This window comes from Panicum virgatum, chromosome 3N (assembly GCF_016808335.1).
Source record: "Panicum virgatum strain AP13 chromosome 3N, P.virgatum_v5, whole genome shotgun sequence".
Classification (NCBI taxonomy): Eukaryota; Viridiplantae; Streptophyta; class Magnoliopsida; order Poales; family Poaceae; genus Panicum; species Panicum virgatum.
In genome coordinates, this window is record NC_053147.1 from 22,096,710 (window position 1) to 22,232,216 (window position 135,507).

Sequence of the window (135,507 nt, forward strand, 5' to 3'; positions counted from 1 at the left end):
GGGTGCAATCGTGAAGGACATAAACTCTAGAAGATACGAGGAGTCTACACGCAAAAGATGAGACTGAGGCGAGCCCGAAAGGGGGTAGGCCGGCCGGCCTAGGCCCATGGGGCCGGCCGGCCGGCCTAGGCCCATGGGGCTGGCCGGCCTAGCCCGTTTCTGAGGCGGTTCGGCCTCCCCTTCGACTAGTGGCTTTCTCGGCTTATAAATAGCTCGCATTCAACTCGCAGCATCCATCCACCCAGAACTCGACGAAAACCTAGGGCTAAGACCGGAGGGAGACGACGGCCGCCGCAAGTCTTCGAAGTTGTCTAGGAGATGGCTTAGGCCACCCCTAGCCGCCATGGCCTCCCTGCGTGGTTGTGTCATGGTGGAGTTCATGAGCTAGTTGGAGTCGTCAATGGTGTATACGCGGTGGTGACGATCCAAACGAATCTATTATGTGAGTAATGTCTTCATGTCATCCGATCTATTTAGCGATCATGTCTCTCCTCTTTGATTTCGTTCTTGCCTTAGGTGTGCTTATTCCTAGATCTATTCTCGAGATAGATTGCATGGGGTGTTCTTGTAGCTATGGTGGCTAGGAGTTCATACCGGATCTACCCAGGGGGGTTCGACACTAGCGTGCTTCTGGGGGCTTAGTCCCAAAGGGAGTGTCATGATAGGGCATGGCCTGAGTAGGGGGGTTCCCGAGGGGTTGGATTGGAGGTTTTGGTTTAAAGAGGCTTTGGATGAGATGCATGTTGTGCTTACTCGTTTAGCTAGAACTACAACTAGAATGCGAGCGATCGGTTTAGTCATGCCTTCGGTCATGCTTTATCCTTACCGATGTTCATGGATGAGATCAACCTTTGTACATCACTCATATCTATCAAAGGTTTACCCTTTATATGCAATCAATGCTTCATGTTAGGATAGATCCGTTAGATTAGATGGAAATCCCTAGTAAGTTCATTGTCGATCCACGGATTGATAAACCTTGGGGGAATACTCTAAGGGAAAAGCTACACGATCCCGTGCGCTTGCGGTATATAAATTGGGGCACTAAGGAGCGTCAACAAGCTTTTTTGGCGCCGTTGCCGGGGATCGGCAACTTGAACCCTAGGGCGATCTATCTAGTTTTTTTGGACTAACCCTAATTTTTATTATTGCATATATCATGTGTTTCTTGTTTGTGTCCATGAATGCAGGTAAAACCCTAGACACAAAGCGATTGAAAAGTTCTCAACGTCCGTACTTTGACAAGTCCAATCTCACTCAAGCAAGTTGAAGGCTACGTAAAGACCCGCTCTTTAGTGGTAGGTGCTAACTTTTGTTATTGGCCCAGCATCCGCTATCGAGTCCCCACTCCCCAAAGCAAAAGATGATAAATAAGGTACGCCGCCGTGTCAATTAATTTTAAAGACTAATGTTTTTGGGAAGAATTGTTTGTTCAAGCAATAGGTATGAAGCATGCCCGCGAAGAAAATCGTGCGATCATCATCATCTATGAAGTGTTACTATTGTGATGAGTTTTTCGTCCAAGATCAGAGAAGTACCATGAGCAAATAATAGATTATTTTGAAGCTTCATCAAGTCTTCTTTCCAATGGATCAAGAACCATCAGCTTTGGAGATCGGTGTGAAGAGTTATGGTAAAATCTTTCAACGCTGCGCGTTCTGAAATCCCTCTGGACAGATTGCAGCGCCGTAATAAAACAAGCATAACTTTTTTATCCGGAGTCCAATTGGGGCGAATAACCACTTGTTGGAAAGATAATTTTATGCACCTTACAATGGAGTAGAAGTTTGGTGCATGCTCTGCACTGGATGAAGGGGAATTCAATGAGGACAGAGGCAGAAGCAAACGACGAAGAAGGTGATGATGATGTCAAAGGATGATTGGAAGGCTGTGTACACAAAAGATGATGATTTGAAGTTGACCAAAGCCGGAGGCAACAAGATTAGAAGAACCATGACACCACCTATCTTCTCCAGTGGGATGCTCGATATACTTCTAATCGAGTGATGCTATCAAGGAAGGAACCCGTTCGGATCATCAACACGAAGCACAGGAGCATCTTCGATCCCGACACCTTAGGCAATGCAAGAACCATGGAGATAGACCATTGGAGCCATGATACTCGCTGGTGAATCAATGGTGATGACCTTGAAGCCAAGGATGCACAACACTACGCTCCAAAGACCACATGATCGAGATCATTGACATCTTCGGGCGAATTCACAAGAAGATATTGTTCTCATCAATGTCCAGCCCGACCTCAGAAGCAAAGAGCAGCATATTTTTGGATATTAAAAAGCTCCATAAATTTCCCGTTCCAACAAATCAAGAACCAAGTCAATCAGAGATTCCTACAAGCGGGTATGGCCAAAACATTGAAGGTTGTGCACTCTGAAAATTTCTGGACAGCACACAGCGCTAAAGTAAAACGGTCATAACTCTCTCGTTTGGACTCCGTTTAAAGCGAATGACCACTTGTTGGAAAGGTAATTTCATAAAAATTTCAATAGATCTATATTTTGGTATATGTTATGTTGAGTATACAGGAGAGATTCCACAAAGAAGAGGCAGGAGCAACGCGATGAGAACAAGATAGAGAAGATGACGATGACAACAATGAAGGGGAGCTTGGGCGATGCTTTAATCAAGCGTACATGATAAAATTCAGAGGCTTGGAGCAGAGGAAGAATCCCAATGACATTGGCAAATGAAGACACAAGCGGTCGACTTTCGACAAATGAAGATGTTGCAAGCAAACCACGATGGATTACAAGAGGCGACATCAAGCTGCATGGCCACTTCGAATTCTCGCACGAAGGTCCATGGCTTCACATCAATGAGAAGGTATGTGAGAAATTCAAGCTCTATGACTTTAAATGAAGCACTTTGCGGGAGGCAACCCGTTCATTTTATTTATATATATTAATATGACCGTCTACATTGCACTCTTTAATCGGAATATCAAGTAACATTGTACCATTGCTCTAAAAAAAACCACAACTTCATGTTGTTCATTCTAAATGTTATTGAGGGAGCACCTTGTTATTTGATCTTGGGAAACTTGTAGACCTTTTTGTGTGCCTATTAGTGTTTAGAGTCTTTTTTTTTATTTGTGTGCTTTTAGAGGGAAATATGAAGTGTTGCACCACCCTTTGATTCTAAACTTGTGGCTAGTTAAATTAGACTAACTTTTTGTTTTGTTTTAGACCACCTCATCATGTCATATCATTTTGTTCACCCACCCCGTGTTGCATTGTATACCATATTGTTCGTCTCACCCTTGCATTGCATTGCACGTTGCATTTAAAAAAAACTTTTTCTAAAAACATTGACTAGCCTCGCTTTTGAGATCCTAAAACCCTTAGGAAAACCACTCATAGGGCAATTCTAAAAACCATAGGTTATATTTTTCTTTAAAAAAACATCTAACTTTTATTTCTCTCTAGTTTTTTTTTAAAAAACACCTTAGATAGAATTTTTATACCCAACACTCTCTCTTCAAAATTTTAGTTTTAAGCCAAAAAATATAGGAAACCCATAAACCTACTTCTAAAACCTTGTTAGCTCAGTTGTTTGGTCCTTTTCGATAAATAACCTTTTCATTGACAAAAGCCTCACTTCTTATGAAGTGTCGCGAAGGCTTTTTGCCACTCTTAGCAATTATTTTTGAATAAGCTAGTTGCGGAACAATATCGAAAGGTCCTTTCAACCCTGCTAACACTTGTTTTTGCTAACTTTGCATTTGCACTTTGCATCCATTCCATTGTTCATGCACTCATTTTGCTAACTTGGTCTCAACTTTATTGATGAAAGCTTTCATAGCCATGTTAACGCTTCACGTGAGCATTTTCCTTTTTGCAATCTTGTGTAAACATGGTGTTTAGACATGATTGAAGACCATCATCATTTAGTTACCAAGCTATGAGGCTGCATTTGGTTGGTTTATAAGCTTTGCAATGCGCTTTATTTTTTCTTGTGCTATTAAGGCCTATTGATCTTGGGATAGACATGGTATTTTGACCTTGGTTAAATAATTCTTTTTGGCTATGGAGAAGTTCGGCAACCTAGTTGTAAACATGGTGTTTAGAACTAGGTGTAAACATTGTCTTTGTTTATATACCTTCCTCTTATTTGCATTTACACTAGCACACACGTACACTCTCTAGTTTCGCTAAGCTAGCTATGCCACAAATTGAGATCTTAGGAATGGTGGGTTTGTTGGCATTTGTTTCTACTCCCGACTATCACCTTGGGGGTAGATTGTGCACTTGAATTGTTTTCAGGCATGACAAAGCATTCCCATGAATTCGTGATCAAAGAAGAAATCAAATTCGTCAACATCTCCAAAGTTCGAGAGCAAGCCCCGCTATTTTCATCAAATTTTGCGCATGGACAGAGACATACAAATAAGAAAAAGTTGATATTCAGAAGCTCCATGAAATTCCCATTCCAACTCATCTAAGATCAATGAATTTGAAGACCCGTACAAGGAGATATGGCAAGAACATTGAACGTTTCGCGTTCTGAAATTCATCGGGACAGATTGCAGCGCTGGGATAAAATGGACATAACTCTCTTGTTCGGAATCAATTTTGGGCAAATAAGGACTCATTGGAAACGAAAATTCGTGCACTTCGCAATGGAGCAATGTTTCAGTACACGTTCTGTTCTAGAAATTGAAAGAAAAATTCATAAAGATGAGGCAACAATGGGACAACGAGGAATTGAAGGAGGCGACGACGACGTGAATCAATGATTGGGACGATGACTTTGTACAAGAAGAAGTTGAAGGAAAATTGAGGTAACAAAGGTGAAGACACATTGAAGATGATATTCATACACATGAGGGAAGAACTTCAAGAATTGCAAGATGGCCCATCTTCTCCTTCCACGCCTAGCATCATGCTAAGCATGGGGGAGGATTTTGTGGACAAGGAAGAAAGATCTCATGGAGTAAGATAATCACGGTTGCCACAAGATGCTCATGATTCTTCTTCCATGCTTAGCACAATGCTTAAGTATGGGGGAGGCCGTGCTACACTTCATTACGAGCATCGAGAAGTACGGTAATTCTTCCTCAACTCTCTTTTTCTAAATGCTTGTACATATATGCCTTCAACCATAGATGCAACCTTTGTATATCTCTCCATATAATAACATGGCTACTAGCAGTACAACCTAGATTTGTTTTTGTTTTTAATGAATGATAACCACCATCACCTTGAGCTCACCACGATGATATTCTTATATGCTCTTGCTTATGGAAAAGTGATGAAAGTTGCTGCTTTGTTTTACCTACGCTATGTTGTATATGACTTGACCCTTTGCTCTCAATTAAATGGAATTAAAATGATTAAATACCGGCTCTTTTATTTGTGGAGGTTAAATGACTAAATTCTAGACCCACATATAAAAAAAAGTTTTGAGAGAGGGAAAAGAGAGAGAGAGAGATGGAATTGATTCCAATTTGAACTTTTCTCAAAATTTTCTTTTGAAACATGAAAAACTTTGAATACGAAAGTTGTAGAGAATTTTGAATTCTACACTTTTTGTTTCAGGCACCAAATCGTTTGAGACTCAAATCAAAAGTTAATTTGAAAACCCGACGAATGTACGTTTAAACCCGATTTGATTTAAATTCAAATTTTCTTTGATTTTTTTTATGAAAACTTGAAAATATTTGAACATGAAAGTCGTTTCACAATGAAAATGCTACAACCTTGGTTTTGGGCAAAAATTCATTTGAGCAACGATTTGAAATTCATTTTTAAAACCCGTTTGTTTCCATCCGAAAGACATTTTAAACATTTAAAAATATTGATTTGAAGAACTCGTCATTTCATGTGTAAAATTTTATTTTCTCCCCTTGACACCAACTAAACTTTGGTTTAATTTCTCCTGCTTTACATTGTAAAAACCTGGGCCGTCACAGCCTACCCCCCTTAAAAAGAATCTCGTCCCGAGATTCCGAACGAAAGACACTCAAAGAAAGAGGAGTAGACTAACCATCAAAACCAGTAGGACAAAGTCACAATAGAGTAGATTGATATTGGCGATATGATCCTTTACAGATAAGGATTGAGAATTGAGAGAGAGTTTAAGAAGCAAGGTATGGTATATGAGTGGTAAAGATTATCCGTGACACTATGTGAACTAATCAATTGTTTTTTCCACACTAAAAAGCTCCAGGGCTTCAGTTTTTGCAGCAAGAGTCTGTGGATAATATATGCAGACACAATCACCATCAAAGTCGGCTGGAAAGGACCGGTGGACTATTCTAGTACTAACATATAGCAGGATTTTGCAGAGAAGAGAGGATCTAAGTCCTGGAAGAATCAGTTTCTCCATCTAGTGGTGAATCTAGATAGAAAAGATATCAAGGTGAGTTTTTGCTCAAGGACATTCTTGCTCAAACTGTTGATTAAATTAAACCATATGATGCGAGATGCATATGCTCGATGACCATGAGAATGATGCATCCTCGAGATGTATGATTGCAATGCTGGTGCAATGCAATGACAAAATATTTTATGTGCAATTGAAATGGTGCTTATTACACGATGCAATTGCCATGATGCTGACCCAATTTGCTGACCCAATTTTGCATACACTATGCTGCAACGATAATGATGCTCTTGATGGATGCATGTACGAGATGGATAAGAATGATGCACACATGGATGAGTTGATGATGTACACAGTGCAATGCGCATACTGTACCCATTTTCCCGCGACTAAAACTCGTTAACCCTATACGCTTGAGTAAGGGTCAGATGTTAGGACACTAGTAAGTTTGCATAGAAGGGAATTGTAGTGGGTTACGTCACACATACCTAGACACCAGCGCGCTCCTAGTAGCTCAATCATGTGGCAGCAGCGCACATGAGAGTCTAGGTTCCGTCGCGGCGTCATGGTCACGTGACTAAACACCACCACAAGAGAAATCAAGAGTGGCAACACAATTGCGCCAACAACGACAAGATAGGACCAAAGGCAACCCACGAAGTGGTACTCAAACGCATACCCATTAGTCAGTCTACAGATTCCCGATCATGATGCAACGCCATGCACTGACGAATGACATGAAATGATGTGATGCATGCTTGTTGAATCAAGGACTGTATTTCAAAAGTTATTATTATCATGAATCTTTTTAATTTATCCCAAAATTAACTAAGCAAGACTGAAGGTATAAGTTTTTAAATGTTGTAATCAAAGCAGCCAGCAAGATCAGGCATCACACCAAGAGGAATAGAATGATTATTGATGGGGTTTTGTTAACAAACATCATGGTTTAGCCAGGGAGCCATGAAAGAAAAAGGAACAATGGTTTTGATAGGAATAGATTCAAGGCATTGATCAAGGGTTGGATCGATTGGCAGGTTAAGATCAACGGTAAGGTTCATGCAAGACCCAAAGCCACTAACTTACAAAAGGACCTTCTCAACTCAAGATTGGACTAGTATATTACGTCGGTCACATTACTACAACAGGAAACTTAGGGGGACATTTAGGTAAAAGCAACACATTTTAGTAAAACAACATAACAAGCAAGGTGATCAACCAAACCAAGATATGCCATGTTGCATGCACGTCCTATACGTCCTCACAAAACAAAACAATTGCCAAATAGCTTTGGACTTACTGGGTTAGCGCCGGTGGCTTGGCACAAATTACGTCTCTCCCTATATATAGCTAGCCGAATGCTATTTGTTCTTAACCTATCGCAATCGGGGTTAGCGTACCTGCAGAAAATTGACAGCATATATATATAAATATTCACGACTGGACCCTTCGTGCCAGCACTCACGAACGGCCCCCATGTGTCTTACGCCATATGGGTAACGCATATGCAGTTGCCCACATATTCACCCATATATTACCGTTCACTATAGAAACGGCAGCCATACAATTTTCCGCCGTATGGCCAATGTTAACATACGCTACTCCGTGGCGTATTCACAAGTTCCTTTACTCCCAATATAATCGACCGAGATCAGTATATTGGCAGCAGCTCAAGTAGGCCACTGCTTGAGCACAGCGTTCGGTTTGCATCACCGACGGGAAGGTCAGACTCCCTCAGCTGACTGAGTATACTTTACTCCCAATATAGCCAGCCGATAGTTGGTATATTGGCAGCACCTCAAGTAAGCCACTGCTTGAGGGCAGCGTTCGGCTCGCATCACTGACAGGAAGGTCAGACTCTCTCAGCTGACTGAGGATCCTTACCTTCTTACCTTAGCGTAGGTACGTCATTACGGAATTTAAAAACTGATTGTGCACAAAAGTAAGGTTTAACAGAAGTGTAAAGTGCTGGAAGTCAGATATATAAATAAACCATAAGTAGATAGCCACCTAGCAACTTCCCATAATTTTCCCCTAGGGCTTTTCGAACTATGCACAATCCTTAACGGACCAACGCATTCGTAAACGCGATTTTTGGTGATCATGTTTTAAGAAAACAGGTTTTTAAGGTTTGTCACATTCTCGGAAGTATGCTTTGCAGCTCTGATACCAGCTGTGATAGCCCCGCCTAAATTAATCCGGCTTAAGTGCGCTAACCATCACCGAAACAGTAACTATGGTTAACACGCACTTAAAACGGAGTAATCCGGCAGTGCAGTCGGGTAATATCCCGATTAAACCACTTGAACAGGATCGACAAGGCAGTCCAGAGAATGCAACATTCCACAAATTTTACAGTACAGAGTATGAAATTGAATCATTATTACAAATCAAGTTTGAATTTATAAAAGTACAACAGAGTTTATGTTTGACGGAAAACTAACAATAGTCTAGCGACGAAACAAGACGTCATGATGAAGCCCGTACATGACGTCGTCCATCCTCATAAGTACAACCTGAAAAACAAAGCCACAAGCAAGGCTGAGTATACTAATACTCAGCAAGGCTTACCCGACTAAGGGTATACTTAGCCCTTTATCTAGACATGCAAGTCTTTTGGCTTGAGGGGTTTGTTTTGCCGAAAAGCAGTAAAGAGTAGATCCTTAATTGTAGGTTTTAGCTTTTAGGTTCTAATTCAATTAACCATTCTAGGTGAGCATCTATCCAATAGCATACATGGTGAAAACAATTATCTTTTATCATCCAACCAGCCAAATTCATCATCATCATCATCTTCCACTTCTTACTCTATGTGGCAAAAGGGTTAAGCAGTCTCATTGTCCGTGAGCGGCGGAACGATTCGAATCGATTTTGTTAACCTGGCCAGGCAGACCTAAACACACATCACGTGGTTACTCCCAGAGTCACACATGCAACTTTTCCCTTCAATTCCCGCTTCACGGAACAGGCCCACCGCCCTCGACTACAGAGCCCGGCTCTGCACCCGTCATCCCAGATGAGACCAAAGTCAAGACAGTGGGGAGTATATTCCGGCCGCGGTTCAATCCAGTACTTAAGCTTACCGATTACCATATTCTCGGCATGTGATTAGTACGTTCAAACGCTTAACCACCACTACCACACACTGCGGCCTTAGCATTTTCTTCACTAAACAGACGGGGTCTCATCAAGAAACATAGTACCCTGACCCCGCCCGTAGACCTTATATTCTGCAATATGTAGTAGAGAACCTATTATCTCGCGAGCGGCAGGAAACCACTCGACTTTTACCGGTCCTAATTAGCAGGGCATCTACTCGCACTAAACTTCTAGTAACCAGTATCTGGGTACCTAGGATCATGCATCTAAGGTTCCAGTCAACTCCTGTAAACGTAAATGCACAGATACATAATAGTAACATAATTTGAACAACATTTAAAATACTGGGATTGATGCACCGGGCTTGCCTGGGATTAACACTAGGTCAGTGTTAGTTAAAGGATAGTTGCTCGGCGGGCATCTTTCTTCGGTCGTGTACATCGGAATCCATCCGTCCATCTTCTAGACGTGTCCACCATTCACCGTCTTCTGGCTCGACTCCAACGTCACATCCTTCACGTGGTTCATCTATCGTACCTAAATGAAATGCAATGCATATGTATGAATGCAAAGTTCCGAGTTGTTTAGCGATTTATGTTTTATTATTTTCCTTCACGATAAAGTTGTAGTCTAACATAAAATGAATTGGATGTGAAACTTCTTAATTAACATTTCCTGGGCAGTCGTTTATAAAGTAGTATCTAACATTTCTAACTACACAAGGCATCATGATCAATGGCACAAAAGAAGCTCGCTAACTTCACAAACAAGTGGTAGTTGTTTCCGAAAGCAAGTAAATCATGGTTTGCTAAATAAATAACAACTCAGCACACATACAGTAGTAGATTCAAAAAAAATTACATTAAACAGAAGGTAAAAAAGAGTAATCTATCCTGTAAAAAACAAGCTATTTCATGCAGCCATTTACTCGGAACAATTCAGATATTGAGACTACATCTCGAGAAAGATTAAGTTCTACAGAACAAACCACAACACTTATGAAGCTAAAATTTTTTCAGAACAGACTTCATATGATTGTTGACACCTTATAAATTTTCCAGAATTTATTCTGCAGAGAATTAATTCTGAGAAATTAAACAAAACAGACATCAATCTAACAAGATTCATTTTTAACTTCTGTTCTAATGATGAACTGGTGCTCAAACTTCATGCACAAGCTACACTATTCAAAAATAACATTCAGAAATATTTTCATGATTTATCATGAACCGAAACTATTTACCAAAATTAAAGTCTACTAAACAAGCATTAAATCAAATAAATAGCTACACAAATCTAAAAATTATGAAACTTGGACAGTGGTGTTAATTTAGTATTGTAAGTACACAAAAAAAGCTTCATACACATATCTATATCAAAACAGCCAGAAATAGAAAGCAAAATATTTTACTAGATCTAGCCAAGACTAGGGTTTCATCTAGTTACAAAGGTCAACTGGTGCTCAATTTTTTACACAAAGCTAAGCATGGTATGAAGTATCTACCAGACAAAAATCACTCATAGAAACCAAGTACAACTCCTAAAATAATTATAGCCTATATAATCTAATCTTTTTCCAAGATTAAAATATAGACAGATAATAAATATGTGCATGTAATGAAAGTTGTATATCTAGTAACAAGGAACTCAGATCAACTGAGTTTGCATTTTTTTATTTTTCTACGAATTTATATTGATTTTGCAAGTTTGCTGGTTTGGAAAACAAAAAGGAAAAAGGATTTCTTTTTGCACAAAGGCCTCTGGAAGACTTTTTCTTCTCGCGGAGAGGCCCTTGGCCGGTTTGGGAAAACAGAGGAGGCGGCAGGCGGCGCAATCCGGCGCCTGCGGTCGCCGGCGGTGAAAGGGATCAGGGGGAGGAGCAAGAGGACGTCGAGATGGATCTGTAGATGGTCTTGGACGGGGTTGGGGAGGCCGGTTTAGGGGTTCCCCGCGGAGCAGGGCTCCGGCGGCGGCGGTAGACGGCGGTGAGCGGGTGATGTTGGGCACGAGGAAAGGTGGAGGAGGGGGTTCCGCGGCGGCCTAGGGGCGGCGGCGCTAATGGCGGGCGACGGCGGCCGTTCCCGGCAGAGGGGGCTTGCGGGACGGGGTGTTCGCGCTCAGGAAGGCAGGAGGAGAGGGTGAGGACGTTGTGGAGCTCGCGAGAAGGGTCTAGGTGGTGCTGGGCGAGGGAGGGGGCAAGCGCGGTCGGCCGAAGCTATACGGCGTCGTCGTGGCACTTCGACGGCAGTCCTCGGCGTGCGTGCCAGGGATGGCGCCGCGTGGTGTGGCTGAACGGTCGAGGGGGAGCTGGTTTGGGCGACCACGTAGGCGTGGAGTCGGTTCTGACCGGGGAGGGCGGCGCGGGACCGGCGGCCTCGGCGTCCAGCCGGCGCAGACAGGGGAGGGAGAGAGGGAAGAGAGAGAGAGAGAGAGAGAAAGAGATGGAATTGATTCCAATTTGAACTTTTCTCAAAATTTTCTTTTGAAACATGAAAAACTTTGAATACAAAAGTTGTAGAGAATTTCGAATTCTACACTTTTTGTTTCAGGCACCAAATCGTTTGAGACTCAAATCAAAAGTTAATTTGAAAACCCGACGAATGTATGTTTAAACCCGATTCGATTTAAATTCAAATTTTCTTCGATTTTTTTTATGAAAACTTGAAAATATTTGAACATGAAAGTCGTTTCACAATGAAAATGCTACAACCTTGGTTTTGGGCAAAAATTCATTTGAGCAACGATTTGAAATTCATTTTTAAAACCCGTTTGTTTCCATCCGAAAGACATTTTAAACATTTAAAAATATTGATTTGAAGAAATCGACATTTCATGTGTAAAATTTTATTTTCTCCCCTTGACATCAACTAAACTTTGGTTTAATTTCTCCTGCTTTACATTTTAAAAACCTGGGCCGTCACATTTACCCTTTATATGCAATCAATGCTTCATGTTAGGATAGATCTGTTAGATTAGATGGAAATCCCTAGTAAGTTCATTGTCGATCCATGGATTGATAAACCTTGGGGGAATACTCTAAGGGAAAAGCTATACGATCCTGTGTGCTTGCGGTATATAAATTGGGGCGCTAAGGAGCGTCAACAACCTACACACAAATGAATCACTTTTGAGGTTTGGGAACCCAAGCAAGTTTGGGTCATTTGGCATGAGTTACTAAAGCTTTAGGAACCCATAGTTGACGTGGTAGCATTCCCTTCATGTGAGTGCCAATAAACTTTGCCTTAACCTTGCCACTTTTAAACTTGTAATTAGGAGGCAAGGTAGGAGGTGGACAAGTAGGAATTGGACACTCCCTTGTGTGATGCTTGGTGATTTGACAATGTTGACAATATGAGCCAACTTCCTTGTTGAAACATGCCTTGAGCTCCGGCAACTTGGGACAATTTTCCGGAGGCTTGGGAAATGATCCAAGTCCATTTGTCCCAAAGTGTCTTGCATTGTGGAATAGAATCTCCTTATGCAAGTATTCTCCCCTTGTCACATTGAACATGCATTTGGTCATATTTTCAAGTTCCTCCTCAAGTTGTTTCTCCCTATCATGGTTAGTCTTTGAACAAGAAGGAGAAATATGATGACAAGTAGTAGGGGGAGGCAACTCCACAGGATCATCACAAGAAGTAGATATATTGACTTTGATGACTTCCTTTTGAGTTTCTTTTAATTCTTCATCCAAGGCATCAAAGTCAAAGTCAAGTTCTTGATACTTCATACTTAAGTTAGGAAAATCAAGCTAAAGCTTCTTGTTGCAAGAAATAAGTGACTTGTTAAGCACAACTACTTTCTCATGTTTAACATTCAATTCATCGTGCTTATCAAGTATTTTGTCATGCTCCTCTCTAAGTTGCTTGCTAGAAACAATTCATGTATCATGAGTTTCTATTACCTCATTGTGTCTAACAATCAACTCATCATTTGAGGTCTTAAGATTGGCATATTCAATTTCAAGAACTTTACATTTTGATTTGTACTTCTTGATCACTTGTTGGTACTCATCTAGAATGTTTTGCACATCATTAGGAGATAAGTCATGTTCACTTTCATCACTAGAGGAGTCGTCATCATCACTGACATTGGAGTTACCTCTTGCCATGAAGCACATGCGTGGTGGAGGTAGAGGTGCCTCATCACCGTCATCATCATGCATGGCAATCCCCACAATCTTTTTCTTGGATTCTTCATCACTTGAGTCATCACTTGAGGATTCACAATCCTAGAAAAGTCTTGACCTTCTCTCTTCTTGTGAAAGAACCTTTCTTCTTTTGGTCCTTCTTCTCATGACTTTTCTTTGATGTCTTGTGTTGATTGTCATCATCTTCTTGTTTCTTGTTGAGCTTTGAACGCTCCAGACAATCATATGAGAGGTGGCCATATTTGCCACAATTGTAGCAAATTTTCTTGACATTGTCCTTACTTTTCCGGGTACGAAACTTGTTTTTCTTGGGGTCATAATTGTACCCTCTCTTGTTCAACCTTGGCATCATCTTGGAGGTCTTCCTCATGAGAAGTGCTAGCTCAACATCACCATCTTCATCACTTGAATCTTCGTTAGCTTCATCCTCACTTGAGCTTGGTGATGGAACTTTGCACTTGTTCTTTTTCTTAGACTTATGATCACTCTTAGCTTTGAGTGCAATATCTTTCTTGTCTTGCGATGGATCAACTTCTCCCAAGGGGAACATCTCATGAGACCGAATCTTCCCAACAACATCACTCACTTCAAGTGTTTCAAGATCCTTCTCATAGAGCAATGAGGTGATGATGTTGTACTTGTGATTGTGTAGACAATGAAGGATCTTCCAAATGATGTCACTAGTAGACAAAGGAGAAATTTTAATAGCATTAATATCCTCAATAAGCACATTCAATCGAGCATACATTTGTTCAACCAACTCATTTGGAAGCATTTTGAATTCATTGAGTTTTTCCTTAAGCACTTGATATTTTTCTTCACGAAGCTTTTTAGAACCAACATAGATAGCTTCAAGAGCTTCCCAAATTTCGTGAGAGGTCTTTTTGCTGTGAACACGAGCAAAAATCTCCTCACTAAGAGCATCAAACAAAGCATTCTTCGCTCTAGCACCATATTTGATTTGATCTTCATTCCAAGGACCGACAATATATTTTTCCGTGACCGCCCAAGCGATGGGATTAATAGCCTCAAGGTAACCCGCCATGCGAGCTTTCCAATAAGCATAGTTTCTCCCATCGAGCCGTTGGAAGTCCACTGCAGAAAAATCGTGACCATCGGAAGAACCGACGGGTGAGAAATTGAAGGCATCGGTTCAACCGGTCTCTCTGTGTTCAAATAATAGCCGTTGGGGGTTCTGACACAGTATTCAGCCTTGCGTCATTGCACCGGTGCATGATCCGTAGGGGCATCGGCTAAACCGGTGCTGAAGAGGTTCACTGATCAATTCAAACAAGCTTTCTGGAACTGTTATCGCCATAAATTAACAGGTTAATTAATGGGCCGCAAGTGAGTTGGGCTTAATGAAGAAATTAAAGGAGGCTTGCGAATCGGCTCCTGCGTGAGCATTTGGGCCATGTGGGCCATGTATCTTTAGATTTAGTTCAGTTTGAGTTAGAGATAGAGTCCAATATGAACATGTTAGTTTAGATTGTTGTCCAAGTCTCCGGACTATAAATATGTACTCTTTGATATTTGTCAAAAAAGAACGTCATCACGTTTTGCAAACAACAACTCTCGGCGCACCGCCACCCCTAATTCTAGGGTTTCATCCAAGTAAGCGCCATGCTGCCCTGATCGCTTCTTGCGATCAGGGCAGCGTTGTTCTTGCTTTTACCTTGGTATTACTCGTACTGAAGGGTTTTTTATGGCGAGTAGTGCTAGTTATCCTGATTTCCGTAGCATGATTTTTAGTAGATTCATCGTGCTTTTGTTGCTTATCATCTACGAATATCATGTCATCTCTGTGTAATCATGTTTTAATCTTATACTAATTCTCGTTGCATAGAGTTAGTTGCGTGGAGATAACACTCTGCTCCTTTTTTATCTAGTAGATCTAATCTGTTATGGTTAGTTCTTATATTTAAGAATTGGCGTAATATCTGCTAGTTTAGGCCTTGCAAACGGGTTGGATGATCCGGCGACATATTAGATGCTTTGCCTTGATCTTAATAGGGATTGATCCGGGAATCGGCTTTCGCTTGTTCTTAGGCCTCTTTTCTGGTCAAGGTTCGGTTATCTTTTACGCTCGTTAGGCCTAACTACGTGTAGAATGTTCCGATCTAGCAGTGAAGCTTTTACCGTCGTGGATTAGATTAGCTAGATTTAATTGAACTAATTTTTGCAGTTATTTGCTTCATCCATTACCATCTGGATATGCAGATCCAATCTGACACCGGGACTCGATCGGCTCTTTAAAGCCGATGCAAGAGTCGTCCCGGGGAGCCGACCACGGCTCGGACTAATGTTTACACGTGTCTGTGCTTGTAGGCAAATCGTCAAAGACACGTTCGCACCCTCCTGATCGGGTATAGATCAGGTGGCACGTCCTGCATCTGCGGAAGCGACGGCGTGTGCCAGGATCTGGGCCGTTGACCGAGGGACCGGTGCCAGCCAGCGCCCCGGCAGCCTCCCGGCTCCTCGTGTTGCCTGTCACTACTCGCCGGTGGATTTTGACCGACAACAGGAACATAGTACATCCAATGCACCGGTGGTTAATTCTGAAATATCGGTTCAACCGGTGCTGAAGACGAGTTGAGGTCCACCAAACATGCTCTCTGAAACAAAGTACATCTAATGCACTGGTGGTTAATTCTGAAGCGTCGGTTCAACCGGTGCTGAAGACAAGTTGAGGTCCACCAAACATGCTCTCTAGAACAAATTACATCTAATGCACTGGTGCTTTGGTTGGGACCATCGGTTCAACCGGTGGTACAGAGCGACTTGACTTGATTTCAACTTGCTTTCAAGAGAGATAGACCGACAGGGCATCGGAACTTCCGCCAAGCATTGGATGCTCCGATGATAGGGGCATCGGTTAAACCGGTGCTGCTGTTTTTCTTCATTTTCAACTGAATTGACTTGGATTTGAGTATAACTTCGATTATTTCTTCTTCCAAATATTGTGTTGACTTCTATTAAACATATTGGGTTGTTTTTGAGCAAGTGTGCAAGATATTTAAGGCCAACTCAATTTTGAATAAGCTACTAACTCACGAACCCCTCTTAATAGTACGGTCAAGAACTAGAAACTATAAAACTAGCTAAATCAAGTGTTCTTCATCTCCTTGTGACACTTAGACTAAAAAGATCCTTAATCTTTCAAATTTAGTCCTTGGCACGCATGATTGTTTTGAATTGAGGGGTCTCCTTTCATATTTCATATGAGACTAATACAATCATTAATTTTTTCTTCAAAATATACGTTAGTTGCATACGGTTGTCATTAATCACCGAAACTTACTATTAGCATCTATCAGCCTAGATGCGCTTCATGCAATAAGCTTGTCGTGTGACAGTGCTCCTGGCACTAGGACGTACATTCGGACCATCAAGCATCTCGATAAAATAAGATTGGTACGTTGCGCCACCAAGCATCCTAAAACCCGACCTTGTTGGCTGTTGCTACTTCTAAATGAGCGCCATTTATTTCCCTCTGTAGGTGGTCCTGAAAGAGTTCAGTGCGAAATATCTTTATATCCCTATCTTCGTTCGGCCAGGTGGAAAGTTTTCGCGGATGACAACTTGATGACCTCGGTTGAGGTTAACTTTTCTAGGATACCACAATAACCGATGCTCAATGCTATTTCTACGGTTGGTCGGACGCACCCCAACTCACGGTCGACAACCGACCAATTAGGTGGGGCTCACACCACGTGAATATGTCCCCCCCTCCCCAGCGTCTCTCTCTTCCTACTCCCTTCTCTCTCTCTTCTCGCTCTTTTTCCCTCCAGATCCCGACAGCCGGAGTCTCCGCTCCAAGGCGAGTGGCGCGGAAGGCCGGCAGCAAGGAGGTACAGTGTGGCGGCAGGCTCCGCCCCTCAGGGAGCAGCGTAGTGGAGAGGAGCGGCGCAGCAGGGGAGGCGCGGTGGCGGCTGCAGGTCCTCCGCCGAAGCCCAGCGCGCACGACGATGATCTCTCGCCATGGACAGCGCCTACGGCAATATAATAAGAGACTACATACAGGTAGGGGTGGTAAAGGGCTCAAACATTTTGAACTAGAAAATCTAAGAGCCGGGCCCTAAAAATACCGGACTCTAATCTTATACAATTTTGAACTAAAAAATTTAAGGGCCTTGTTGACTGTGAAGAGGCCACTAGGGTCATGGCCTATTACCACACCTACATACAGGCAGTTCCAAACAGCGACATTACCAGCAATGCTTTCTTTCTTTTTTTTCAAACAATGCCCCGTCTAAGGGGAGTTTCATCAGGCGTTACAGCGCGGGGGAGAGTGAGAGAGGCCATTGCCCTGACACAGACGCACACATAGTTGATCTGCACTACCAATCTATCGGTGCACTGCTCCCCACCAGCTGCTCGACCATGGCGCACACTGGTGGCCATCTAGCAGCTGGACACGTACGCGCCCCCCTGATGCAGCCGCGGGTTGTTGGCGAAGCTGCAAGGGGATAAATAAAAGAGACGAGCACGATTAGCGGAGCTGGGCGTCGGAACGCGGCTGCAGTTAGCTAACGAGCACCATGAGCTCATGGAGAGGAACCTAGCTCCACGTCTACCTGTTGGGAGGAATGTTCTTCAACGCTCCGGTCGCCGGGATCGTGCCGCAGAGGTTGTTGTTGGAGAAATCCCTGCATCAGAGAAAAGGTAAGAACAATGTCACCGCATGGAAGGAAATCTCTGCACGAAGGAACGATGGGAAAACAATGTGTGCTCACGCTACTCTAAGGTTGGGCAGTCCGGCAAGCTCCCTGGGGATCGGTCCCGTCTGGCGGTTGTGACTCAAGCGCCTGCACTCCAAGCACATCCGATCCGGTCATTCATTTTGCGCGACGCGATGCATGCTTAGAAGGGCGCGAGAGCTCAGAAAATCAACGTTACGGCAGTGTTCAGATCGACTCACAAGAACTTGAGGGACTTGATGTTCCCGAGCGTCGCGGGTATGGGTCCTGAGATGCTGTTGTCCTGCAGGTCCAAGCTGACCAGGTTCGTCAGGCCGCCCAGCTCCGACGGGATCTGCCCCTGGATATTGTTCCCGAAAATCTCCCTGGTTCAGCAAAAAGATTCAGTAACGCTGCATCCGTCCACCAACATGCATAGCATGGACTCGAAATTTTCATCATCAGGAGGAAAGAAAACAGTAGATGCATGGTTCAGAAGAGCACACACATGTATTGCAGCTGATCCAGTTGCCCCAGCTCGGGCGCCAGAGTGCCGGACAACCTGTGTTTCGCGAGATCCCTGTCGAAGATGCAGAAAAGATTGGGCGATCGAGCAAACAATCAGATCAGGCATCGGACGAATGCTTCGCTTCTCTCTCCTAATCCTTGACAGACAGGAGGAGCCAGGAAGGAAGCTAGAAAGAGGCGGCGAGGCGCCTAGACAGCCACACTCACAGGCGGGTGACGCGGTTGGCGCCGTCGCAGGTGACATGGAACCACTCGCACGGATCGGTAGCCAGCCTCGGGTCCCAGCTCGTGAGCACGCCGTCGGGGTCGCTGAGGCCCTTGCGCAGGGCCGTCAGCGCGTCGACGTTCTTGGGGAAGGACTGGTAGCACGCTCTTAGTTTAAGAAGAGGAGAGAATGAATTAGATAACTTAAAATTTAGATTTATAGTTTCAACTACTTGCACAATATTAAACTAAAATATACTATTTAGATGTGCAATTATAATTGTTCTAGTGTGAAACCCCTATCCCAAAAGAGTTTAGCAACCTTTAGAAACTACTCTATAAAAATAAAAGCACACAATTACTAGTATGAAATGCGGAAGCTTAAAGAGCAGGATAGAAGAAAACAAACTCTCGACGCGGGTGTTTATCCCGTGGTTCGGTTAGCCACAAAGGCACACCTACATCCACGTTGTTGTAGCACTCACTAAGAGTATTGCTACTCGGCAATCAAATCTCTTCCGTGAACACAATCACGGTTACCTTGATCCCGGGTTCTACTAAGGAGTTTTTCCACTAAGGAAGGGGGTCTCCATGTCCCCCGCACAAAGATCATCCGCGCCGCTCCACATCAAGTCGGAGGGTCGTCGATGTTGCCGGCGAGCTTCAAAGCTCCAAGGAGCCGGCGCACCAAGCTCTTTTTGTAGGTTCGACAAAGAACCACAGCATAAAGGCACAAAGCCTTGCTCTCACTCACTCAAGAGCTAATCTAGCACTTTACACTTTTGAAGCTAGTGCTAAACCTAAAGATATGATCAATGAGCACTTGGATATGGTTGGAGAGTTTCATGAGTGTGTATGAGGGTTGTAGTAACTCTAGCAAACTTCAAATGGCCGGGGGATGGCATATATATAGGCCTCCAAAGCGAACTAGCCGTTTAGAGCTGTTGGCCACTTTTCTGCGTATGCACCGGATAGTCCGAAGCTAGGGCACCGGTTCATCCGGTCACACTACGCACAGAAATAGCCGTTGGGACTTCTGACAAGTGACGCAGGTGGCACCGGATAAACCGACGCATTAGTCCGACGCCCATCGGTTTATCCGGTGCAGAAGACTCGGCCTCGGCTCGCTTGACATCGGCTCTGGTACATGCTCTGGTGAATACTCCGACGCTTCAGTTATGACCCCGTCGGATCATCTGGTCCTATTGGACTTTCTCCACGTGGCCCGGCATAAGGGCGGCCAAATGCTCCGATGCCCTTGCGTCGGTTAATCCGGTGCAAACCGGATACTCCGGTGCCTCCTGCACCGGTTCATCCGGTGACACTGGGCTCGTTCCACATGGCCTGTTCCAGTGCACCCAGTTGCTCCGACGCCTATGCGTCGGATTATCTGACGCTCACCGGATAAACCGGTGATCCATCTTCGGTTCATCCGGTGCAGCTATCTTTTGTAGAACTCGTCCATTTTTTTGTTTCTTTGAGTTCTTTCTTCGTGTTTTGCTTTGTTTGGCATTTTTCTTCATCTCTGGGATCTATTAATGTTCACGTGACACACTCATTAATCTCATTGATTGCGTTGTTACTCAATCACCAAAATCATAAAACAATGGCTTCATAAGGCCATTTTCCTTACAATCTCCCCATTTTTGGTGATTAAGGACAACACAATCAAAGCAAGCATAAATTTATAAAAATTGACAAATTGATACCAATTGAAAACAATTGAAACCCACTTACACTTACTTGATACCAATTGAAAATAATTGAAAACCACTTACAATTGCTTGGATGCTTACCATCATCCAATGATGACTTGGCCTCCCCCTAAAACTATTATCCCCCTTTATTTCTCTCTATTTTCTTCTTCTTTTCTTCCCTTTTGGAATCAAAGTTGCTCCCCCTAGGAAAGATAATCATTTTCATCTTGCTTTGATCCAATTTTCTCCCCCTTTGGAATCAAATCACCTAAAAAGGCTTGGCAAACAAAATAGCTCAATGGGAAACATTAGTAGCCTAAGGAGTTAGTCCCATGAATCATGATCCAAGTGCATGATATCAATGAAGATACTAATTGAATGATTATTAAGGTGGATCACACAACCATGAAACTAGCATGACATGAGCTAAGCTTCCCACAAAGTGTGTGCACTAAATTGATAATGTGAAAATCAAATGCACAACTAGTCATTTGAATGAGAAAGTTTAGATCATATTATGTACGGAGGTAGCCCTAAAAAGCATAGAATTGACAAGAATACCAATTGAAAGGGTTATAGACCATGCATACCTCCGGGGGATTGTAGTTACCTTGCATGTACCAATTTGAATGTGACTTGTGTCAAATGATATCAATTGAAGTTGAATATCAATTTAAAGTCTTTGAGATCAAAAACACTTAATACACCAAGATGAACACATGCATGAGCACATGATCTATGAACTTAGATATGGAAGTTTAGTTCAATAGGTCATGGCTTAATATGAGACTACAAAGAATAAACTTAAAAACATATTAGTCTCAAAATCACAAATCATAGGATGAACCCCCTCTAAATGTGTGCATTTAGTGTTTAAATTGCTAATCAAATATATGCACATTGTTATTGATAACAATGGAAAGTTTACCCTATAGCTTGTGCTCATGGTACACAAATAAAATACATACATCATTAAGTCCATGTACCATGAAGTGTAACCTTGTGTAGCTTTCTACACACTTATCAAACCATGTAGATTGCTCATGGATTATAATTATGGCACAAGCAACCCACCATATATAACACTAGGTGATGCAATGCAAACAACCTAGCAAGGCAATGGAGCTACATGATGCTTGAATTGAAATCTAGTTATCATTATCTTATGGGGGACTTGGACTTCATATCTCTTTTGGAACCCACACCATTTGAGGCCCCTTCATATTGGTGATGATATCCTTGGGCACCCAAATGGAGTGATTCCAACTACTTTCTTGCTTCCCAACCTTGTGAGGAACCACCTTGCCGTTTGTTTTCTTCTTGATCACATAGGAGGTGCTATGACTCTTGTTCCTACGGTTGGACTTGGTGTAGATGAGAGAACTCTTGATTGTGAGTTTCTTCTTGTTCTTCTCATCCGAAACCTTCTTTCTTGGTTGAGAACTCTTGTTGGACTTGTGGCCTTTATGATGGCACTTGCGAGGAGGGCTCGTGGGAGGGGCGGGGAGGGCCGTGCGAGAGGGAGGATGGCAAACGTCGGGGCATCAGCAAAGATGCCTACCGGCTTTCCCGCGATGCAAAAGGAGGAAGGGAGGTCACGACTTTAGCTAATCCGTTGGAAATGAGTTTTGCTGTTTTTTTGTATTTTTTTATCTATCCATGATAATTTACATAATCTGTTGGAGATGCTCTAACACTCATACGACTCGTTCTCCATTCTTGCTACGGTTGACGCCATCACAAAACCCTTCAAACCGATGCTGCTGCTGCCGCCATTCCGTGCCACAGGTAGCGTATCGGACCGGACGCATCGCACGCCCTCGGTCCTCGCAGTCGTGGTCCCATCCCGTCGTTCCCCTGCTCGACTCACCACTGCTATGGTAGTACTACTCCCCGAGCGCAAGAGGCTACGCCGCGGCGCCCGGCACCGGCATCGGGGGCTGGCGCCTCGGTTGACGCTTTGCTTCGATCAGGCGCGCGGCGCGCCACGCCTTCGCGCAAGCGGTGAGCCCAACGTGGCGTGACGAAGAAACCCAAGCGAACAGACGACACATCTCTCTAGAGTCAGAGCAACCAACGATTCCATGCAACCGCAATCGGCCACAGGCGATACGTTGCCAAAGTTTTTTTTTTTGGACGCGATCGACGCCAGGTACCAAGTACAAGCAAGGCTCGATCGTTTCCTCGACACAGTAGATCTGCGCCAATCTTTCGGCACGCCACTCTTCCTGCTGCTCGATTTATTGTATGTTCATGCTGACCTGACAGGCATCATGGATCTAGCAGTTTTGTTCGTATTTGCCCCCCTGATGCAGCCGCGGGTTGTTGGCGAAGCTGCAAGTGAACGACAGACAAGCACGAATTTATCAGCAGCATCTCAAAACCATACTGTATATGCGAACTGATGAAGGAAGCTCCACCGACCTGCTGGGAGGAATGTCCTTGAACGCTCCGGACGTCGGGATCGTGCCGCAAAGGTCATTGCTGGAGAGATCTCTGCAGCAGGCAGGCAGGCAGGCAGGCAGGAAGGAAGAGCGATGTCACTGGCCGGATCATGGAAGAAATCGCTCCACATACTCAGAGAGAGCTAGAGAGAGGAAGAGAGACGACGGGAGCACCAAGAGTAATTCGACCACTACCGCTCGCGCTTACAGGAGTTTCAGTGACTGGATGTTCCCCAGTGCCAAGGGAATGGGTCCCGAGATGCGGTTGCCGTGCAGGTCCAGGCCGACCAGGTTCGCCAGGCCGCCGAGCTCCGACGGGATCCGCCCCTTGATGTCGTTCTTGTAGATTTCCCTGCACATCTCAGACGCCCCAAACAATCACTGACACCGCATTCACCACCCATGTATACGGAATCTATCATGTGGTTCAGAGGACCCATTGTTAGATATCTAGCCAATTTTCGGTATATTTTAATTCCAAAATTAAATGTATAAACTAGCAATATTTCTATGACTTTAAGGAGTAAAATAAAACATGTGAACATGTTTATACTTATCACACATATAAGCATAAACAATATAAATAACCAAAGTTTCAGGGAGTACCCTGAAGCGGGGCCGTTGCCGGAGGCATTGGCTGCGCTGTTACCAACTGGAGTAGACATCTACTCGGTTGGCCTCAGTCGAAATAGTCGAACTAAATCGGTGCAGGAAGAAGTTCGCAGTGCAGTCCCGCGAACGGTCACCAAGATGTAGTCGACGTAGTCGTTCGGCCACCAGAATGTAGTCGACGTAGTCGTTCGGCTCGTCCACCAGGAAGTAGTCGTACAATCGGGCAAAGCCTTAGTATTTTTGAGCAGTCACGCTAAAGCGTTACCCAAAAACCTGATTGCTCGCCTATCCCGTGCAGGATCTCAAGGCGAGCAAGGTTTCGGAGGCCTGCTCACGCTAATTCTGTGCGCGCAGAAATTAGCGTTGGGGAACTCAGTTGTTGCAACTGGAGAGGGAGAAGAGAGGAGCCGAGTTGCCTCAGTGCTCTGGTGCAGGATGGATGAGGGGAATGGCACTCCTTATATAGTGACTCAGGTGCTCAGAATCGTTGAACCTGGACACCATCAGAGTCATTTAGGTGATGCGGTTATGGCCATTAATTACAAATTTAATTGCACGTTTAATCGCACGATTAATTGCTGTCAACGGCAAAATAGCCATCACATCGCACCGCGCCGCGCCGCACCGCACCGCACCGCACCGCACCTGCAAGTCACGTCCGGCCGCGCATGCGCACGCGCACCGCCCGTCCGGCCGGCCGGCCGCGCCGCGCCGCGCCGCGCCGCGCCTCGCCTCGGCCACGGCCACGGCCCGGCCCGGCTCGGCGAGGCGAGCGAGCGCGCGCGTGTGGTTCACCGTCCTCTTCTTACCGGCTTCACAAGTGGTGTACACGAAGTCCACCTTTTAAGTCGGTTGAGATCCTCCTCAATTCCCGGTACGGAATTAAGCATTGATTCCCTAGCATTAATAGTGGGCTTTAAATTCTTTTAATGCTTTAGAATGAATGGGCCAAGCCCATTACTCCAACAATCCCCACCAAGAAATTCAAGCCACACTAGAAATACCCTCATTCCCTCATTGATATACCAGTATTCGACAGAGACTGTTAAGTTGAACTTCCATCTAGGACAAAGGCTACACTTATTCACAACTGTGCAATGGACTATGCCTTGAATTGCCAGTTTTGTGCAAACAAGTTTGACCAGAGCCCTACACTGGTACTAGGCTGCATAAGCATCCCCGCGGTTTGGAGCTTATAAGTCATACTCCAGGCCCTTCATGAGTTTCTAGAGAATACCCAATTCTCATAGACCATGACCAGTTGTCAAACTCATATAGGTGTGTTCCTTTCAGATGTTCTGTAGGACAACATCTTTGTTTCAAGAAAACAACTCATTTGTTTAAAAGAAACCACCTGGCACACATTAAGGTATAGACCAACCTGCCATACAGATTAGAAGAGAAATGCACCTTATACACGGAATGAGCCCTTTTCACAAAGGTTCTCTTCTCACAGTCAGACTTTAGTTTGTTTCACCATCCTAATTCACGGGATCTCCGATCACATAGGACAGGTTTCCACTATAGAATGACTCACGTGGGTCTCAAGCCCAATTCCATAGATGCATTGTCTATCACATTTCGTGAAAGACCCTTTGTAAACTGATCTGCCAGATTTTTAGTCGTCTGAACATAGTCCAGGGCTATAACTCCGGAGTTTCTCAATTTTCTGACAGATTTCAACCGCCTTTTCACATGTCTAGATGACTTCATGTTATCCTTTGAACTATTCACCTTGACAATTACCGTTTGATTGTCACAGTTCATTAGGATTGCCGATAACGGTTTTTCAACTATCGGCAAGTCGATAAGGAGCTCACGAAGCCACTCAGCCTCAACAGTGGCGGTACCTAATGCTGTGAGTTCTGCTTCCATAGTTGACCTCGTTAAGATGGTCTGCTTGCAAGACTTCCAGGAAACAGCTCCACCACCAAGTGTAAACACATATCCACTTGTGGCCTTTATCTCATCAGCATCAGAAATCCAATTTGAATCACTATACCCTTCTAGTACCCTTGGGTACCCGGTGTAGTGAATTTCATAGTTCATTGTCCCCTTCAGATAGCGCATTACTCTTTCAAGAGCCTTCCAATGATCATCTCCCGGATTTGAAACAAACCGGCTCAGTTTGCTTACAGCAAACGAGATGTCAGGTCTTGTAGCGCTCGCTAAATACATTAATGAACCAATGATCTGAGAATATCTCAGCTGATCTCGCATTATCCTTTTGTTCTTTCTAAGAATTAAACTGGCATCATATGGTGTTGAGACAGGTTTATAGTCGCTATAACCAAAGCGACTTAACACCTTCTCCACATAGTGAGACTGTGTAAGAATCACCCCACCATTGATCTCTTTTACCAGTTTTATATTAAGGATAACATCAGCTTCTCCCAGGTCCTTCATCTCAAAATTTTGAGATAAAAACTCTTTGACTTCCTTAATCACATTAAGGCTAGTGCCAAAGATCAGTATGTCATCCACATACAAGCACAAAATCACTCTTTCAGCCCCACCATAGCGATAGTACACACATCTGTCAGCTTCGTTCACAACAAAGCCGGCAGAGGTCAAAGTTCTATCAAACTTTTCATGCCACTGCTTAGTCGGTTGCTTGAGACCATATAAAGATTTTAACAACTTACAAACCATTCCTTCTTGACCCTTTGATACAAACCCATCCGGCTGATCCATATAGATCTCCTCTTCTAACTCTCCATTGAGGAAAGCCGTCTTAACGTCCATCTGATGAACGAGAAGACCATAAGAGGCTGCCAGGGAAAGTAACACCCGAATTGTGGTCAATCGGGCAACTGGTGAATAAGTGTCAAAGAAATCTTCTCCTTCTTTTTGGGTATAACCCTTGGCCACAAGCCTAGCCTTGTACTTTTCAATAGTACCATCTGGCCTAAGCTTTTTCTTGAACACCCACTTGCATCCAACCGGTTTACATCCATAAGGACGTTCAACGACCTCCCAGGTTCCATTAGACATAATAGAATTCATCTCACTCCTTACTGCTTCCTTCCAATAGTCAGCATCAGGAGATGAATATGCCTCTTCAATGGTTCTGGGTGTATCATCTATGAGGTATACAATGAAATCATCACCAAAAGACTTTACAGTCCTTTGTCTCTTGCTCTTTCTCGGAGCATCATTGTTATTCTCCTCAGGATTTTCTACAAGTGTATGTTCATTGTGTTCTATCGGCTCAGCAGAGCCATCATCCTCGATGAACTCTTGCCTAGATGAACTTGTTTCATCTCTCATGGAAAAAATGTTTTCAAAAAATGTAGCATCTCTGAACTCCATTATAGTACCAACATGCATGTCAGGTACTCCAGATTTCACTATTAAAAATCTATATCCAACGCTGTGAATAGCATAACCTAGAAAGATACAATCCACAGTTTTAGGTCCAAGCTTACGTTTCTTGGTTATTGGCACACTCACTTTTGCCAAACAACCCCATGTACGTAAGTATGACAGTGTTGGCCTTTTCTTCTCCCATTCCTCGAATGGAGTTATCTCTTTATTCTTTGTAGGAACACGATTTAGGACATGACATGCAGTCAATATAGCCTCACCCCACCATTCCTTGGAAAGTCCCGCTGTATCTAACATGGCGTTAACCAAATCCGTTAGAGTGCGGTTCTTTCTTTCGGCAACCCCATTTGACTGAGGTGAATAGGGAGGCGTCCTCTCATGAATAATACCATGTTCCTCGCAGAATAAAGTAAATAAATTTGAGAAATACTCGCCACCACGATCTGACCTAACTCTTTTGATCTTTCTCTCAAGTTGGTTTTCTACTTCAGCTTTATAGATTTTAAAGTAGTGTAAAGCTTCATCTTTTGACTTCAACAAATAGATGTAACAAAATCTAGTACTATCATCAATCAAAGTCATGAAATATTTTTTACCACCTTTTGTCAACACTCCATTCATTTCGCACAAATCGGAATGAATTAATTCTAAGGGTGCCAAGCTCCTTGCCTCCGCGGTCTTATGAGGCTTACGAGTTTATTTTGATTCAACACATACATGACACTTAGAATTTTTGACAAAAGTGAACTTTGGAATTAACCTCAAATTAGCTAAGCGCATCATACAACCAAAATTAACGTGACAAAGCCTCGAATGCCAAACATTTGTTTCATCAACGTTAATAACATTGTATGCAATTTTATTACAAACATCTGACAAAGAAAGACGGAACAAGCCTCCGCTTTCATAACATTTTCCAACAAAAGTACCAAACTTAGACAAGATACATTTATTGGACTCAAAGACTAATTTGAAACCATCTCTACACAGTAGAGAGCCGCTGACTAAATTCTTCTTGATGGTGGGGACATGCTGTACGTTCTTCTGCTGCACGGTCTTCCCCGAAGTAAACTTCAGATTTACCGTACCAACACCAAGAACACGCGCATGTGATCCGTTCCCCATCAGCAAGGAGGAAGTCCCGCCGGTCTGGTAAGAAGAGAACAAAGAAGCATCAGCACAAACATGAATATTAGCACCAGTGTCGACCCACCACTCGGGTGAACCAAAGACTGAAAGAACAGTAGGTAATAAATTACCGTACCCCGATGTTCCTCCAGGCTCGCTAATAACCATGTTGGCGGAGTCGTTGCCTTTGCGGTTCGGACACTTTGCAGCAAAGTGATCCGTACTAGCGCACACATAGCAAGCTCCCGTCTTCTTCTTCTTCTTAAAAGTGGTTGTCTTCTTAGTCTTTGGTTGGTTCTGCGGTGGCTTTTTCTTGTTTTTGTGGGAGTTGTTCTTCTGAACAAGATTGGCACTTGAAGCACCAACAATTCCTTTCCCACGTATGTCCTTTACTCTTGCCTTCTCCTCAACATCAAGAGTCCCTATGAGTCCATCTATTGTGAACTCCCGTCTCTTGTGTTTTAGAGAAGTAGCAAAGTCCCTCCAAGAAGGTGGCAGCTTAGAGATTATACCTCCAGCCACAAATTTATTGGGTAACACACATGGGGATTCTTTGCTGCAATTTTTGAGATCTTTTGCCAGAGTATGTATTTCATGAGCATGTTCCACTACAGAACGGTCTTCGACCATCCTATACTCAAGGAACTGCTCCATGATATACAACTCACTCCCGGCGTCAGATACTCCATATTGAGCCTCAAGAGCATCCCACAATGCTTTGCCAGTTGGCAGCCGGATATAAGAATCCACCAGGTTATCACTGAGAACACTAATGATCAAGCCTCGAAAGAGGATATCAGCCTCATCGAACGCACTCCCTTCCTCTGGAGAGAATTGTTCAGGCTTACCCTCTTTCACATGGATCACTCTCGATAGTGTTAACCACAGTATAAGCCGCTCTTGTCAACGTTTATAATTTGAACCATCAAAAGGTGATGGTTTGATTGATGCAGCAAAGCTAGATACCGAAAGCCTATTAACACAATCAGGTTTTTGGATTGTTAGATATCTAGGCAATTTTCGGTATATTTTAATTCCAAAATTAAATGTATAAACTAGCAATATTTCTATGACTTTAAGGAGTAAAATAAAACATGTGAACATATTTATACTTATCACACATATAAGCATAAACAATATAAATAACCAAAGTTTCAGGGAGTACCCTGAAGCGGGGCCGTTGCCGGAGGCATTGGCTGCGCTGTTACCAACTGGAGTAGACATCTACTCGGTTGGCCTCAGTCGAAGTAGTCGAACTAAATCGGTGCAGGAAGAAGTTCGCAGTGCAGTCCCGCGAACGGTCACCAAGATGTAGTCGACGTAGTCGTTCGGCCACCAGAATGTAGTCGACGTAGTCGTTCGGCTCGTCCACCAGGAAGTAGTCGTACAATCGGGCAAAGCCTTAGTATTTTTGATCAGTCACGCTAAAGCGTTACCCAAAAACCTGATTGCCCAGAATCGTTGAACCTGGACACCATCAGAGTCATTTAGGTGATGCGGTTATGGCCATTAATTACAGATTTAATTGCACGTTTAATCGCACGATTAATTGCTGTCAACGGCAAAATAGCCATCACATCGCACCACGCGCCGCACCGCACCGCACCTGCACGTCACGTCCGGCCGCGCCTCGGCCACGGGCCCGGCGAGCGAGCGAGCGCGCGTGTGGTTCACCGTCCTCCTCTTACCGGCTTCACAAGTGGTGTACACGAAGTCCACCTTTTAAGTCGGTTGAGATCCTCCTCAATTCCCGGTACGGAATTAAGCATTGATTCCCTAGCATTAATAGTGGGCTTTAAATTCTTTTAATGCTTTAGAATGAATGGGCCAAGCCCATTACTCCAACACCCATACATGAACTTCAGCTGATCCAGTTGCCCCAGCTCGGGCGCCAGTGGGCCGGACAGCTTCAGTCTCCCAAGATCCCTGTCAAAGATGCAGTTCAGATCGAGCAAAAACAATCAGACAGACAGACAGCCAGACAGCGAGGGAAGAAGAACGACACGACGGCAAGGTGCCTGTGCCTAGGCACCAGCACCACTCACAGGAGGATGACCCGGTTGCTGCCGTCGCACGTGACGTGGAACCACGTGCACGGGTTCACCAGGCTGGGGTCCCAGCTCGCGAGCGCGCCGCCGGGGTCCTTGAGCCCGTTCCGCAGCGCCGTCAGCGAGTCGGCGTCCTTGTTCGCCGCCGCCGCCGAGACCACGGCCACGATGAGGACGGCCGCGGCGATCGGCGCGGTTGTTCTCGTGGCGGCGACGAGCGCCATGGCGTGATGATATGGTCCGGTGGTCGGGAAGAACGCGATCTGAGGAGCAAGACAGGCAACAATGTCGCGAGGCCTTGCTGCGGCTGTGGTGCTGCTGTGTGCTTGGAACCTGGCTGGCCTTGGGTGATCTTTATAAATCACGACGGAGGCTATATGCCTATATGGCACCAATCACCAAGGGGTTGGCTTTGAATGAATTAATTGGCAAAGATTAGTGTGGATCTTGTTCACCTATGGAAGGTTTTATTTCCTTCGCCAGCCAAACTTGTCTATAGTAAAAAAACTATAGGAAACAGCTGTGCTTCCAGGATTTAGTGCATGGCAATCAATACATGCCAATAGTACTGCAAGGTTGAACGTGGTAGAAATGCATAGCTGCTTCATTGGTCCCAAATCATCATCATATAATAAATGACCAAATATTTGCTAATTGTATGCGTGGATTTGTAGAAATATCCAGCTCTCCATTTCTTTTGTACCCTCTAAATGTATAACACTAGTTTATTCGACAACTATACGGGCTTGTCGGTTATACATGGATTTGTTTCGGATTGGAAATGATAGGTACAATAAAAAACTCATGATAATTACAACGAGAGAGCGGAATTTAATTCAGGTTGGGAACTAATTTCAGCAAAATAGACTTATGATAGGTACCACAAGAGACCAGAAATCAATCCATGAGTCGAGATGTGTTGAATCAATCCTGATCTCTTGTTGTACCTATTATGAGTATATTTTGTTGCAATTAGTTTCCGACCTGAAATAAATTTCAATCTCTTGTTGTCCTTATCATGAGTCTCTTGTTGTACCCATTATTCGCGGCACGGAATAAATCCATGTGTAACTGAAGAAGACCGTAGGATTTAGTATTACACGTCGCGGAGTGGGATGATACAATAAAAAAACTCATGATAGGTACAACGAGAGATCGAGATTTAATCTAGGTTGGGAACTAATTGCAACAAAATAGGTACCACAAGAGACCAGGAATCAATCCATGAGTCGAGGGGTGTGGAATCGGCAGCGACTTGGGTGCAATCAGCCCATCTATGCAATCGTGCAAGCAGCTATCGTGGTGCGTCAGATGGCCATCCAACGGTGTTGTTTTTTTACACATAAACCCTCCCACCACACCATCTAATTGGCAAAACAAATATACCAAAAACCCCCTAGGAAAATTAATCCCGGCCAATCTCTCGTAATCCCTGCCTATCCCGCTGATCGCTGAATCATCGCGATATCTGGACGTCCTCGTTTCAGGTGGAGAAGCCGCCGTCCTCCGAACTCGTCGTAGAGGCCGGCGCGCGGCCACCGGCAACTACCATCTCGCCGGCGCACGGCCACCGGCCACTACCATCTCGCCGACGGCCACCGGGCACTGCCATCTTGCCGACGGAAATCGACACCGCGACACATCGTACTCCTCGTTGGCCACCACCACGACGCTACAGGCCGGCGCCCGCCCGCCATTTGCATCGGAGTGCCACCGCCGCAAGCCAGCAGGGCTTGGGTCGCCGCCACCGTGCCTGCTAAGGATACAGTCCGTGGCCTTGGCACTGTAAAATTGGGTGAAAAAATCGAGTATGTACATCCACTTTGTGTCGCTAATAAAAATCAATTTGTGAGAATCTTCCCTGCTTTGAGAATGCACGATTGTTTTCTCTGTCTTATGTTAGTTAAGTTCTGAGATTGAGCAGCATGCTTGATATAAGAAAAAAAGTTGAACATGAGATTGAGTATGTACATTGATTCATTGCCGCAGGTAAAAGTGAGCATGTTTGAGCCGCTGCATCAGCTCCCTTTGTTTGGGCAATTGCGCCTATCATGCCCAACATTTTTGCATGTTGTGCATTTGCGTGGACCTGTATATTTACTCCTTTTATTTTTATCTGCATGTCCCAATATTCTCTTGCACTTTCCCTTCGACCGAATGTCGTTAGGTGGGTGGACTTGTACGTCGTTTGGGATGGTACAACCAATAAAATTTTCTTGTTCTTCTTGTCTGGTTCGAGTATTAGGCTGGAACAACAAGGATAAAGAATCCAATTTTTCTATCAAGGTATCCATGCCTTCTGGAGATGTCTTGGCCATTTGGAAAAATATCTTCAAATTTATTGTGTGCATTTGACATCTTCCTTCTCATAGATGCATCCACAGAACTAGTGGCCTTCTCCACTAATAAATTGCCTTCGTTGTCATATGCATTATCCCTGAAAATTAGAAAAAAATCATGTTACTTTTGTATAAAAAATTACAATATTATATGCACCTGCAAGAGTTTACCTTTTACAAGTTTTCATCCATCTTTTTGTGATGTAGTACACTGGAAGTTCATTTACTTTTGCACTTCTGAACATCCGTATTATATGACGGCATGGAATTCCTATGGACTCAAAAAGCATGCACGAGCACTTATATGCCTGGTCGGTTGTGAAGCAAATTACCTCTCTGACTCTCATATAGTTGTCGGTCATTGTATCAATTTTTCTGTCCTCTAATTCAGTTGTTGTCTGGACGTCACAGTGCTCTCTTGCAGCTAGCACCTCTTCTTGAAATTTTTTAAAAACCTCATGTGTGAAAACAAAACCACCATGTTTCTCTATTTCCCATGTTGTAAATAGAGTAGGGTTCGTATGCAGGGTAGTGTTATCATGAATCAATTCTTCCTGCCGCAGACATTGTAGAGCTGTATCGAATCGTAGCCAAAACTCTACAAAGGCAAGTTTTCGACCAATGAAACGATTGAAAAAGGAATTTGCACTTTCTGATCGTGGCGTTATCCGAAGAATACCTGCAAGCCATATATTCTTAAAATATGCCGGGATCCATGACTCACGGATGCGATACCTTTCCTGCAACCATTCATTGTTCTCCAAATGGTAATCGGATATAATGGCAATCCATCGACTTTCAAACTCTTCTATTGTCTCTGAGCCCCATACACATGAGTTCACCCTTTTCAAGAACTCTTCATCCTCTAATAGATGAGGACCAATTTTCTCTGGTAACTTTTTTATGATGTGCCACATGCACAACCTATGAGCAGTATTAGGAAGAATACTAGCAATAGCAGCTCTCATACTAGCATCCTCATCTGTTATAATAAGTCCGGGAGCCTTCCTTCCCACAGCTCGTAGGAAGGTCTCAAATAACCAAACATAGCTTTCAATCTTTTCATCAGCTAGAAAACCAGCACCAAAGAAAATAGATTGCATATGATGATTGACACCGGTGAAAGGTGTAAATTTCATGTCATATTGGTTGGTGCTATATGTTGAATCAAAAGACACCACATCGCCAAAGTGGGCATAGTTCAAAGAAAAAACCTGGGTCCAGCTCCCGCAGTCTACCAAATTGATCAATAAACATCTGAGAATCAGCATCTTTGACTTTGTTCCTAAAATCGATATAGTAGTTCTGTAGATCCTTTTTTGTGCAACCTACGTACTCAAAACCTCCTGCAGCCACATGAAGTAATCTGTATACTTGTGACGTTCCTATACTTGCTTTGTGGCAATTGAACAATGTTGTTTTTGTCTTCTCACTCACAAAGCGGTTGGACCTAAGCAAATGAAGTTTGCTAGGAGTCACGAGGTCATGGTTATGGTCCTCATATAAAGCTGATATCTGGTACTTGCCTTCACTATTGCGCTTAAAATAAATATAGGCTTCACATCCACATCTAGTTTCTCTAGTGCGTTTTACCTTCTTCTTGGATGGGTCCACAAGTACATCATCCTTCTTTTGTTTGTATCCTTGCCTTGCACATAAGTAACATTTCCATTGAACCAATCCATTATCATCAAGTTTTTGTTGACCAATACGAACATCAAACCCAATGGCATGTGCATAACTCTTGTAAAACTCCTCAGCTGATTCCACGCTATCGAAAGACATCCCTACCTGTAAATTCACATAATGTTGAATAAATAAACATATAATGTTGATAAATAAGTGCAAAAAAATAAAAAAATGCACACCTTAGGCACACTTGCTTTTTTCGTTGGCGTCATAAATCCGTCCTCCTTATCGACATGTCTAGGATCATCCGGATTATCGTAAGGCAATTTGAATAAAAAAACAATTATAGAACCTTATGTTACCTATCTCAGCATAAATAATTACATATTAATATCTTTTATCCATGGCGACTTCGTCCATCTCAACTTGTGTAGGCGACTCGACGAATCCTGCTTCGTCCATTACTATACAACCACTTATCCTTCTCCTGCAATGAACAAGAGTTAGCATTAATGAGCTAGTATTGATGACACTCATGAAAGTAATAAACTACCATGATACGTGATTTGCCATTGCAGAATGCGCTAGACAAATAAAATAGTTGGGATTGCCGGCTTGGAATGGCCACCATGTGCATGTGCCAGTTTGCCACCATGCCGAACAACAATTCTAAGAAGCTAATAAGATCTGGACCTGAACTTGCACGTACCTGGGATGGAGTACGATGTGTCGCGGCGTCGATTTCCATCGGCAAGATGGCAGTGCCCGGTGGCCGTCGGCGAGATGGTAGTGGCCGGTGGCCGTGCGCCGGCGAGATGGTAGTTGCCGGTGGCCGCGCGCCGGCCTCTACGACGAGTTCGGAGGACGGCGGCTTCTCCACCTGAAACGAGGACGTCCAGATATCGCGATGATTCAGCGATCAGCGGGATAGGCAGGGATTACGAGAGATTGGCCGGGATTAATTTTCCTAGGGGGTTTTTGGTATATTTGTTTTGCCAATTAGATGGTGTGGTGGGAGGGTTTATGTGTAAAAAGACACAACACCGTTGAATGGCCATCTGACGCACCACGATAGCTGCTTGCACGATTGCATAGATGGGCTGATTGCACCCAAGTCGCTCCCTGTGGAATCAATCCCGGTCTCTTATTGTACTATTATGAGCATATTTTGTTGCAATTGTTCCCGACTTGTAATAAATTTCCAACTCTTGTTTTACCTATCATGAGTCTCTTGTTGTACCCATTATTCGCGACCCGAAATAAATCCATGTGTAGCTGAAGAAGGCCGTAGGAGTTAGTATCACACGTTGCGGAGTGGGATGATACAATGAATTCCCAGCCAAGGCGATGAAGAAACGGAATTTGGTAAATCCCTCGGCTATTATATGTAAACAAATAACTTAAAGCAACCCATCCTAGAAAAGAAAAAAAATTGAGATCACAAAGATAGTAAAGAAAAAATCTTTAACTTGAAATGTATTTTTTGTAAACAATCCTTGGATATTACAATTATAAGCTGTTTCTATATTGCAACTAATAGATGCTTACGTTTTCACAGCAAGGTGTGTACGTGACATCCATATATCTTTGTAAAAAGTAAAAGCATTAAAAAGTAAAAGCATACTATTACATTGAGATTGGAGCACCGACTATAACTCGAAAAATGCAGATTGTCTATCTTACCATACTCACAATCATGATTTCAGGAGTCATATTTCAAGCGGTGCAGATTGAGAAATGTGAATCTTCAAGAAACCCAAGAGCCATGAGAAACCATCTTCAGTTGATTTCGGTACACCTATCATATCTAATGGATGATCAGACAGCTAAGATATCCATTATAAAAGAATAGTAAAGTAGAAGTTTTGAGGATTCCTAACTGAAATGGTGAAAATATTCATACTTAGACTATCTACAACAGATTACTTATCGCTCTCATCAATACAAAAAAAATATCCCTTTACTAATGGAAGGTGCTCTAGTTAGGGGTGGTAATGAGCCATGACCCTAATGCTCTCTTCACAATTCTACTTGGCTCTTAATTTATTTAGATCGAAATTGTATAAGATTAGAGCTCGATCTTTTTAGAACCCGGCCTTTAGATTAACTAGGCAAAAAGTTAAAACCCTTTACCACCCCTAGCTCTTATAGATTATTAATTCCATTCCCAATATATGCCAAATATTTTTATGACTATCAAATAAACCTCCCTCTTATTTATAGGTGGGTGATTCTTCCCTCCACCCTAGCCATTAAGTAACGAGTAAATTAGTTTCTTGACCTCTTTTCGATTTAACTTGCTTATTTGGCCTAATAATGAATTTTGTTTTGGTTCTCGACCCTTTCGTCCATTCCGTGTAGAGATGAAGTGAGCCAGCTCATAGGGCGCACACAAAAAGAGCAAAGTAGCTTTACCCCTTCGAGCGAGCACGATTCCGCGGCAGAGCAGGGTGGCTCGGCTTGTGTCGTTGCTGGCCGCCGGCCGTGCCATCCAGGCAGTGGTGGATCCAAGAGTTGGATTTAGGGAAGGCTTATTTCTTCTTTCTCCTCTCTCTCTCCTCTCTTTTTCTTCTTCTTCCTTCTCAATTTCTTCTTCCTCCTCAATATCTTCTTCCTCCTCTTTGTCCATGACTGAAAAATGTGGGGAGGGGCTTTAGGGGGGTTCCATGGATTTATGGGGGTAGGGGGCTCCAGCACCCCCTGCCCCCACATTTGATCCGCCCCTGCATCCAGGGTACCGCAGGGCTAGCTGTTGATCGCTCGGCCCTGGCCACCGGCCACGCCATGCAGGGTGCCGCAAGGAAGGCTGAGGATGGCGGTGCAGGGCAGGCTGCCGGCGCGCCCGTGCTAGGGAGGTGCAGGGCAAGCCGTGCTGGGGGATACGGGGCTGGCCAAGGCCGCGCGATCCAGGGAGACGCAGGCGTAGGAACCATTAGCCGGCCCGTTTCGTGCCCGGCGTGGTTGGAACGCACGCTGCCACGATAGTCGTGCCGCGGTCGAGGTGGTCGCTTTCGAGCCTTGGGTTCTAGCCATCTCGAGGCCCGGTTGGGGTTCTAGCTTGTTCTTAGGGCGTGGCAGTGCTCCCTCGTTGGGTTCCGCAGGGGGAGGGGTGGCCGGCCGTTGTGCATCGGACCTCTGCTGGTCGCCGGCGTTTTCCTTACCATCGGGGGGGTAGGGTTTAGGAGCCCTAGGTGTGCGGGGTGAGCTGGGATAGCGCAGAGGTCGGGTCTAGCCGCCGGCGAGCCGTCGCTCGTACCCGTCCCCCTATACCCTCAGCTAAGGCAGAGTATTGTTGAGGAGGGGCTAGGGCAACAGGTCAGAGGAAGAGAGACAGGGCGGGTAGAAGGGAGACAGGTGAGAAAAGGTTTGGGTGCTAAAAAATCAGGAATTAGTTAGAATTAGATTTAAATACTTTAAAACTTGTTTAATTTATACGATATCAGAGATGTGTAATCCGATGGAGATGCTCTATTTGGCATGCATCAAGTAGAATGACATAATCCGAGTCTTTTATGTGTTCCCAAAGGCAATGTTGAAGAAATGTCTCTACATCCAGAGCATAATAACGATATAATCGATGTTTAGGGTGGATCACCAATTAAAACGATTGATGATGTGAAATGCTTTGGGGGGGGGGGGGGGGGGGGGAAGGGGTACAGTGAACTGTTGGGCTGTGGACTGCGCTGCTACTCTCAGGTCCGGGCTACAGTCTGGCGTGCTCGTGTGTTCTGTGTAGCAGCGACCTCCTGAGTTTGAACTCGCGCAACGTCTCAACAGTCGCCATGCCTGTAATGGCGTGCGTCATAAAGGTCTCCGATGCAGCCACATGGGCGAACGGCTCCCATCACATTTCACATGGAACCGAACCGTCAAAAATCACTCAAGAACCCCTCCCAACAAAAGAATAAACGTAAAACGTGAGGGCCAATCGGGAAAAACGTACTCCAAGTCCCAACTTCCACTGCCAGTGCCAACCAAGGGTAACCTAACCGGTGGGAACCGGTCCGGTTTGACTGGTTACCGGTCAAACCGGTCCGGTCCGGTTCCGGTTCCGGCCGGTACCCAACCGGCCAAAATTCAAATTTTAAATTTGAATTCAAAAAATGAAAAATTTCCAAAAAATTCCTAAAAATACTTCAAGGTGTGATGAATCTAATGGTGTCAAATTTTCTCAAAAATTCATTCATTTAGTATAGTTTGTGAGAATTTAAAGTTAAATCAAAAAAAAAAAAAAATTGGGCCGGCCCATGAAGGCCCACCGATCAAACCGGTCAAACCGGCCGGTAAACCGGTCAAACCGGTCGGTAAACCGGTAAAACCGGCCGGTAAACCGGTTGCACGGGAGCGTTTGAATTTCAAACCGGTCAAACCGACCGGTAAACCGGTAAAACCGGCCGGTAAACCGGTCAAACCGGCCGGTAAACCGGTCGGAACCGGTTGCACGGGAAAATTTGAATTTATTTGAATTTAGATTTGAATTCAACCGATTTCCACCGGTTACCGACCTAACCGGTCCGGTAAACCGGTACCGGAGGACGGCGGTAACCGGTTTCCGGTTGGGAAATAAAACCCTGGTGCCAACTGCCAAGCAACGCACTCCCCCAACGTTCGGCACGCCAGGAAACCGTTGGCACTCCGGTAGCGCTACCAGCCACCGCGCGAGGACATAATTGTGAATAATTAGGACTTCAGGGTCCTACCCAGAAAAATGCCACGGTCCCCAACCATTTCCTCGTCCTCCCCCGTACAACTCCCACCGTCCGCCCGAGAGTTCGAACCAAAAAAACCCCCGCCGCCGGGAGGGACAGCGCGAGGCCCGCCGTCGGGCGCGATGGCTCGCACCAAGCACGCGGCCGTGAGGAAATCCAAGGAGCAGCCGAAGAAGAAGCTCCAGTTCGGGCGCTCCCCGAACCGGAGGGCGACGCCGACAGGTAAGCCCGCTCCCCGCGCCCCCTCCCCTGCCTCGCGAGCGGACGCTGCCGCCGCTCTACGCCCGTGGCGCCGCTAAGCAGGTCTTGTTTTCCTTCTTTTGCAGGTGGAGCGAGCACATCGGCGACTCCGGTGAGTGCGTGCGTGCGGGGATTGCTTCAAGTCTTCTTTGTTTTTTGTGTGCCTTTTTTTGGGGACTGATTCGTCTTGCAACCTGTTCGATGGAATGCAGGCAAGGGCTGCAGGGACCGGGGAGAGGGCGGCGGCTGGAGGTGAGGATCTCCCTGTCTTTGTCGAGTTCGGGCATTCCGGCGCGTAGTTAGCGCATTTCAGTGTTCTTCCGTTGTCGGTTTCTCATCTTTCTGGGGGATTGGTGGGTTCGGAGGTGTTCCTCTGAGGTTGCCAAGAGGGTGAGCACGCACGGTGCACCGTTTCGCTGGATTCTTTAGTTTGGGGGGGTGTAGCTTAACCTATCATTAGGTATTTTGGTTACTCCATTGCCTTAGAACTGTTGCTGAGAAGCGGGTTTTTTTTAATGCTTCTCCCAGTGTTGTCATTCTTGATAAGGAGTTGGGTTAGCAGAGTTTCTTCAACTTGTTGGTGCCCTAGGTCTCTATTGCCTTAGAACTGTTGCTGAGAAGCGGGGTTTTTTTAATGCTTCTCCCAGTGTTGTCATTCTTGATAAGGAGTTGGGTTAGCAGAGTTTCTTCAACTTGTTGGTGCCCTAGGTCTCTATTTTTGTACCAAGATGAGGGCTAATCTGCCAGTTCGACACAATGCCACATGAGTGTCTCGATTTTGGAATCGCTATCTTGTTTGCTGTTCGTAATATGTGCTGTTCACTTTTGTTTTTTTTTTCTCTCTCTCTCTTGGGGAAGCAGGTACGGCAGGGCGGCAGCAGCAGAGGGTGAAGAAACCGCACCGTTGGAGGCCAGGGACTGTAGCGCTGCGGGAGATCAGGAAGTACCAGAAATCCACCGAGTTGCTTATCCCCTTTGCACCATTTGCCCGTCTGGTGGGTGCAGCGTGTACTTGTCCTCCCCATAAAAATGGGTTTGGACTGCAGACTGTCTGATGGTAGATATTGCTTCTGATAATTTTGCAGGTGAGGGAGATCACTGACTTCTACTCAAGGGGGAATGTAACACGCTGGACCCCGGAAGCTCTCCTTGCGATACAAGAGGTCAGCTATACCTAATTTTGCTCCATTGTGAGCTTGATGTGCTTAATTAGATTGCCCATAGATAATTTGTTGTCAGGTCTCTTAATTGGTATGGTAATACCACTATAATAGTTTCAGATTGTGACATTTCTGAGTGATAAATTCTTCACTGTTAAATCCCTTGTACCTAATTGCTCTGGTTAATTAAGAGATTTAGATTGTGAGGTTTGGGTACGTCGTGTACCTTTTGAATTCTCAGGTTGTTTTTCTTCTTGTCTGCAGGCAGCAGAATTCCACCTGATAGATCTGTTCGAAGTGGCAAATCTTTGTGCCATCCACGCCAAACGTGTTACTATAAGTAAGTTGTCACTGATTGGAGACCTTTATTAGCTTGCATTCTTTTCACCAAATGGAAATGTGTGTAACAACATCAGTTACATGATTCTTTGATGATTGTGCTGATATTGATTTGGATCAAATGATGTTTGACATAATGAGTAGACATAATGTTTAGCTAGTTTGTGCAGCGTGCAATTGTCAACTTTTTGAAAGGCCATTACTGTGTGATTCTCAACAAAATTATCAGCGAATAGAGTAAATATATTAGCAACCGTTGGCTAAGAATTCTCAAATTTCAAGGATGAATGTCAAATGTTCTCTGAAGTAAAAAAATGTGGTTTTCCAATCCGATTTATTGCTGCATCTGGAATTCGTTATGCTTTCCTTTTGTTATGGTAAAAATCATACCAATGAAGAAGTGTTTACCTTGTGTTTTTCTTTTGTTATGGTAAGAATCACAACAATAAAGAAGTGTTTACCTTGCTGCCGCAGTGCAAAAGGACATGCAGCTTGCAAGGCGTATCGGTGGAAGGCATTGGTGAATGGTGATAGACTAATCATATGTGTTTTTGGACCGTACTACCTACAGCTTGCAATCCAGTATCGGTGGAAGACGTTGGTGAATGGTGATAGACTAATCATGTGTTTGTGGACCCTACTACCTGATGTAGGACATGAAATATGTGTCGTTGGCCTTAGCATCTTCATGTAGATGTATCTTAATCCAGTAGTGTCATTGAAAGTTACATATTTCAGGTAGCGTTCCAAGTATTCAGACTGACGTATCGTCCATGTGCCTATGCCCTATGATACGTTTTATTCAGAATGTTACTCGGATGATCTGTTACCATATTAGAGCAAAATGCTGTGAAATTGTCATATCTGTGTGGACAGACTATGTGGCAACTTTGGGAGGTCAGAGGGTGCCTTTTGGGATAGACGGTCATTCTGGCTGTAGTTTACATTAATCCTCGAAGGTGTCGAACATCTGGATATTGTCTCTGTAACTCTGTTGAGTTTGAGAGGGCAGTGGTTTTCGCCTTGTCTTGGTTCTTGTTCAACCCACTCGCTGCTTCAGCGAGCCTATATAGATTGAAGAAGCTCAACATTTCGGCGTATATACTCTGGGAATTTCCCCCCTTCGATGTTCATGGTTTACACATGACCTGTATCTGTTGCCTAGTAGTACCGAACTCTGCAGTCTGGAACGAAATGCATGCTGGAACGCCAGACCAGGACCAGCAGAACCGCGATTGCAGGGTTACAGAAAGCAATGAAGGTGAGTACAATTACTGAAAGTCTGAAATACACCATCTGGAGAATACGAAGCAGCGAGTGCAGAATTTGAAGGAGCTGAACTTAAGTCTGTGGTCGCGCATCAGAAAGAACATGTAGCACTGTAACTCTAATATATCTATATCTATTGACCTATTGTGACCATGGTTCCTCCATCTCTTCACTTGCCATCCATAGTCTCGTGTTGTTGTTCGGCCGGGCTGGGCTGAAAGGAAAGGCGGGCGCGAAAGCACGAGCCCGCGGGAAGCGTCGGTTGCGTCTGTGTGCGTGACTATGGCACGAATTCCTCTCCTTTCATTATGTCGGTCATCCTCTCACCCATGGGCCGTGGCTGATCTGGTGTTAGTCAGGTCCCAGGAGAAGCATGCTTGGTCAGGTTTATCTGTGTCCTTCGATTTGGTGGTGCTGTGGTCTGTGGAGGCAAACACCAGATTTGAATTCAGATTCTCTGATGGCTCCTCCTGACCACCGACCTATATCCACAAATTTGAAATCTGATTCCTGAGGAATCACCGAATCAGACATACATTGAATTAGAATGCGTATTATTATAAATCAAATATTACACGAGTCTTTTCCATGTGAAAAGCTCAACCTTGCGTATGCATGCTCTTCTCGTCATGGAACGGATAGTTTGCATAAGCCATTTCGCACATGGCTGATTTCCGTGCACTGTGATGGATCTTGGATTCAAACTTTGCTTTCCATGGGGAGTCCAAGATCACCCAATTCAAACATCAGAGCTAGAAGTTACAGCCATTTTACCAATTCGCAAATAAACCACAAGCAATCTTTTGAAAACTCTAGAAACGGACAGGACGCTGACTTTTCACAATGTTTGAATTGCACTTTGATCAATAAAAATTAGCGAATTGGAACACTCAGAAAAAGATAGTAAAATAAGTGAAAACTGGACAGATTTTTTGACAATCAGCAAGACATGGGAAATGAAATAAAGTAATTCGCCATTACTTCAATCTATTTTCTTCAGCACACTGCACCTAAATGGATATGTAAGAAATATTTGGCAAATCAAAGGGAAAATAGAACTATAAGGTGACTTGTCAAGATGAAAGATTCCTTTTGTATAATTTTGAAAGTCCAGGAAAGGTATCTAATACAGGAGCAGATTTGGTAGACAAAGCAATGCCTTACATTTAGAATTTCAACAAGAATGATGAAGCCCCTGCAATCCCACCATCATCACTTGTATTCTCCAACTACTATTACATAAATCAAGTACAAGAAACCACCAAACTACCCTGTAACAATTCACCTCATAAATAGACCATAAAAAAGAGCTTTGGTGTACATAACCATAGCTTAAAGCTCAGCCAAGTCTTGCTTCTCGGTGTAAAACCTGAAAAGAATATATTTACATCAACTTATTGTAGTATAGCGCTATAGCTCAACAAATAGATGATACTGTAAAATGCATGTGGTCACATTTCTTGACCATGGACCCATAAATATGCATTGAAGTTTTTCAATAATGGTATATGTTGACATCTGGAACCAAATATCTTTAGTAAGGGAGAGAAAAATGTAGTGGCTTATAGATGAATAAAATAATTTAGTTTCAGCAATGAGCATACTAAAAGTTTAAGATTCATGTCAATATCTGACAAAAACATATCATAATAGACTAATATATTGAACGCAATTAGATGCAAAAGTGTTTAGACAAAACTTAAGAGTTGGTTTACTACAGTAGGATTTTTGTGCTGTGACTGAATTTCAGTTACTGGCAATAACCAGTCATGACAATAATCGGTTGTCCAGCAGTATAATGCCTGATGATGCATGGTCTTTATTATAGAGTTATCACTAATAAGAACAATAGTGATAAATTTAGCAATACCGTAAAATTATCTATTCATTTCTAAGTCTAGTAAAAAAAATAGCATACACATCATTCACGTGCAACAGAACTAATAGCCTCAAACAGTACATACAAACTTCTCCTACCTCCTCAGCAAACTTAATCAAGATTGTTGTCCTTGGCCTTTGCTGGCCTTCAATCGGCACAAAGTGTGCAGTAACTACTGCAGGAAAGCCAGCATTATCTAATACACCCTACAAAAAATACAGAATAATTTGAAATATTGCTCAGGTCAAATGATAAGATCAATGGTTGGGGATGAGAATTGGAAAACCTACCTTTACAATTCCTGCAACAAAGGCTCCGCAGTTGAATGCTCCCATATCTTTTGGAACCGAAATGAACCTGCCAAAACAGGGGGGGAAATTATAATTTCACATTTTAGACGTATAGGAAAAATAAAAATATTGTGAAGTCTTCCAAGGTATCAAACCGGTTAACAAGAAGCTCCTTTTCACTAATCATGTATTCATCTTCATGCTCTGTTCCCTTCTCAAGTGAGTCAGCCACCTGGCAACATAAGAAACCAAATCAGCAAATAAGTCAATATTTTCAGTCAGAGTCTACCTAGTTTTCAGTTAGAGTCAAAGGTCAGTTTTGCGGCATGCAGCAGGCTATTGCTTGCTCATGCCCAAGTCTTAGGATGCTACTATGGCCATTATCTTTGAGGTTTGCTAGGTATTTCTATGAAGGGATAAACCAGAAAACACTGCATTGTTCGCAGCAATTCCTCGCCAATAGCAAAGGTCAAGGAACACAAAAGATGGTAATCACTCAATTATGAGATCGAATAGGAATCAGAAAGACAATCACCAGTAAAATATTACCTTTCCAAATAGGACCTTCCATACAGTGCTGTGAATGAATGATAAAATCCCCAGAAGTCGTGTTTCTCGCCTATTCCCCTGAAATAGTAACTCAAAATATTTACAAACATCACTACCTCAAAATGAGAGAAAAAAAAAGAGGAAAAGGAACATGATGTAGATATATAGTAAAATGGAGATTAATTCTTAAAATATGGAGATCAAAACTTGAAGTCTTTACAGATATAACAGCATGTGAACATTTCATCCTATATAGTTAGTTAAAAAGATGAGCTGATGCATTGACACTACAACAGTTATTATTCAATTAGTTCATGAAAATGCAGTATTTTTATACTAAATGCACACTGCTTGAATATCCATATGTGATATAGCAGATTTGAGCTTCAAAAAGTAACTTCTGTTTCCATTTTTTTTAAAAAGAAATAAGACTATAAAATGTTATTTGGAAACATGGAGCCAAGAAAATGTTTGATTTCAGCCTTTTATAATGCTAAAGTATATAGTGCGAGCCAAAAAAACTGGTACCAAACCTTCTCTCTGTGACAGAGAAGTTCAAGCACCCTTGCACCAACAGCATAACCAGCATCCTCCAGTCTGAGCATAAAGCAAAAAAAAATGTAGTCCAGATGAATTTATAGGTTGATGGATAAAATTTATAGAACAAATTATATCATCTGGGCATAACATAATAGCATGTGGTAACTGAGAGGGCTGTACCACATATAAATCAAGACAAGTTTGAAAAAAAAAAGGTAACTTGGCAGCAAATAGTCAATTAAACTTGCTACAAATTCATCAGACCAATAGACACAATAGAAACTACCTCCGCTCCAGCTCCGCAATGTTGTCAACTTGTGTTTGGTTGTACTGAACCAACTCTGAGAACAAGAACGCAAATGCACTCAAACTGACCTACAGATGATAAAACTCAACTGAGTATATAATGCAATAAAAAATGCATGAGAAAAAGCAATTTTCCTAGTTGCAAAATAGAAACCCTAGAATACCAAGCCCATGATTAAAGCTTATCATAGTTTCTGACCACTCAAATTGCAAAAATTGTCAACAATTAAAGAGTGTTGTACAAAAGAAATAAACAATAACTCCCTGACCGTTAATAAGCATGTTCCCGAGAAACGTCAATGCTAAAAAGAAGAATGACAAAAAATGTTCTTTTGTACTATAGTGACCACATTTAGACACTGGATGCAGTGTAATAGGATGGGTCTCGGGTACTTGAACTTGGTGACTGGGTCAAATGGCACTTTTGAGGAGTCCTTTATTTTGCCCCTGTGTATATGATAGTTTTGAGGGTCCTTTATTTTGTCCCTATGTATATGATAGTTTTGAGGGTCCTTAAACATGTTCACTTATCCTTCTTTTAATGCCTATTCCTACTGTCCTCCACCATGAATTTGGGCACTGAGATCATGATACCTGGCCAGTGACAAGGCTGGTGAGCCCAGCCAGAAAGCTTCGGGGTCATACCAAAAAGCCAAAAAGGCCTTATATTTTATCTGGCTGGCTTTGAGAACCTACAGTTCCATGCCACCACCAGCAATTTCATAATAGCAAATGGCCTGCATCAATGTGATAGTCTGGTAGGCTGGCAGTATGGTGTCGCAGTTGTTAATGGAATTAGATTAAGAGAAACTAGGAGAATTTACTCTCAATCCTTTCATTTTAAGTGTTCTTCAGTCACTCTTATAAGCTCCACCTTTTAATACTTTTAGTTCATTATCCTTCTTTAAACTTCACTTCAAGCTGGGTGGGTGGAGATTATTTCAACGTGTTGGAACTTGGAACAGATGAACCGAGTATGCAGCATGATTAACATTTCTGTGCCACTCCAAATTCCAAAACAAAACTGCTCCCCTATGATCCAATGCTTTTGTATGAACAAAATGAGCTCTATGGAAATTAACTTTCTAATAAAAATCTCAAATTCAATAAAAATGCAGCTCCGTTCATCTAGAGAACACATTACTGTAGCACACATTCATGGAGTCATGGTGCTGTTCCGTATAAGGTTTAGAAAAATAGTGAGGATCCTAATTTAGAAAACAACCATTAGAAATTGAGATGTTTTTGCTTCCCATTATACGAACTCTGTTTGCAACTGAATTTGGCCATACTAGAATGACAGATAAAAGAAAACATAATCCCATCTTTATTGCTACTTTGATTACAAGCAATTTCTACAGTTTAGGTCCACTTCAATGAACTTCAGAAAATAACCATAGGAAAAAAGACGACATCTGCATTTTTTTATATCTGACTAGTACGAATGTTCTCCCTCTAGTCCGAAATAAAGTTCGTTTTAAAATGTGTGCAGTTCAACTAAATTATCAATATGAAATAATTAGATATACAAGATGGAAAATGTTAAAGATACTATTTGTCTAAAAAATCCTTCAATCATAATGTAATTTTACTTGGTTTACAGTTAAGCTGCAGTAGAAATTAGGGAGGATCAAATTTGTGTTTTGAAGTCCATTCTGCTTTAAAAGACAACACTTATTAGTGACAAGGAGTACAAATGAATTGAGAAAAATTCAAGTGATTGCTACCAACAGCATCAAATTATTCAGTGGACCAATTGTCTGGCCACTGCTTGAGCTAGAATGGTCAAGAGAAATGGGGCAATTCATTAACCACGGCTCGGGCAACTACATCTCGCGCAACAGCTCCCACAATCCCGCGAACCTTGCCAACAGATTACAGGTTAACACAACCTCTGGGAGAGCAACGAACTGGAAGGGATCACCTTTCCAGTGCAGTGGGGATGCTCTGCCCGAGGAAGATCTACATCACGAGCACGGATCCAGGGCGGCCGCGCGTGTGTAGATCTGAAGGGAATTCGGAGCGGGGACTGCGCGTACCTCCTGCCTGCCGCGGCTGAGGGGCTTGTCGAGGACGTTGGCGTACTGCTTCGCCTTCCCGACGCCGATCATTTTGTCCGCTTTCACTCGCTTCAGCCGGTTTCTTGGGAGGGGGAGTATGAGGAGGGGGTGCGGCGCCGGTGGTGGGGAGAGAGGAGCAGGCGCTCCCGCGTAGGAGGGGAACGAGGCGCGATGGTGAGGGCACCCCGTGCGCGAGCGGAGATCGGAGAGGAGAGGAGAGCAGAGGGGAGGAGCTCGACTCAAAACGAAAGGATCGATTGCATCTAGGGTCAGATACAGTAAACAGCACCTTCAAGTTGATGAATCCATCTTTGTAAAACAAAGTTCATGAACGAATTCGAACATACTTTTTGAAAAAAAAATCAAATATGTTAATAATATGAATCTGATCATTCACATCTGGAGTCAAATTTTGATACCATGCGCCGTCGAATGGTAAATTCATTTTTCTAGGGAAATTCTCTTTCTAAAACTAAATAATATTTAGATATATGGAAAAACATATAAAAAAAACGCGGCCGGTGAAACGGTTCCCACCGTATTTCATTAAGAGGAAACGACAACGGCTTCTCCGGCCACAGAAAAACCTCTCGAACCCTGACCCATGCCTATAAGAGTCATGCCTTGCGGTGAGCACAGCGAGGGAATTTTTTTACCTGCAGATGGAAATTCGCCCCAACCAGGATTATTTAAACTCGTGACATGCGGGATGCCAACCGACTGCGGAAAATATATCAAACTAATATCAGGTTAAACTTATTTAAATGGTACTAAAGTTCAACAATCAACATTTGGAACAAATATGCAATTGATATTTTAATAAAAATCAAGTTAGTTGAATAAAATTATAGCATTTTTGTGAAATAAAATTATAGCATTGTGAAAATCTCAATTACTACAAGTAAATGTAATGGATCGTCAAACTGCTAGCAAGTAGCCCTCTCCTCGTGTCCCTGCTTATTGCGTGCGCTATGTTTGAAACTTTTGTTTGCGTGTGACCCGTTCGTTGCTGTTCTATAAACGTTCCTTCTTACTAAAATTCATGCATGGTAAGTTCTAAAAGAAATGAATAAATAAACATAAAGATTAGTGTTAAACTACTTAAAGGTCCGTGCATCACAACTAGCAAAAACAATATTTATTCCCGTAACCAATAGAATGTACACATCCACTAGCTAATTTTAGCTACGATGAATCCAAACAGAATCTACGCTAATCAGTTAATGAATTAGCTGGGTTGATCCAAACGGGATCCAATTCCAGCTAATCAGCTAATGAATTAGCTGGACTGATGTAACAACTGTGAATAAGAACAGACATCACATAAGTACAGTGAATTGGCCGTTGAAGACACTCCACACTTAAGAACACTGATCTTATGGTGGACATTATGGAGAAATACATTCCGCTGCGCAATTTTAGTTAGACAATACATTATTAGGAATAGATCTGTACCATCTCAATCAACTAAAGTTTCAGCTGAATGAAAAGCTAGAGACCAAGAGATCAAGAGAAAACAGGCTTTTCACATGGACATCGATGGGAAATATCAAAACTTTGCCAAAGCTGGAAGAGCCAAGAGAGGAAACCAGGATCAGGCGATCGCCGGTCGCCGCTTCTAAACTGCTACGAATTACAACTCCAAAACGCACGAAACGAAAAAGGGTTAGTAAAAAAGATTACACCTATACAGACATCGATGGACAGTGCGAATTGGGAGAGGCACTGGCTGCCGGATTGTTCTTTTTCTTCCGAACCTGGCAAATGTTAGCTGAAAGTGATGTGCAGGTGTTCATCAGGTCAAACACAATGGCCTGTACCGATGAAAAGCAGTGGGCGACAGGTACTAGAATACTGTTCCAGTTTGAGAAAGCTCTCAGAACTTAAAACATGTGTCTAGAAGATTTACATTCTGGCAAACGCCTCGGTAATGATCAGCCCCAGGACATGCTACCAATCTACATACACTGGACCACCGGGCTGTGAGAAGCTATAACCTCAATCTATCAATTGTTTCTAACCCAATGAGGCAAAACTATATAAGTAGAACCTTTGTGTAATGTACAAAAGTCACTGTGAGCATTGTCACCATCCAAATCAAAAGGCAGCCGAGCTTGTTCGCCTGAGCTGGTGCTTCGGTTCTGGAGGCAGAGCAGAGCTCAATATCTCATCAAACTCCTGCAAGTAATGTGAAGTATAGGGACCCCCAACAAAAAGGCAATGTTAGCAATGATATCAACATGAATATAATGCAAGAAAATATTCATAAAAACATTGCATGCAATTAAAGTACTACCATTTACCCACTGTCAGGGGGGATTAATTCACGCTGCCAAAATTTGATGCATCACCACAATAGAAAAGGAGCATCACAATCTCATTGCGCTAGGCTTAAAAACGAAATGGATTGTGATGTCATAACATTGTGAAATAACAAATCTGACCAGTGTGAAATCAGATAAATAGTATAAATATGACTGGAACAAATTTCTCAAGACAACCCATGGATCCAATGCTCGGCAAAAAAAAAACTCTGTTTTTGGCAGTCAAAGCAAAGGTCGAGCAATTTGATATAATTATATGATGCAACAGCAACCCAATGCCCATTAGGTTCTTTGGATTTATGGAGGTGTTCCTGTTGCAAACCTCAATACAACAACAACAACAACAACAACAACATAGCCTTTTTTCCCAAGCAAGTTGGGGTAGGCTAGAGATGAAACCCGAAAGAAATAAGTTCAAGGTTCAGGCACATTGATAGCTTGTTGCAAACCTCAATGATGAGGAAAAATAATTCCCCCCCCCCCCCCCCATGTAGCACTGATTCATGATTTAAGATGCAAACCCAAACAATATGAGCAATGCCTGGTTGGCTAACTTCAAAATCGTTCATCCAAGACAGCATGAAAGAGTAGTAACTGTAGGAGGTCATCCGGTGGAGATAAAATGTAACTATTGAGCACCAAATGTTTTTAAAAAAACTGAAACGAATAAATTGTTAACGTAGAACAAAGTCTTGCCCATCTGAAGAACAGTTTTGCAAGAACTGAGAGTTTAATATGAAGACATAGTAGAATGCTTTTGTTGATACCCTCTACAAAAAGAATGAGAAAAGGATAATAAAATTACAATAATAGGAGATAAAAGTACCTTCTGCTTCTTTAGTCTCTCATTCTCCTCTTCTAGATGGGAAACCTTGTTTTCAAGCTCATTAGTGTAAGCCTACCAAGCGCAATGCATACAGTCATGAAATTGATAACTATACGTAGAATGAAAAAAGAACATCCCATTGTTTAGCAGCTTTCATATCCTAGCTAAAAATTACAAAATAAATACCAAAATCCATGCCTTCAACATTTCACGAGGCCTTCATGTTGAAATCAGAATGTCATAACAAGCAATAACATTAGGTACAGAAATTAGAGATAAACAGGATAACAGAGGTAGACCTGCTTTCTGGCTCTTGATCGTGCAGCTGATTCCCTATTTTTTATCATCCTCTTCTGCCTTCTTTCAATCACCTTATCTACTACCTCCCCTGAGGCACCACGCTTGCGCCCAGGTGTTTGAGGGTCCGAAAATGCACCAACTGTTGGCGAAGTAATCTGGCCATCCGAGTAAATTGAATCCAACATAGCACCTGTAGCAACAGATAATGGCTGGGGAGCCAACTGACTAGCCATGTATGAACCCACCAAACTCGGCTGACGGAACTCCAAAGCTTGTTGCTGGTACTGCTGCAACCACTGTGCTCCAGAGTTCAAACCAGAAGTGCCACCCGCCACAACATCGCTCCCAACTGTATTCATATTACTCGGCAAATCATCCGAATCCTTCATAAGTCCTTCTGAAACAACCCCAGCTTTAACCAAAAAGTCCTCAAGGGTCATCTCCCCAAGCGTTGGCTGCCTTTCCCGCCTGTGCCGACCACTATCCGTAGCACTGGTCTCTGGTCCATCCTGGATACCCTTCCACACCTCATCAACAGTCTTCTTGCTCAGCTGCGGAGGCATCATAATGCTCCCTTGTCGCTGCAAGCTCGATGCTGGATCAGGCTTGCCTATGACAGTGCCATTCGGGTCTATACCGTCAGGAAGCACGCTCTTCAGGAGCTCATCAAAATTCATGCTAAGCAATGGCTCTCCTAAATGGTTCTGCACCTCATCCAGGGTAAGGTTGTATAAGGATCCCTGTCTTGACAAACCCTGAACCTGCCCGTGTTGCGCCGAGCCAGCACCACCGCCTCTGCCACCTCCAGCCTGTGATGCCATTGCCTGGATCATGAACCAGGGGCGGACCCGGCACAGGATATGGGCGTACACATGTACACCCAATAATTTTTGCAAAAAAATCGAAGTCAGTAGATAAAATACATGGTCGGATCCGAATACAAATAACATACTTTAGGGGTTTGGGCGTTCGATTTCGCACAGCAGGAAGGGAAGGGAATGGGCGGGCATACCCTTGTCGGATGCTCGTCGCCGGCGAAGCGCCCCACGAAGAACGGGCCAAGGGCCGCGCCACTCGCCCTGTCGTCGCCGCTAGGAAAGGATGGCCGATACCGAGAGAGAGGAGAAAGAGCCGGAAATAGGCGGTCCCTGCCCCCTATGCAGATGGGGAGCGGCGGCCCCCGACTCGGCGCCGCACCACCGCCGGGATTCGGCCGCGCTGCCACTGGGCCTGGCCGTGATGGGAGTCTGGAAAAGAGGGATAGGAATGGCCGAATGGAGAGAGAGGGAGAGAGAGAGAGGAGAAGAAAGACACAGAAGCAAAGAGGGAGAGAACCGGAGAATTTTTTTTCTAAAAAATTGTAATTGCTATTTTCAGAATCAAGTAAATTTAATTTCGTGTATATTGAAATGTATGCAATTTCATTGATACTTGCTCCATTCTAAATTATACTTGGCCATTTAAGTTTTATTCTAAATTAAATTTATCTAACTTTATTTAAATATTCACGAAAAATATATTGATATTTACAATATCAAATAAATAAACCATCAAAATAACTTTATTGTCATGGACAGACTCTCCCGGAGTGACCGCCAGGTGGGCCAGGCGATAGGAACGGCTAAAGCTACAAAAGGAAAGGACCGTACGCTGGAAACGGCATCGAACAGAACACACGACATAGTCATCTTTCTCCTCAAAATTCTGTCATCTGTGTCTCTTGCTTTTCTTGATCCCTAACCATAGTTCTTGCTATTCCCTACCCAATCCCTCTAATCCTTCTACAAAATTGTATCAAATACTCTTGCTATTGTGATTTGGAGGTCTAGGACCATAACAATTGGTATCAGAGCTATGTTCCATTCAAATCCGCCCAAAATTTCCCCCCAAATTGAATTGAACCATGGTGGAGGTGGCGGATCTCTGCTCTTCGGTGTCGCGGATGGAGAAGTTGCGGCGATTGAACAAGATCCTAGATCGCATGAATGGCGTTTCCTTGGAGTCACTTCCGCGACCTCCGCCCCGACCATGCTGGCCACGACACCAGCTGCGTCCACGGCTGCACCGCCAACGCCAGCAGCATCCTCGGTCGCGTCCACGACTACTTCACCGAAGTCCTTCACCCCCGAAGCCGACCACGACCCCTTCATCGCCGCGCGCCACCACCGTGATTGGAGTTTCGACGCCCCCGTCCTCAGGTACAGCATCGGCGCCCTCCACTCCGACCTCGGCGCAGGTCGTCACCACCGGCGCGTCGGCTCCTTCGCCTACAACCGCGGCCGCCACGACGACCAGCGCTGTCTGCACCAACTCGCCTTCGCCGATGGCTCCACCGACCTCCACTCCGAACAAGAACGACATGGGCACCGACTCTTTTGCTGCCCGTGATGCATCCACATTGAGGGCAGCGTTGCATCGTCCTGCTGCAAGTCGACATCGATCCCATCAATACCCTCTCCATCTCAGGTTGTGCCCTCAGCAAGCGTTGTTGCAGTTTCCAAGAAACTGCCCAACTCAGCCCCTGACACCCAGAAGGTGTTCGATGAAATGGCGCCTCAGCAGACGGTGTTCTTGGGAGGTTTTCTTGACTCTGCAGACCACGACCTCGGCACTGTGACGTCCACCCTTCATTCCTCCACGGTGCCTCAGAACAGAACAGCGGCGAATGATGACCTCGTTGCTGCTCTGACCATTGTGCTGGCCGCACCAACGGCATCAGCGCCCACCCATGTCCAGGCTTCACCAAGTGAAACAAATGGCTTCCTAAGTGCTGCGCCGACATCCACACCAGCACTAGTTGCTCTGGGTGCAGAAGAAGAGGCCCCCACCATCTCGCCCGCAATGGCTTTGTGCTCAATTGTTTGCTCACTTGACGTTCACATGGCTTGCACACTTGAGATCAAGCCAACAATCAGGTACATTACCAATACCATTGCTGAATACTCAATTGGTGTTGTTCATGATGCTTAAAAGATGTTTGGGAGAACCATTGCTCTGAATCCATTGCCTACTACTTTAGTCAAGGGACCAGGACCATCTATTTGGAATCCTAAGAAAATTGACATTGTGCTAAAACCCCCATGGTCACTATGTCTAGCTGGTGCTAGCTCCAAGGTTGATTTGGTTGACATTAGGTGTGCTTGTGATTTTACTACTCTAATTTCATCGTTGCTATGGCCGATCAGAGGGACAGTAACACCTTGCTTAGACTATTACCTTGGCCATGCTTCAATTGTCATACATTGGTTATGCAGTTGGGAAAAGTTGTTGCCAATAATGTTTTATTATTCGGTCAGTAAGTGCAAGATGAAGCTGCTAACTGATGGAATCGGAGAGATTCTTATTCTTATCTACACAATTGGTGGGTTTTTGTTAGATCAGCAGTTTGAGCAACTATCTCAATGGGACAGTAATGGTTTCAGTCCTAGAAATGTTAGAGTGCAAGGAAATTATTTCATACTCGACAAGCTGCCATCAGGGAAAAGAGGTGGTTTAGGAGGCAGCAAGGCTGCAAGGAGCACAATGGTTGAGCTATTATGGAGTTGCAATAGAATCGGAGCTCGTAAGCTATTGGAATGTGGCAACAACCAGCCTGGAAAATACATTCAGTCCATGTCTTTGGCACTACAAAAAACAGATTTTGTCTTGAGTGATGCACTACAATTGCTGTTTTTATGGTCATCACCTCAAATCAGAATGGCAATTCTGCATTTTGATGCTGCAGAAAAGGCTATTGACAAACTGCAACTGCGAAGCAACATCTTGGATTTCACAGAAGAACAGCAAGCTGATTTGCACAGACCTGAAATTCATTGAAGCGAGATATAACACAAAGCTGAAAAATGTACTGCTGAGTGATTGTGCACTTGCATGTGGTCCTAGTAAGTGTTCAGAAGTTAAGAGCTTAATCCACACAAAATTGGGAAATGCTTGCAGCTGTTTCCTTGATGATCGTCATGAGATTGATAAACACCCAGTTCCTTTTGAGGGGAAAATCAAAGTTAAGCAGTGCAATAATTCTCACAAGACAAAGGAAGATTCAGTTCGGTGTAGAACCTATTTGGACATGGATTTCAGATCTGCATCAATTCAAAAATTCCTTTGTTTCCCTAAAGGCCTTGGAAGACTTATTAATGAATGGCCTGCATTGTCCACATTTGAAGCTGATGGAAAGCCTTTTGATTGTGAAAATTGCTGGCTGGGTGTCTGACAGTATGGCAACATGTTTATGGAGAGTAGGCATCCATGATCAGGATTGGCATTTCATATTGTGCTTCAGAATTATTTACACATCAAGTGCATTGCAGCTCCTACTAGTATCGATGCGACAACAAAGACATGAATCAACCAGTTCATTGGTCAGCCCTCAAGTCATGCATTTTGCCATATTGTATGCAAAACTTATGAAGGTGTGTGTTGGAATTTCTAGTGCTCTCGATGTACCTGAACATGCACTGGGTGCTCACCAGTTATGAAGACATTCAGAGGCAGCACTTCAATGGGTAGGAGCAATTTCTTGCTATGGTCTGCAGCAATTTCCTAAAATTGTTACTACATGGATTTCTTTATATGCATGGGTGATTCTAGAGTTGAGATGTTATGGCCTCGAGTTGACTTCTATTCTGTGGAGTTATATGATTCAGGTCAATGTGAACTACAAGAAAATATTGATGATCTTCAGTTGGGTGCAATCTATAGATGCAAGTGGTTCATCATTTCCGTGGCTCTGGACTGACAGTGTGAGCTCCTTGTCAACCAAGTTAGTGCAAAGCTACAGTGCAAGATGACACATGATTTGAGCAGCAGTAACTCTATTCGTCGGCAATGGTGCAACCACTTAGTGATAGCAATGGTAATGTCACTTGGGAGTTGTCAAGGATCAGTGCCGGTTGTCATCTCTGTTGGGGCTAAGGCGCCATGGATTGAATTGTTCGCTGAACAGCATCAAGACCGATCAGTGGAAGGTGAAGCACTGCTCCAAATTTCCATGGGATCCCGATGGTTGCGGCTTGAGGGCAAGCCACATTTCAAGCGGTGGGGAATGTCATGGACAGACCCTCTCGGAGTGACTGCCAGGTGGGCCAGGCGATGGGAACGGCTAAAGCTACAAATGGAAAAGACCGGACGCTGGGAACAGCATCGAACAGAACACACGACGTAGTCGTCTTCCTCCTCAAGACTCTGTCCTCTGTATCTCTTGCTTTTCTTGATCCCTTCTTGCTATTCCCTACCCAATCCCTCTAATCCTTCTACAAAATTGTATCAAATACTCTTGCTATTGTGATTTGGAGGTCTAGGACCATAACATTTATGCTTTATTTATATAGTAGAATTAATTTGATGTTATAGAAACTTATGCGTTTTTTCTATAAGTTTGGTCAAACCTAGATGAGTTTGACTCAAAACAAAGATAAAACAACACGCAATTTTTGAATGGAAGAGTAGTTGATTTGATTTTCCAATGCCGGAAAATGAGTTGTCTCTTCCAGAAAATGAGTTGTCTCTTCCATTTACACTCATCATTGTTGTCCTACACCACGTGAATGAATTACGTAACTAAACTACATGATTTTATTCAAGTTCATTTGTAATAAAATCATAGACTTGCAGGCACACTCTCAACTTCAAGAAGATCCAATTAAGCACATTTAGCAACATCATGCATATATGTATTGAGTATGTACTTTGTATTTTTCTTATCAGCGGTAACGTCACTACTAGCATTAGTGTGGGCACGGGGAGAGGGCTCCCTAATTTTTTTAGAAAAATAAACTGCATCTGCACTCGATTCGCAACTCTTGCCCTATCAATATCAATCGAGGTTGGGTGGTGCATGTAGGGGAGATGTTATCGAACGAAACAAGAATTTGGATGATGGATCAGGTTTCGCAAAAAAGAAAGTGACTACTAGACTACTCATCACATATAATCATTGCTAGCTGGATGGGAAAGGAAAATTTTGGATTTAATTGCTCAATCAAGCTGAAGAATATCGTAAACAAAACATGTCCTCAGGAAAATCATCAAAGAAAGCGAGATGGAGTACCAATGGGTGAGAGTGGAGTGTACCACGATGAAAATGAAGAAAGAGATATTCTTATAGGTGTCTTGGCATTACATCATGGCGCAGTCGTCCGACGGACACATGATCTCGTTTGATTTTTTAAGAAGCTATCACATCGAATGCTCGGATGTCAATTTGAATGCTCTAATGCCAACTCAATATAAAACTAATTGCATAAGTTGCAATTAGAGCTCTAGATGAATCTATTAAATATAATTAATACGCAATTAGCAAATGGTTACTGTAGCAATTAATGATCAATTATGAACTAATTAAACTTAATATATTCGTCTCGTGATTAAGTCACGACTTATGAAATTAGTTATATAATAAATTTATATTAAGTACTCTTAATTGATGTTAAACATGTGATGTGATAGGACATGATTTAAACTTAAAAAAGCAAACGAGGAACACTGTGACAGTTTGATGTAAAGTGCCACACAGCAGTTTTGATTGTGACTTGACATGCAAAGTCCGAAAGTTAGAAAAAAATTATTTTAATATTTCTAAATAATTGGTTAGTTAAATTTGTAATCAAAATTGCACCCATGGATCACTAATTGGATTAAATTTGAACGAGGACCTCTTTTATTTTCATTTAATTGATATTATCTTAAAATTAGCTATTTTTTCTACAAATCCAATTGTTTCAGAAAAAATACCTATTGAGTACAAAGAATAGAGGTTAATCCTTCGAATGTTTTGTTTGTTTGAGAATGATATCTGTGTGAGGCCTAAAAAGGAACATACTCAAAAATTGACATGATATAAGGAAATTTCAATTAGTTTGATTCAAGCCCTGTTTAATTCCCAAAATTTTTCGTGTGCTACAGTAACTTCAAACGATTGACCACTAATTAGAAGTATTAAATGTGGATAACTGACAAAACTCATTGCATACCCCCCGGGAAAAATTGCAAGATGAATCTAATTAACATAATTATGTAATGATTAGACAATGTCGTGCTACTGTAAACAACCTCTAATGATGGATTTATTAGACTTAATAAATTCATTTTGTGATTTCCCGTCCATCAGTGTAATTAGTTTTATAATTAGTTTATATCTAATACTTCTAATTAGTGTTGCAAAAATCCTCAAAAAATTTTACCCAAAATTCTTTGGGAAGTAAACATGCCCTCATAATCTATGGTGTAAAGGTAGATTGGTTGATGGTTATTCTAGTTCCACAACTTATAAAGTTGCTAGATGTCGATACCCCATAAATTTGCAATTTCAAACCTCTGGAGGGCAATAAGAACATTTACCGTAGCACGAGTAAATATTATAATAAACTCTAAATAGGTTAAATGTTGAGGTAGATAAGAGAAGAGAAGAGAGAATAAATGGGTTGTCAAGTAAGCCTGCTTCAACACAAGAATTAAAAAATTTATGAGAAAGACGAGTGGACCATATATTAATGATGAATAACTAAGATCAGTTTCAGTTACATAGACCGAGAGCTAGGTAACTATGCCAGATGAGTTTTCTGGTGATGAAACTCTTCTCACATCTCATGAAACTTCATTCTTGTCTCTCTTTGCCATGTCAGCATAATTAATGATATTTAATATTATGAATTTTTTTTATAAAACTCCATTAAAACTAGGTTAACTACTAGTACTATTTGAGAAGTAGGCTGTAAAAGTTTCTATAGCCAGCAGCTGCTTTCGTTGCTGCCGGTGCCCCTACTCCTAGCTGGTCCCACATGCTGCGCACCTAAGGCCCTGTTTGGTTCTTTGTAGTATAAGTAGCACAAAAATTTTGACCAATAATTAGGGTTACTAAATAAAGTCAATTTATAAAACTAACTCCCAAACCCTGCGCTACTTCGCGAGACGAACCTAATGAGGACTTTGACCGCACGATTAGAGGATGTTTACTATAGCATCACTGTAGCCAATCATCGATTAATTACTGTCATTAAATTTATCATGAAAAGTTACACTCATCCGTGAAAAAGTTTTACAAATAAACTTTGTTTAGTACTCCATGCATGTAAAATTCTTTTTTCGGGAATCGTGTGCTATGATATGATAGGGAAATCAAACAAGCCCAAATTCGTTGGGCCCACCTGCCCGTGACCCATGTCCCACTTCCTCCTATATATTCACTTCCCCGTGCCCGACGCCTCGGCCTCCCTCCGCCTCCCCCATTCCTCTTCCCCAGTTCCCCTGCGATCCGGGGCCGCACCCGCAGGGAGGAGAAGCGATCACCTGATCACCAGGGCGACGCCTCGCGATCTCGGTAACCACCATTTTCCCACATCGATTCTCCATTGGGACTCGTGGCCTTATCTCTTGGTCGATGTGAGCCCGCTCCCAATCACGATGGGTTTCTCCGATCCGGTTCGCGGCGTTTCTGCGCGCCGCTGCGATCGGCTTAGTCTGCTAGGTTTGCGGATCCGGGGAGCTAAATCGCGTAGTTCATTGATAAGTTTGGTCGATTTGGGGAATTTATTCGAGGAATCCGGGTGTGTTTGACCGCCTCCGCTCGATTCAGCTTCGTTCCGACGCAGCGCAGGTGCTCGGGAATCTCGGGGCGGTCTCCTCGCTTGTGGCCCCCCGAATCTGATCCGTTCCCGCGCTTTGCATGCGTCGTTGCCGCAGATCTGCGTGCTGGTGGCATCGGCTCCCGCGGATCTAGTTGCGGTGGCTTTGTTTCTGCTGATATTGTCATCTTCGGAGGCTGTGTGGATCTATGTGCCGACTGCTCACGCCTTCGCTTTCGTTTCTTTCTCAGCGCAGGAGCGGAGATGGGGCTCACGTTCACGAAACTGTTCAGCCGCCTCTTTGCCAAGAAGGAGATGAGGATCCTCATGGTTGGTCTCGACGCGGCTGGTAAGACCACCATCCTCTACAAGCTCAAGCTCGGCGAGATCGTCACCACCATCCCCACCATAGGTACGCCTTTCATCCCTGTGTCTTGATTCACTACTGTTATACTTGCTTGTAATGTTAACTGTTGGTATTTTGGTAGTGCACGCAGTCTTGAATCCTTACTCTAGTTTGAGCCTTGGACTATGTGCTACGTAGCCTTAAGGAATGTTCTATTTTTGCATGACAACAGATACCCTTTGAGGAAAGTTCCTTTCGAAACAATGGTTTCGCCTGACTTAATGGTAGATAAATATTTTAGGATCTAGTTCACACTTGATATTTACTTGAATATTTGTATAAGTGAATCTTATTTTAGAATTTGTATGCTAGGTGATGCAGAATGCCTACATGTTTCATCTCATATGTTGGCTTTCTGAATTTTCAGTCTTTCTGTGTCCTGTATGTTGACTTTCACAAGGTACATAAGCTATGCCAGATAGATGATGATTAAACTACTGAGATGTCAGCCTATTGTTTTGCATTGAACCTTTTAATAACTGACCTGAAATTCAATAGGTCGTCCATTAGATAACTTGTCAGCACTTTCTGTAGTTATGATGATACAAATTTTGCGCCAGCACTTTCTGAAGTGGTGATTCAAATTTTGCACCATTATTAGCATTCAGAAGATAGTCTTCGTAGCATAGATTTTTTTAGCATGCTGTCATTTTGACTATTCCTAATTAAGCTGTTGAATAACTATAACTGTTTCCAAAGTAAATTTACCCCTCTTTTTCAACCTTTCGTTGTTCCAATGACCAATGGATCGCTCATGAGTCGCTGAACATCTTTTACTATTATTATTGGTATCTGGTTTATTCATGCTTAATATCGCTTTTAACGAAGATATACAACTCCCAATTAAAGTTTTGACTATGTTCTGTTGTGGGATTTTACCTTTGAAACCCTTGCCTTTGCGATATATCTATCATCGATCTACATTTAAGTACTTACCTAAACTTGCTATCCTTGAAACTGCAGGATTTAACGTTGAAACTGTTGAGTACAAGAACATTAGCTTCACTGTTTGGGATGTCGGTGGTCAGGACAAGGTAAGAAATTCTGTGACCTTTTTTCTTTTGGTCATGATACATTTTATGCATGCTAGGTGCTGCTAATTTTCTGTGTGCTATGACATAACTTGTGTAATAGGGAGTCATACATGAAACTGTGATGTGATATATACTTTTAACTTGGCATGTACTTGTGGTCTGATACTTTCTTTGTTTCATTTTAACAGATCAGACCCCTGTGGAGGCACTACTTCCAGAACACCCAGGGCCTCATTTTTGTTGTGGACAGCAACGACAGAGAGCGTGTTGTTGAGGCCAGAGATGAGCTCCATCGTATGCTGAACGAGGTATTACTATTTCCTTGCAATAATTTGAAATAAGATTGTCAAGTTGTTACAGATGCATATGGCTTCATATTCTGTGGCAAAGATCAGCCAAGTACTTGTTTACTAGTTTTTAATCTTTTAGCCTTCAGTAGAGTGCAACATATCACAAAGATTTAGGAAAATTATCTTACACTGAGGAAAGAAATTGTGTATCACTTTCCTTGTTTTAGTAGTATTGTTTGAAGAAGTTTAGTTCTGACAACTTCACGTATCTATTGATTAGTGACATTGTCGTTGTTCTATAATGACAGGACGAGCTCCGTGATGCTGTGCTTCTGGTATTTGCAAACAAACAAGATCTTCCTAATGCCATGAATGCTGCTGAAATCACCGACAAGCTTGGCCTGCACTCCCTGCGCCAGCGGCACTGGTATGTATCCTATATCTCTGAAAGCATGTGCCGGCACAAATATTTATTATTGAGAGGAATTTTGTGTTGGTACAGATAGGAATAGTATATGGTACAACATTTTTTGCATAAATTGAATATTTAAACTTAAACACCAAATATTCTTAGAATGTATGCTGTGGCTCCTTGATAATTAAAGCTAACATGTGTATCTTTACAATTTCAGGTACATCCAGAGCACATGTGCTACCTCTGGTGAGGGTTTGTATGAGGGGCTTGACTGGCTTTCGAACAACATTGCCAACAAGGTATCTTAGCAGAGTTGCTTTTCATTGGGTATCTTTGGTACTTACACCAGAAATGGTTTCACATCTGACCATTTGTTGTTTAATTTCTCTACAGGCTTGAGGCATCTTTGGCAGGGCTCCAATCAATGAAAATACTTTGGATGTTGGAGCGCATATTGCCTTTACCATACTGCTATGCACTATATAGTCGTGACTGTGACAGATAATGTGGGATGTTTTTGGGAGGATAAGGCTCCTTTGGCAAAGGAGCTAGTTATCAGATGTTTTCGTGGGTATTGTTAATTGTCCGCGCTTCTGTTTTTGTATGTGCAAGGTATACTGTGTCGCGCTGTGTACCCTTCAGTCTGAGGCGTTGTAGCATCCGACCTCCCTCTGTCGTAGCCAGGGTTTCAGAAACCGTCCGGGAACCGCCGGTTTCCGGGATTTTTTCCCGTTTCCAGTCCGGTCTGAGACAGTAAACCGGGTCCGGTTTTTTATATTTTAGGCTTCTAAATCCAAAAATACAAAAGTAAATTTTTTGTGCTACTGTTCCGGTTCTGAACAGTACCACCGGTTTTTTAAACCCTGGTCGTAGCTAGCTTAATGATCGCAGTGCTTGTCAGTTTGTTTCATTATCGTATTCCAAACTGGGGGCTCTGGCTGACGTCCTGGCTATACTTCTCCTTCGGGGACGTTTACCCCTGGTCAGGCTCGCATCATATATTTGTATTTTGGCCCTGTTTGGATACTCTAATTCAGTTAAAAGTTGAGTTAGTTTGTAACTCATGACTAACTCCAAACTAACTTCAAAGCAGCAGGTCCATTTTGTACGTTGTACCATCCTCGTCAAGGTCGAAAAGATTCAGTCCGCTGCACGCACGCACCGAAATCTCTCGGGGTAAACGTCGGCCGGCAAGCGATTCTCATCAAAGTCTAATCGTAGAGATGCCCTGAACCAGGCCATAATGTGACGTGAAATTTGGTTCGGGAACCAGGCCAGCGTGGATCCCGCGTCAGGAATCGTGCGACATGATGAGGACCAGTGAAGCTGGTCCCACCAATACCATGGTGGGGCCCACAATTTGCCTGGGGAGACTGCCTCGCGATGGAGCCAGGCACAGGTATCCTGGCCAATCCGGCCATCCTCCTTCCTCAGATTCCCTATTCCTCTCTCTTCCCCGTCCAATGCCGACGGTAGTTGGTATTCCCAGATCCGCGAATCACGGTAGCTCCTTCGGCGAGCAATATCGATAAGCTGAGACGATGCAAGAGTAGGAGATAGAGATGGGAGCTATATCCATGTAACAATGGCGGCTGAGAGAGATGAAACAAGAGGCGGCGATGTGCAGGGAACGTCCTGCAACAATGGCGGCCGGTGCCCAGAAGTCGCCGGGCCAAGGCGTTTTGGTCCAGCTCAATATAGGGAACGGTAATGGTACGAACTTGCCTTTAATTTTCAGACCTAGTTGCTTTTTTAGTTCATCTTAGATGTTGTTGGTATGTGTTTAGAATCACGCAATGGCACATTGGCGATGAGCACGAGGGGGCTCTAACCTGCTACCCTTTCATGAATCCTTCCCTTTTTAACTTCACAAGCTGGAACCAACATGGTGCGTGTTGATTTACTAGTTCCATTTTAGATTAGATATATGAGCAGCAAAACAAGCAGTTGATTGTTTTCTGAACACTGCCCTTTTCTTCCTTTGATTTCTGATTTTTGTGGTAACAAAAAGTTGGTTCAGTATCTAGTTTTCAATACATGGTCATGCAAAAAGCCATGGTGTGCTTGGTCAGGGAGGTGATAACCAGCCAGGGGGGCGGTAGGATTGTCAGGACAAGTGAAATTAATGAGGGAGATGACTGCTGTGGCCGGGCTTCTGGTAATGCAAATTTGATGATGCTACATATAGTTTGAATTCAGAGAAGTTTGGTTCTACCAACAATTGTAGCCAACAAGTATCTTCTTCAGCAGATTGGTAAGCACCTCACGGTGTTTTTGTGTTGGAATAATAAAATGCTGCAATGTTTGTTGTACCTTCTTAATCATCTTGATGATGAATACTGCAGGTGATGCTTCAGTAGGAATTTCTAGAATACCAGATAGTCACATAATGAATCACAGAGGGTGATTATGATGCAGAGACATTTGTGATCGGCAACAAACATGTGCATAAAGCTTTCATGGAGATAGCTGACCACATGAAATTGAAGGAAACTAGTAATGCGAATGGGTACAAAGTGAAACAGATGCAAGTGGCACAGAATATGGCAATGGTTCTGAAACTGATGGTGAAACAAGAGGCAACCTGTTTGGGACAGCCGGGTCTAGTGCAGGTTTAAGTGATTCTGAGTTCTTGAGTTTGAGTGCACCAGATGTGAAAGTAAGGCATCGCAGGCCAGGGATCAAATGATACAGGATACACATTGAGATGATTAAAAGAGAAGATGATGAAAAAATCAAGAAAGAAAGCGAGGAAGACAGTGAAGATGCACCACCTGTGGTCTTGACGACCACAAAAAACCTCAGAATATTCAGCGAAAGTGTTGTTATGGCTGCTATTTGAGGTGTAATTTCAGCAGCAATCCGACATAGGGGTTTAGCTGATTATGAGTGGTTATTTTAAAATGGTAGATGAGTATTTTGGCATTATTGCAGATTCAATTGCCTTGCATCAATATTCAGCAAGCCATTCGCAAACCTTTGTACAACAACTGTCTAGATGTAAGGGTATCAAGAACCATATTCTGTTTTGGTACAAGTCTTAGTTGCAACTGTTTTAGTGTTGATGGTAAAGCTGCCCTACGAAAATGTTTTTGTGATTATCTACATCTCGGTTCCAGCCATTTGGGTTTTCTGTACATTTGTATGCTTATCTGTTTCGATGAGAAACTCGTGACCATCATTGAGACCTTTTACAAGAGCGAGGGCATGCCCAGATGGTCAGAAAAGCCCAAAATGTAAAGCGTCCAGGTTGGTGACACCACCATCCACTTAGCAAACACTATGGCACTTAATAAAACCTATAGAACCATCATATATAAATAGTTCAGTTCTTTGGGCATAATTTAGATTGGTTTCAAATGGGAAAATGCTCAATATACAAGGGTTACAGCGTACGAACCATATCCAGACAACAAATGCACTGAACACAAGTCCATAACAAGATTAGTAGTACATGCCAAAATATCAAATATTTGACCAGCAAGGGCGCAAAACATGGCTACTACATTGATGCAAGATCATCTCCAAGAGGTCAATCAACAATCCTGGGATGTCGCCACAATTCCCAGCCATAAACAGTATAGTTGGTACAATGATTCAGCAGGATTAATCTAGTGGTCCGCCTGCATGAACTTCCAATGGTCAGATTTTGGCACTTCCAATGGCACCAAATTCAGCCATGAATTTACTACTGATCAGAAACTTGTCCCAGCTCAACATTCTATTGCACAGCACCACAACTTCCAATGGCACTGCCTCGACAACTTCAAAATGAGTTATACTCTACCACCTGAATGTAAGAACATACATGGTAAGGGAACCGAAAATGGAGACTTGACAGGGCTGCAACATTGTAAATTTGCATTTTCTTCAAAAAACAGATTTTCAGCAGGCAAATAGCAAATAAATGACAAATAAGTACCACTTGCAGTATTAATTATAGAAAGTCTGTTTTTGGTACACTGAAAGAATTTCACATTTTTAGAGGAGTACCATTGTTGGGTGCTGATGAAAAACAATTTGATGCTGCAGGTTTTTGCCGTGTAGGGAAGTGCTAAGGCGACCTCTTTGGTACATGGTCTTGGTGAAAATTAACACAAGTTGGTACCCTGTTCAATTTGTTCATCAAACCCTGCAAAAACCACAAGTTGGTTCATCTAGATACAATAAAAACTACCTGACCTGTTCTAAATTTGCTTTAAATTAAGGTTAGCTAAACATTACATGTCACAAAACAATGCCTTCCCAAATCCAAAGCTTGCAAGCCTTGGCAGCAAAGGAAAACGAGAGTAAACTTCGTTAACATTGAATATTCACAGCAGCCAGTACCATATTCACAAGCATCCATACAACTTGCGAGACAATCAAGATACTAATAAGCTTCCTTTGTAATAATGGAGGTAATTACAATGATACAGAAGCATGCTTCGGGCGATTGGCAAGTTAGGCTTAACTGGAAAATGCAAACAAGGTACAGAGCATGAGGGCTCCAGATAACACCTAACAAACAACCTTGACTACATGAACTGCTTAGAATGGGCAAATCACGGCAAACATCACCCCGAATGGAAGAATCGTCACTGAAGCTAAAAAAATCCTGTGCGGCACCAATTTACCTGCTCACGCAACTTTGCCTCTAATTCATGGATGCTAGAAGCCAATTCCAACTCTCCAGCTTCTACTTGTTTGTGCAGAATGACAAATTGAATATTCACATCACCAAGCGAAAGGGGTTACAAAAATAAGAAGCACTGATGGGGAAACAATGGAGGGGATAGGGGGGAAAGGGAATGGGGATTCGATTCTGGAGAGTATGAAGAAGATGGCTGCTGGCTACCACAACGGCGGCGGAGGTCACGGCCGCGGTCACCGCGGAGCTCGAGGCAGCGGCGGCGGAGGAGCCAAGAAGCCGCCGCGTGGGCTCGGGCCTCAAGGCGTCAGGAACCTCGAGCGGCTTGCTGCAGGGGCCAAGGAGCAGTGGGCAGCGACGCGCGGCGGGGGTCACGGCCGCAGTCGCGCCGAAGCTCGGGGCACCGGCGGCGGAGGAGGCAAGAAGCCTCCGCGCCGCAGCGCGGGCTCGGGCCTCGGGTCCAGGGAGCAGTGGGACCCAGGAAGGAATCTCGCCTGAGCCTCAGGCCGCACATCAGGCACCAGGCAACGAGCAAGGCATAGCGTCCCCCAGCACCAATCTCAAAGCGATCGGAATCGACGGTAAATAAATTACCGGCCCGGAACGGTACCGCCGGTTTACTAATGTCCCTGGAGCGCAGGGTCTCACGGACGCAGCGTCGCGGAGTATTCATCACGCTTCATCAGTCATCACGAGCGGGATAAGACACCAACGTCCGAACTTACTGTGTGAACCAAAAAAATCAAAAGAAAAAAAAAGGAAAGAAGGTGAGCATCGGAACATCTTGAATGCTCCCTAGCGGCCGCCTGCCCGCCCTATCTGAACGCCGGTCATGTGAGCCTGCGAAATCCGGCAGCAGAAGCGAGAGCTGCTTGAAAGCCTGTCCACGGGACCCCTTTTCTGCTCTGCCAGATCCCGGAAAGAAAGAGATGTTCCGGCCCGGCGGCGACATTTCCTACCGGTTTCACATAGACGCTCCAAACGGCGGTCCCGGCCCGGCCGGCCGGCCTGTAGGGTCGGGAGATGATCAAGCGCGCTCACGTAACGACGATGGCGTGACGGATCGGAGCGGATCACGCAGCCCGCGCCGCGCCATGCTGGGCTCTCCCAGGCGTGGCGGCGCCTGCGCGTGGGCGGCGGAATGCGTCGAGATGCGCATAGTAGACGTACGGGGCCCTCTGGCAGCGGGCAGCCGGATCGCGATCATCATTAATTGACGGCGAGCTCGTTCGCATCGTTCGTTTCTATTCTGCCGGTGCTAGCTAGCTCCTGCTGCCGTCGTCGTCATTAATGGCGGCCAGATCGGAGGCACGACCACACGATGGATGGAGAATCGGAGAGAGTCCACGATCGGCAGCCAACCCGGCTGCCGGCGCCGGGCAGTTTTCGCTTTGATTTCCATGCGAATCTCTTGCGAGCTCTCATTACCATTCCCGAATCCAAGAAGCTCGCGACCAAACAGCCATCGACCTCCCCCAAACACGTCAACGCCCATGCGGCCATGCCACGCACGCAAACACACGCCCCGTGCAGTGAGTGCAGCCAGCGCGGCGCGGGTACAGGCTGGAGGAGGAAACCTGAGCAGGGCACGGCTACGACTACGAGCACCACGGAGCGCGCCGCGATACGCAGCAACGGGAAACCAACCCGTCCCGAATTAATTCCGCTCTCGATCCCGGCAGAAGCTATGGCTAGCGTCCGAGCGCAGCTAGCCGTCGCGCGCGCGCGGCCCGGTCCTCTGGTCCAGCCGTGGCCGTCCGATCGCCCGCACGCCGGCAGCTTAGCGGCGTGCACCGCTACGGCGGCCGTCTACATATACACACACCGCCACGATCGCTGGGACAGGCCCGGCAGCCTCCGTACTCATTCATTCATTCCCTGCACACCCCACCGCACCGCCTGTGAACAAACCAGTAGCCGCGAGCTCGCCCCCAGCATCCAAGCCGGCCGGCCGCCGGAGCCAGGAGCCCGGGCGTACGTAGGCGCGCAGCGAACGGCCATGGCGGCGGCGCACCATCACTAGCGGCCGGCGCTCCTCCTCGTGGCGTCGGCGGCGGCGCTGCTGCTGCTGGCGTCGGCGGCGCCGGGCTCCGGCGGGACGATCGACCCGGCGTGCATGACGTCGCTGCTCAACATGTCGGACTGCCTGGGGTACGTGACCAAGGGGAGCACGGCGCGGTGGCCCGACGCGCCGTGCTGCCCGGAGCTGACGGGTCTGGTGGGCTCCAACCCGGTCTGCCTCTGCGAGCTCCTCTCCGGCGCTGCCGACTCCTACGGCATCGCCGTCGACTACGACCGCGCGCTCGCGCTCCCCGGGATCTGCCGCGTCGCCACCCCGCCCGTCTCCACCTGCACAGGTTCGCCTTAGCTTGCTCCGTTCATTCGCCACCCTTTCTTCTCTGCACGCTGCTGGTTGCGATTGCGGCGGCTTCGATTTGTGAGCTCGCGCGCTGATTCCTCGTGGGTTGCTGATGAACAATTGCATTGCAGCCATGGGGTATCACGTCCGCGTGGGCCCAGCCGCAGCGCCCATGTCAGGCTCTCCGTCGCCCATGTCAGGCATGGCTCCCTCCGGGGTGGGCCCACTGTTCCCAGGTAAAGCCCGTCAACTCGGCAAGGTTAATATAATGCTGCATCTGTTTTGCATCGACTCAAGCCGAAATTATGGGCATTATTCTGGTTCTCCTGTTTGAACAGAGAATTTCAACAGGAGATCAAAACCGTCCTAAAGGAACACAGTTCATGCTTAACACACTCCTAGAACCCGACTGCCTCGTGCTGTAAAATGTTTTCCTTTTAGCTGAATCGAGCATCAAACACACCGATCAAAGTAGTGGTAACTTGGCTTGCTTGAGCAGTTGGTTGACACTTGAATAATGCTGCCATGCCGAATTGCCGATCGCTGTCCGTCATGTAAGACGTTGGTGATCTTAGGTGATATCACCTCCATTGAGTGATAACTGATAAGATGCTCGCATTGAACCTGATAGACGCTCCGTACAGTTTGGTCCATCCACTCGTCACGTATTTAATCACCATCACTAACTCCACTCTGCTATCACAACTAGTAGTACGCAGCAGCAGCAGCACTTCCTAATCAATCCACAGCTCGCCTAAAGAACTTCACTTACATCGTTCATTCATTCCGCAGGGACATCGCCGGCCGCCTCGCCGCCGTCCTCGACCAGCCACGCGGCGCGCCGCTCCTCCTCCGGCGGCGGCATCCACCTCACTGCCCTCGCCATGCTGGCGCTCGCCGCCGCCACCAACGGGTTGCTCTATGTAATACCCGAGTGTTAAACTTGGGATTTAATTAGCTAGTTCGTGACTTAAGACATTCCGCTGCAAATCATCCAAGCTCAGATTTCAGATTACGGAGCCAGAGAAAACCGGAACTTCTGGATTGGGACCCGGAACTTTCGGAAATATCCGGATACTCCGGTATTTCATCCGGAAACTCCGGATTTATCCGGATACTCCGGATATTTGTCCGGATAGTCCGGACCTGGAGTGGTATATTATGTGTTTTGGGTTTGGTGACTGTTCCCAAATGTTATAAACCGTTGTTTGCTCTCTCCCGTGCTCTCTCACTCTCTCATGTGCTCTCTCTCTCACCCCAAACCCTAGGGAATCAAAACCCTCCCTCTACCCTTGATCCAAGGCCCACGGGAGCTTCACTTGGGTGGTGGATCATCTATCCCGCGTGCTCCATCCCTGGACGGCTTGGGTTCAAGCCCTTGGTGCAAGGAAGAGCTCACCCCAAGGTAAATAAGCTAGGGTTTGGCAAGTCCCTTGTTCTAGGGGGTTTAGATCGACTTCCTCCGGTCAATCGTCTTCTTATGAATACCTCTACTAGGGTCTAGAAGGGTTTCGATTTTTGTAGGTTGGTTTCGCTAGAAATCAAGATTTCAGTTTGGGGGCAAAAGTTGTGCCAAACCCGGATACTCCGGGTATTATCCCGGATACTCCGGAAATGTCGTCCCGGAAACTCCGGGTTTAGTCCCGGAGACTCCGGATTTGGGAAATCCGGATATTCCGGGTTATGCAGAGTTATGGACGTTGAGTTATTCGGTTAGTAGTAATTATGATAGATTGGGGTTTATTTCAAAGTTTCAAATTATTTTTGCATACATTCTCATATCATTGCATATGTGTAGCCGCTGCCGCCGAGGGAGCCGTGTACGAGGTGGTTGTGGAGCCACAGGGGCAGGCCCCGCAGCAGGAGGACTGTGGGGAGTCGGACCAAGGCCCAACTTACCCCAGTGTTGAGCAGCAGACGCAAGGCAAGCCCCGGTGCATGTCCTATTAATTTAAATTATGATTCACTATGTATATGTTTTATCTATTACTTGTACATTATATTTTAGAAAATTGATTGGAACCCTAGCTGCATGATCCCTAGGTTTCCTTGAGTTTTTACTAGTATGTCTAGGTCGATAGCGGTGCCATGCTAAGTAAGCCTGGTAGAAGTCGGGTGACTACGTGTCACTCGCGAGACACAGGAAACTTTAGAAGACGAGTAATTTCTGGTTACTCGCGAGATACATTATTATCTTTATACATCAGTATTTGTGAAATGGATTGAAATGGATATGGAGATGTGAGACCGGGCGGGGATGATGGTATTAGGTGTGACAGCAGGACAGGGTTCCTGGGTGTCTTAGCCCCGTCCGTGTCGATTAAGGACCGGTCGTTGTGGCAGTGCTGATCAGGGATTGAATTGTACTAACCGCATGCCGGAAGTAGGAGGTAGTCGAAACCGGTAAGCCGAGTACTGCTTTGCTTCGAAAGTACAGGAACCCGCACCCAACTCCTAGGGCGAGTCGAGTAGTCGCGGAGAATTGGGATGCATATGTTTACTTTTGGTGGTCTCACGTTGAGCTCGTCTGATCATATGTCGTTGGGCTGGTTCCTGTAGTTCGAGGCGGGGAGGGGAAATGTTGGTGCGTGGGGCCGACGGAGCTTTTGCGTGCCGTGTTGGTTAGGTCCACCTTGCAAGGTTAAATCGGATCGATTCGCCGTGTCTCGCGGATATGAGGGCCTTGATCTCTTTGTCACCTCGTAGCAAATGTGTTAGGGTATTTGAGATATAAAAAGGGATACTATCCTGAATCTTAAATTGGATGTTCCAACATGTGTGTGTAGATAGGCAAATCTTAGTGAGAGTCTATCTATATAAAATATGCGGCTAAAACATTGAAAGTAAGGATACACCTCTAGTTGCTATTTCTGCAAAATAACCACCAGCTAAAAGCCTTGCATGTCTGGTTATGTGGGCTAAGTTATACCCACTGGTCGGGTAAGCCTTGCTGAGTATTAGAATACTCAGGGTTTGTTGCCACATTTATTATTATAGGACACCCGGAGGTCGACTTCTGCCCCTATTGTGTTAAGTTCATCCGTCGGGATGCAGAGGGGTGGGAGGTAGAGGAGCGAGACCCTTAGGTTAGGGAATTGTCGGGTTGTATGCTTGAGGGCAGAGTGTTCAGCCTCTCTGTTTTGCGCAGACCGGTCTGACCGGTCATGGTTAGTCAGGGCTTTTGCAGGCTAGTGTAGTTGTAGGATCTAGTCTATTCGAAATTCAATGTAAAGTTTGTAAATTATGCAACTCTTGTAAATTATGTGTATATTTGAACTCGGGTTGTAAAACCTAATGTTTTGTACTCATATAGTGTTTGTATTTTTAAGTATTGTGTGGTGCTTGTACCATCTGCGCCCTCCTTCGCGGGGGACTACCGGTGTTGTTTCGATCGGGCCGTGGGTTGAGAAGGAATTGCCAAATTAAGTCGTTAAGCTAATGCGCCTGATGTGTTCAAATGACGATCATTATGTTTAATTAGAATTTTAATTTGACGGTTCCGTCACACTCTATACCGAGGAGGAGGGGCTCCACAACCCGCCGCTGCTTCGATCATCAATTCCCTTGTCTCAACTCGATCAACATTGTCCTGCACATTGCATACATAGTACGGAGTATATGCTGCTTGTTTATGCTCTGCACTGTTCCTACCTGCTAGCTGTTGTACACCGTGGTGCCTCGTGTGGCACTGTCCTGTGTTCTTACTTCTTGGCTTGCTGCTGCTGAGGGGGTGTTTTGGAATAGGGAGTTAAAAAAGTCCCAGGAATTTTTTACTATTTAGAAGTATTAAATAAATGTTAATTATAAAACTAACTGCAGAATTCTGGGGCTAAACTGCGAGACGAATCTAATGACGTTTCTTAATCCATGATTAGCGAATGGTTACTGTAGCATCACTGTAGCAATTATGAATTAATTAGGCTCATTAGATTCGTCTCGCGAAAAATCACTCGGCTGTCAAAAAAACATTTATAAACAGATTTTATTTAATACTATAAAATAGTAAAATTCTTTTGATGTGATAGGGACTTCTGAAAAAAGTTGGGAAATAGAGCCAGACGGTTTACGTTACGATGTGCAGCGACACATAACCCCCTGGATTCCTTCACCATGCTGCTGTGTGCCCTCTCCCTCCCCTTCACGCCTGCCATGTGATCCATCTCTGCTGTGCATACCTGCAGTGCTATGGTGAAGCCAGGTCACGTCTTTGGTTGCTGTCACCCAGGTCACAAAACGTGCGTGAAGCTCCCGGCGGCAAACATGGCACTGAATCCCGGCGGCGGGCGTGCACGCGGACACACGCGGATCGGCCAAGGCCAACGCCGCCGGCGTGAGCCGAGCCGAGCGGCGTCCTCGCCGGCATTGATTGCCCAGACCACGTCGAGTGAATGGACGGACTCGCCAGTCCGTTGGTGCCCATTGAATTCCCCCAACTGCCGCTTTGAGGGTAATTTTGATGTTAGACACTCTTCAATATTAATATTTGCTAATGGACACTACTAAACTATGTATTTGCCAGTGGACATTCTTCAAATTTGGATATTTGCTACAAAACATTACAAGAATATTAATATTCATCTTCTAATTAAAAAATAATAAAATTAAAATAAAGACCAAACTACCCTTCCACTTGTCCCCAGCGGCCCAGCCCACCCACCGTGAGCCCCTGTCCCCACCAGCGACATACTCCTGCGGCGGCTGTAGGCTGTTGCCGCTGCTGCCCGTTGTGCGGCGCTGGGCCAGAGTCGCAGGGGCGCTTCGCGGCGGACGACGTCGCCGACTGCTCGTCCGTCCAGGCGCCGGACGAGCCGCCCATCAGGTACGCCGGCATGCCGCTGTAGCCACTCGTCGCTCTCGGACGACCACGCCGCGCGCGACCCGCGTGGGGTGGACGTCGCGGAGCGCGGAGGTGTCCGGCGGCGGCGGCGGCGCCGCGCAGCCCTACAAGCATTGCCGTTGACTCGTCGCTCCGCAACAGCATCTGCGCCGACCTGCTCCACTTCGTGCGCCGGCGGGAGCACTACGCCCGCGCCGGCCGCGCGTGATGTGCGGGTACCTGCTCCACGGCCACCCGGGCACCTGCAAGACCAGCCTGCCATTTCCAACCTCCTCTAGTTCAACATCAACGACCTCTAAGCTCACCACGGTGGGATCCAACTCCAACCTCCAGAGGCTGCTCGTCTCGACGCGCCCCAAGTCACTCATCATCGCTGAGGAAATCAAGGCCTCGACCTCTTCGACCGGATGAGAACGTCGTCGGCGAGCCAAGACGACGAGTTCGACGACCTTGAAATGCCACGTTCCCCCCACATGTCGCCGTACCTGCCGCGCCGCCGGAAGAGGATAAGCCTGTCCGGCGTGCTCAACTTCATCGATGGGCTCTGCCGCTCTGGTAGTCCGGCGATGTGGCAAGTGCGGGCGTATAGGGGTACTTGGTCATTTCACATGTTTTCTCTCTCCTCTAAGTAAGAAAATTATTATTTTAATATAGAAGATGTCTTGTAACAAATATATAAATTTGAAGAGTGTCCATTGACAAATACATAATTTAGTAGTGTTCATCAGCTAAATACAACATTGAAGAGTGTCCATCAGCAAATTTACCCCCGCTTTGATGGGCGGCGCTCCCATCATCCCATGTGACTAAGGGTCTTACATGTGACGCCACCGAGCTCGGCGGCAGCACGGCGGCAGCCTTTTTCCCGCTGCGGTCGGCATGCCAGGCGCTGTGGTTTACGGGCAAGCGTCCAACAAGATTTTGCGCAGGTGCGGTCACAGAGGCGGAGCTCCCCATACGGGAGGGTGGGGCAGCTACCCCACCTACCGCCGGAGGAGCACCACAGACCCCCTATCATCTTCTCTTCCGACGACAGCGAGGCAACGAGCCCTGGAGGAGCGGTGCTGCGGCGGCGTCCGTCCTCCGTCGCCTGCAGAAAACGGGGGAAGAGAGCAGAGAGGAAAAGGCCCAATAACCCCATTGAGCTGGCCCAATTCCCCATCCCCAAACCCTTAATCCTGGCCTCCCGCTCACGGCTCACTGCCTCCCAAATCCAATCTGTGTCGGCGCCGCTGCAGTACCGCGACGCTGGCGCCCGCAGCCTACGGGCGCCGACCCTCAGCTCCACTGCCGCGCCCCCGCCTCGGCGCGCGCCTCCCCGGCTAGGCGGCTGCCGGGCGCCTGCCAGACCGCCAGTCGCCCATGCGTCAAAGGCGGCCCGAGCGAGCAGCCCCGCCCCCGACTCCCCGAGGTCGTCGGCGGTCGCCTATCCGGCCAGGCAGCCGGTGCTGGTCGGTGTTGCGGAGCACGAGCGGGTGGACCGGTCAATGCCCTCACGCTCATCGTAGTATTGATTCGCTTAGCATGCTTGGCCGCTGCTGATCCGGCGCATATACAAATGGTTAAAAGTGAAAGAGAAACACTTTTCCATTGGTTTATCCCCTCATCAAGCTATGATTGCTTCTACCTGTCGCAACTACCACTTTTGAAAGAGCCTTTCTCGGTTATGAATATAATCAAAATAGATTTGCGCAATAGGATATCCGATGAATGGCTTAATGACTTGATACTCTGTTACATTGAGAAAGAAATTTTTAGAGGCTTTGATGAAAGTGAAGTCACAGAGACATTTCAAGCCTCCAAAAACCGAGCTATTGACTAGTCTAGGCCACCAAGAGGATCTAGACACAATTAGTTCTTTAATAGTAGGCTAGTGGCGTAGTGGTATGTCTCCTCTCCTCATAATTATTTTATTACATTACAATTTATAATTTCATATATTACACACCAAGTCACTAACTGATTTGTTCTTGAAATTTACATGTTTCTTAGCTCTTAGAATATTGGGTTTTGGTCTTTAAATTGGATATTTGTTTCTTGTTTGGTTGGTCTTTGTTGAATTAATGGATAATTATATTCAAATGAGAGGTACGATCATCAATTATGTTTAAATTTGATATAGATTAGCTATTGATGTGCGTCCTCGCGATGTCATTACAAAATTATGTTAGAGATGCGCTCCCACCTAAATTTTTATCCGAGCTCCGCCACTGTGCGGTCAGAGTCGGGATGGGGATTCATGGGATGGGGACTGGGGAGATGCGTCAGGCTCAGGATCAGTTTTCCAACTTTCTGAACCTATCCGTTACCGTGCATACAAGTGAGGGTTTCGAGTAGACAATTCAGAAAGCCTGCGTCCATTCACGATGGTCCTGTTTAAATTTTTAACCGTAAACTCCGTTAAAAAAAAAGTCACATCGAATGTTTTGACACATATATGAAATACTAAATGAAATTTATTTATAAAACTTTTTGCATAGATGGACTGTAAATCGCGAGACGAATCTAATGAGCCTACTTAATCCATGATTTGCAATAGTGATACTACAGTACCATTCATTAATTATGGATTAATCATAGATTAATTAGCACCATTAGATTCGTCTCGCGATTTACAACTCATCTGTGCAAAAAAATTTGTAAATAGACTTCATTTAATACTTCAAATTAGTAAGATTTCATCACAAACATTTTTTGCGTTGTAACAGATCGAGAGAGCAACGCCGTCGCCTCCGGGACGGCCTTTTTTTTAAAAAAAAAAGAAATCGGGACGGCCATCAATGGCTGTATTAAAAAAAAAAGTCCATTGATGGCCATCACATGGTCCAGGGAAGCCTACAATCTGTACAATACCAGAGCCTAGACTTGCAGCTTGCTGGGACTGCACGCCATAAATAAAGACAAGAATACACAAGTTGTAGGGTTGGAGAGATACTGTCTGGTGGATTCGGGGGCTTCCCAGAAAATTTACAGCACTCATCAAGAAAGATTACAGATGACAATGGATCCAGTTGTTTTTGAATTCTGGCACAAATTATGATCTAGCAGACCCAAAGCAATCTAATAAATAAGTAATACTGCACTAAACTTGTTCTGAATACATCTCCATCCAGCACAGCCTATGTTTTTTTTTTTGGATGAGGTACCAAACCCAGCGTAGTCTGTGGATACAACTAAGTGGTAAGCACTAACAAAGAGAGTTGTCTTCCAGCTCCTGCCTGGTTACCACTGAAGAACCAGTATCTAATCAGGAGCACCAAAAGAATAAAACGGTAGAATCCAGGCCAAACCTTGTGAATCAACTCGGTGTAACCTGTTCCTCAAGTCAAGTTTGACGGTTCCAGTGAGCCCACTTTCTCGTATCCTGACGCTAAGTTGCTAACACACGTTGCAGCTCCTCCGGCAGTAACCGGGCAACGCTGCGGTTCCCACCATGTACTCTGGGTTCTTTATGCACTCTCCCAGAGCTGCCCATTTCTCGCAGCTCTCGTTCTGGTCGGTGCAATTGCCTCGTGTGTGATGAACCTTGTCAAACGATGCCACGCGGATCCACTTGGTAGCTGACCATTTCTCGCCCTTTATGACCGGGCATCCAGCGTGGAGGCTCATTGAATCGGTTGTGCCATCTGGGCCAAGGTTGAAGAAAAGGAGGGCATCCCCTCTTCGTGGTTTCACTGGGGAAGAAATTGCATATTCATTGAGAAGTATACTAAAGTTAGGAACACCCAAAACTGCTCTGGTTAGAAAACTATACCTGCAATGCCTTTCTGAGCACACTCTGACAAGGTTGCATCTTTAGCGTCGTCAAACTCCTTTCAGAAATCCACAGATAATTGTCTAATATGAGACCTCAAATAAGCTGTGAATGTGCATAAGAGATGCATGTACCCAAGAAAAAATGTGAACCATTTTCTTAAGTGCTACCACCACAAAACTAAAAGAAAAATTACCTCGGCCAAGGGGAAAACTGTTTCCCCTCCTTCTTCCACATCAGTTAAGTACAAAAGAACAGTAGCATAGCGATGACCACCACGGACAGTGTTAACATTGTCAGTAAAGTAATCATAGTGTGGTTCATACTTCTCCCCATGCTTATATCTTAGGATTTGGATATCTTCACCATTCTCTGATTACAATAGAACACCCATAAGCAAAATACTCAAAATTATCACTCAAAAAGCAATACAGATATTTTATTCTTCTGGCAGGTCCAACCTGTACACGAGATTGGAAAATATAAGCAGAAGGGCAACAAGGAAAAATGTCAAAACAACTTATTCTATTATCGAAGCAGAACAATAAGGTGTTAGAACAGACGCACAGAGAAAAACCTTTGATAAGCTAATCCTCAGAATCAGATAATATAGCTTGGCACTAAAGAACTTGCCTTGCTTATTTAGGTAGAGTATGCAGTAGATTTGAAGCTACTATTGATACATGCATACAGCCAACTAACGTGAATAGCCATTTTAGAGCACTCAATAAATTGATCTGAGAAATAGTGGGTTGTGAATTTCTATAGCCATTAAATGGAAGGCAAGATTCGACCCATAGATGATGTCCTTCTGCAATATTTGCTGAAATTGCAAGGTACTCTTATCATGCAACTTGTGACACGAACTACATATGATTCCACAAAAGGAAATAAGATTGCCAAATATAATCTGCAAAACATGTTCTATTATTAGGAGTTTTGAGCCTCCCAAGTTGCAACAATAAAGAAGTACAGTATTACTTCCTTAATGAGAGCCACAACCTTTTGGAAGGAATGTCCATGCAGCAATCTTGTCCTCTATACCCGCAACAATTGGATCCTACACATTTGAGCATCACTGTTCATCAAGAAATAATCAAATAACCATGTAAACAAATGAAATGTTTCAACAGCTGACTGTACTGTACTCTTGGACTCGAGTTACAATCAATCATAGGATTAAGAGATATTTGATGCCTAAAGAAAATCTGTGTATATGAACAGCAGATTGACCCCACCTGGCATGTTTCACGTAATAAAAAATCCCCATAAGATAAACCCTAATTCAATCTTTATCCAAATTAACATGCCAAAGAGATGCTCAGCATCCACTGATAGACCAGATCAATCTTAAGACTTGTTTTACTGCCTACCTATGAGTTGGAAAATGAATGCGCATCCAGAGCTAATTTGGTTTTAAAAAAATAAACCAATTAGCTTGCCCCAAAGGTCATATATTTTAGAAAACTGCTGGTGTATCTATCAAATTGTAAAAAGATAGAGGAAAGTAATATAGAATGTTTCGGAACTCCCCATTCAGCCATTCTCATCCATTCAACCACAGTGGCATTTTTTTGTTTTGTTTCCGCTTCCTCCTCTTTAGCAATATTTTGTATACAAAAAGGGTACCTATGCAATACTCATCAGTGTGGATGGGCCAAAAATGGAATTTAGCTTGCGTTGAATACAAGGTGGCATATCCCATAACAACGTGTTCATTAAAAGATTCTGCATTTTAGGGGTAGTTTATGATCATCGAACTAGTGAGATGCCCTCTGCTAGAGACGATGCAATATGATTGAGCAACACTATGGCATACTGATGTAGAAGAGGATTCTTATTTTTGTTTTGCAGAGGCAATACCAAACAGGAAAAGTAAATAGGCGGTAGGATAGTAAGAACTAAGAAGGGCCTTACCTGGCCTTTCCTGAGGAAGGTGCCGGAGCTGGTGCGGACTTCACTGAGCGTGTTCTTGCCAGACATGTTATCGGCGACTGCCGACCTCTTGAGCTCAGCTCTAGCCTGAAGAAACGCATATGAAGAAATCCCAAAATTCAGTAAATTTCGAGCTTTCATGATATCAGAGACAAGCGTTCTGTGGACTGAGGGCGGCAGAGTGGCACTGACGAGGGAGATGAGGTGGTTGGCCTCGTCGTAGCTGAGGAAGCTCTGGTACAGGAACACCCTGTGCCGTACAGTCGCCATGGCTTGCGCATCAGTCAGCTCATCCGGTTTCGATGAAATCGAGACGGCAAACAAGCAGAACAAGCGATCGATCGAATGGGGATGGGGGCTGCCTACCTGGGTTTCCAGGAGATCTGGCGCGAGTGGTGCGGGTACACGACGGCCGCCGGGTACACCGAGCTGCCCTTGCCGCCTCTCCCGTCAGCGCCGCAGCGGCCGGCGAGGAGCGTGAGGAGGAAGGTGAGGAAGGCGAGGAGGAGCCGCGTGAGGGCAGGAGGGCGGTCCCCTGCCCATGGAGAACACGGCGCCATTGCAACGGAGAGATCTCTCACCCACCCACCTGCTCCTGCTCCTGATCCGGAGGAAGAGAGAGAGGGAAGGGAAGGAAGAGGCGTGCGGCGGCGCGCGGGGATGCGAGCACGGCGGCGGCGAGGGGCCCGTTGGAAGTGGTCGCCACGTTCCGCGGGTAGAGAGACAGATCCCGCCGCTCAAGTCCCCACCCCGTCGATCGAACGGCCACCCGCGCGCCAGAGGAAACGTGCGCGCACGAGCGGCAAACGACCGCAGGCAAACCCAAGTACCCAACTACCAATTTCTTAGCTGGTCAAATCCTACGAACAATTTCTTAGCCATCTGGTCCGACTTCTCGATTATTAATTTACAGGAGAAAATGATTTTTAAAGACAAGGTACACACAGATAAACTACCAGTCCTTCATCGATTCACAATAGTTAAGAATCAAGTAACAAATAGAGGAGGGCATAATGTACATTTGGAAAGAGCGTTTCTTTTCAGTAAGATTCAGTTCCTGGAAGACTCAAAACTTGACACAGCTACAAACTACAAAAGTCAAAATACAAACTTTGAAAAGAAAAAAAATGATTTGGCTGCTATATTGGAAGCAAATGAGCCAATATTGTGGGGGAAATTTGGCAGGTATACACAACATAAACTAATGACTAACTGCTGCTTTCGAAACTGTACTCTGATTACATTTGCTGTACAACAAAAAAACCATATGATCTCCAATCGTATCTCTCTGGTTGCAGAAAATTTCCCTGAGAAACAGATACCTAGACGTCCTTGTGTAGGTTCCGCGGTACCGTGTTCGTGAGTCACACAAAAATCTAATTGGTGATTTAGGTCCTGGCACCTGCAGTATCATACCGAGAATAGTAGTTAGTCGTGGCTATGCAAGTATGCGTTACTGGACTTTACAATGTTTTGTGAGCTGCTTAAGGACACGTGGATTGCTGCAGAGTTTAATATAAAATCAAGAAGAAACATACTTTTGTTGTGCTTACTTGTCGGTAACAGCTCTTCAGCACCGATTCTAATGTTAGTGTTTGATGAGCGCCGTTTTGATTTGCCATCTAGCATTTCAACCTCCACGATAAAGGTTCCGCAGACAGGACGGTGGTCGGAAAATTTAGACTCCCCTCGGAAGTAGGACAACTGAGCAATACCATCTCCATGCCATAGTATTCTATCACACCTGAACATGTGGAACACTAGGCGGTCGGTAACTTGTACGATATTAATCATGGCATAGTTGATTGAACAGGTAATACATTAGACCAGTAGTTGGCATGGAAGAAAAATGAAATGACATTGCAGACTCAAATTTTGAGAAATGTAATTCATGAGTACGGAATTTGTGAATCATCTGGTTTTTTTAGTGAAATATGAGAATGATTCCTCTAATCCTCTTTTATGTTTCCATAAACTTGACCAACTTGCTGTCACAATGTGATGTACCACATCTATAAGAAAATCATCTTGTGGTACAAAAACAGGGGCAATGCCAGGTGATTAGGTTGCAAATACGTTTCTGCAGTCTGGACTATGGATAACTTATAGCATACTAGATCTGAAATTTCTGAGGCTATCTTTGACATTGTACTTACCAGGCTGGGGTTCTCCTCTTTTTCTTTGATGTGGCTGTCTCACCAGCATAAGAATCAGAGTTGCAAGAGTACTTGTATGTGGGGGCAAAATATATCTTCTCCTCACTCCACCCCTTGAACACTCTTCCAGACGCACGCTGGATATTGAGCTAAGAAAATATGTGTAAAATGTTAGTAAATTGTAGTATCATTTAACCAGAATATAAAATAAAACATGGGCTAGTTTCTCAATCCATAACTAGTCTTCCTAGACAAAAGAAGGTGCTCTATTTTCAGTAGTTTACTGTTTACCTGATCCTTCTCAAAAAGGGCATCCCAGTTGTTTTCAGTCAGAAGTTTCTTGGTATCTTCATAGCTCAAGGAAATACGGTAGTTCAGATCCCCTAACCATATTGCCCGACTGAAATACACATAAGGTGAATTAAAAAACATAGATGGCAGAAATAACCACTTCAAACATTTGCAGCATGACTTTCTTACTCATGATCAAGAATTCTCTCAGGGATTCTTGGCCCAGATCTTCTACAAATCCTTCGAAATTGTGTGAGCCTCAGAATCTCTAACACATCTATATTCCGCCTCAACTCATCTCCTTCTTTCTCACCTGAAGCCAAATGGCTGCAGATGAAACAAAAGCTCGTCTGATACAGTGTCATGCTTACTGATATACATCCCTGAAACAAAAAACAAGCATCACTTAAGGGATTTACTGCACAGTATGAAATACATTTAGATATTCCTTTTTGGTTCCTACCTTGTTTCCAAGATATCCCATTATTCCACGACCAACACAGGATGTTCTCAAATGGCCTATATGCTGCACTAGCTCTTTCTTTGCCCATACTGTGACAAAAATACCAACCATTTGTTTGCAAGATATGAGGTTATACTTAAGCTGGTCCCTGTAGGCAGAAGCAGCCGAAATAACGCCATCATCACTTAGACCAAATATATCATTCAATCTGTCATCCAATTCGTCCTCTTCAGAAGAGTCCATTTCATTAGCATATGCTTGTGGGCACCGAAAGCAAGCATCTTTGTAGGATTTTTTGGCCATTTCCACCGGGCAATTGCAGAATTTAAGCTGTTTTCTCCGGGATGGCATGTAAGATTTCCTGATGGATTTCAAGGACTTTTGAAAGATTACAGAACCACTAGCTGTTCTTGAACGGTTGGAGGATGAAGCATCAAGGCCTGGCGTTGATTGGGATGAGGTTGAATCAAGGGAGGGAGATGGTTTGTTCTGAAAAATATCAGCATCAGTGCCAACTTGTCTATTTAGCGCACGGTTTATAAGAGCAAGCCATCTTGCAGCTGGTTCATTGTCTTCTATCACAAGCACATTACCAGCATTGAGAGGGACAATTTCCTGAAACCTATCAAAAGATTAAATAAGGAAAGATGTGATGGCATCTTCTGTCAGGTTAAGCAATAAAAACAAATTGTAAGCCTTGACAGAAACATTAAAGTCATTTTGGAAAACAAAAATAAAGTCCAGAATCTCAGTTACAGTCAAAGAGATTATGGAATCTAAGAAATCAAGAAAGTCCAAGATATAATGAATACTGGAGTTGGCTTCTCCCTCCTGCTTTTGTTTCTTTTTTATTTTCTTTATTTGTTCCTTGTAGTTGTCTTGTAACACTGTCTCCTTAATGAAATACATGAATTGCACATTTTAAGAAGCTAAGTGAAAGAAACATGGAATAAAACGTACGGGAAATACCAACCATTTCTCTGAGAAAATGTTAGCACTGCAATTAACAATATTGACATGGATAAAATTCTGAGTTATAAATGAGAATGGTTACCCTAAAACATAAATATCTGAATGGTCATCAGCAGGAAGAAAATCATCCAATTTCAACTCAGCGGTAGGTGCTTTTCCTCCAACATTCCACGTGGCGACAAATATCCTAAATAAGGAACTAAAGATTAAGTAACTGTTCTGGTTTTCATGTATAAGTGAGCATGCAAGGTTAATTGTCTGACCTGATATGTTCATATTTTGTAGCGTTTGAAGAGTGGCTTAGAAAATGGCTTAGTCGTATGCTCCTAACTTCTGCTTCCATTTAGTCCACGAAAATACAAATAAAAATAAGCCAATCAAATTAAATATGTACCGTCGGTAGAGTAAGCTAGGGAGCAAATTGGATAGAAATCAACCTGAAAGTTTCCGGAAGGGGGACGAAGATGGTGACTTCGAGTTGCTTGATCCACATTTAGCTACAATAGACAAGAGAATATGAAAGTAATCAAGATAAATTAGCAAAGTTGTACTGAATGCAGTTTATACAAAATGCCAAGAGCCTGAAATGAAGAGATCGAGTGCAGCACCATATTTGAATTTGTTAGATCTCTTCATTTCGTTTCAGAACTTCAACATTTTTTAAAAACCAAAGTTCAAACTCATCACCATTTTCAATACAGATAGGATGAAATTTGATAAAGCTATCCTAAGATATATGTTGCCATTTATCAGCGTACTGGTGGACATTGAGTGTTGATGGAGTTTTTCAAAAGAACGATGATGAACTAACCTGTGGAGCAGCTTGCACGGTCTGTCCTCTTATCGACTTTCTTATCTTTTGTCCCAAAAAGCTTTGGCTGACAGCCCTATAGTACAAAACACAACACTTTTAAGTCAAGTGCTTCATTTAATTGCAATTATACGAATGCATTCAAGAATTACCTAGGCAAATAGAGGGGGAAAGAAGCGAGGACAGAAAATTCAGAAAGGATATGGTCACGATACGAACGCTGAAACAATAGGCACATCAACACATACCTTCATCTTTCCATCATCTGGGAAAGCCATCCCCTTTTGAAGTCAGAAGAACACATCCCCTTTTGAAGTCAGAAGAACAATGGCAGCTTTTACCTCCCAAACTTCAACCCTGAACAAATGATTTAATAGAATCAAAGGCTGATAACAGATCCTTTAGGCTATGACAAGTGTAATAAGTCATGAAACTAACTGAGAAATCCAGATATTAGCTGCAGAGAAAAGAAGCGTACGCATGGAATTCTGACAGGAAATATATATACGAAAAACTTCACTTTTTCACAAACAAGTACGAAAACTACGCCGGATCCAGACCGTTATTCGAAACCAAGTTCCTCTGTCGTTCGACTACAACAACATAAAAACACCGGAAAACTAACAAAAAAGATGCAATTTTTCACATAAAAAATCAAACATTACGTCCACAAGTCCCTCAACGAAGAATGGCCCTTTCAAAATCCAACCGTTCTCGAATTCAGAACGCAATAAGCAACAGAAGCAACGAGAAGGGACACAAAAGAGAAAAACATGGTAAACTACAGATTTCGCAGCAACAGAAACGCACCAATCAGCGGCTCCAGCGCCCAATCCAGGCCACAAACTCGGAGTTCCGCTACCCCCAGCCGAGAGCCCGGACCGCCGGAATCCTCCTAAAACCCCAGCGTAGAATCCACCAACTCCGCAACCATTCCTCCCAGACGCAACCAGAAAGGGCCGCCGCGGCGGCGGAGGGGCGCCTCAAAGCCGGGACTGGGTCTGCAGGAACCCGACGAGGGCACGGCCATCCGGGTCGGCCCCCTGCTCTCCTCCCCCGGGGATTAAACTACTCGGCCGCGCGACAACTGTACAGCGGGGCGTGGGCCGGCGCGGTTCCACGGCATTTCTTGGTGGGGATCGGGCGGGCAAATTGTTTACGGGCGCAGAGGCGCGTCGCGGGCACGGTCTCGAGCGGGTGGGGGTGGTTGACCGCGAGGCGGGGCGAGCGGGCGGAGAAGAGGAGGACGAGGCGAGGCGGGGCGAGCGGGCGGAGAAGAGGAGGACGAGGCGAGGGAGGCCAGAGAGCGCTTGAGCGGCGCACGTGCGGCTCGTCAGATTGGGTTGCGCGGGCGAAGCGGAGGACCTGGCCCACCTGACCTGGGGCCTGGGGGCGAGGTGAAGGTCGCCAGGACGAGGGGTGCCCTCGGTCAACAGCAATTCTATACATCTTCCGCAAGATGGGAAAGATATTAAATTTAGTGTTTTAGATTCCTGTGGAGTACATCAAGAAGATGAGATTGGAGCACAGCAGCGCTGCGCGCATGTGCTGTTTAGTGTGCATGACGCATGTACGGCTTCGTGCATGGCTGGTGGTGTGGGGATTCCATTTAGATTCAAAACTTTAATCCAATTTTTCTTTCAAACCGTAAATATATTTTGAATTCCGTTTCAACCATGATGCTATTTAGAATTTATGTAATAAAACAAGATCACATATGCATATGTTTTAATTAATTTTAGTTTTTTCTAAAAATATCAACAATCAAAGTATACTATTGCAACATTTGAGTATATATATTCAACATTTTGTACATACGGTTTCAATATTTTCATATAAAATGTTTAACTAGTTTATAAGAAATGTTACATTAAGTTTGAATGAATGTTGAATTTTGTATTTTAAAATATTGACCGTAGTAGTATAGAGAAAGTGATAGTTATTGATGTAGCTTGAAGAGGGAAAAAAATAAAAGAACGTCTTCCACCACCTGCACCTTCCTAATAAGTGGCGAAGTGTAAGCTGCACATACTTATTGCATATGCTTGTGTGATTCGACAACACGACACCAACAATAATGGACTTTGAGCTTTATAGATAATCTGTTATCTATCTTACAAAAGGGGTATAGGAGCCCCCGCCGGTCAACCCTGTCCTTGCGTGCTTTACACCACTGCCCTCGCTGCTTAAAACACTAAGGCCATGTTATATGCTGTGTACTCGAAATTTCAAAATTTTACAAGATTTCTCGTCACATCAAATTTTTAAAGGTATGCATGAAGTACTAAATATAGCCAAACAAAATAACTAATTACACAGTTTGACTATAATTTGCAAAACGAATCTTTTAAGCCTAGTTAACCCATGATGGGACAATAATTACCAAATACAAACGAAAATGCTACAATACTTTACACTTAAAACTTTTCGCATCTAAATAAGGCCTAAACTTTTCTTTCAAAAATAAAACACTACTAATCTTGCAATTAGTGAGCTCATGATTTCATCCTTGTCCAAAAATAACTGGAATAATCTTCATCAGTCTAGATGATCCCGATTCAGAAACTCAGAAGGATAAGATGAGGGTCATTGTAATACACCTTGGCTTGTACCAGCCTGTTATTTTGCCAGCGAGCTCTAGAGCATCGAGAGATCGAGATCACGATATTAGTACTTTCTTTTTTTTTAATATGTGTTGTTAAATGGAGCTAGGCGTCAAGAACGACCCTTTCATCCTAGGGTCGGTGACGTACGCTAGAGGCTTAGCAAGTACTCCGTAGAACGGAGAACACGTGTCACATGTTTTACCACTGGAATTCTTTGCACATACTGGATGTGTTTAGATCCGTAAAATAATGATAAAAATGGTCGCATCGGACACTGTAGCACACTGTAGCACTTTTCGTTTGTTTGTGTTAATTGTTGTCCTACCATGATCTAACTAAGTTCAAAAGATTCGTTTCGTCCTGTACATCAAAACTATGCAATTATTATTTTTATTTATCTACATTTAATGCTCTATGCATGAGGTAAAAGATTTGATGTGATAGGTGAATAGTAAAGTTTGGAGAGGAAAATTTTGGAAGTGAACAAAGCCGGTATATGCAAACGTGGAGTCCCAATTGACTAAAGTGCTCAGATCACAAAAAGATTACTGAAGTTTCTACTATTTTTTACTCCCATCTCCCTTTTGTTTGCTGATGTTTTACTCGATGATGATTGAACTGAATGAATGGGTGCAAGATGGTGTCGCAGCGCATTTAGTAGGTCAGTGCAGATCTGTGTGCAAGGCGCAGCGAATGCCTGCTCCAAGATATGATTCGGGCAGGAGGCTACGGCGAGCTCGCTGAAAGGATGCCATCATCGTTCCCATCATTAGAGGCGAGACCACTGGGGGGATTAGTGGGGGACCATGCGTGATGGCCATTTAAAAACGGCAGTGACAGCGAGCTCTCCTCCTCCTCCTTTTTCTTCCACGCAGGGGGGGTGATCCACGATACAGGCAATGGCAATTGGCAACGGCGATCGTCGTCGTCCAACCGTGCTTCTTTACGAGCCGACGAAAAATCTTCGGCCTTTTAGGGGAAAGCTTGGTATACTTGTCCACCGGATTGAGAGGGAGGGACCGTGACCTTTTGGAACCAGTTTGCTTAAACTTGCACGGTTCACGTCAAAGTTGCCTCTTATCTATACTATACTGCAACGTGCGGGTATGAACCTAATTGAAGAGAGAAAAAAAGTATTGCTATGCTATTGGACTATTGGAGTACAGTTTCTGCCATCAGAATTTTTAAATTTTAGTACCAAAGATTACACGCGCGAGTGCGCTGGGTGGTAAAATTTGTGGACATGTGAATTTGTTATGATGTCTAGGGAAGCTTAGCCGCTAAGCTTGCAAGGTTGATTTGTATGGCCCACGCTCAGTAATCAGTACCCAGTGGCGGAGCCAGAAATTCATGACTGGATATGCCATAGGTAAAAAAAATTCAAAATCAAATACGAAATATAATGGACAAAAAGTTATAATAATAATAACAAATTCACAATAGTGATCCAAGTATAAGTTGTAAACATGAATAATTAAATAATATTATAAAATAGTGGTCCGAGTAGGGCCACCGGTCGAAGAAGGGTCGCAGAAGGTGCGCCGCTTGCTGGCATCTTGGGCGCCACTGCAAGGCCGACAGTGCCCAGTGCCCCAACGGGCCGGTGGTCGGCACCTTCCGTCCTTCGCAACTCGCGTTAGGAGGAGAGGACATGAGTCATGAGTGATAGCTGATGGGGGTAAGGACCCGAGGTCACGAGGCTGTCAGGTTGCCGGAGTGGGGGGAGGAGCCCCTGAGCGGGGAGACACCGTCTCACTGAACACTAAATGGACGGGATACGGAGGTCAGGCCATCAGGGGCGGACGCGACACGCAGAGCAAGACTCTCTATATCTTTCTTCGTAGCTAGGAATAGAGATTTTGATGGAAAAATATCATCCAACAGCTTCTATAAGTGGTTATCCAAATGTAGCCATCCCCCATTCCGCGTTTCTCGCTAGTCAAAGATAGATAATGGAAATAACTTTCTAGAGTGTACACAAGATATAGAAAAACTTTTACAGAGTGAAAACATATAGAATACGATTTTTGTGCAAAAGACTATCCAAATAATAATTTAGAGAGTGTAATTTAGAAAGACTCTTAGAGATACTTTAAATCTGTGTATACTTATTAGTATTTTCTCCCAAATCTTGGGTATGCCAAGAAATACAGGGGCATACCCCTAGCTCCGCCCATGTCAGTACCCCTCCCAACCCAAACACGACCACAGCAACTTCTACCACCAATATGGGCCAGAGCTCTCTTGCGACAAAAGGGGGGGAAAAAGGCAAGGCCATTTTAGCATGACAAAAATAAACCTTTTTTTTTCATTTCTTTAGGCGACCTCGCGTTCGTTGCATTCCCTACCACCGGTTCTATCCTGGGCTCCAGGACGCTGTCCCCCCAAGCACGCGCACGTGTACGGACACGCCATGAGCCCATGCGCCAGTAGCTCGGGAGAAGACGATGGAGGCCCTTGTTGCTGGCCTGCGCCTGGCGCCCAGAACAAGCGGCTGGAATTCGCTGTGCTGTTTCGGCCGGATAGGGCAGGAGCCCTGCAGCGAACACTCGCTGTTCGCTTGGCTCGGTGTCATCATGGGCCGGCGGCGTGCGTCCACGACTCCGCACGGACAGAGATAGCGGTCTGTGTTTCTTTGTGACGAGTTGGCCGTTTTCTGGAATCGACAGAACGATTGAGTTGGATCAGGGGCGCGATTCAGAGATCTGCAGAGTGAGCTAGGTCAGTTGTTCGGTCTCCAGCACACGAACAGCACTGTGGCCAGTACTGAAAATTTTGGAGACATATAATGATGCAAGGCAGTGGATGTCTCTCGATGTCTGGACTGGAGGGTGGAGCAGCAATGGCACAAATGCCAATGGTTCAATTCAATGTCGCAACACCGATACAGATTAGGCACTCGTGCTGTCATCGAGAGATACGACGCATTGCTTTGTGAATACGTCTGCTGGAGCTATGTGACTCGACTCAACGGAGAGCGAAAACATGTCCCGTCGCTATTATTTTTAGTATCCTTCGGCAGATGCGGGGCTTGATTAGAACTGGAACTGCATCTCCTTCGTGTAGCCAAGCTCGTCCAGGTGCGCGGCCATGGCTTTGTTCATGGGGGGAGGCCCGCATCTCAACACCTGGAAGGAGAAACCACACCGTGTTGGCTCTTTTCCACTGAGCAAAAATGATGGCTTCCAAGTTCCGGGAAGTACTTTTCAGTACTTGAACAGTAAGGATTTACCTGAATGTCGGCAGCGGGTGCTGGGCAATGAGCTTGGATCATTTCCTTCGACACGAACCCAACACCGCCATCCCAGATTTCAGGAGGCTGCACATGGAAACAATGAATATTAAGCACTGTAGGGCGTAGATGAGAAAAGCATATGATATCAAGATATCAACTTATGATAAGTGACTGGGCAAAGTACTCATTCTAAGAACAGAAATAAACCTGATTCAGGACATAGTAGATCTTGAAACGATCGGGATAGTTTTTGGCCATACTGTCCAGTTCTTCCTGGATGAAACAGAACGATAAGAAAAAGAATGTAAGCACACAAAAATATTGTAACATGCTACTCTCTCCATCAAAATACATTGACATTTATGACAAGCTAATTAGTTCGTAATTTTAACTACTAGTACATAATTATAAAGAGCTGCAATCTCATCATAAAAAGGTAATGTTATAAGCTCAATGTGGCACAAAGGCATATGTAAAGCATTAGTCTGACTAGATGATTGTCTTCTGAAAGTCTACCGAGTAACAAATGCCTAAGAATATAACAGAAGTACAGAACAGCCTAAAAGAACTGTATACTGGATTTCATAATTCTACAGTAAATGAACACATCTATAATCATTTGTCAGTAACTCGGAACAAAAGAAGCCTGCTTTTGTACCTTAAGAAGAATATCATCATATGTTACATTCGCATAGATTAGGTGAACTTTTGTATTGTCTTGTGGGTTCTCAAGAATTGCCCTTGTAACCTATGATAAGAGAGGGAAATACAAAGATCAGTACATACAAAAATGTTCCAATATTTAATACCAAATGGAACTTCGGGCCATGTGTTATTACTTGGAACATTGGGGTAATGCCTGATCCTCCAGCAATCATTCCAAATGCTCTCACTTGTCCAGGTTGGTACTTGAAACGACCCTAGTATAGAAAAGAATCCATTTAATTTCAATACCATAGGCCAAAATGAATACCATTGTATATGGCAGATAACAAGAGGTGCTGGGGGTGCTGCAGCATCCCCTTAGGCCATGAAAGGTTATGTAAATTTTCCTGTTAGTCTTCAAGCTATTACAAATTTGGCACTTCAAATGTGAAGTTAGCCTAATTACAAGAGACCATGCATCCTAGATCTGCGAACTATTAAAACTCAAGAGAACACATAGACAAAATAGAAAAAAAAACAGACATGTATCATGAGAATGTGGCAAATTCAGCATGTATACATTTGGAAATGGAACAAGCAAAAGCTACAAACAAGTTATAATGGAATAAAGACAAACCTTAGGTCCCTTTACAGACATATAGTCGCCAACTTTCATCTCACGAAAATGATGAGACATTCTTCCTTGGGGGTACATCTTCATGATATAAATAAGGACCAAATAAGATGTGAATTGACCACAGGGTACATACCATGATACCAATATAACTGAAGATAATATTAGGAAATCAAATGGGCACACGTTAATGAAATATTACCTTAATAACAAGCTCAAAGTGTCCAAGATCAGAGTCCAGTGTAGTGGGAGTATAAGGCTTGATTACTTCCTCGCCAGCAGCATCCTGTCCCCTGGAACAACAGGGGCAAACAGGAGGGGAATCGAGATTACAGAAATTCAAATAAAAGGCTCTGCCTTGCAGAACCAGTCTTCTCAGGTGGTAAAAGACATAACCAAACCTGCAGCTTATATGTTGTCCGATTGGAAGACCCAATACAGAAGTAGGTGTTGGGAGCACAAACTTTAACTTGGCGACATTATGACTGAGTTGCCTCTTCTCTACAAGTTTAAACTCCCTGAAGTTTTCGGGGTCCAAGCAACCTACAGGAGACCAAACCATAGCCAGCCAATTACAAATGAGCTACAACTACAAGCAAAATTAGGGCCAGGCAGTGAGCCTGTGGTTCTTAAAAAGGGCAGCGCAGAACAACTTCTTGATGGCACTAAAAGTGAGATTAAGCTCTGGATCGTGGCAGGAACCGCGAGATTAGGTTGCTTAAAGCATGAGGAGTAGGCTCGGGTCTATCCTGGACGTTGTTTTTTGTTTTTACACCGCGATCTGCCACAAAGGGGCTGCAAGGTGTTGGGCCTGTACCCAAATGTTTGTCCCATTTCTCTGCTTAATAGAATGATACACAGCAGGCAGCACTCCTGTGTATTCGAGGAAAAAAAGGATGGGTTGCAAGCTTGAATAGCAGTAAGCTCACTTGAAAAAGTAGAATGAGCTATGCAGTCATTAAGTACTCCTAAGAAGTACTAAAATAATCACAGTCGCCACTCCTAGGATCAGTTCCGAAACGATTCATAATCTGAAGAAGCATGGCAACTAGATGGCCAAGCGATACCAATAAACCTTACATGTGAATACTTAGCTATGATGAACAGGTAAAAAGTTTCCGACACTTGGGTGTTCGGAGGCCTCAACAGCTGAATCCAACTGACAACCCCGAAATACGAATCAAGGGGCAAGGCGCCAAACATCCCCCTGGTAGTTCTCGGGCGAGTGGCTGGCTACTGAAGTGGGCTACGAATTCTCGGCTGACACGCGGGTTGTCGGCGGCGGCAGAGGCGGCGCGGCTTACCCCTGGGCTTCCTGCTGCGGAGGAAGAGGTAGGCGGCGCCGGCGGCCACGGCGACGACGGCGACCGCGACGGCCACCGTGGTCTCCAGCCTCTGCCCCTGCAGGATCTCCATGCCCCCGCCGCGCTCGCGCCCTTCCCCTCCCGCGGGCGGATTCGCGGCTGGTCGGGCTCGGCGGGGAGAGATTCGCGGGCGGGGTTTGGTTTGGTTTGGACGTTTGGTATGGTGACGCCCGCCGATCGGCGATGAGGTAGGTCAGTAGGTGCGGACTGCGGAGGTCGGGTTTGGTTGGAGGCTTGGGGCTCGGGAGGGAGCCAGGGAGGGTTGGTTCGCCACGCCTGACCTCGTCGCCGCCGTCCCTTCCTGATCGGACGGACTCTGCTTGACGACCCGAGAGCACGCGGTCCACGTGCTCACGCTCCTCCCGACCTCCCCATCGCGTACTAATTGCCATATGGGCCCTGGTCCGGACCAGTGAGAGTGATTGGACTGGACTGTGCAGCTGTGTCGGCGCTTTTTTCTTTTTTATATTAAAAAAATCAAAATTTCAAAAATATATGTCTGTTTTGAAAATTTTCAAAAATATATCCCGGTCGCTCTATGGGGATGACAGGCCATGAATGTAATTTTTTTCTTCAAATTTACAACGAGGTCCCTTGCTGGGTGCGCGCGTGCAGGGGGCCTGTCACCCTCGCCCCCCTCGGGCGACCGGTGGGCCACGTCCACAGGCGCGACAGGGGGGCCTGTCGCCCCCTCGGGCGACCGGATCTTGCCCTTCTATATAACCATTCAACCACCATTTCCTCCTCATTTGAGCCCAAAAATTCCACCAAAAATCCAGAAAAAAAAGAGAGGGGCGAGGAGAAGGGAAGCGGCGAAGCCCTGCCGGATTCCGCACTTGTGATCTGCAGGTTAGTACATTTAGTTTATGTATTTTTGCATTGGTATTGTAGAGTAGTTTAATTTAATTAATGCTATAGTAGAACCATTTAAGTAGGAGTTTAATGATACTTTAGTTACGTAGTAGTAAATTAGTTTAGAAAATTAGTACTACACATTTATTATTACAATTGCAGTACTATTAGAGACGTGTTTATAAATTAATTACGATTTAGAATAGAATTTCGTATACGCAGTATAGAATTTGAGTGTCATCACGTAGTTATGAATACTTATATGTTGTAGTTGAATTTCATACTTAGTTTTTACGGATTATTGAATAAGGTAGTGAAGTAAAGAGTATAACTCGATAAGTATTCTGTGATATACAGATATGTCGAGCAAAATGCAGTTTCAAGTATTTTATGGTGACTACAATGTTTTGTATGGGCCAAATGGAGTAGACCTTTCTGCCTTTGAGTGCACATCTAGCGCCATAGATAAACCTCTGGAAAGGAGTTTTGGTTCCATATGTAAGTGGCTGCAGCGTGGGTTCCGTGCTGATCCGTTGACACATATGATGACCGTCCAGTCTCTTGTTAATTGGGAGGTAGAAAGTGATTTATGAGAATTGATGATGATACACAGCACTGATGACTGGCAGAAGTACATGCAATCAGTTCTAGAGCGTGGGTGGCCTCTGGCCATTCTTGTTCAAATCCGGGAGAAGACACAAAATGAAATCCAATATGGTGCAGATCAAGCAACTCCGAGTATTCGAAGAGAGACCAACTATGTTGAGCAAGATGAGTCAGAATAGATAGAGAACCAAAACAAGGGACCACAGGGCCTTGCTGATGAGGGAGAGAGGATACATAGCATTGTGGACGAGATGGAGGCAGAAGACCAAACTGCAACAGAGATGGAAGAATATGAGGGCTCATCTGATGACGAGCAGTACTCATTGCCAAAAGAGTGGAAGGAGCAAGGTTTTGGCAGTCATGTCGCAGAAGACGTACGAAATCAGGAGTGGGAGTACAGAGACAATGAGGTAGTGTAAGGTGCAATATATCCAAACATTGAAGCCGTAAAAGATGATGTGAGACTATGGGCAATATCATTGAAACGAGAATTTAGAGTCATAAAGTCTGGCAGTAAAGAATATGAGGTGAAGTGTGTGAATGATGGATGTCCATGGCGAGTACATGCATTCAAGGGAAAATAGAAGTCGAACTGGAAATGTTCCTTTGTGACAGAGCAAACTTGTTTGCTGTCAGAAGTTCTTCCCTCGCATCGCAATATATCATGCGACTTTGTTGCAAAGCAAATATATGGGTTGATTATGGACAACCTAAATTATGAGCCAAAAATGATTGTTCGACATATTGAGCAGACTTACCAGTACAACATTAGTTATTTGAAGGCATGGCGGGCTAAACAAAGGGTGTTCGAGATGCAGTTCGACATATACGAGGCATCATATGATAACCTACCTCGTATGTTATCCCAGGTTGCTGCTAGAAATCCTGAAAGCTTTTATGACACATACCTCGTACCAGCCGTGAGTAGGGGGCAAAGTATTCTACAACGAGCCTTCTTTTGCCTAGGTGCCTGTGTTAGAGCATTTCAGTGTTGTCTTCCAGTGATCTGCATTGATGGCACATTTCTGACTGGAAGATATAAAGGTCAGATACTCACCGCAATCGGGGTAGATTGCAACAACCAAATAGTTCCGCTCGCATTTGCATTTGTTGAGAATGAGAACTTAGACAGTTAGTATTGGTTCCTTGAACGAGTGAAGGTTCATGTTCTTGCTGCACGTCCAAATGTGTGCCTTATTAGTGATAGGCATGCAGGTCTGCTGCAATCAATACTGAAATTGCAATGTGGAACTGCGACAACGCCTCCATTGTGGCCCGATGTCCAAAACAGGTGGTGCATTAGGCATATGGGTGCAAACTTCTATGACCAGTTCAAGAACAAGGATCTTAAGAACATGTTTAAGAGGTTGTGCACCCAAAATCAATAGAGAAAATTCAATGCATTATGGCAGATGATTGATCAGTTGACTGCAGAGCTAGTGAAGGGAAAGGCATCGGGAACAAGCACGAGTCAGGCTGCAGAGGCTAGGGATTCAATTGAAAAGCCATTTTCACACTGGATTCGAGGTGCACATAAGGAGAAATAGTCATTCCTTTATGATACCAACGGAATACGGTATGGTATTCAGACAACGAACCATGCAGAGTGTTTCCTCTTGTGGGAATTGTTGAGTTCATCATGTATGGGTGCATGAAGTATTTCAGAGAGCGTTACATGGCTGCAAGCATAAACATCAGCAACCCCCAAATTCAGTTTTGCACAAGAGTGACACAATATATGTAAGAGAAGATTAAAAAGGCCAAACTGCACCGCGTCATATCGACAGGTACAATGGAGCATAGATTTGAGGTTCTATGCAAGGATATCGGTCCTTCCGAAAATCCCAGAGATGGAGCACCTCCTACGTTCAGACGACCATCGGCGAGAATTGCTCGTGGAAGGCATTCGGTGTCATGATCCACAATTGTATCGAACATATCTGTAATATGTAGTAATCGTGTGTCCTGTTTGTATGGAAATATCTGTAATGTATAAATATCGTGCGTGGAGTTTGTATCGAACCTATCAGTAATATGTAGTAATCGTGCGTGGAGTTTGTATCGAACCTATCAGTAATATGTAGAAATCGTGCGTGGAGTTTGTATCGAACCTATCTGTAATGTATAAATATTACGCGTCCAGTTTGTATGAAACATATATGTACCTATGTGTTCTCATATATTTTTGAATGCAGGTATGGAGATGGACTCCTTGCTAGACCCAATTATCGACTCGAACCACAGGTCTTACTTTGCAGCAGTTGAGCACCGAGCCCTAGAGGTGCTACGTCCTCGTCCACCTGGGGAGGCGATCTCTATACACCACGATTGGTGTGACAGGTATGTAATGAAATATTATTGTTTATCACTTATGTATTCGTCGGTATTCTTTTGTTTCGACAATTTTGTTTATTGCAGGTTATGTGAGGCCGGTGTACTGACTCTGGGCCGTCTTGTCAAGGGTGGGCCTATTTAGCTCGACCGATCCCTCCTGACGGCGCTCGTTGACAGATGGAGGCCGGAGACACACTTATTTGTAATGAGATAGCTGTGAATTTTGTCATTAACCACCAAAACCCACTTAGGGGCCTAGATCACTTTCAATCTCCCCCTTTTTGTGATTGATGACAACCCACATGTAACTCATTTGGTAATCATAAGGCGATAAACATCTAGCATATAAGAGCTCCCCCTAAATGTATGCCATAAGCTTTGAATTTCAATTTTGACTTGACATTTCAACAATTTTGGCATATCTATCAAGAGTACCACAAAACCTCTTATATGTTTTACAGTGGGGTGAACAGGTGAGTGCAAAGACAGGTGTGATGCATATGACATATTATTCACTCAAGAAAAGTGGTGTTCTACAGCAGAACCCGGAGACTTCGGGTATAAGTCCGGAGACTCCGGTTAGGATCTCTGGAGAATCTGGCCTGTAGCCCGGAGTATCCGGCCCTTCTGAACCAGAACACAGAAAAACAGAAAACAGATAGTTCACAGCTCAAATATGTCACATACTAGCAGAAATTCCTTAGAATAAACTCAAGTTCGACAGCTAAGCACAGAGTAGCACACATTACAAAGGTTCTCACACCACATAGTCCTTACAAACGATCAAGAGAGTTTGAGACGGAATGGAAATGACATAAGTTCGATACAAATGCGACACATGCCCAAATGAGTACATAAATGGCATTTTCACTCCCCATTTGTCATCAAGTGCCAAAAAAGGAATGAAAAGAAGCATGAAGTCCATCTACTCATCATCTTTATCTTGGGCGGCATCCTCGGAGGTGTCCTCATCTTCGGCGGAGTCGGGGTGCTTGCGGTAGTCTATGGGCTCATCTTCTTCGGTCTCCTCTTCCTCATCAAAGATCTCTTGGCCACTTGGAAGAGCACGGAGAGAGGAAGTAGAAGTACGACGACGAGGAGAATGGGCTTGGCGACGAGCACGAGGAAGTGGGGCATGAGCAGCAGCAACAGCGGCCTCATCGGCGGCATCCCACTCAGCAAAAGGATCATCAAAGTCCGGGAGCTCGCGGTGAGAATCCAAAGGAAGCCCCAAGTGACCCCGAATTTCATTGATCGACCTTGTGTTCTCATGAACATCTTGTGCAATGTTCTTGCACATTCCAAACAAGTTGCGGAGGGCCCTCTTCACAAAAGAGTCATGGTGACGGTGATGAGACGTTGAAGAGGCACCCACAGAGGATGGAGCAGGATCATGTCTTGGGTTTCTTGTTGCACCGGCATGAGATGGAGGAGGAGGTGGTGCATCACCAGAGCGGGCACGCAGGTGAAGAGGCTCATGCTTGACTGTCTTTGGAAATGTGAGCTTCGTCACCCTCTCTATCATGTACATGATGTATGGTGCAGCAGGAAGTGACTTCTTGGCCTCAATCATAGTCCTTCTTAGCTCATTCCAAATAAAGTCCATGATGCAAAAAGGTCTTCCACTTGGCAAAGTACGGGCTAGAAGGTTCACTGCATAGTATCTAAGTGCCACTTAATCACCATCCTTTGCATCAATAGTGGCTCTAAAGAATTGATTCATTGCATAGTATACCGGTAGGAGATGGTTTGCATTTCCTTCTTGAGCACAAATAGGATTGTAGAACAAGGTAGGTACTTGATATGGCTTGAGTTGTTCCTCAACATGAATGGGATCTCTTTTCTCATCCTCAGTGCCAAGTCCAAGTAACCTAGAGAATGTCATGTAATCCACTCCATACTTGGCTCCCTCGGTGGTCCAATAGAATGCAATCTCTCTTTTATCATAGTACAAAGAAGAGTGAAATTGAGCTAGGATTTCCTCATTCTAATCATAGCGAAAGCCCATGATATCATAAAGACCCATCTCTTTGTACTTTTCTATAGCCTCATTAAAGAATGGATCCTTTATATTTTCATAGTATTTCCAATCCACGTACTTGCATGGAACAATGGGAGCTCGAGACTTATGCATCACCACTGATGAATAGAAGTCTTCATGAAGCTTGCACCAAAAGCGCCTCTCAAGACCTTCTCAGTTGTCATATTTGTAGACTTCCTCCTTGCGTGCCTCCCTAAGTGCCACATCTTGCTTGTAGTAATTTCTTTCCATTTCAACCGCAAAGCCAGGAACAATTCCAGGTCGATGAAGTCTTGGAATGTTTGGATAGTTGCGTTGCTCAGATGTGTATTCAACTCTCAAGTGAGGAGGGGTTTTAGGACAAACGTCATGAGCAATACCCTTGCTTGTTGGAGTTGGACGGGATGGAGGAGCTATGGGTTGGCTTTGCATAATGTAAGGAGCTTTCCTTGGCTCCTTTCCTGAACTGCTCCCAGCGGGTTCCTTGCTCGCACGATGACGTGGACACAACTCCCTTTGAGGATTTCAAGGGGCATCTTCCCTTTGAGTGTGAGGATCATGACGGCGCTTTTGCCTTCTTTGTTCCGCATCCTCCAAGGATTCACCAGCACGTGGCCTTACCATGCCTAAGGATGGATAAGAAAGATCAAGACCAAGCTGGATAGAATTTGGAAGAAAAAGATGTGCTGGTGGTGATCAAGTCCGGAGACTCCGGCCCATAGGGTCCGGAGTATCCGGGTGTATATCCGGAGTATCCGGATTCAAGCGCCTGAAACCTTAAGATTCAAGAATATAAGGATTTGACCATGGGATTTGAATGAAACTTGAGGCAAAGGTTCCTACACATGCTAGGAAGAGATGCCCTAAAGATCTTTCAAAGATACCTGCGGCATTGGGAGATTGGGCGATCCGAAGTTCAAAATACCTTTGAGACCGTTGAGAGCGCGGGAACTTCAAATCCAAGGCCTCCCCGGAGTTTCCGGAGGGGAGGAGACTCTTCTTTCAAAGATTGACGAGTTCTTGATGGTTGGAAGAGTAGAATCGCCCCTAGGGCGTGAGAGGGGAAGAGGAGATGGGTGAGGGCGGCGTCGGCAGTGAAAAAAAGACTTGAAACCGTTTGACCCCGACACCCCCGCGGTATATATAGTAAAACATAAGTACCCGGAGTATCCGGACAGTCCGGAGTATCCGGGCCCTGGGCCGGAGACTCCGGCTCCCCCTGAGACTGAGCAGAAAAAAAGTTCAAAAGAACTTGATCTAGATAGATTTGGTATAGATAGATTTTGAAGATCTAATGGTGTGAGAGAAATTACTCAACTCGAGATCAGCCAACAATCAATCAAGGAGAACAATGATCTCAAGTGAGTAAAGTGAAGAACCGAGCCTTTTTATAGAACAAAAGTCACCCATTTTTGAAAGTTTTCAAGACCTTTTCATTTTGATAACCACTTAATCTATGATCACTCAAGTGTATGCAGTAATTCAAGCTAGGTTATGAGAATCCAAGATGTTTAGTTCACTTCTCAAAGCACAAAACCTTTACTCATCTAGAGGCTTAGTAAAGATATCGGCAAGTTGCCCGTCGGTGCTTACATGTTGTAAAGCAATATCTCCCTTAGCCTCATGATCCCATAAGAAGTGATGACGAATATCTATGTGCTTTGTTCGAAAGTGTTGTACCGGGTTGTTTGCTAACTTGATTGCACTCTCATTGTCACAAAATAGAGGAATTGTATCAAAATGACAACCAAAGTCACTCAACATTTGTCTCATCCACAAGAGGTGTGCACAACATGCACCAGCGGCGACATACTCGGCCTCCGCCGTGGACAAGACAACCGAGTTTTGCTTCTTAGAGTTCCAAGCTACTAAGGACCGGCCAAGAAATTGACAAGTCCCCGTAGTGCTCTTTCGATCCACTTTGCAACCGGGATAATCCGAATCGAAATAGCCAAGTAAGTCAAAATATGAGCCCTTGGGATACCATAAACCAAGGTTAGGAGTGAAAACTAAATATCTTAGGATTCTCTTAACCGCCATCAAATGACATTCTTTCGGATTAGCTTGAAATCTTGCACACATGCACACACTAAGCATAATATCGGGCCTAGATGCACAAAGATAAAGGAGGGATCCAATCATGGAGCGATATACCTTTTGATCCACGGCCTTGCCATCTTCATTGAGATCGAGATGCCCATTGGTTGGCATGGGAGTTTTGATGGGCTTGGCATTTTCCATGTCAAACTTCTTGAGCATATCCTTTAAGTACTTGGTTTGACTAATGAAAGTGCCATCCTTGAGTTGCTTGATTTGAAATCCGAGAAAGAAGGTCAACTCACCCATCATAGACATCTCAAATCTCTTTGTCATAATCCTACTAAAATCATCGCACCAAGTTTTGTTAGTAGAGCCAAATATAATGTCATCGACATATATTTGGCACACAAAGATATCTTTATCAACTTTGCGAGTGAAAAGAGTAGGATCGGCTTTGCCTATTTCAAAGCATTTCCTTAAGAGAAAGTCCTTAAGGCATTCATACCATACTCTAAGAGCTTGCTTGAGCCCATAGAGCGCCTTATGGAGCAAGTAGACGTGGTTTGGGAATTTGGGATCTTCAAAGCCCGGTGGTTGCTCTACATATACTAATTCAGAGATTGGATCATTAAGGAAAGCACTCTTCACGTACATTTGATATAGCTTGAAATCATGGTGAGTAGCATAGGCAAGCAAAATACGAATTGATTCAAGCCTAGCTGCGGGTGCATAAGTCTCACCAAAATCCAAACCTTCGATTTGTGTGTAGCCTTGAGCAACCAACAATGCTTTGTTTCTTGTCACCACTCCATGTTCATCTTGTTTGTTTCGAAAAACCCACTTGGTTCCAACTATATTTTGCTTGGGTCTTTCTACTAAGGACCAGACTTCATTCCGAGTGAAGTTGTTCAATTCCTCTTGCATAGCCATCACCCAATCCGGATCATCCAATGCTTCCTCCACCTTAAGAGGTTCCAAAGAAGAGACAAACGAGTAATGTTCACAAAAAGTAGCCAAACGAGATCGAGTGGTTACCCCTTTACTTATGCTTCCAAGGATATTATCCACGGGATGATCCTTTTGAATTATGTGATGAACTCTTGGATGTGGAATGGAGGATTGATGTTGGATTGGTTCAGCTTCTCTATCATCTTGAGACTGATCTTGATGTTGAGTTGATGCCTCGGCTTGAGTATCCCGGATACTCCGGTTTGAAGTCCGGATACTCCGGTCATTTTGTCTGGAGTCTCCGGCTTCATATCCGGAGTTTCCGGGTTTTGCAGCGGATGTAGAGGTAGATGGCCCTTGAAACATCATCTCATCATCATCATTATTGTCCACTTGTTCTTGAGGCTTTATTTCACCAATCGCCAGCTTCTTGATGGCTTGACTTGATGATTCTTCCATTCCTACAACATTATCAACTTGCTCCCCTTGAGAGCCATTAGATTCATCAAATGTCACGTCACACGCTATTTCAACACAACCGGAGGTTTTGTTGAAAACACGATAGCCATGAGCATTTGAGGCATAACCAAGAAGAAACCCTTCATCAACTTTAGGTGCAAACTTAGAGTTCTTGGGCTTCTTGTTAAGAATGAAGCACTTACTTCCAAAAACTCTAAAGTAAGACACATTAGGTTTTTTACCAAGTAGAAGCTCGTATGCCGTCTTGTTCAAAATCTTGTGAAGATATAGGCGGTTGATTGCATGACATGCCGTGTTGATTGCTTCCGCCCAAAATTGATCCGAGACCTTGTACTCATCAAGCATTGTTCTTGCGGCCTCGATGAGACTTCTATTTTTCCTCTCAACAATTCCATTTTGTTGAGGAGTGTATGGAACCGAGAACTTATGACCAATGCCCTCTTCATCTAGAAACTCTTCTACATTAGTGTTCTTGAATTCGGTGCCGTTGTCACTTCTCACTTTCTTGATCTTAGTCTCAAATTCATTTTGAGCTCTTTTTGCGAATTTCTTGAAAGTCTCTTGCACTACACTTTTGTCATGCAAAAAGAATACCCAAGTGAAACGAGAATAATCATCAACAATGACAAGACCATATTTGTTACCACCAATGCTAATGTACGCCACCGGGCCAAAGAGATCCATATGTAGAAGTTCAAATGGCTTGACGGTGGTGACGATGCTCTTTGATGGATGTGGAACACCAACTTGCTTTCTGGCTTGTCATGCACTACAAACACGATCTTTCTCAAAAGAAACATTTGTTAGTCCTAGGATGTGATCCCCCTTTAGAAGCTTGTTGAGATTTCTCATCCCAACGTGAGCTAGTCGGCGATGCCATAACCAACCCAAGCTAGACTTTGCTATCAAGCAAGCATCAAGTTGAGCTCTCTCTTGAGAAAAATCCACAAGATAGAGCTTTCCCTTGAGCACCCCCTTGAAAGCAACGGAGTCATTGTTTCTTCTAATGACGGTTACACCCTCGTTAATAAACAAACAATTGAAGCCCGAATCACAAAGTTGTGAGATGGACAACAAATTGTAATCAAGTGACTCAACTAAAAGAACTTTTGAGAAAGTGAACTTTGAGTTTAGGTTAATGTTACCGGTACCAAGCACTCTTCTCTTTTGATTTCCCGCAAAAGTAATGAAATGATCTCCACTTGATGCGGTTATTGTTTCAAACATACACCTTTCTCTGGTCATATGATTTGTGCATCCACTATCAATCACCCAAGTTGATCCACCGGATTAGTATCGCTACAAAACAAAGTTACTCTTTTCTTTTAGGTACCCAACAATACTTGGGTCCTTTAATGTTAGTCACAAGAACTTTGGGCACCCATACATGGTTTTTCACTTTTGTGTTCCATGTATGGTGTCCTACAAACTTGGCAGCCACTTTACCACGGTGGTTCCTTGTCAATACATAATCGGCATAGAAGGATACATGAGATGATTCTTGTGCCTTGATCTTAGTTGGGTTAGAGGTCTTGAACTTATCTTCTTTGAATGAGGATGCAACAATCTTAGCACCCTCATCACATATTGTGCCTCTCTTGATGAAGTTGACATGACCATTTTCTTGAATCATATCATTTGTCTTGTGAATGGGAGTGGTCATGTTCACTAGACCTCCTTGAGCACCCAAGGCGGTCTTGTTCTTGTTCTTGGTAAATGGAATGGCATGTGGAGTACCTTGCCCATTCCTACTAAGTCCCTTACCCACTTCAAACCCAAACTTACTCATGTATCTTGACCCAAATCCCTTGGTGTGTTTCTCAAACTCACCTACCCTTGTAAAGGGAATTTTCTTTGGGACTTGAGCATGTGATGGAGCCTCTTCTTGCAACAAATGAGTGAGTCTAGAGATTTCTTTCTTCATTGCATTAATCTCAACATGGTTAGTAGCACAAGTTTGAATATCAATATTAAAGCACCGTGCACATCCATTACTTGTAGAAGGACTAGATGAATTAGATGTCTCTTTAGTCTTAGAAGTACTTTCCCAAAGAGTATTAAATTGAACTTCAAGTGCCGTGTGATTAGCTTGTAAGCTAGTCATGCTCTCTTGAAGTTTCTCATTATCCTTCCTTAGGAAAGTGTTAGTGTCATTGACAAAAGAAATTTTCTAGTCAAATCATCCACTTTTTCTTTTTCACTAGAGAGTGACTCTTTCAACTCAAGAAGAGTGCCATCCTTGACTTTGATTGAGTTCACAAGCATATTGTTTTCCTCCCATTTATAGGCGAGGTCCTTTTCAAGAGCCTTGAATTTTTCTCTCTCAAGTCTAAGCAATTCTTCTTGTGTTTCAAGAGTCTCATCCGCTTCATCTAGTTTCATAACTAATTTCATCATTTTAGTTGCGGCCCCTTTACCATATTTCTTGACTAGCTTAGCAACTTCTACTTCATTATCCAATTCATCGTCCGATGAGTTTGGAGATGTTACCTTGGAGTATTTAGCCATGAGGCACATGATAGGAGCTTCATCCTCATCATCGGTGAGATCTTCAAACAAGCTTGGAGGATGTGGAGATGATGCCTTGAAAGCCATAGTTGCAACATCTTCTTTCTCGGACTCACTTTCTTGTTGTGAATCTCATTCTTGACCAAGATGAGCTTCTCCGGCTTGCTTCTTGTATCTTGATCTATCTCTCTTGGATGTGCTTTCTTTGGTGTCTTTGTTCTTCTTCTTCTCTTCCAGGCAATCGGCAATGAAATGCCCAACTTTGTTACACCCAAAACACGGCCTATTAGATCTTCTTCTTGGCTCATACTTCTTGTTCTTCCCAAAGTTTCTAAAGTTGCTTTTCTTCAATACTCTTGTGAAGTTCTTGATAAAGAAGGCCATTTGCTCATCATCAAGCTCTTGATCGTCATCACTACTAGTGCCTTCATTTTTTGAGGATTGGTTTGCCTTTTCTTTGCCTTTTGACTTAGCTTGAAGTGCCAACCCACTATTATTGGCCGCTTGTTCTTAAAGCTCGGCTAGATCTTGGTTAATCTTGACTCTCTTCAATTGATCATGGTGAGCTTCAATTCTTCCAAGGACATTCTCGGCGGTGAAGTGTTTGAATCCTCTTTCGGCTCTAATCAAGCTAGGTAGAGTAACATCCCTAGCCATATACACGGTCAAGAGCTTGTCCACGATCTCACGATCACCCCACTTGTCACCACCAAGAGATTTGATTTGGTTTGTGATCTTCTTCATGCGGTTATACATTTCTTTCGCACCTTTATCATTCTTCATGGAGAATAAGCTCAATTCATCTTCCAAAGTTTTGATTCTTGATTCACATACTTTCCTTGACCCTTGATGGTTCACTAGAAGAGTGTCCCAAGCATCTTTGGTGGTTGGTGCATCCTCTATCTTGTCAAACTCTTCAGGACTCACGGATGTGTGTAGGATGTTCAACGCTTGGAAATTCCTTTGTAGCACATATGCTTGAATCGGTGTTGGAATTTCATCTTCATCCGGAATTTCACACCCAACTTCCACAACTTTCCAAAGATCCTTGTGGATTGCATTCTTGTAACCGAACATCTTAGTCTTCCATTGATTATATCCGGTACCATCAAAGAAAGGTGGCTTGCCCATATGAATTGATGCATTGTGCTCACTAGGTAGAGAAAAAGTGTAATCATGAGCAACTCTTCGATAATCGCCTTTGCCTTTTGACTTTGATGAGCTGCCCTTGTTTGAAGAGCGTGAGGCTATTTTCTTGGAGTCGGTGTCGGAGTCATCACTAGAGTCAATGATAACTCGGGAGCTAGACTTTTTCTTCCTTTGCTCCTTCTTCTTTTTCCTCCATTCCTTCCACTCCTCATAAGACATCTCATCATCGGATGTCTCTTCTTCACTTTCTTCTCCACCATTCTTATACTTTCCCTTCTTGTTGTTGTTGGATGGCTCTACATTCTTGTCTTTGTCTCTTTTATCACTAGGATCACCTTTTTCACCTTCATTAACCAGAATCTCTGGATTCTTCTCATCATCCGACATCTTGACCTCTCCGAACGGTTAAGCCCTTTGAATAGAGAGCCTCGCTCTGATACCAATTGAAAGGATCTTAAGATGCCTAGAGGGGGGGGGTGAATAGGCAATCTGCAATCTGCAATTTAAAACACTCAACAAAAATGTCAGACACAGACCAGCCCGGATACTCCGGGTAAGAACCCGGATACTCCAGGTTTGGTGGTCTGGAGTATCCGGAGTTATATCCGGAGTCTCCGGGTATGAACAACCTGAAAGGGATATGCAGAAATCTAAGTATGAAAAGTAGATCGAGCTAAAGTAAGAGTACCAGGGGTTCCTTAAGGTTGATATCCAACAAATAGAATTCACTAGAAACTCGTGAGTGAGTAGATCGAGCTCAAACCCTAGAAATGAAGTCTCACAAGCAAATAGCAATGAAATCAAGTAAACTACCACGAAGGAGACAAGGATTTGTTTCCCGAAGTTCACACCCAAAGGTGCTATGTCTCCGTTGAGGAAGGATTCGAGAGACGGTGCTCAAGAACCCCTATGCTCCTCTTCCAAGGGCGAGATCACCTCTCAAGCCCAAAATTACTTACTATGGATTCCTCGGCGAGGAATGGAGCTTACAAACTTCTTGTGCAGCTCACAATCTTGATTGAGCAATCACAAGCACGCCTAGCCGTCTAGGAGCACAAGGCTCCAAGAGTAATAAACTTGAATCCGCGGGCTTGACCAAAACCAAGTGCTCAAGAGATGGAAATGAGGCACACTAGCACTAATCCTTGCTCTTGCTTGCTTCTCACTCAAATCCCTCAAGGGAATCACTCAAGAATGAAGAAAGGGGAGTGAGAGAGCTCTTTCTTGGCTTAGGTTTGAGTTCAGTTCGTCAAAGTGGCAAGAGAGAGGGCTGAAGTGGTATGGAGGGGGTATTTATAGTCTTCAGCTAAAAAATAACCGTTGGGCGAAAGGGTACCCGGAGACTCCGGGTATATGCCCGGAGACTCCGGGGAACACTGATTTTTCAGCCCGGAAACAGCACCCGGACACTCCGGGCAATGGGGTCCGGAGTATCCGTCCCTATACCCGGAGTATCCGGGTAAGGCAGGGAAAAACTTCGGTTTATGGCTCTTTTGAGTTGTTTTGTGGCTCACAAGTGTTTGTATAGGTTCTCTTGAGCACAAGATTTAAATCTAAACCCTTGAACCAAGTCCCTCTTGATAGTACGGCGTTCCTATACTCAAATTTCAAATTTCAAATCTAATTTTTTGAGTAAACTTGAACTCCGCTTTTTCATTTCCTTTTTTAGGGTCATATATCGTTACTTGATCCATTTATACAAATTCTCCACCAGGACACATGCTCAATTACACGATTAAATGCACATGTGTTTTGTCATTAACCACCAAAACCCACTTAGGGGCCTAGATCACTTTCAGGTTTTACATAAAAGGTTCGAATACAAACGACAGAGTTCAAAAACACAGCGGAAGTTTAAAAACTGAGTTCGAAATACAATACGATAACCACGACAATGAAACAAGGTGAGCTCCACATCCTGCCCACCGATGTGATGCCAACCTGCCCGATCTTCACGGGGAAGACGGGGCCCACTCGACGGTCCACCCAGGAGGAAGCGACTGTCCAATCCAGGACGCACAGACATCCTCGAAGTCAGCGGGGGCACAACCTGCTCAGAAGGGTTACAACAACAACCCTGAGTATACTAATACTCAGCAAGGCTTACCCGACTCTGGGTATACTTAGCCCAATATCTAGACATGCAAGGCTTTTTGGCTCTGGGGTTCTTTTGCAGAAAGGCTGCTAGCAGTAAATCCTTACTTTCAATATTTTAGCTTCATTTAGTACAGTGAGTATTAACTAAATTCGCCTAAACATCTAGAGCAAACATGGTGGATCAGATTATCTTTCAGTAACTCACAAACTGACCTTTTTCCATTCCGTTCTCATTCCACTTTCTTACTATGATGTGACTAAGTGACCAAGGTTCTCTTAACCGAGAGAGACGGCGAATCGATCCGATTTAACCTTGCAAGGTGGACCTAACCAACACGACACATGTAAGCCCCGTCGGGCCACGCGCGTCAACTGTTTCCATCATTACCACGACATCTGAACCACGCCTGCTAAAACCCAGGTGATGGGCCCCTCCCGGTGAACTCCCAGAGAACCCGAAGGCGGCATCCTATCCAACACCCGTCAACTCCCACGCCCAGCGTAGCAGGTCGGAATTCAAACTATCGTTGTAAAGCGGTACACAGCTTACCGGTTTCGACTACCTCCTACTTCCGGCATGTGGTTAGTACTGTTCAAACTCGGTCAGCACGGCCAACAACGGTACGGTTCTTAATCGACACAGGCGGAGGCTTACTTTCCATCCACTCCTTATCCAAAACCAAAATCATCTCCGCCCGGTCTCCATTTCTCTTTCCTCATTGGTTCATTCTCAAGCCACGTTGCCATAAGTAACACTAACTTAAATCTCGCGAGCGACAGGAATCACTCGACTTCTACCGAGATCCTACTTAGCAGAGCATTTCTATCGACACCTGCATACTAGTATGGACTCACGGGTACCTAGGAAAACATGCATACTAGGGTTCCATATAACTCCTAGAACATAAATGCACAAATACTTAATTAAACATTAATATACTGAATTTATGGGTTATGCTCCGGGGCTTGCCTTGCAGGTCAACGGGGTTAGCAATTTCTTCGGAAGTGGGCTCGACTGCGTCCTCCTGCTGCTCTCCCGCTTGCGGCTCCTGGATCGGCTCGGCGATCAGCTCGTAGGCGACTTCGTTCGCGGCGTCTACATGAATAAAAATATGACATGCAACAGTTAGGACAGTGCGACGCATGAGTGCTCAAGATGTGATGCATTTCAAAACGATGCAATGCCATGCGGTTCAGAAGTTCAACTCATTTTTTAGCCTGAAGTGTTTCCTTCAAAACAACAATTATTAAACTTGCTTAGAGCAGCATGGATTAAGACAGAAGCTTGCTTTGTTGAGGTTACACATGCATGAAACAATAATCAATTAACCACAAGAATAAAGGATAAAATTGAAGCTAGGAACTAATTAAAGATCAAAACTTAACACGCCACAGGGATCTATTAGCACAACTTTGCTATCATGAAAAACTACTGATACGGAGTGCATAAATAAATTACCAACATTTTTTGATATAGAAGAGCATTTCTTTTAGCCCTAGAAAAGGAAAACAAGCAATAATAGATCCACAAACATGCACAAAGGCTATGCACCTAAAATTTTTCCAGTGGACTACACATACAAAGCGGCATCTAGGCGTGATCGACCGAGCGGCAGTAATGTAGTGCTGTGAGTCTGCATGCACTTAGATGCTCTCCATGCACAGAGAGGCATCGAGTAGTCATTTTGAGAATCGAATCTAGCCTTTTCAGTGTTAGTTCAGCTAGCCTCTTCACTGTGTTGTCACCTAGGCTTTTTAGGTGCATTTACACTCCACACTCCGGGTATCAGATCTTTGTGCGCCTATAAATACTCCGAAGTTTGTGAACTCCCAGCAGCACTCAAACACCAAAGCTCATTGTATACCCAATGTTTGGAGGTGGGTCTAGCGGGAAGAATTACTACGGTTTTGGTAAAGGAAAAGGGGGAAGAAAGGGAGACCCCATAATATGGGAGGGGCCTCTTGGACCTGATTCCTTTCCGGAACCAGTGTTTGAGTTTCCGCCACAGCACAAGAGTGAATTTACCAATGAAACACCTCTTCGACAATACGATAACCGTAGAGAACCGTGGCCAAAATACAGACATGATGAGGACTGCTTAGTGCAGATGTGCACCGACGGGATGGATGGCGGTCGGGGTTTCTTTAAACGTCCACACGCATGGGTAATACTCGGTTGTTTCATTTCTTTATCTTCAATGAGACACCTTATATGAAATTTGTTTTGCAGTCTTCCGATGCTCCAGAAAACTGTGGTTTTACTAGGTGGGTCGATCCTGCACCAATTGATTCTGTTCAGGAGTTCATCGAGTACTTCCAGATAAAGATCTTTGATCTGAAATGCAAGGTGAACCATTATAAGGAAGCGAGCGAGGGTAACAAAGACGACGAAGATGATGATATCAGCAATGCTGCCGGTTCACAGGATGAACCATGCATTATTCCTTACTGCAACTGCCCTTGTCACAAGAAGAAGGGCCCTGCGCCTCCGGCACCACCGCCTGCACCACCTGCAATGGGTGGATACTGCGGAGAAGGCTCAACACAGTTTGCTACGTGGGGGTACGGCTACTAGGACTACTCTAGTGCTAGTGACATGCTGCATCGTTGTGTTTGTTGTGTTTTTTTTAAAAAATTACCTAAGGCATGTTAGGTTAGTCCAGAATCTGTTTACCGTAGTTTGCAACGGGTTCTGCCATGCCACTGCATGTGTGACGTGTGTTTCATTACCGTTGTATTATGATGTAAACTTGATGGTTCACATTATGTAATGCATTTCTTAGTTCTTATTTCTTCTCATTATATTAATTAAATGTGTGCTTTTTAGTATTCTAGTGACATGAAAATCTCCGAAAATATTAAGGACAAGTTCAAAGATTTCATAGATTCCCGGCTACAACTGCAAATTAATGGTAAAAGTTACAACACACAGAGTTAAGCTCTCAACTGAAAATATAAACAACTAATTGCAGTGGCATGTGCACGCGACAAGGTAATTTCTTGTTGCATCTAAACCTACCATGCCTTATGGAATGTAAAATGCCGGGATTACATGGTACTACTCTACTGAGTGTACCGAGGATATTTGCCCTTACTAATTACTTCGGGCCCGGCTTCTTTTGCACGGCGTGCCCTCTCTCGCTTTCTCTCCCTGTCAGCTTCACGTTCCGCCGCCGCCTTACGATCCACCTCCTCCATCCTCTTGCGGATCTCTTCTTGCTCTTTCTTGCGCTTCTCCTCTTGCTGTTCCTCGTGCTTCATTCGGCGCCAACGTTTTGCCGCCCACCTTGCTTGTTGTTCCACAAAGTCCTTTGCCTGCTGCGACTACACGGTGTCGAACCACTGCATAAAATCACAAAGAGGCGGAGGAGACTTTGTCCAACAAAAGTTAGAATCATAACTCAATGTTAGGTCACTAAGAAAAATAGCGTCTGTTGTCCTGCTACCTTGGCCCGGTCTTGCCGTATCGCTTAGGTGGATCATATTCGTAGTTCTCACACATAAAGAACCTCATGCCGTAGTCATATCATAAAACCTCAGATTGCATGAACTTGCATAACGAACCGCAGAAGCACATTGGCACATCAATTCCTTCAGATACGGTGGCTTCACACTTGCTCCACGGAATGTAGGTTGATCCCGACGAAGACATTGGTGCAATAGTGTGGTGCGCCAAATGACGAACAATGATTTCAATAATGCACATATCGTATACCAAATCGATGTGTGAAAATATAGGTACTGTCATAATTCTACTGTCTTATGCTGCAATATCAATAAGGTACTGTCATAATTCTATTCTAATTCATAATTAATTTAAAAACAAGTCTGTAATAGTACTCAAATTGTAATACTAAACGAGTGTTCTAAAGCACCAAATCTAATTCAGCTAATCCGCTAATTAAATTAAATTGTTATACAATATCAACGGATTCATACGGAAGTTACCGGTAGATCACAAGTGCGGAATTCGGCAGAGCTTCGCCGCTTTTCTTCTCCTCACCCCTCTCTTTTTTCTGAATTTTTAGGCTCAAATAAGAAGGGAATGGCGGCCAGGGCTTATATAGGGTGGGAGAACCCTGTCGCCCACCCAATGGCGACAGGGGCCTGTCGTCCGTTGTGGGGGCGACATGCCCCCTCTCCCGGGCCAGGGACCTCTTTGCAAATTCCAAAAAAATTACATTAGGGTCCTGTCGCCCGTGGGTTGGGCGACAGGACCCCTGTCGCCCCCGGCGGGGGTATTTTTGAAATATTTCAGAATGTACATATATTTTTGAAATTTTGATTTTTTTAATATAAAAAAGAAAAAAGGGCGCTGTGTCGATCGAGACGGCCCATATGACGCCCACCTGGCTGACCATGGAACATGAGCCCACGCCGCAGCTGAAACGATGAGGTCGTCAAGCAGCGGTTTGTTGTGCCCCACCGCCATGCCCGCCGATCTTGACCGACCCGGCAAGGGCGCAAGGCATACCGAAACCTGAACTGAAACGAGGTCGAATCCCCCTTTCCCTTTTCCCGGATCAAGAAAACTCCGGCAGCCGGCAGGTGAGATGAGCGGCAACTTGCGAGCGATGGTGGCCTGGACTGATGGACAGGGTGCCCCTGCGCGGGGTCAATGCCATGCTTCCTGCCAAGAACGGTACAAACAGAGTTGAGCGGTGCCGGGAATTTCTTCACAGATTACGGATATCTTCAAGTATCCACTTATCGATCCGTTTAATCACTCTGTTACTTGTCAGCCAGCCAGCATTGTTTTTTTCACACCAAATCAGCATCAATCAGGGCTCTGTTTAGTTCCTCTGCGCTACTCGCGTTACAAAAAAAATCTTCTATGCATGGAGTACTAAATCACTCTGTTCGCTGGGCTGGAGCTGGAGCTGGTAACTGGAGTGGTGTGAGAGAAAAATATTGTTGGCTGGCTAGAGTGGTGTGAGAGGAAAATACTGTTGGGCTGGAGCTGGGGATGGCTGCCGAACGGAGTGAATGAAGTTTATTTGCAAAGTCTTTTCGCGGATGAGTGTAACTTTGCGCGACGAATTTAATGATAGTAATTAATTGAGTGATGCTACAATAACCATCATCTAATCATGTGGTTAAAAGCCTCATTAGATTCGTCTCGTGAAGTAGCACGAGTTGTGGAGTTAAATTTATAAACTGCTTTTATTTATTATCTTTAATTATTGATCAAAATTTACTACATTAACTTGCGCTACACAAACCAAATAGGACCTAGCAGCCAGCCAGCATCACTTTCTCTTAATCAGTAACTGTTACTAGCTAAGATTAGTCGAACAGAACGAATATCTGCAACATTGGTTTTCTCTATTTGTTTATTCAATGATGAAAAAGAGAGTGAATGTACAATGACGATAGCTTTAATTGGTAGAATAACATTTTTGTAAAAAAGGGAAAACTGGTAGGAAGGAAGAAGCCAGGGCAGCGCTGGAGGATTAGCTGGGAGGCACCTTTGGCTGAAAGGGAGGTTTTATCAGCCGAGCTGCGGATTATGGGTGCTAATAACTCCCTAAAAGGCAAAACAAGTCTGGCAATTGTATGCTTGCAAGTCATAACGATCTTTTATTGGTTGGAGATTTGCGCCAGGTCGCCTGGATGAAGTAAAATATCATTTTCTCCGTTTAGAACCGGCGGCGACGATGGCCTGTAGCCTGTAGGGAGTAAAGAATCCAGCATGCCAGCCACCTGCACCGTACTACCTTCTTCTGGTTCCTCTTCGTCATCATCATCCTCCTACTCGCGACGAAGCAACCAAGGACGAGAGGCGGGGGCGGAGGACCTCCGCCGCAGCCCAATCCGCTAAGGGGTGGAGGGAACAGCCGGCGCAAAGGTCAGCCGTCTCGTCGCGTCGCGTGAGCTTTCTCTCCGCCCCCTTTTTTTTTTCTCTAAGCGATTGGCTGCGGTACCCGAAATCAAGAACCTGGAGGGCGATAGATTTTACTTTCTTTCCCCCTATTTGGATAATATCTTGTGTTGTCCGAGAAAAGGGATCGCCTTTGCTGCTTGTGCTTAGATAGATTGGGGATTTGTTGAGGGAATTGTTCCGGAAGATGAGTTTGCGAATGGTGCAATGTGAGCGAATCTCGAGCAGACAGGGAATTAGTTTCGTCTTCGTGCCACCCAATGACTTCTGAGGGGTTTTCAATTCCTTTTTTTGGAATAGAATATTGTTCTTCAAATACAAAGTGTGGAACTGGGACCCGATTCTTGAACTAAGAATCTCGACTCCTGATCTCTGCCTTCCCCGTCTCCGAGATCTGCCAGTGCGCCCTTGTCTCCAAGTGGGTCTTCTCTTCACGACAGCTTGCTACTCGTGTTCCTAAAATACCAGAGAAAGTCTTAATCTTTGCATTAGATGCAAAACTTAGCTTTGTTCTTATTCTTGATGCCAATTTATTGTAAGATCTCCATGCCTGCCATTGCCGAACGAAGTTTATTCGCAAATGGGCACTGTAGTCATCATCTTGTTTCATCTCTTCTTGATAAAATTGTTGTTTAGGTGCTGCACTTACTCCTATGGATGATGAGTTGATCCTTCGGTTGTTTGCTTGGGAATCTATATAAATTACCCTTGAACTACAGTGCGTTGTTGATGCATTTTGTTTGTGTGCAATACTTGATCAGGGGAAGGATTGGGAGGATGACAGAAGCTGCAATTACAAGGTATTGGTGCCATGAATGTGAGCACGCTGTTGACTTTGAGGAGGCCATGGTCGAGGCCATGGCTGAGGAGATCAAGTGCCCAGCCTGCGATGGTGGATTCATTGAAGAGATGATTGGCGAGGAATTTGAGAGGTTGACCAGCCAACAGTCAGAGCGGGATTTATCACAATGGGGAACATCTGACAACCCTTTTGAGCAGCCAGGAGCGATAGCTGACAGCGAGGATGATGATGAAGAAGAAGATGATGATGATATGGGCCGTGAGTTTGAGGGTTTCATCAGGAGGCATCGACGGGCATCAGCCCTTCGTCGGGTACTTGACAGCATCCAAGATGACCTCAGAGCTGACAGGGAAAGGGACAACTCTATTCTGATCAATGCCTTCAACCAGGCCCTTGCTCTGCAAGGCTCAGTGCTCGATCCTGATGAGGCCCGGGATGACCAAGGCAGCTCTAGCAATGATGATGGTTTGCTGGAGGAGTATGTGCTGGGGGCTGGGCTGGGCTTGCTGCTTCAACATTTGGCTGAGAGTGACCCAAACCGATATGGTACCCCTCCTGCTAGGAAAGAGGCGGTTGAGGCTTTGCCCACTGTTAAAATCGAAGAGGTTGTCAGCTGTTCAGTCTGCCTTGATGATCTTGAGCTGGGTTCCCAGGCAAAGCAGATGCCTTGTGAGCATAAGTTCCACTCTCCGTGTATCATGCCATGGCTTGAACTCCATAGTTCATGCCCTGTGTGCCGGTTTGAGCTACCATCTGAAGAGATGAAAGACTTGAACGAGCCTAGCAATGTTGTTAGAACAGAGAGCATTCATGACGAAATCAGAGCTGATGGCCCTGGGAATGACAGTGAGAGCAGTAACAGAGCTTGGGCCCTAGCTCCTTGGTTCAATGGGCTATTCTCGGCACCTGAATCGCAAACTACCAGAGGCGCTTTGACTGATCAACAGCCACCTTCAGCTACTGGAACCAACCCGAATGCTGGGGAAAGTTGATTTCATCTTCCTTTGTGAATAATGCTCATACCTCTGAGGATAGCAATGAACCATGTTGGTAGAACACTTCTTTTTCTCTAGTGATAATCCTTCTTGGATGAATCACAAGGTACAAAGTTTGTGGCTGCTCTGTTTTGCCATATGTTTAGCGATCATTTAACCTTTCTTGAGTTAATTGCTGCTAAGTCAATCTGGGTCCTGTGCAATGCAAGCATTTGCCTTCATGTCCACTGCCTTGAGCTAACGGCAATTTTTAGTTGCTTGTGAACATGAAGTAGAGATAAACCTCGTCATATTGAGTTCTCGTCGGAAATCAATGGGTAGGGAAGTACAGATGTCAGTCTCAAGCAAGGCAACCTGTTCAATTATTGTGAACAAATTTGAACATCTGGTTGAAGATGTAAGAATTTCTGGTGGTATCTGTTGCGTTGATGGAATGCCTTTGGGCTATTTTTCGGAATCTTATAATCTTTCATGGCTAGAATTTGTTTGGTTTATGGTTGGCCTTTTTCTTGCTCTTACCGGTTGAACTATTTTGTGTACCAGCTGCTCCTTTAGGCGAATCCACTGAAGTGAAATTTTCTAAACATTAGGAGAATGCCGTCACCAAATTCGGTTCAAGTGATGCTTTACTTGTCATGCAACAAGCCTGGAACTTTGCAGTTTGGACTTACAAAGGACCTTTTCCTGCTCTTAGCCTCATACGTTCCTAAGGGTCTGTTTAGATCGTTTTGGATTTTGGGATTTTTGGAAAGGAATCTTCAACATTTGAAGTACTAAATGTAGACTAATCACAAAACTAATTATAGATCTCGTCTGTAAACTACGAGACGAATCTAATGGGCCTAATTAATCCATCATTAGCATATGTTTATTGTAGATTTACTGTAGCAATTAAGTGTCTAATCATGCCCTAATTAGGCTTATTAGATTCGTCTCGCGATTTACAGCCCATTTGTGTAATGCGATTTATTTTTTGACTATATTTAATATATCATACAGACGATTTACAAAAAAATTACATTTTGGGTTTTTGGATAACAGGGCCTAAATATGTTTCCTCGTGCTGTGTCACACGCCCTTCTCTTGGTGCAGGTCCGAGATACATTCTTGAGTGGCCATGAGAACAACTTCCACCTGTCTGCTCATCGGTAACCATGGTTTTCAGATGTTGCTAACCTCTCCTTTCTCCAGAAAGGAAAATGGTGTCCAAATTAACGCACCCACATCGGCACGTTCTTTTTTTTTAACCAGGCAACAATCTTCGCGTTGATTAAGGGCCTCGGTATTAGCCCGTGGATGTGATTAAAAGCGTGCTTAGTGGCTGCGGGATAGTATCTATGCTTGGCCCTTTGCATCGCTCATCTTGCTATTATTCGTCAGGAATGTACGGGGTGCCTGACGGCCTGAGCATAGCCGCACAATCTGAAAACCAGTGACAATCCGATCTCCCCAAGATTCTCGAACTGTTCCAGGGTTCCAACTTCCAAGAGCTGTTGACGGGTCCAAGGAAAACCGGCTTTTTCAGTGAGCTTAAATAAATATATCCAAGCTAAAATTCTGGCAATGCCTTGTACAAGTGAATTGCTCAGCCTTTTTTCTGAAAATTCAAACTTTTAGTTTGATGCATGCAAATTAAAACGATATCATATCCAGAGGTCTCCACCTTTTCTGGTCAGCTCAAATTTTTAGGTGGTCGATGCATGAACAGAGTGGGCAACACCTCTGCTTTTATATGCTCACGGCTCACCTACTTGGGTCGCTGTCCAGACCACGCCTCGCCGAACGCGCGACGTGAAATCTTGATGCCCGTCCTGGCTTTCGGCACGGCACCTTCTTCGATTCGGCGGCGCCGCCGCGGACGCACGGGAAGCAGAAGCAGCTGACTTCCGCCGGGCGCCGCTGCCCAACCGCCGGAGCGCGACGCGCAATTGCATGGTCGCGCGGTACACGAACCAACCCCCCACGCGGCCACGCGCGGGCTCTGAACTATTGATCCGCTTGTCAAAGCGAGAACAATCAGAGACGCGCCCGCCGTGCCACTCGCCGCCGCCGCCGCCGACCCTGACAGGCACTCTCGCCGCCATGCCTTTGGATCATCAGCTCTGACCTCTGAGGTGGATAGTTTCCGTCCCTTTTTCGCTGCAAAAAGACTGCTACCAAGTCTGGTTCAGCTAATCAGGCTTGATTGGCAGCAGTTCAGGAAGGAACTCGTGATGTTTCTCCATGTTCCCATAGCATTTGTAACGATCCGGCCCGGGATAATGGCTAAGATCACCTGCTAAATAACTCTCTTGCGCTTTCGTCCTCGCTTCGCGTAAAAAGTTCGAACCGGAGTTACTAGCTTCCCAGAAACCGGCTATTTAAGCTGGTTCGGCTCCCTCACCATTTCCAGTTGGTGGCCGGAGAGGTTGTGCCGCGGCGCTACAGTAGACGTGTGCTACAGTAACCCGTGCGGCCCAATCGGCCCATGGGCCGTGACAGCATTGGTACAAAGCCGGACGGAGTCACGCCAACACAAGAACCTATTCCAAGCACGGAGCCAATAAATATGTATGTGAAAAAATTGCAATATTAGGACTGCAAACATTGTTTCTGCTGCTTCAAATGGATGTATCCATAAACGTAAGCTGCCAGGCTTGAAAGCGTCAAATGCCAACATAAAATTTCCCAAAATTTATCACAGAAGGATGGCAATATCATCGTTATAATGCATGTATTAAAAAACAACAATAATTCCAAAAGAGAATGAATGATCTGTTTGCATTGTCAATACACATGTTGGCCTAGTTATAAATATGTGGATTCTGAAGTCTGAACAGAATAGCTTATTTTCTACTTTATAGCCAGAATCTGATCAAACCAACCGAAATGTTGCCCCAAGTGTCTACAAGGCGAAAATTAGCATTAAAGTGGGGAGTTTTTATCACCCAGCAAACCATGCATCGTACCATACACAACTAGTAAAGGTATATAAAGCAAAACATAAACGGTGCCAAAACAGAAAATTTGGCACCAGCCGATATTAGATGTTTTTTTTATAAGAATAGACACATTCCCCAAGGGAGGAAGAAGGCAAGGTGGAAAGGAGTTAGCGCCTCCAAATCTCCAATAATGCCATAGGCAGCGCTAGATGGTCACCCGGCCTTCCTTTTCCCAACCCAAAGCAAAGGCCTTCCAAAGAGAGATATCAGATCCCTATGGAACCAAAACGAGGAACATGGACTGAAAACCCTCTAGCCAAGTTCCGTTTAAGAAACATTACTAATATGTGAGTGATAATAGTACAGAAAACAAAAGGAAGTTTTCAATTATTTGTAACGAGTTGGGAAAGTTGGAGCAAAAGGACAACTGTACATGTACGACGTGGCATGAGTTCAGCAGGTACATGGAGAAAACACCTGCAATAAACCAGGAAGCCAAATGTGCAAGAACTACCACATTCCAAGAGGAATTTTGCTCATGACAGCAACTGATGTCAATATGATCATTGGAATATCGAAAGAGGGGCAAACCACAAGCACTGACCAGGACTAGAAATGCCTTATGCTCCAGCGATGCTCCCAATGAAAGAATATCAAAGATGTTCGCCTCATCACCTCCATTTGATTTACTTTAACCATAGATTTCCTTCAAACAAATTCAACCATTAGCACACAGCATCAGCGCACATCATACATGTACAGCTATAAACAAGGCAAGGAAATATAGAGTGCATATTTGGCATTAGATACCATATCGGGAATGAATCCTTCAGGTGCTTCCACGCTGCCTGTGAACTGCAAGAGCATCACATAACCACTAGACCAGACTAGTTGCTCAAAGAGCATCCCCGAACAGTAACTATCACTAAGCGTAAGATAGTCGCCGCCGTGATAGTTTATTTGCATTCTCAGGCAGCATATGTTCCATGAAAGCCACAGCAAGCTTCTTTGCCGCACAAGGAATATTGAGATTAGGATGCCGGCAAGGCGAATAAGAAAAAAAGATTTAGGTGGATTGATGAGAAATGCATATTGATGAAAAGCATAGCTCACCGGAAATATGCAGGCAACTTGAGGATGGATACATGCCAAAGACACAGAAGAAAGAATTGATGCCTAAGAGATAGTTTGAGCTCAAGAATCTGTGTTCATGGAGCTCATGGTGTCTGGACAAAGACTCCATCCAATAATGAGTAGCTTGTGCAATTGGTTGCGCAATCCATAAATGATTTTAATTGGCTGGTACTCTGATCTGTAGGCCAATTTATAAAAGATAATCGAAAAGACTGGATGGAAAACTAATCGTGCACTGGTGTACTCCAGACAATGGATAAGGTTGCTAGACCCAAATTGTTTGATCTTGGTACAGTTGAGTCAGACCAGTTTAGTCAGCAGCCATTGTCATAGCCAGCTCCCAGTAAACATTGTTCAAAGCTGTGGAGTTATTTGCAAAGCTACTAAACTACAGATGGCCAAACTAGGGTCATCAGAAATCTAGCAGTCTGGGTTTGGCTTCTTGAACACTACTTTGCAGGTTAATAAAAGGAGCTAGTAGCTACATATGTAGGTGCACACTTCACCCCAACTCATATGATATCAATCATTCAAACTAGTTTTGTTCTGAAAGTAGTGGGTGCTAGGTAGATGGCAAGGCGGTCCCTAATGCATAATAACCATGCTAAGCTGGCGCGTAGGCAGGATATACGGAAATTAGGTGCCCAGCTATCACTAGGCGACTTCCTTTGCGAATACGTAACCAGGTGTATAACTTGTACACCCATACATTGTATCTAGTTGGCTGCTCTGCCTGCACCAATCAGATAACATCACTTCTTGCTGTGGAGTTTTGGTGATAATTATCTATCTTCCGAGGTTTTGGAAATAGAAAGATGACGAGTGCCATGTTTTTTTATGGATCGAGTGCCAAGTTAACTACAAGTACAGATCATTTTCGTGGGAAGCATTAATTCAATTCAATGATACAATGCCAAAGTTCATAAAGATCTAACAGTTTGCATATTTTTTAGCCCCGTTGCTGGATTGTGTTACATGGTTCCTACAGGCAGGAATAACAGTCATGTATTCCTACAATGTGCCCATTTCTGAGATCCTTTGTATGCACAGTGCAAGCAAGATAGACAATAATATTTCCTGTAATCTAACAGGTTTAACTTATATTTTTTCATAAAAACACTGATTTTTCAATGACCAGGCAAACACTGTTATCCACTTTCTTTCTGTTGAACAGATAAATAGGATCTATTGTTATCTAAAAAAATAGCCATTGAATAACAGTTGGTAGGTGTACTGTGATTGTTCATTGGTAATATTTCCTATGACGTAACGTGCTTTAACTTCTGTATTACAAAAGAGAGAATAGAGTTTCCAAGCACAAACTGAATAATCTTATGCCCTTTCTTCCTATTGACCAGATCTACAAGATCTCTTATTTTCTGAGTAAGCAGTCATTTAACAACAATTAACAAACAAACTATGCTGGTCCTGACTCCTTAGTTCAAGCAATTCAGTCAACTAGCCTGCTACTGAACTGATAAGGCAGAGGCAACTCACGTAAAAGAAGTCTGTAGAAACTAGAGAAGAAAGCTCAGGTTATATGTAACTTAAAATTCTAGAACTGCTATCCGGACCTATCTTTACAGCTGAATATGCCCCCACAAGCGGTGCTGCTTTGCAAAAGATGAATGGTACAGGATGATGCTTTGGATTCTTCTATCGAAGACTTCTTTACATGCTGATAGCTAGACAGCCCAGTAGCCCACCCTCCAATCCAAAGTTCCAAACAGCATGCACTCTCTGATAAGTACATAGTATGTCGAAGAATAGGTACAAATTAGCAAATGAGTAAGAACTAAATTGCACAGAAGGAAATATGAGCAGGGAAATATAAGCATATGTTTCCTGTTCAAAGTTATCAACACGAACTAACTATATACAATGATGTCACAAATGGTATAACCTATTAGTAGGTCTTAGTGTCTCAATCACCATGAGAAGATTAGAAAACGCATACCATGATATATAAGGAAAACACTTACCCTTATTCTTACATGAATCAGGAATGTATCAATAGGAACAAACATAACTAAATGTGGAAAACCCCTGACCTTATTTATTCAAAAAGAAAAAAGAAAACCCCTGACATTCTTGGGGTTTTTCTTTCAGGATGATAACAAAACTAAAGTAGAAAAGCTGCAAAGCAGTTCTCTTGTGGGCCGAATATGAATCGTTATAATTTGCTTTGATTTTAAGAGGGACTAGAGTAGACAACATTGGCTTACAAGAGTTTCCATTAAAACTTGGTTAGCTAAAAAACATGACTGCAATGAACCCATTACCTTATGGTAGCAAAAGTCTGAAATAGTAATGGTTGTGTAACATATACAGAAACATAGTACATAAGTACTCTTGCTTTGACTGGCGATGATTACAATCAAAGTGGTCTTGTTCAAAAGGAGCTTATCCCACATAAAGAGCATAAATCGCATGGCCCAAACTTTTCTGGACTGCAATGTGAATATGTACCAATCTTAGGAAAGGACACTGATGGAACTTATTCTTGTTCATATTCCACGCACTTTAAAGTAGTACAACGGACAGAATAAAATTGACAAAAAAAACTTCATTTCTGCAAGCAGAATAGCTCCTCCTAAAAGTATAACAGCAAGTGTCATCGTGTCACTTAAACAAAATTAGCCCAAACTGCGTCAGATTCCACTATAAAAAATAATTAATAAAATCATGTAACGTAGTGCAGCAAGACTGAACCATTCGTAAATACCAACAAAATACCTCCAGCGGGCAGGATACAGAAGCTACTCAAAAAAAAAAAATCTCTGGTGATTCATAAGGCAAAAATTCAGAACGGCATCTTTCACAAACTGAACATATCAGATAGCAGAATCATATGCCAGAAAGCTACATATATGATAAAGGTATAGCTTGCTTCATCAATGAAAGTTCATGTTTATCTCTATACACGCACGAGCATGCACACACTTCAATTGAATTAAACCAGTAGAACACACTGAAAGAAAAGTAAGGCGTACATAGCAGTCACAGGATGAAAATCAAAATGAAAATTTCTATTTGGGTAATCGATTCCAGAATAACTAAAGATAGCATCTTCTGTTAGTAGGCTTAAAGATTATTCTTTTGGTGTTTGTTCCAAGATGCTAGATTCTATGTTTTCCCATATAAGAAGCACCTCACAATGCCCTCCTTATCAACCTGAGAAGGCCAAAAGGGTATCAACAGGCTTAAGGTAGGACAAGAGTGTGTTTGAGCTAGTCAACAGGAACAAATTCAACGTTTGAGAACAGAGAAAAGAGGCCACTGGAAAACACAGGCAAGAAAGGTTACGGAAATGTTCAGTCTCCCCTGTTTCATTGATATAACTTCTAAAATTTGCATTCATTCTACAGGTACAGCAGATGTATCACCAACATCAGGGCCCGAGTGAGCTCTTCACTACAAGGACATCCTTTCCTATGGAGCAGCATCTGTTTTTGCGTGGAGGAAATGCCCAAGGAGATTCTGGGCTGGTTCTCTCAACTGATGCTAAACCAAGGCTGAAATGGACACCTGAGTTACATCAGAGATTTGTAGATGCAGTCAATCAATTAGGTGGAGCTGAGAGTAAGTATAATATTCTTATTTTCTCAAGGTACAGAGACCACCTGAATTCTAATATCTCTTCATCACCCAGAAGCTACACCAAAAACAGTCATGAGACTCATGGGCATTCCAGGACTCACCTTGTACCATCTGAAAAGCCATCTCCAGGTACTTGAGAATCCAAATCCTCCTGGTAAAGATGATATATGTAACTGTGGGAGTAAAAACTATTTTTCGGATGTTACAGAAATACAGGCTTAGCAAGAACCTCCAAGCTCAAGCAAATGTCAGCACATCAAAGAATGGTAAGAACAAGTTGTAACTCCCATCTTGATCATTATAAGAACAGCATAAAAGTTAGCGACTTGTTACCAATTTGCAGCCATAGGATGTGCAACCATTGCTGATAGGATGCCTGGAACAAGTGCGCCAACAATGAGCAGTACAAATGTCATTCCACAGGCAGAGAAGTAAGGACTCCATGCTAACACTGTAATTGTATGTAATAGGAAAACTGAAGTAATAGTCTCTTTTCCTGGGTGCAAGGACTATTCAAATTGGCGAAGCACTTCAGATGCAAATTGAGGTTCAGAGGCAGTTGAATGAACAGCTTGAGGTGAGTTATTGGCACCAGCAAGATAACACACTCTTATCCTAGACTTTCACTTGATGGATAAGGTAGATCGAAGTAACATAGAACTCAAGCATTTTGGCTAGCAGTCCCAAACTTCCAAAAGAGAATAATAGAAAGACTATGAATTTCAAATTACCTCCTTAAATCTGCACTCAACTCCCAAGATGACAAATGATTCACTATCTAGATTATTTCTGATTTAGAACTGGACATTTCATGTTCCAGCAAAGTCATGTCACATTTAGTGTCTACAAAATGGGCTATTGCTGCAGTGATTCTGATCTGAAGTGAACTGGCAACAGGTGCAAAGGCATCTACAACTACGAATAGAAGCCCAAGGGAAGTACCTACAGGCAGTTTTAGAGCAGGCACAAGAGACACTTGGAAAACAGAATTTGGGTCCTGCAAACCTTGAAGATGCAAAAATAAAAATATCAGAGCTGGTATCACAAGTATCAAATGAACGCTTCAGCAATGCAATTACAGATATAAAAGAAAGTTCAAGTGTGCATAGATTAGAGCCCAAACAAATCCAGTTTGTTGACAGTTGTTGGAAAAGTAATTATTTGACTGCAGCTGAAGGATTCATCAAGGAGCACAGACTACAACATCATGGAGTACTAAGAGCATATGATGATAGTTCATTATTTTGCAGAAAAGGATCTCATGAACATGAAAACCAGATTGCCCTTAATAGAAGCCTAAGTGAGCGTAGGATGGCTCATTTGCAGAATGAGAAAGGGTACAATAAAGCAGAATTTGGGTATGAAAGTGATACAGAGATGGCACCTGAGTATATTACACCTCAAAAGAATGGTGGAGGTAGCACCACCAGTTCGGCATCAGGAAGCAAAGGGGACACAGGGAAGACATACCTCGAAGAACCAAACTGCACGAGACAGTCAGTTGAATATCCCAGCGAAAGCAAGCTACTAGACTTTGAGCACTCATGTCCGGGGAAGAAACTCGACCTGAACACCCACAATGTTGATGATGCCGATCAAGCTTACAGACATTTCGACTTGAATGGGTTCAGCTGGAGTTGATAATATGTAAGATGATCAAAGTGAAGAAATGAAATTACAAATAATTTCTTCCAACATGGATATCACGATTGAGTATTGACACATGATTAAACATGTAAAGAGGTGTCACTTATATCTTTGGGCTTTTAGGATAGGTTACAACAATAGTATTCGCTTTGGGCCATCAGCAGTTTAATCACAAGTGAAATAACAATAAATGAACAGTCTACGTAAGAAAGCAGACAATAGAATCAATGAAATTAGACTCCTAAGGATACAGAATATTAAGTAATAAGTACATAATAGCAACAAAGTGAATGCCTGGTCGCCAGCATTATGAGAAACCACAAGAAACAAATTGAGGAGTATTCATCATCATAGAGACAACAGCATTTTGCAAGGTCAAGTAGTAAGAAAAACAGAAACAGAAAAAAAAACATGCCATCTCAAACAGCATTGCTAAATCAATCTAGTAACACAAACTGTGCGCTGTTACAAACCTAACATTCCAAACTTTCAGACCTAACATTCAGCTTAATAAAGTTTGAAGAAACAAACAGGGAAAATTCATATGTTGGTACTGAGCAAGTACTGCTACCATTGCAGAGTAATAATTTAGATAGGCGTATAAAACTACAAAGGAATGAAAGCGATTTCTCCAAACACACATCATCATTAGCAGTCATTGCCTAGTAACACAGGGCAAAACCAGCATATTAAGTAACAAGAGGTGGTCATTCAGATGGCATAAACACGTTTCCAATGAACCAAAAAGGATTTGTCTCTGCTGTGCTTATTTATATACCGAACAGGCAACAGCCACTTATTGCATAATCCAAGGAATGGTCGTTGATGGCATTGCATCTACCTCACCCTTTATTCCTCTCCATAAGCGCATTATACTTGCGACAAGAGCAGGGAATTGTAATGCTATTATGTATGCAGAAACTGTAATTATTTGCGATGGAGCAGTCACGGTAATGATTCGCTCATTCTTTGTCGCCATGGGAGGAGAGGAGAGGAGAGCCTCCGGCTGTTGGTTGGCCTCCCTACTTCTTGATCCGGCGCACCTTCTTGGCGCCCCGGACCTCCATCCTCTCCTTTGGGCAGCCGCACGGCGCGCGGAAGATAAGCACGGTCCGTCCGTTGGGCGGCGCCATCTTCCTGAGCACCGCCTCGAGCTCCCGGTGGTCGTCCCCGATCTCGGACGCCGGGCGCGCGGGCGCGGCCCCGCCTCCCCCGGCGTGCGGCGCCGGCGGCTGCGGGAGCAGGCCGCGCACACACTCCTCCGTCTCGAGCTGGATGTCGTACTCGACGGCCTTGCGCAGGCCGCGGCACCGCGGCCTGCCGCACCTGCGCGCGCGGTGCGCGGCGGCGTCCCACGCCAGCACGACGGCCCCCGCGGCGACGCCCGCGGCCAGCGGGACGCACGGCGCGGCCGGGTGGCGCGTGGCCACGGTGGCCACGGCGTCCCGCGCCTCGGCGGCGAGCATCCGCGCGTAGGGCGCGGCGAGGAAGGCGAGCGCGGCGAGCGACGCGAGGAGCGCGAGCGCGTCGACCACGGCCAGCGGGGAGTGGTCGCAGAGGGCGGGGAAGAGCCGGCCCCGGCCCCGCGACCGCGCGGTGGGTGAGGAGGAGGAGGAGAGCGACGCGCGGCGTGGCCGCGGGGAGGAAGGGTCCGAGGAAGGGGCGCCGCGGCGGCGGTGCTGCTCGAAGGCGCGGAGGAACTCGATGAGGCTGCGGCAGTCCGCCATGGCGCGGGCGGTGGCGGTGGTTCGGGACGGGCACGGCAGGGCGGTGCCGAAATGGAAGGGAATTTTGGGATCGGGATCTGAAGGGCGTGGCCGCGTGGGGCGGTGGGAGCCGAACCGGGCCGGGCGCGCGATCCGAGTCCGACCGGTGCTCGCGTCGGCGCGGTGCCGCGCGTTGTCGGCGGGCGGCGGCAGCGTGCGCGCGGTCGCGGTGCTTGCTAGCAGGTGTTAATCGGTGATCCACCTGGGGGAGTTATTTTATGAGTATACTCCCTCCGTATCCTAAATAGAAGACGTTTAGTACATGAGTTAGCATACTAAAGAGTGGTTAATTAGGAGTAATTTTTCCATGTTTGCTCATATTAAATAGGGTGGCGGGTGCACTCTAGTCATAAACACATGCGTAGCTCAATTGGTTATGGAAGCTGGTCCCGAGGCGTGGGGTTGCCAGTACGAGGCTTGGTGGCCCCAATTTTTTTGCTTTTGCATGCAGGAGAGGTGAGAGTGGTGAGCGATGCGGTACCGGTGATTTACTCTCTATTATGGCGTGCGGCACGCCGGCAGGGGAGTCGAAACGCACAGGGGTAGGGGCGTCAAAACAAGCGATCACGAGCCAAAACGACTTCCTTTTGCCAAAACGTCCTAGGAGCCTGAACGACTTCTATTTAGGATAGGGGGGAGTACTAGTTATCTAGATTGAGAAGATAAATTTTGTGGTGATAAAATTCTCCTCATATTTCATAAAATTCATTCTTCTCTCTACTTATCATATCAGTAAAATTAATGATATTATGTCATGAAGCCCTCATAAAACCTTCATTAAGACTTTGTCTTAGGTGCACCTTCAATTTTTTTTAATCCCTTAAGTGCACCTTCAACCCTTTTTGTTTAAAATTTGTACTAATTTTCTAAATTGAAATCTCATTTGGAAGAAGTAAAAAGGATTAGAGGTGCACCTAATAGTCACTAATTAACTCCCCTAAAATTGAGATCTAATTTTGAAAGATAGTACAAAATTTTATGCTCGGCGGCGGTTGTCTTGTCGCGCGGACTTTCGGCAGGCGAGCGGTGCTGCAAAGGTTTCCCATGATTTGAGTATCTCCAAAAGTTCTTTATTTCTTTTCTCCTTTTTTATTTTTTAAAAAAAAACAAAAAATACTCTCTAATAATTTTCTATCCCAACCTCCCATCTTCTGACAATCGGTAATTGGACCTCTTCTGTGCGTAAATATACGCGCAGACCTCCCTACTGTGCGACCTCCTGCTCCTGTCACTGCTGCTGGTGCAGCCGCACCACTCCCTGCACCACCATCTGATTGATCTCCTCGGAACAGACCGCCACCACTTCTTGCTGGCGAGATTCCGGTTAGCACGGTGCATCTCGGCGCAAATTAGAGATAAAATGGAGCCTCCTCATCGAACTCTTTCTTTTTCTCAAATTTCATGCCCTCTCGTGCCCTAAATCACCGACAATTTGACTTACAGGAAGCTTTTGTCCGCCAGTCATGTCCACCAGCCAAGAAAGTTTTCCGTAGAATTATTCTTGGGGGCCACAACTTCTCATTTTTGGAAAGTAAAAATAGAGATCTATTAGAGATGGACTCTTTTTTGCCTCCTCATACCGATTTGAGGAGTTGGCAAACAATAAATTTTAAGAAGAAAATATTAGAAACTCTTGAAGATGCTCATACGATTGGAAACTGTGATGGAACCGGCAAGTTAAAACTCTAAATTAAGCGCAATGGCCGTCATTTAAACACATCGGGTGCATTCGTTTAATGGCTTAATTTGGTGATCCTTTCTCAACCCACGGCCCGATCGAAACATCACCGGTAGTCCCACGCGAAGGTGGGCGCAGATGGTACAAGCACGACAAAATACTTAAAATACATACACATTATGATCATGAACCATTTAGTTTTACAAACCCGGTTCAAATATATATAGAAGAGTATAAATTACAGAACTTTACACTGGTTAGCCAAGTTCAAACGGAAAAGAAACTACGACCACACGACTTCATCTAGTTCTGCCTTTACACAACCGGTCAGACCGGTTGACTAACCGGTCAGACCGGTCCATCCTGGACCAAAACCCTAACTACCGGTCAGACCGGTCGACGTAAAAACTGAGGAGATTCACACTCAGCCCTTAAGTGTGCAATCCCCTGACTCCCTAACCTAAGGGTCTCGCTCCACCACCTCCCACCCCTCTGCATCCCGGCGGATGAACTTGATACAGCAGTGGCAGAAGTCAACGTTTGGATGACCTGAAATGATTATGGCAACAAGCTCTGAGTATACAGCAAGTCTTACCCTACTATTGGGTATACTTAGCCCACATACCTAGACATGCACTGCTTTCTGGCTGGTGGATTTGTTTTGTAGAAATGATTCTCTAAAGTGGGTCCTTATTTTTTAATATTTTAGCTCCATGTTCTATATAGATTAACATAATCTAATATTGGCAGAAACCAACTAGAGCAATCATGGTATTAAGTTACAATTCAAAATAGATCTCAACATATCCAATATAATCCATATTCCATAGCATATTACTACGATGTGACGCAGTTGATCATGGTGCCCATGTCCGAGAGCGACTGGCGGTGAATCGGTCCGATTTAACCTTGCAAGGTGGACCTAACCAACACGTCTCGCATTTGCCCCGTCGGACTATACGACTCAACCATTCCCCTCCCTGCCTCGAACTACAGGACCGCCACGCCATCATATGGTCAGCCGAGTTCAACGTGAGACCACCAAAAGTAAATACATGCATCCCCATTTCTCCGCGACTACTCAACTACCCCAGGAGGTGAGTTGAAGTCCTGTACTTTCGAAGCAAGGCAGTACTAGGCTTACCGGTTTCGACTACCTCCTACTCCCGGCATGCGGTTAGTACAATTCAAACATGATCATCAGGGCCAACAACGGTACGGTCCTCAATCGACACAGATGGGGCTAGACACCCAGGAACCCTGTCCCGTTGCCATACCTACATCTCATCATTACTCCCCGTCCGGTCTCAATTTTCCATTCATTCCATATTGCATTCCATATCTGATATACTGAAATATAAAGTCATTGATATCTCGCGAGTAACAGGCAATTACTCGACTTCTATAATATCCTATATCTCGCGAGTGACAAGAAATCACCCGTCTTCTACCGAGACCTATTAAGCATGGCTTTGCGATCGACCCATACATACTAGTATAAACTCGAGGAAACCTAGGGATCATGCAACTAGGGTTTTAAATAACCCCTAAACGTAATGCACAAATAATACATAAACATATATAAAGTGAGTCATAATTTTAAATAATAGGATATACACCGGGGCTTGCCTGCGGACTGCTGCTCAACACTAGGCTCAACTGGGCCTTGGGCCGGGTTCTCACGCCTCTCCTCCTGCTGGGCCTGCTCCAGCGGCTCCTGTGGCTCCGCAACCACCTCATATACCACCTCCTCCGACGTGGCTGCTATACGTGTGCATATGCATATGACATGAGAAATGCATGCATGATTTATAAATTAACAACTAACCAAAACATGAAAAAATAATTTCTAACTACTTATACTAGCCACCCCGAACTGAACCCTCTCATCTCAGCTAGCCCGATCAGACCGGTACACTTGACCGGTCAGACCGGTCCTACACGACCAACCTCAAAAATCCATAGGAAGTCGGATGATCCGCCTTAGGCCAGATGATCCGGTCCAACAGTACTTTTTGCCTCTGCGAAGTTCCGGATGATCCGACCCTGAGGGCGGATGATCCAAACCCTTACTACCGGTTAGACCGGTCAGACCGGTCCTACACAGATCAAACTCTGGAATCCTTAGCGCGGCGAAAATCGCCCACCAATTCCAAAACCCATCTAGGCTCTAGTTCAGGGACGCAAATGGATGTGCTTGACTGGAGAGAATCGCCTAAAACCACCTAGAACAAGAGATCGAGCCAACCACAAATTTTGTTTACCTTGAATGGCTTCTCCCCACGAAGAACTTAGATCCGGGGCACCCCGGGAAGGGAATCATGGAGAAGAAGCTCCCCCATGCCGATTTGATTCGTCCTTGGCCTTGGAATCAAGTGTAGAGGGAGGGTTTTGGATTTCTAGGGTTTGGGGAAGAGAGAGGAGCTCGGGAGGGCAGGGGAGACGGGAGTGAACGGGAGATGAAGTAGAGAGCCGGTGAGTGAGAGAGGAGATGGTTTAAATGATGTGGGGCCTCTTAACCCCATGTCAGCCGGTTCAACCAGTCGGACCGGTCCAATCAGAGCTGGCCAAGATTGCTAGAAAATTTTCCTAGGGATTTGTCCCGTCGGTTTAGACTTTAATGACCATAATTAGCTTTAATTAGAGATGATTAACACGTGGGTGTTACAGAAACTTAGCTATCAAAAAATCCTTAACATTTTCCACTAGCTAATGGCCAATGCTGCTATAAATTTAAACCTTAGCTACCTTAACATTCTCAGTGCATCGCCTGGGCCTGGCTGCGAGGTCGCGGCCGCGGCTCTTCACGAGCCATGCATGGCGTGCAACTCCCTCGAGTCTTTCGTGCACCGCACATCGTCATTTATAGTCAGCTCACATTGCCTGACGGCTGACGCAATCGCAATCAAAATCACAATCACGGGCGGCCGGGCATCCATTTCTTAATTTCAGAATTTCAAGAATTAAGAAATGGATGGCCCCCCCCCAAAGTGATGGGCCCCTATAAGTTATGGGCCAACGAGTAGACGAATGTGCTACTGGGCCAAACAGGGCAGAGCGACCGAAAAAACACGACTGAGGAGAAAGAGCGAGCTCTCTCTCTCATTCGGGGCCGAGCAGAGAGGCCCATACTTTGTTTCGTCGCCCTTCGGGTTTTGTCTCTTTTTTTTTCCTAGATCTTTTATCACACGAGCTCTCAGAAATGCCAGTACGTATCTAGCAGTTGGCGGCTTGGGCGACGTAAGTTTTGGTTGTACGCTTGATTTTCCGACGTTTTTTTTTTCTTTTTTGTCGTTTTGTGATAAAAATTTCAAGAAAAAAATTCAAGAGGTGAGAAAAATTTTAAGAAACAAACTTAAAAAAATAATGATAAAACTTTGACATTTAGAAAAAAATCTTTGATAAATTTTTTTATCCAAAACAAAAAAAGACTCGGGTAAAAAATTTTCATCGAGAACCCAAAAAAATCAGATGAAAAAATTATGTAGAGAAAAATTTGCAAAAAAAAAAGAAAAATCACTTACCTCGTCACGAGCCGCCGCACTGCATCCCACGCTTCGCCGCCGCGGCCCCACTCGGGCGGCCGGACTCAGGCGGCGGACGCTGGGAAAGAAAGGAGGGGAGGGAGGCTGCGGCGGGGGCGGTCGGACTCAGGCGGCGGACGCTGGGAAAAAAATAAAGAGGAGAAGGAGCAGGGAGTGGCTGGAAAAAAGAAAGAAAGGGAAAGGACCACTCGGGTCCACATATAGCGCTGGGAGTCAGTCGAGTAGACCATGAGTTTGGAAACTCGCGGTTGCTTGTAGATTCAGCATTGGGGAACTTCGTTTGATGATTCTCTTGCGACTTCTCAAGGCAACCAAGCATGAGCACGAAGCACGCGCGGAGCCTCACGTTCCACCAACCAACCAAGACACGGAGAGGGCCGGCGAACCGTATCCGATACAAATCCAAAACATGCGGCATCCTCTCGAGTCGACGAGATCATCGACCGACGGCCGGGGCACTTTTGCGGCGCTGCCGCGGAGGTGGGGTGTGTTGATAGCCAAATTTGGCACCTACTGAGGTCGACCGGTCTGACCGGTCGGGTCGACCGGTCTGACCGGTCAGGCCGACCGGTCAGACCGGTCTGGTCTGTACAGTCCGAGTAGAATTAGGGTTTTTTAAAGGGTCCTCATATAATCCTACTCGTGAAGGGGTACATCTTCCCCGGCCTATAAATATAAAGGCTAAGGCCGATTGAGGAGAATCTCAATCGATTCACACATTTATCCTTTACCTTTTACCTCTAAACCCTAACTTTTCCAACCCCGTCTGCTGTTCTTCGCTCGTCTCCACGGCGTTCGATGGCGTTCTGAGTGGGCTGCCGACCTTAGAGCAACCCTAGCTCCATTAGCTCCGACGGGGTCCCTTCCGAGCTCTTGGTTCTAGGTCTTCGCCGTCTTCCTGGAGTACCGGTCTGACCGGTCCGCTATACCGGTCTAACCGGTCGCGCGCAGGGAGGCTGCTGGTGTTGATCGTTTTGACGATCTTGCTGCGCGTTCTAACGTTTTCGAGTGTGTTGGCGTAAATTAGTGTCAACAGGGTGGAGGCGAAAAGCGCGACCGCTTTACCGCCCGTATCCGCCGCCACCCCCTCCGATCCTCACCAGCGGCGGTCCTCGGTGGCGGCGGCGGCCGCGTTGATCTGGAAAGCAAAGGCGGCCAAGCACTACAGAACCCACGGCCATCTCATCAAGCTAAGGTGGGCAGGCATCGATGCCGCTGGCCCGCTTGCACACCTGCTGATCTCTCGGGAAGCTAAGCATCAACTTCATAGTATGTTGAAGTTTATCCGGCACAAGGAACTGAAGGAAGCAGAAAACTCTCTCTCTCTACGTAACGGCAGCGGATATGTTAGAATCTGGAATATATGCTGGTCGATCGAGGATAGGAGCGACGCATCCGACGCGGCCTCGATCTCCCTCCCTGCTGAGATGCGGTTGTTAGGTCAAGAGCCAAGGCCGAGATCGATCTGCGCATCCATCCACGACCATGGCGCATGGCGCGCGCGACCAGTGCGAGTGGGTAGGCCGGCCGCCAGCCTCGGATCGGATCGATGGATAAGCGCGCGGATACCCCACGGCCCTCGCCACGCGCACCGCCAACACGTGGAGCGGCTAAGGACGACGGCCAGCATCGTCTCGGCGAATCTTGCAGCAGGTATCCACGGCATGTCGCGCGCCTGCCATGGCATGAATCCGTGTGGCAAGTCAAAGGATTGAGGGATCGGTGAGGGTGAGGCCGTTCCGTGCGTCCGAGCAAAAGCTACGCTACGCGCTGCCGCGCCTTTGGTGACGCGAGGGCTGTGATCGCGTCCGTCGTCGTCGATGGGATGGATGAGCGGATCGGATCGGGTCGGGTAGGGGAATCTGGCTGTCCCGCTCGGGCGGGGCAGCGTCACGCCGCCCAACGACAGCGCCGCCTCTGTACGCTTCTCTCCCCGGGACGGGAAAGGGGGCCCCCGCTACCCCGTGCGCCGCAGTGTAGCTTGCGCAGCCAATGATAGACAGGGTTCGTCCACGCAGCCACAGATCGTCAGTTTTTTGAGAAAAAAAAAGCTGAGAGCTAGATCAACATCCGGTTCTTCCTCTGGACATCTTATCAACCTCCAATTATATTGGCAATACGCAAAAAAAAATGGGAAAATGATGAACATTACGATAGGTGCCCGCTATACTCAGCTGGTCCACTCGGACGAAAGAAAACACCCTGCCCCCCTAAAACTCTAATATATTCACTTCAACAAGAATTATATACGGAATATCTCTTCCAATAAATTGTTGTATATATTAATTACCGTTGCCACTGTAATGATCTCAAAGTCAAACGCTCAAAAGTGAGGTGAAACTAAGAGTGAGATAAAACAACTCTGCTAGGATCACGCAAAATCAAACTTGACGACACAGGTGTGTTTAGTTCACTTTGCATTTTGCATTTTTACGTTTTTGGAAGGGAATCTTCAATATTTGAAGTATTAAATGTAAACTAATCACAAAGCTAATTACAAATCTCGTCTGTAAACTACGAGACAAATCTAATGAGCCTAATTAATTCATCATTAGAGTTTATTTACTGTAACATTAATGTAGTAATTTAGTGTCTAATCACGTCCTAATTAGGCTCATTAGATTCGTCTTGCGATTTACAATCCATTTGTGTAATGCGATTTATTTTTTTTACTACATTTAGTACATCATGCAACGATTTATAAAAAATTTGCATTTTGCGTTTTGGAATCTGAACAAGGCCTAAAGGGTAAGAGCCTGTTTGGATAGGCTAATAAAGTTAGGTGTTAAACCTTAGCACCTATTACCTCTTAGGCCAGTCTCAGTGTGAATTTCATGGGCATAGTTACCTAGACTGGGAACTAAATAACTGTGCCAGATGAGTTTCATAGTGATGAAACTCTCCTCACATCTCATGAAACTCCATCATTCTTTTTCCTTGCCATGTCAGTAAAAGTGATGATATTTAATGCCATGGAACCCTCCATGGAACCCCCATTGAGACTAGCCTTATACCTTTGCTAAAAAATTTAAGTCTGGCTAAAGTCTAATCCACCCTGTTAGCACTTCCATTGGGATAGGATAGTGCTAATAAACTTTAGCAATTTGGGACATTAGCACTTGGATGATCCAAACACGCGTATCCACCTAAACTACACGGCCAATGCCTATGCGCCGCTGCCTTACTAACATACTCCCTCCTTCCCTGTTTATAAGGCATACACGTATATCAAGATTCAAACCTTGTCATCTTTGACCAATAATTTGACTATTAAATTTTTATTTTTATAATGCAAATTTCATATGATTGGATTCATAATCAAATATATTTTACAATGATTATAAGTTTATAATCAAAAGTGATATAATATATGATAAATAAATGGTCAAAGTGTTGTTTAGAAGACCGTGTCATGTTCCACCATGCCTTATAAACGGGGAAGGAGGGAGTAGTTGCCCAATTTCTATTCAAGACGCTCTTTTTTTTCTACTTGCTCCCTTTGGCTTGAAATGTAAGTCATTTTATTTTGTTCTAAGTCAAAGTAGTATAGGTTTGACCGAATTTGTAGAGAAAAATATTAGCATCTAACACATCAAATAAGTAAATTATAAAAATATATTTCATAATGGATCTAATTATATTCTCATTTAACATTCAAAATATTATCCCGGAAGTCGATCTTCAAAGAACTTTGAGGTTAAGCGTGCTTACCCTGGAAGACTTGTGTTGGTCTGTGATATAGATGTCCATTCGGGCCGCCCCGCCCGGGCCTGCCCTGGCCGGGCCGTGCCTGGCCCGGCCCTATTCTTTAGCGGGTCGTGCCGGGTCAGCACACAGGCTGAGGTCACGGCCCAAGCACGGGCCCACGGACCGGTTTCGTGCCGGGCCAGCCCGCGGACGCGGAGCCCGGCCTGCTTGTCGGGCTCGCCCCCTCCTCCCCCCCCCGCCGCAGCCCACGATGGGGCGCCGCGCCGCGGGAGGAGGCTGTCACCATGCGCCGTCGCCGGATCCGCTACCGGGGAGGTCCGATTCGGGCCCGCCACCATATGCCACCGCCGGATCCACCGCTGGGGAGGTTGGATCCGCTTC

The 135,507-nt window shown here is 44.4% G+C and overlaps 11 protein-coding genes, 2 long non-coding RNA genes and 1 pseudogene across 22 annotated transcripts; 6 read left to right on the forward strand and 8 right to left on the reverse strand.

Annotated features, from left to right (window-relative positions):
• Nucleotides 1–17,998: 17,998 nt before the first annotated feature.
• On the reverse strand, nucleotides 17,999–20,426 carry LOC120667664 (leucine-rich repeat protein 1-like). Its single transcript, XM_039947694.1, has 7 exons — nucleotides 20,407–20,426; nucleotides 19,009–19,173; nucleotides 18,782–18,853; nucleotides 18,516–18,659; nucleotides 18,331–18,402; nucleotides 18,172–18,243; nucleotides 17,999–18,053 (listed from the first exon to the last, which is right to left on the reverse strand). The coding sequence occupies exons 1-7, from the start codon at nucleotides 20,424–20,426 to the stop codon at nucleotides 17,999–18,001; spliced, it is 600 nt and encodes a 199-aa protein (XP_039803628.1).
• A 2,555-nt stretch (nucleotides 20,427–22,981) lies between these two features.
• Nucleotides 22,982–30,487, reverse strand: LOC120667665 (annotated as a pseudogene).
• Nucleotides 30,488–38,953: 8,466 nt separating this feature from the next.
• Nucleotides 38,954–41,538, forward strand: LOC120665102 (histone H3-8-like). 3 transcript variants are annotated; one of them, XM_039944533.1, is made up of 8 exons: nucleotides 38,954–39,160; nucleotides 39,265–39,290; nucleotides 39,391–39,430; nucleotides 40,040–40,173; nucleotides 40,264–40,341; nucleotides 40,603–40,678; nucleotides 41,152–41,222; nucleotides 41,302–41,538. In XM_039944533.1, the coding sequence occupies exons 1-7, from the start codon at nucleotides 39,061–39,063 to the stop codon at nucleotides 41,199–41,201; spliced, it is 504 nt and encodes a 167-aa protein (XP_039800467.1). In that variant the 5' UTR covers nucleotides 38,954–39,060; the 3' UTR covers nucleotides 41,202–41,222; nucleotides 41,302–41,538. The 3 variants fall into 3 exon arrangements, 2 of the variants coding, with proteins under 2 accessions (XP_039800467.1, XP_039800466.1); XR_005671105.1 differs by having other exon boundaries at nucleotides 38,955–39,160; nucleotides 41,152–41,253; nucleotides 41,296–41,538; XM_039944532.1 differs by having other exon boundaries at nucleotides 38,956–39,160; nucleotides 41,152–41,538.
• Nucleotides 41,539–43,012: 1,474 nt separating this feature from the next.
• On the reverse strand, nucleotides 43,013–47,850 carry LOC120665104 (trafficking protein particle complex subunit 5-like). Its single transcript, XM_039944534.1, has 8 exons — nucleotides 47,550–47,850; nucleotides 45,491–45,579; nucleotides 45,198–45,261; nucleotides 44,665–44,742; nucleotides 44,271–44,347; nucleotides 44,116–44,182; nucleotides 43,924–44,031; nucleotides 43,013–43,315 (listed from the first exon to the last, which is right to left on the reverse strand). The coding sequence occupies exons 1-8, from the start codon at nucleotides 47,619–47,621 to the stop codon at nucleotides 43,286–43,288; spliced, it is 585 nt and encodes a 194-aa protein (XP_039800468.1). The 5' UTR covers nucleotides 47,622–47,850; the 3' UTR covers nucleotides 43,013–43,285.
• Nucleotides 47,851–49,387: 1,537 nt separating this feature from the next.
• LOC120665105 (ABSCISIC ACID-INSENSITIVE 5-like protein 2) lies at nucleotides 49,388–52,334 on the reverse strand. 2 transcript variants are annotated; one of them, XM_039944536.1, is made up of 4 exons: nucleotides 52,033–52,334; nucleotides 51,020–51,844; nucleotides 50,721–50,792; nucleotides 49,388–49,748 (listed from the first exon to the last, which is right to left on the reverse strand). In XM_039944536.1, the coding sequence occupies exons 2-4, from the start codon at nucleotides 51,839–51,841 to the stop codon at nucleotides 49,668–49,670; spliced, it is 975 nt and encodes a 324-aa protein (XP_039800470.1). In that variant the 5' UTR covers nucleotides 51,842–51,844; nucleotides 52,033–52,334; the 3' UTR covers nucleotides 49,388–49,667. The 2 variants fall into 2 exon arrangements, with proteins under 2 accessions (XP_039800470.1, XP_039800469.1); XM_039944535.1 differs by lacking the exon at nucleotides 52,033–52,334 and having other exon boundaries at nucleotides 51,020–52,026.
• A 6,867-nt stretch (nucleotides 52,335–59,201) lies between these two features.
• Nucleotides 59,202–62,382, forward strand: LOC120665106 (ADP-ribosylation factor 2). Of its 4 annotated transcripts, none has more exons than XM_039944540.1 (7): nucleotides 59,202–59,334; nucleotides 59,830–59,990; nucleotides 60,948–61,018; nucleotides 61,207–61,326; nucleotides 61,617–61,735; nucleotides 61,941–62,022; nucleotides 62,117–62,382. In XM_039944540.1, exons 2-7 carry the CDS (start codon nucleotides 59,843–59,845, stop codon nucleotides 62,120–62,122), a joined length of 546 nt encoding a protein of 181 aa, XP_039800474.1. In that variant the 5' UTR covers nucleotides 59,202–59,334; nucleotides 59,830–59,842; the 3' UTR covers nucleotides 62,123–62,382. The 4 variants fall into 4 exon arrangements, with proteins under 4 accessions (XP_039800474.1, XP_039800472.1, XP_039800473.1 ...); XM_039944541.1 differs by having other exon boundaries at nucleotides 59,212–59,334; nucleotides 59,835–59,990; XM_039944538.1 differs by lacking the exon at nucleotides 62,117–62,382 and having other exon boundaries at nucleotides 61,941–62,031.
• A 746-nt stretch (nucleotides 62,383–63,128) lies between these two features.
• Nucleotides 63,129–64,824, forward strand: LOC120665108. Its single transcript, XR_005671107.1, has 2 exons — nucleotides 63,129–63,977; nucleotides 64,069–64,824. It is a non-coding gene; the product is annotated as an uncharacterized LOC120665108 (long non-coding RNA).
• Nucleotides 64,825–65,052: 228 nt separating this feature from the next.
• Nucleotides 65,053–66,843, reverse strand: LOC120665107. The gene is made up of 3 exons (XR_005671106.1): nucleotides 66,340–66,843; nucleotides 65,717–65,855; nucleotides 65,053–65,513 (listed from the first exon to the last, which is right to left on the reverse strand). It is a non-coding gene; the product is annotated as an uncharacterized LOC120665107 (long non-coding RNA).
• A 1,279-nt stretch (nucleotides 66,844–68,122) lies between these two features.
• LOC120665109 (non-specific lipid transfer protein GPI-anchored 2-like) lies at nucleotides 68,123–69,931 on the forward strand. The gene is made up of 3 exons (XM_039944542.1): nucleotides 68,123–68,710; nucleotides 68,844–68,948; nucleotides 69,505–69,931. Exons 1-3 carry the CDS (start codon nucleotides 68,470–68,472, stop codon nucleotides 69,651–69,653), a joined length of 495 nt encoding a protein of 164 aa, XP_039800476.1. The 5' UTR covers nucleotides 68,123–68,469; the 3' UTR covers nucleotides 69,654–69,931.
• Nucleotides 69,932–76,467: 6,536 nt separating this feature from the next.
• On the reverse strand, nucleotides 76,468–85,207 carry LOC120667666. The gene is made up of 18 exons (XM_039947695.1): nucleotides 84,742–85,207; nucleotides 84,180–84,288; nucleotides 83,932–84,007; nucleotides 83,558–83,617; nucleotides 83,384–83,456; nucleotides 83,203–83,307; nucleotides 82,149–82,770; nucleotides 81,875–82,068; nucleotides 81,686–81,794; nucleotides 81,395–81,543; nucleotides 80,777–80,982; nucleotides 79,605–79,974; nucleotides 79,431–79,488; nucleotides 79,221–79,325; nucleotides 78,306–78,363; nucleotides 77,500–77,675; nucleotides 77,304–77,361; nucleotides 76,468–77,223 (listed from the first exon to the last, which is right to left on the reverse strand). The coding sequence occupies exons 2-18, from the start codon at nucleotides 84,207–84,209 to the stop codon at nucleotides 76,928–76,930; spliced, it is 2,745 nt and encodes a 914-aa protein (XP_039803629.1). The 5' UTR covers nucleotides 84,210–84,288; nucleotides 84,742–85,207; the 3' UTR covers nucleotides 76,468–76,927.
• Nucleotides 85,208–89,301: 4,094 nt separating this feature from the next.
• LOC120665110 (NADH--cytochrome b5 reductase 1-like) lies at nucleotides 89,302–92,632 on the reverse strand. 2 transcript variants are annotated; one of them, XM_039944544.1, is made up of 9 exons: nucleotides 92,356–92,632; nucleotides 91,453–91,594; nucleotides 91,254–91,344; nucleotides 91,055–91,132; nucleotides 90,612–90,692; nucleotides 90,431–90,520; nucleotides 89,980–90,045; nucleotides 89,770–89,856; nucleotides 89,302–89,665 (listed from the first exon to the last, which is right to left on the reverse strand). In XM_039944544.1, the coding sequence occupies exons 1-9, from the start codon at nucleotides 92,465–92,467 to the stop codon at nucleotides 89,573–89,575; spliced, it is 840 nt and encodes a 279-aa protein (XP_039800478.1). In that variant the 5' UTR covers nucleotides 92,468–92,632; the 3' UTR covers nucleotides 89,302–89,572. The 2 variants fall into 2 exon arrangements, with proteins under 2 accessions (XP_039800478.1, XP_039800477.1); XM_039944543.1 differs by having other exon boundaries at nucleotides 91,254–91,594.
• A 20,348-nt stretch (nucleotides 92,633–112,980) lies between these two features.
• Nucleotides 112,981–115,584, forward strand: LOC120665112 (E3 ubiquitin-protein ligase SIRP1-like). Of its 3 annotated transcripts, none has more exons than XM_039944545.1 (2): nucleotides 112,981–113,319; nucleotides 114,092–115,584. In XM_039944545.1, the coding sequence occupies exon 2, from the start codon at nucleotides 114,108–114,110 to the stop codon at nucleotides 115,122–115,124; it is 1,017 nt and encodes a 338-aa protein (XP_039800479.1). In that variant the 5' UTR covers nucleotides 112,981–113,319; nucleotides 114,092–114,107; the 3' UTR covers nucleotides 115,125–115,584. The 3 variants fall into 3 exon arrangements, with proteins under 3 accessions (XP_039800479.1, XP_039800480.1, XP_039800481.1); XM_039944546.1 differs by having other exon boundaries at nucleotides 112,998–113,297; XM_039944547.1 differs by lacking the exon at nucleotides 112,981–113,319 and adding an exon at nucleotides 113,326–113,748.
• A 6,774-nt stretch (nucleotides 115,585–122,358) lies between these two features.
• On the forward strand, nucleotides 122,359–124,645 carry LOC120665113 (myb-related protein 2-like). Its single transcript, XM_039944548.1, has 7 exons — nucleotides 122,359–122,474; nucleotides 122,551–122,764; nucleotides 122,835–122,911; nucleotides 122,991–123,048; nucleotides 123,126–123,213; nucleotides 123,290–123,359; nucleotides 123,680–124,645. Exons 2-7 carry the CDS (start codon nucleotides 122,560–122,562, stop codon nucleotides 124,421–124,423), a joined length of 1,242 nt encoding a protein of 413 aa, XP_039800482.1. The 5' UTR covers nucleotides 122,359–122,474; nucleotides 122,551–122,559; the 3' UTR covers nucleotides 124,424–124,645.
• Nucleotides 124,646–125,095: 450 nt separating this feature from the next.
• LOC120665114 (uncharacterized protein At5g19025-like) lies at nucleotides 125,096–126,334 on the reverse strand. Its single transcript, XM_039944550.1, has one exon. It carries the CDS (start codon nucleotides 126,154–126,156, stop codon nucleotides 125,452–125,454), a length of 705 nt encoding a protein of 234 aa, XP_039800484.1. The 5' UTR covers nucleotides 126,157–126,334; the 3' UTR covers nucleotides 125,096–125,451.
• Between the last annotated feature and the right edge of the window lie 9,173 nt (nucleotides 126,335–135,507).

Coding starts and splice junctions, on each gene's coding strand:
- LOC120667666 (XM_039947695.1), bottom strand. CDS start 84,209: ATGGCTTTCCCAGATGATGGAAAGATGAAG. Junction 83,457..83,557: donor CCCCTTCCGGAAACTTTCAG/GTTGATTTCTAT, acceptor ACTAAATGGAAG/CAGAAGTTAGGAGCATACGA. Junction 82,771..83,202: donor TCAGATATTTATGTTTTAGG/GTAACCATTCTC, acceptor ATCTTTTGATAG/GTTTCAGGAAATTGTCCCTC.
- LOC120665113 (XM_039944548.1), top strand. CDS start 122,560: ATGTATCACCAACATCAGGGCCCGAGTGAGCTCTTCACTACAAGGACA. Junction 123,214..123,289: donor GTCATTCCACAGGCAGAGAA/GTAAGGACTCCA, acceptor CCTGGGTGCAAG/GACTATTCAAATTGGCGAAG. Junction 123,360..123,679: donor AGTTGAATGAACAGCTTGAG/GTGAGTTATTGG, acceptor AACTGGCAACAG/GTGCAAAGGCATCTACAACT.
- LOC120665106 (XM_039944538.1), top strand. CDS start 59,843: ATGGGGCTCACGTTCACGAAACTGTTCAGCCGCCTCTTTGCCAAGAAG. Junction 61,327..61,616: donor TCCATCGTATGCTGAACGAG/GTATTACTATTT, acceptor CTATAATGACAG/GACGAGCTCCGTGATGCTGT. Junction 61,736..61,940: donor TCCCTGCGCCAGCGGCACTG/GTATGTATCCTA, acceptor TTACAATTTCAG/GTACATCCAGAGCACATGTG.
- LOC120665112 (XM_039944545.1), top strand. CDS start 114,108: ATGACAGAAGCTGCAATTACAAGGTATTGGTGCCATGAATGTGAGCAC.
- LOC120665114 (XM_039944550.1), bottom strand. CDS start 126,156: ATGGCGGACTGCCGCAGCCTCATCGAGTTCCTCCGCGCCTTCGAGCAG.
- LOC120665104 (XM_039944534.1), bottom strand. CDS start 47,621: ATGATCGGCGTCGGGAAGGCGAAGCAGTACGCCAACGTCCTCGACAAG. Junction 45,262..45,490: donor ATTGCGGAGCTGGAGCGGAG/GTAGTTTCTATT, acceptor CTTTATGCTCAG/ACTGGAGGATGCTGGTTATG. Junction 44,743..45,197: donor TTCTCTGTCACAGAGAGAAG/GTTTGGTACCAG, acceptor TTACTATTTCAG/GGGAATAGGCGAGAAACACG.
- LOC120667664 (XM_039947694.1), bottom strand. CDS start 20,426: ATGGATCACCGGTTTATCCG. Junction 18,403..18,515: donor ATCAAGTCCCTCAAGTTCTT/GTGAGTCGATCT, acceptor CTTGGAGTGCAG/GCGCTTGAGTCACAACCGCC. Junction 18,054..18,171: donor AAGAACATTCCTCCCAACAG/GTAGACGTGGAG, acceptor ATCCCCTTGCAG/CTTCGCCAACAACCCGCGGC.
- LOC120665105 (XM_039944535.1), bottom strand. CDS start 51,970: ATGTTATTTGTATTCGGATCCGACCATGTATTTTATCTACTGACTTCG. Junction 50,793..51,019: donor GATCAAGAGCCAGAAAGCAG/GTCTACCTCTGT, acceptor TGCGCTTGGTAG/GCTTACACTAATGAGCTTGA. Junction 49,749..50,720: donor AGAGACTAAAGAAGCAGAAG/GTACTTTTATCT, acceptor CATTACTTGCAG/GAGTTTGATGAGATATTGAG.
- LOC120665110 (XM_039944543.1), bottom strand. CDS start 92,467: ATGGAGATCCTGCAGGGGCAGAGGCTGGAGACCACGGTGGCCGTCGCG. Junction 91,595..92,355: donor CCGCAGCAGGAAGCCCAGGG/GTAAGCCGCGCC, acceptor GGTCTCCTGTAG/GTTGCTTGGACCCCGAAAAC. Junction 90,693..91,054: donor TGTCTGTAAAGGGACCTAAG/GTTTGTCTTTAT, acceptor TTTCTATACTAG/GGTCGTTTCAAGTACCAACC.
- LOC120665109 (XM_039944542.1), top strand. CDS start 68,470: ATGACGTCGCTGCTCAACATGTCGGACTGCCTGGGGTACGTGACCAAG. Junction 68,711..68,843: donor GCCCGTCTCCACCTGCACAG/GTTCGCCTTAGC, acceptor ATTGCATTGCAG/CCATGGGGTATCACGTCCGC. Junction 68,949..69,504: donor GGTGGGCCCACTGTTCCCAG/GTAAAGCCCGTC, acceptor TTCATTCCGCAG/GGACATCGCCGGCCGCCTCG.
- LOC120665102 (XM_039944533.1), top strand. CDS start 39,061: ATGGCTCGCACCAAGCACGCGGCCGTGAGGAAATCCAAGGAGCAGCCG. Junction 39,291..39,390: donor CGAGCACATCGGCGACTCCG/GTGAGTGCGTGC, acceptor GATGGAATGCAG/GCAAGGGCTGCAGGGACCGG. Junction 40,174..40,263: donor TTGCACCATTTGCCCGTCTG/GTGGGTGCAGCG, acceptor ATAATTTTGCAG/GTGAGGGAGATCACTGACTT.